This window comes from Hordeum vulgare, chromosome 5H, assembly GCF_904849725.1.
Source record: "Hordeum vulgare subsp. vulgare chromosome 5H, MorexV3_pseudomolecules_assembly, whole genome shotgun sequence".
Classification (NCBI taxonomy): domain Eukaryota; kingdom Viridiplantae; phylum Streptophyta; class Magnoliopsida; order Poales; family Poaceae; genus Hordeum; species Hordeum vulgare.
The window spans coordinates 115,414,246-115,558,078 of record NC_058522.1 but is presented as its reverse complement, the minus strand read 5'-3'; the positions used below and the strand labels follow the sequence as shown (position 1 = coordinate 115,558,078).

The following is a 143,833-nucleotide window of genomic DNA, read 5'->3' as shown; positions in this document are numbered from 1 at the left end:
GCGGCGGTGGTGACATAGAAGGGAGGTGCATGCGCGGCGTGAGGGGAGGAGGATGTGCAACAACGGCTTAGAGGAGGATCTAGGATTAGGGGAGGGAATCTGGCATGCGAGGATGGGGAGTGCAAGTGCGAAAGGAGGCGACTATGTTTTCAGTCTGCATCCTTTTTAGCATCTTTGTGAAATGACTAAATTGCTCCGGTCAGGGCATGATATTTGCATTTACCTACAATTGGAAGTTCATCATACGACTGAGGCTGATCGGGGTGAAAATCTAACGTCCGAGAGCAATTTTGCCTCGGATCCGATGACCAGAACTTAGGAGATTCTGGGACAACCGATTTTATGCCCCTCATAAATCTTAGGACTGGAGATGCTATGAACATGCCTCTGAGTGTCATGTCGTGCGAGGCCGCTTATGGGTGCACGTGTCGTGCCCTGGACGAATCGTTAGCCAGGTTTGTGGGTGATCGCTAGTCACCGAGGTTGCGTTGGCCCTCATAAAAATCGGCCCTCCCAAAATCCCCCCTTAGAGCATCTCTAGGAGATCCTCCAAAACATGGTCCCACATAAATCGTTTATGGGATCACGTAAACGTTTTTCAGGACGCCTCCCTCTCCGCAAGAAGAGGTACCACAAATCCATAATGCATATTCAAAAAAGTAGTTCGCGCTAAAAAAAGTTTGCCGAAATTCATTACACAGACATAGCATAGCATTGTAGTTCATCACACGCATAGGGGATTTTTAGTACAAACCATAATTGTGCATAAGTACAAATGGAAATAAAAAATCTAGATCTAGTCGTTGTCGGAGTCGTCGCCAGAGTTAGTGGCGTCGGCTCATCGCCGTGCAGGGTATGGTACATGAAGATGGAGCAGGGTGTGGCATGTAGGTTGAACTCCTCCCATGGTGCCAACAGCCACGCGACCACAACCGCCTCCCTCATGTGGAACTGGGTGATACGTCTCCAACGTATCTGTAATTTTTGATTGTTCCATGTTGTTATATTATCATTATTGGATGTTTTACAACCATTTTATAGTCATTTTATATGTTTTTTGGTACTAACCTATTGTCATAGTGCCTAATGCCAGTTGCTGTTTTCTGCATGTTTTTTACATCGCAGGAAATCAATACCAAACGGAGTCCAAACGCAACGAAACTTTTTGTAGATTTTTTTGGGCTAGGAACACACCTGAGAGGAGCTCTGAGGGGAGCACAACCCACCACGGCGTGCCTGGGGGCCCAGGCGCCCCCTGGTGGGTTGTGCCCTCCTCGTTGGCCTCCCGCGCCGCCTCTTTGCTCTATAAATACCCCAATATTCCAGAAACCCTAGGAGAGTCGGCGAAAATCAATTCCAACCGCCGTAGAGTCCAGAAACACAAGATCCAATCTAGACAGCATCACGGAGGGGTTCATCATGTCCATTGGTGCCTCACCAATGATGCGTGAGTAGTTCTTTGTAGACCTACGGGTCCGTAGTTAGTAGATAGATGGCTTCCTCTCTCTCTCTCTCTCTTGATTATCAATACAATGGTCTCTTGGAGATCCATATTATGTAAGTCTTTTTGCGCTATGTTTGTTGGGATCCGATGAACTTTGAGTTTATGATTAGATCTATGTTTTTATCCATGAAAGTTATTTGAGTCTTCTTTGATCTCTTATATGCATGATTGATTATAGCCTCGTATTTGTTCTCCGATATTTGGGTTTTGTTTGGCCAACTTGATCTATTTATCTTGCAATGGGAAGAGGTGCTTTGTGATGGGTTCGATCTTACGGTGCTTGATCCCAGTGAGAGAAAGGGAAACGACACATATGTATCGTTGCTATTAAGGATAACAAGATGGGGTCTATTTCTACATAAATATATATTGTCTACATCATGTCATCATTCTTGTTGCATAACTCTGTTTTTCCATGAACTTAATACACTAGATGCATGTTGGATAGCGGTCGATGTGTGGAGTAATAGTAGTAGATGCAGGGAGGAGTCGGTCAACTAATCTTGGACGTGATGCCTATATAATGATCATTGCCTGGATATCGTCTTTTATTTTTAGATCTATTAAACCAAAAATACAAAAATATCTTGCTACAATTTATTTGTTTCATGGTCTATTTATACTATCTACCACTTTTATCTCACGTTATTTGCATATCTTGAGGCGATGTACCCGAAAGGGATTGACAACCCCTTTAACACGTCGGGCTGCGAGTATTTGTTATTTGTGTGCAGGTGTTGTTTACGTGGTGTGAGGAGGTTCTCCTACTGGTTCGATAACCTTGGTCTCATCACTGAGAGAAATACCTACCATCGCTATACTGCATCATCCCTTCCTCTTTGGGGAAATACCGACGTAGTTCTAGCAGACATCACTAGGCGAGCTCCGCGTGCCTCTTGCGCTGCAATGTCGGGTCGAAGATCTCGCCAAGGCGCCGGAAATTGTCCCACGTCGTCGACCTCGAGTCGATGATGCGGGACTTGGCGCCGCGCCTGCACGTCGCCCGCTCTGCTTCTTAGACACGGGAGGGTGAAGGCCAGAGCTGCCTGCCTCGCCGTTGATCCGGCACTTGCGTCCGACAAACCCGTCACGCCCAACGGAGCCCCCGTCGCATCGAGACCCCCGTGACGACTGAAAGCCTAGCCGCCTCCATACCCTGCAGTTGTGGATGCCATCGTCGGCGAGATCCGGTGGCTGGAGGGGGCGGGATTCATCCCTGGAGGGGTGTTTCCGACCGAGGAAGCTAGGGGATTTATGGGATGGGAACCCTAAATCCCTCCACCGCCCAAATATATACCAAAACTAGGGACAATTTACGGGCCTCCCGCAATTATTTTTTACAGAACGGACCCTTTTTAGAGGATCCGCGCGGGCTGAAATTTTGGAACGTCTCGTAAACGCAGTATCGTGGAAACAAACCTGACAGTAGAGGTGTAGGGTACGAATGGAGAGGGCAGAGTCCTAGCTACGACAAGCTTGTACACAGGATGTATGAGTTCATGCCCCTCTCTTAGAGGTAATAGCCCTACGTCTCAGTTCTTGGGAGCTCTTTTAGATTGAAATATGTGTTACAGAGGATGCAAACCCTTGTGCCAGAGGGGAGGGGTGGCTTATATAGAGTGCGCTACCCCTCATCAATGCCCGGCATGCAAGGGTGCGGTTAGTGGTGTTTAAGCGCGTACGTTACTGATAACGTACGTAATAAATGATGTTTGATGCGGCAGACTGAACGCCTACCCGTTGGACTCTCTTAAATGGCCTATGGTCTTCTGTGTCAACTTGCTTCGGGCGCTGTCAAGTGGACAAGGAATCATCCGAGTGGATTAGACGTTGTCACAATCCACTCAGAATCTTCCTTGTGGTCCTTAAACTGGTGATGAGGTACCCTGGGTAGGACATATGGGTCAGGCCCATGACCCTACCCTAGGGCTATGTCCCCGCCATTAGCCCCCGAATGGATTAGGGCCTGATACGTCTCAAACGTATCTATAATTTTTTATGGTTTCACGCTGTTATCTTGTCTTCTTTGGTTGTTTTATGTACCTTTTATATCTTTTTTGGGACTAACTTATTAATTCAATGCCAAGTGCCAGTTTGTGTTTTTTCCGTGTTTTTTACTCTTTTCAGATCTGATTTTGGAACGGAGTCCAAACGGAAGAAAAACCCCGAAATGATTTTTTCCCGAAAGAAAGAAGATCAGGGGGCCTTTGGGCCAACCTAGGTAGGCTCCAGGGAGCCCACAAACCCCCACTCCGCCACCAGGGGGAGGCGGCGGTGAGCAGGCTTGTGGCCTCTCTGGCCGCCCCCTGACCTAGGTCTATGGCCTATAAATTCCCAAATATTACGCAAAAAATCAGGGGAGCCTCGAAAATACTTTTCCGCCGCCGCAAGCTTCCGTTTTCGCGAGATCTCATCTGGAGACCCTTCCCGGCACCCTGCCGGAGGGGACTTTGGAGTTGGAGGGCTTCTTCATCATCATCATCATCGCCCCTCCAATGACTCATGAGTAGTTCACTTCAGACCTACGGGTCCGTAGTTAGTAGCTAGATGGCTTCTTCTCTCTCTTGGATCTTCAATACAAAGTTCTCCATGATCTTCATGGAGATCTATCCGATGTAATCTTCTTTGGCGGTGTGTTTGTCGAGATCCGATGAATTGTGGATTTGTGATCAGATTATCTATGATATATATTTGAGTCTTTGCTGATTTCTTATATGCATGATTTGATATCCTTGTAAGTCTCTCGGGTCTTGGTTTTGTTTGGCCAACTAGATCTATGATTCTTGCAATGGGAGAAGTACTTGGTTTTGGGTTCTGCCATGTGGTGACCTTTCCCAGTGACAGTAGGGGCAGCAAGGCACACATCAAGTAGTTCCCATCAAGGATAAAAAGATGGGGTTTTAATCATTGGTTTGAGATTATCCCTCTACATCATGTCATCTTGCTTAAGGCGTTACTCTGTTCTTATAGACTTAATACACTAGATGCATGCTGGATAGCAGTCGACGTGTGGAGTAATAGTAGTAGATGTAGACAGTATCGGTCTACTTGTTTTGGACAAGATGCCTATAGAAATAATCATTGCATATATATCGTCACGACTTTGCGCGGTTCTATCAATTGCTCGACAGTAATTTGTTCACCCACCGTCTACTTGCTTTCATGAGAGAAGCCACTAGTAAACACTACGGCCCACGGGTCTATTCACATCCATCGTTTACATCTCCGATTTTACTTTGCTTTGTTACTTTGTTGCTTTCAGTTCTCACTTGGCAAACAATCTATAAGGGATTGACAACCCCTTCATAGCGTTGGGAGCAAGCTTTTGTGTTTGTGCAGGATCTTGTGATACTCCTCCACTGGATTGATACCTTGGTTCTCAAACTGAGGGAAATACTTACCACCGTTGTGCTACATCACCCTTTCTGCTTCGAGGGAACACCAACGAAAGGCTCCAAGGCCACGGGGGACATCCTTTGCATACTTGCCTAGCAAGTCCCTTAAGGCGTAGCCGAAGCTGAAGGATTCCTGGTGCCGTCAACACGACAATTTCTGGCGTCGTTGCAAGGGAAGCACAGCTGACATCAGAAGCATTTCTGGCGCCGTTGCAAGGGAAGCACAGCTGACATCAGAAGCATTTATGGCGCCGTTGCCGGGGAGGAGAAATCAAGATTTATCCAAGTAGGTCTCACAAACTCTTCTCTTGCATTTACTTTTGTTCCCAGTTGCCTCTCGTTTTCCTCTCCTCCACTTCACATTTGTCGTTTTTATTCGCCTTTCGCCTTCGCCGTTTTCTTTTGCCTTTGCCGGTTTTCTTGCTTGCTTGTGTGCTTGTTTGTTTGTTGAATTCATCATGGCTGAAAACACCAAACTTTGCAACTTCTCGAGCACTGATAATAATGATTTTATTAGTACTCCGATTGCTCCCGCCACTAGTGCGGAATCGTATGAAATCAACGCAGCTTTGATGAATATTGTTATGACAGAGAAATTCTCTGGCCTTCCTAGTGAAGATGCCGCATCCCATCTCAATACCTTCATTGAGCTTTGCGATATGCAAAAGAAAAGAGATGTGGATAATGACGTGATTAAGTTGAAACTTTTTCCTTTCTCGTTGCGAGATTGCGCAAAAACTTGGTTTTCTTCTTTGCCTAAAAATAGTATCGATTTTTGGGATAAGTGCAAAGATGCTTACATATCCAAGTATTTTCCGCCGGCTAAGATCATCTCCTTACGTAACGATATCATGAATTTCAAGCAATTTGATCATGAACACGTTGCACAATCTTGGGAGAGGATGAAGCATATGATTAGAAATTATCCCGCTCATGGCTTGAGTTTATGGATGATTATACAAATCTTTTACGCTGACTTGAATTTCGCTTCTCGCAATATCTTGGACTCCGCCTCAGGTGGAACGTTCATGGAAATCACGTTAGGAGACGCTACAAAACTCCTAGACAATATCATGACCAACTACTCTCAGTGGTACACTGAAAGGTCGCCTGCTAGCAAAAAGGTGAACGCTATAGAAGAGATTAACTCGCTTAGTGCTAAGATGGACGAGTTGATGAATTTGGTTGCTAGTAGAAATGCTACCATAGATCCTAATGACATGCCACTATCTTCTTTGATTGAGAGTAGCAATGCAACAATAATGCTTTTAGAGGAAACTATGTTCCTAGGTCTTTTCCTAGTAACTCCTCTAACAATTATGGCAATTCCTACAACAACACTTATGGAAATCACAACAAATTACCCTCTGATTTAGAGTGTAATATCAAAGAGTTCATCAACTCTCAAAAGATTTTCAATGCGTCCATAGAGGAAAAACTACTCAAAATAGACGATTTGGCTAAGAGCGTTGATAGGATGTCTTGTGATATTGATGCTTTGAAAGTTAGACGCGCTCCTCCCAAGGTCAACTTGGATGAAACCTTGAAAGCTATGCGTATCTCCATGAATGAGAGCAAAGAATGAACCGCCCAAATTCGCGCTAGACATGAATGGCTTAAAAGGGTGCGTTCTAGTGATGCAAATCACGAAGATCTTAAAGTGCTTGGTGTGTCTCCTCTTGAATCTTTGTTTTCACGTGTCAAACCTACTTATGGAGGGGCTGGATATGAATCCACTTTGGTTGAAAAACGCCCCAATGATTCGGAGTCCACCTATCTTGATGATAAAGGTGTGGAGAGTGGAGTAGAAGAAGTCAAAATTTTGGGTAGTAATGAAACTCCCACTTTGGATTTCAAGGAATTCAATTATGATAATTGCTCCTTGTTTGAATGCATTTCTTTGATGCAATCCATTGCAAACTCTCCACATGCTTATAGCCAAAGCAAAGCCTTTACCGCACATATCGTAGATGCTATGATGAAATCTCTTGAAGAGAAGCTCGAACTAGAAGTCTCTATACCTAGAAAACTTCATGATGAGTGGGAACCTACTATCAAAATCAAGATCAAAAACTATGAGTGCAATGCTTTGTGTGATTTGGGTGCTAGTGTTTCCGCGATTCCAAAGTCTTTATGTGATATTCTTGGTTTTCATGAGATTGAAGAGTGTTCTCTTAATTTGCATCTTGCGGATTCTACTATCAAGAAACCCATGGGGAGGATTGATGATGTTCTTATTGTTGCAAATAAGAACTATGTACCCGTGGATTTCATTGTACTTGACATAGATTGCAATCCTTCATGTCCCATTATTCTTGGTAGACCTTTCCTAAGGACTATTGGTGCTATCATCGATATGAAGGAAGGGAATATTAGATTTCAATTTCCTTTAAAGAAGGGCATGGATCACTTTCCTAGAAAGAAAATAAGATTTCTTTATGAATCTATGATGAGGGCTACCTATGGTTTGAGCACCAAAGATGACTATACGTGATTCCATCACTTTCGCCTAGCTAAGGGCGTTAAACAAAAGCGCTTGTTGGGAGGCACCCAACGAATCTATCATTTTTATTTCTGTTTTGTATTTTCCACGCTTTCATAATTCTGTTATGATTGTGTTTTTTGTGTTTCGTTTTGCGTTTGTGCCAAGCAAAACTGTTATGATTAGTCTTGGGGATGATCGTTTGGTCAATGCTAGAAAAGACAGAAACTTTCTGCTCACGAAAAGAATTTTTTTTTCTGTAAGAGCTTTTGAGTTGATTCTTTTTGCTGCTGATTGCTATGCAAATTCTTCAGACTGTTGTAATTTTCCAGAATTTGTGAAGTACCAGAATTATACGAAATATACAGATTGCTACAGACTGGTGTGCTGTTAACAGATTTTGTTTTTGTTGTGTTGGTTGCTTATTTTGATGAAACTATGGATAGTATCGGGGGTATTAGCCATGGAAGATTGAAAGTACAGTAACCCAACATTAGCACAAGTAGAATTTAAGTTTGTTACAGTACCTAAGGAAGTGGTGGTTTGCTTTCTTGTACTAATGTTATCTCGAGTTTCTGTTTAAGTTTCGTGTTGTGAAGTTTTCAAGTTTTGGGTGAAATTCTTATGGACAAAAAGATAAAGAGTGGCAAGAGCTCAAGCTTGGGGATGCCCAAGGAACCCCAAGAGATTCAAGGATGCCGTAAAAGCCTAAGCTTGGGGATTCCCCGGGAAGGCATCCCCTCTCTCGTCTTCAATCCATCGGTAACGTTACTTGGGGCTATATTTTTATTCACCACATGTTATGTGTTTTTGCTTGGAGCGTCTTGTATCGTACGAGTCTTTTATTTTGTTGTGTCACAATAATCCTTGCTGCACACCTAGAGAGAGAGACATGCACACACTGTGATTTTGTCGAGCTTCACTTATATCCTTTGGTAGATAATTCAGCTCACATGTGCTTCACTTATATCTTTTGAACTAGATACTTTTGCTGTATGTGCTTCACTTATATCTTTTAGAGCACATCAGTGCGTGGCTTGGTAGTTGATCAATGCTTTGAAAGTAGTCTCAAAAGGGGTAGTTATCCAAAGGGATACGAAAACTTCCACCTTCATGTGCATTGAATAGTTAGAGAAGTTTGATTCATCTCAATTAGTTTTGAGTTGTGGTTATGGTAATATTGAAGTCATGTTAGTAAGGTGTTGTGGATCTAGAAATACTTGTGTTGAAGTTAGTTATTCTCGTAGCATGCACGTATGGTGAACCGCTATGTGATGAACTTTCAGCATGATTAGTATATTGATTGACATCCTTTGCGTGGCGGTCGGGATTGCGTGATGGTTTATACCTACCAACCCTTCCCCTAGGAGTATGCATTGAATGCTTTGTTTCGATTACTAATAAAACTTTTGCAACAAGTATATGAGTGCTTCATGACTAATGTCGAGCCCATGGTTTAGATGCACTTTCACCTTCCACCATCACTATCTTCTTAGTGTCGTGCAACTTTCGCCGGTGCACAAAACCCACCATTAACCTCCCTCAAAACAGCCACCATACCTACCTACTATGGCTTTTTCAAAGTCATTCCGAGATATATTGCCATGCAACTACCACCATGACATGTGCCACCATGTCTACATTGCCATTGCATGATCGTAAGATAGCTAGCATGATGTTTCCATTGATGTCTATGTCATGCTAGATCATTGCCACGGTACACTACCGAAGGCATTCCATATAGAGTCATCATTACTCTAAGTTTTGAGTTGAAAGTGTGATGATCATCATTAATGGAGCATTGTCCCCTGTGAGGAAATAAAAGTAGCCAAAGAAGCCCACCAAAAAAAGAGGCCAAACAGCCCACCAAATAAAAAAATGAGAGAAAAAGAGAGAAGGGACAATGCTACCACTTTTTCCACACTTGTGCATATTAAGCACCATGATCTTCATGATTGAGAGTCTCTCGTTTTGTCACCACCATATATCTAGTGGGAAATTTTCATTATATAATTTGGCTTGTTTATTCCTATGATAGGCTTCCTCAAAATTGCCTTAGGTCTTCGTGAGCAAGCAAGTTGGATGCACACCCACTAGTTTTCTTTAAGAGCTTTCACATACTCGTAGCTCTAGTGCATCATTTGTATGGCAATCCCTACTCATTCACATTGATATCTATTGATGAGCATCTCCACAGCTCATTGATATGCCTAGTTAATGTGACTATCTTCTCCTTTTTCGTCTTGCAACCTCCACCACATTCCACACCATCTTTAGTGCTATAACCATGGCTCACACTCATGTATTGCGTGAGAGTTGAAAAGGTTTGAGAAAGTAAAGGTGTGAAACAATTAGTTGGCCAATATCGGGGTTGTGCATGATTTAAATTCATTGTGCAATGATGATAGAGCATAGCCAGACTATATGCTTTTGTAGGGATAACTTTCTTTTGGCCTTGATATTTTGAAAGTTCACGATTACTTTGCTAGTTTGCTTGAATTATTATTGTTTCCACGTCAATAGCAAACTATTTTTTTAAATATAATGGATCTGAACATTCACGTCACATAAGAGGAATTACAAAGGACACCTATGCTAGGTAGCATGAAAGCATCAAAAATTCATTTTTTATCACTTCCCTACTCGAGGACGAGCATGAGTTAAGCTTGGGGATGCTTGATACGTCTCAAACGTATCTATAATTTTTTATGGTTTCACGATGTTATCTTGTCTTCTTTGGTTGTTTTATGTACCTTTTATATCTTTTTTGGGACTAACTTATTAATTCAGTGCCAAGTGCTAGTTCCTGTTTTTCCCGTGTTTTTGACTCTTTTTCAGATCTGATTTTGGAACAGAGTCCAAACAGAAGAAAAACCCCGAAATGATTTTTTCCCGAACAGAAGAAGATCAGGAGGCCTTTGGGCCAAGCCAGGTGGGCTCCAGGGAGCCCACAAGCCCCCACTCCGCCAGCAGGGGGAGGCGGCGGTGGGCGGGCTTGTGGCCTCCCTGGCCGCCCCCTGACCTAGGTCTTTGGTCTATAAATTTCCAAATATTCCGCAAAAAATCAAGGGAGCCTCGAAAATACTTTTCCGCCGCCGCAAGCTTCCGTTTCTGCGAGATCTCATCTGGAGACCCTTCCCGGCACCTTGTCGTAGGGGACTTTGGAGTTGGAGGGCTTCTTCATCATCATCATCGCCCCTCCAATGACTCGTGAGTAGTTCACTTCAGACCTACGGGTCCGTAGTTAGTAGCTAGATGGTTTCTTCTCTCTCTTGGATCTTCAATACAAAGTTCTCCATGATCTTCATGGAGATCTATCCGATGTAATCTTCTTTGGCGGTGTGTATGTCGAGATCCGATGAATTGTGGATTTGTGATCAGATTATCTATGATATATAATTGAGTCTTTGTTGATTTCTTATATGCATGATTTGATATCCTTGTAAGTCTCTCCGAGTCTTGGGTTTTGTTTGGCCAACTAGATCTATGATTCTTGCAATGGGAGAAGTGCTTGGTTTTGGGTTCTGCCATGTGGTGACCTTTCTCAGTGACAGTAGGGGCAGCAAGGCACACATCAAGTAGTTGCCATCAAGGGTAAAAATATGGGGGTTTTATCGTTGGTTTGAGATTATCCCTCTACATCATGTCATCTTGCTTAAGGCGTTACTCTGTTCTTATGGACTTAATACACTAGATGCATCCTGGATAGCGGTCGACGTGTGGAGTAATAGTAGTAGATGCAGACAGTATCGGTCTACTTGTTTTGGACGTGATGCTTATAGAAATAATCATTGCATAGATATCGTCACGACTTTGCGCGGTTCTATCAATTGCTCGACAGTAATTTGTTCACCCACCGTCTACTTGCTTTCATGAGAGAAGCCACTAGTAAACACTACGGCCCCCGGGTCTATTCACATCCATCGTTTACATCTCCGCTTTTACTTTGCTTTGTTACTTTGTTCCTTTCAGTTCTCACTTGGCAAACATTCTATAAGGGATTGACACCCCCTTCATAGCATTGGGAGCAAGCTTTTGTGTTTGTGCAGGATCTTGTGATACTCCTCCACTGGATTGATACCTTGGTTCTCAAACTGAGGGAAATACTTACCACCGCTGTGCTACATCACCCTTTCCGCTTTGAGGGAATACTAACGCAAGGCTCCAAGGCCACGGGGGAAAAACTTTGCATACTTGCCTAGGAAGTCCCTTAAGGCATAGCCGCAGCTGAAGGATTCCTGGTGCCGTCAACACGACAATTTCTGGCACCGTTGCAAGGGAAGCACAGCTGACATCAGGGCCCGAGTGGCGAAGGTGTCAATGCAAAATCTTGTAGCAGCACATCGAACTTGAGCGAGTGTCACGTCTTTGCAGAATGGTGCGTTGGTTGAAATCTTCATCATTCGCCCTGATTGATTCTGCAGAGTTGTATGTCCGAGTGAACTTGAGGATCGAGGTAGATCCAAGTGACAAACAGGTTTTAGGGATGTGACGGATCACTCTGTCAGTTTTGGATTTTCTAGGATTTTAAATCTTTTGTAAAGCGTGCGCTTTGCGGGGATGACTTAACTGTCAGGCAGTTGAGAATTGATGCCTCGATTTTTGCACCACCATTTTCACCACATATCACGCCTTCTCTGGTAACGATATAAGTAAAGATCTGGCGGACCCACTAGCCAGTGAACCAGTCGACCGGTTATATATTCAGCCGACGCTAGGTTATGCTTCTTCTTCTCTGTTCTTCTTCTTCCTGCGCCTCCCCAAATCTCTGTGCTCCAGATCAAATCGCGCCGCTAACGAGATGACGAAGGGGCAAACCAGTAAGTTTGAGAGGGCCAAAAAGGTAGGCGGAAAGCAGAAGAAATCGGGTGGCCGTGCACTGCTGCAGCCTGGATGGATCCACGGGGATTTCTTCCCTTCTTTCGTTCAGAAGGAAGACCTCCCGGAGCTCGTGAAGCATGGGATGTTGGTTGAGAAGACGTGGAGGTTGCCTCGCGACGAGGTCGAGCCAAAGCCGCAAGAAGGGGAGCGGGTCCTCCTTCTGACCCATGTCGAACGAGGTTTATCCCTTCCTCCTCATCCTTTCATCCGTGGATTCTCGAACTTCTTTGGATCCCAGTTGCACCATCTTCCTCTGAATGATATAGCACACCTCTCTACATTCGTGACTCTCTATGAATGCTTCTTGGGTTGCCCTCCCCATTGGGGTTATTCAAGTATCTATTTAGTGTACGTTCTCAGTCGGTAAAAAAGGTCAAACCAACTAATGATAAGACCCATGTGATCCAATTGTGTGGGGGTTTGGGGCTTCAGAAAAGAACCAAAAGTACCTATCCCCACATGACCCTTCCTGAATCGGTTCGCAACTGGCAATCGACTTGGCTTTATTGCAATGACCTTGCTTCCCCAGGGATGTCGAGTGGTCTTCCTCCCTTTACCCTAGAACGACCAAAACGTCCTAGGATTATGCCCATGTCGAGTGAGGAGAATTCCCAACTAGAGCCTCTGGTGGACAAGTTGATCAGCCTGATTCGCAAGGGTGTGACTGGGATGGATCTGTTGGAGACGTTTCTTGTGCGACGCATTCAACCCCTCCAAGCCAGAGACCATGCCATGTGGCATTACTCGGGTCCCGGGGATTCCACTCGGTCTCATCCAGAGGAGGTCGACGAAGACACGTTGGCCAAATGGATCTGTAGCATCACTGGTCCTTGCGACAATCCTGTCGGGTCCAAGCGGGTTTTACCTTACTCTTCCCAGAACCAGCCGGAGAACGTGGTAAGTCTCGTTTTGTCATGTTTTCTTGTAGCGTGGTCGAGTGACCGAATTTTTTGTCGACTGACTTGATATTTTTTACTTTGCAGGCGTGGATGAACTTGTTCTCGCCTATGCTGAATGGTGCCCTGCTCGATGTTGAAGAAGGGGGTATGGAGGGCAGTGCTAAGGAGGACTACGCGGAGGACAACGAGGAGACCGAGGATGACTCGGAAGAGAGCGAGGAGGAAGTCTCCCCCTTCTCACGTCGAGCCTCGGTCCAAACGTCGAGCAGTCGAAACGTCAAGAGGACCAGAGGTGCATCTGGCGAGCCGACGGAGGGGACCGCAAAGCAGCAGAAGCCCAGTGAGCCGAAGACTCAGAAGGCCCTGCCTCGAATGAGGATATCCGTTCCAGTCGCCTCGGCGTAAGTACTTGTTCTTTTCTCTTGAACCGAGTGAATTTTCTTCATTGATGTTCACCGAATGGAATTTTTGCCAGAGCTGCAACCTCCGTGACGTCGCTGCCAGGAGAAGAAGAAGATCACATGGACGTGGACACCGCAGACGTGGCCACCTCTCAACGTAGTATGATCAACTTTCACTCTGCTTTGTATTTTTATACACATAGCTCTCCGATTGGAATTTTGATATTGTTGTTTGTCTACTGCAGACGTCACAGAATTGGATGATGATGATCAGCTGCTGCCGGAAGTTGAGTTGGTTCGAACTGTGGCTGCGACGCCCGTGGTGAGTGTTGTGACGCCTGTGTTGAGCGCTCCTCCTGTCAGTTCGGTTGTTATCACTGCGACGTCGACTCGACCACAACTGGAGGTTCCAATCGTATCTGTTGCGGCTCCGACTGGTTCCATGCGTGTGTAAGCTATACACCGAGTATCGGAGGACCAGATTGGCGCCGCCAAGGAGGCCATGATCCAGGTGGATCTAATGATGCAGCAGGCTAAAGGAGCCTATGAAGCCATCAAGTTGGTGTACATTAGTAGCTCAGAACTTCGAGCCAACATCCGCGTAAGTGCGATCGTAAGATCAATATTTTGTATAATCTTGATCTCTGACTTCTCCTCGACCACTAGGGGTTTAGTAGTGTTGTGTGCTGGGTTTCAACTTGCACAATGGCAGTCTTCACAAGAGTCTGAGTCCTTACAAGCTCATTGTTTGAAGAATTGTAAACCATATCTGATGGGTTTCACGCTGAGTGAACCTAGTGGGTGTAGTCCCCGAGACCGCTGTTGAGTGCTTGCATCGGCAGGGGTCTAATCAGTAGACAAGTTTTCTTCTTCTTTCGACTCGGTCATAACGTGTATGGTCGAGTGTTTTGAATCCAGTGGGGACACGCTAAGTGCACCCACTGGGTGTAGTCCCCGAGACTATTGTCAATCTTTTATGAATGTCTATAGTCTTAAGAACTTGGACACACAGTCCTTTTTGACTCGGCCAGGATGGACCTGGATGAGTGTTGCAGAAACTAGTGGGGTCATGCTAAGTGAACCCACTTGGTGTATTCCCCGAGACCGTTGTCGAGTGCTTGCATCGGCAGGGGTCTAATCAAAAAATACACTTGTTCTTTTCCACTCGGAAGTGAAAAATCTTTGTGTTGACTTATCTTTTCCTTTGACTTTTGCACAAGACTTGTCAGATGGGAACGGAATATGCCAACTTGGAGGCGGAGAAGAACAAGTTGCAAGCTAGTCTGGAACTCGCCACAAATGATTTGAATGCCTTGAAGAACGCTATGGAGCAGAAGGACAAGGCTTTGGCGAATGCCAAAGAAGAAAATTTGAAATTGAAGAAAGAGCATGGTGAATGGGCCAAACAATTGGATAAGATGAACAAAAGGGGAAATTCTCATGAAAAGTATGTTGGGAGTTTCGCAACCAAGATGCTTGCCACACTTACTGGTAAGTGATTCTTGTTGAGTGAACTTCTTCATTTTCATCTAACTATCTTGAGGTTGACTTTAAAGTTTTTCTTCCATGCAGAGTTCTGTTGGGACCTGGAGAAAGAAACCGAGGATGTGGAACAACATGCCAACCCCATCAACGCACCCATATAGAATGATGTGGCGTTGGACATGTTCCGACTGAATTCCCGTCTCCTGAAGGCGCAGAACTATACCGTTTGGCTAAAGGCTGATGTGGGTAGAATCGACAAGGAGTTGTGGCCTCAAGACACCTTCCAAACTGATCTGGAGTCTGTGATGGATCGCCTGGGTTGGGTTCCTGACAGGGTCCAAGCATGGAAGAAGTCTGTTGCGTGGTGTGGAGATGATGTCGCCCTCTCACTCGTCAGGGTCCATTGCAAGGAGGCGAGAGAAGACAAGTTGAAGGCACTCCAAGTGGCAAACACGAAGAAACTGCAGTTCGAAATTTCATGGAGACTTTCATCAGTGCTGCAACTCGCATTGCTGATGGAATTGATCTTCATACCTTCGTTGAGCCTGCAAGTCTCGGTGATCCTTGAGAAGAAATTGTTGATATTATCCAAAACTTAAATTTGCCTCGGTATGCCGAGTGTTTTATGTATCGTTAAAACTTCGTTCGAGTGTGGAACCCGAGTACTTTCTGGCTGCATGGATGACTTTGATCCATGTTGAATTCTTTTGAATTTACCTGCTTCTGAGATTTGCTTGATTTTTGAATCCCTCGAGTGATAGGTTGCTATTCATTCGGAAAAAAAATAACTTAGGCGATTTACTCGCGGCTAATCCCCCGAGTGTGAGGATTTCTCTTCACTCGGAGTACGATTTGTACTTAGGCTAAGCATGTTAGCGGCTAAGGTTTGAGTGAATAGTTTGTTATTCACTCGAAAGGGTTTTTTAACTTAAGTGAATCGTGTTCGCGGCTAGGCCCCCGAGTGTGAGGATCGCTCTTCACTCGGTGTATGATTTGTACTTAGGCTAAGCGTGTTAGCGGCTAAGCGTCCGAGTGAATAGTTTGTTATTCACTCGGAAGGATTTTTGAACTTATGCGAATCAAGTTCACGGCTAACCCCCCGAGTGTGAGGGTCGCTCTTCACTCGGAGTACAATTTGCACTTAGGCTAAGCGTGTTAGCGGCTAAGCATCCGAATGAATAGTTTGTTATTCACTCGGAATGGTTTTTTAACTTAGGCGAATCGTGTTCGCGGCTAAGCCCCCAAGTGTGAGATTGCTCTTCACTCGGAGTACGATTCGTACTTAGGCTAAGCGTGTTAGCGGCTAAGCGTCCGAGTGAATAGTTTGTTATTCACTCAGAAGTTTTTTTTTAACTTAGGTGAATCGTGTTCGCAGCTAAGCCCCCAAGTGTGAGGATCGCTCTTCACTCGGAGTCTGATTTGCACTTAGGCTAAGCGTGTTAGCGGCTAAGCGTCCGAGTGAATAGTTTTTTATTCACTTGGAAGGGTCTTTTAACTTAGGTGAATCGTGTTCGCAGCTAAGCCCCCAAGTGTGAGGGGCGCTCTTCACTCGGAGTATGATTCGTACTTATGCTAAGCGTGTTAGCGGCTAAGCCCCCAAGTGATAGGATTGCTCTTCACTCGGAGTTGGTTTTTTGATTGGAGTCGACAAAGATTGCATAAATCATGGCTTTGGCAAGCATATTATTCAGAACCAATTTTGTCTGTTACATCAGATCAATCGATGATCAAGCATAAAAACGTTTGAGTAGGTCGGCATTCCACGTGCGCGGTTCGCCGATCCTGTTCTTGAGATTGTAGAGTCGATAGGCCCCATTGTTCAGCACCTTGGTGACGACAAACGACCCTTCCCATGTAGGAGCTAACTTGTGAGGTTTTTGCTGATCCACTCGAAGTACCAGATCACTTTCATGGAATGCTCGACTCCTGACATGCCTTGAGTGAAAACGCCGCATATCTTGCTCGTAAATTGTAGACCGAATCAACGCCAGCTCCCGCTCCTCCTCCAAGAGATCCACTCCATCTTGACGCGCTTGTTCGGCTTCAGCTTCTGAATAGAGATCCACTCGGGGAGAATTACGCAATAGATCACTCGATAGGACAGCTTCAGCTTCGTACACTAGGAAGAATGGAGTGCGTCCAGTCGATCGACTTGGAGTCGTCCTCATGCCCCAGAGAATAGAAGGAAATTGAGTTACCCAAGCACGAGCAGCATGCTCGAGATCTCGCATGAGTCGAGGCTTTAATCCTTGAAGAATAAGCCCATTTGCTCGCTCAGCTTGACCGTTGGTTTGGGGATGGGCTATAGATGCATAACACACTCGGGTCCCTTGGTCAGAGAAGAAACGCCTAAACTCATCCGATTCGAAGTTTGAGCAATTGTCCGTGATGATGTTGTGCGGGACTCCGTATCAGAATGTAATTTCCCTCATGAATTTGATGGCAGTACGAGAGTCTAGCTTCTTGATGGGTTTGGCTTTGATCCATTTGGTAAACTTGTCGACTACAACAAGCAAGTGTGTGAACCCACTCTGACCTTTTTGGAAAGGGCCGACAATATCCAGACCCCAGACAACGAACGGCCAGATGATAGGGATGGTCTTCAAAGCAGATGCAGGCTTGTGAGACAAGTTGGAATAGTACTGGCAGCCTTCACAGTGATCGACAATATCCTTGGCCATCTCATTGGCGCGCGGCCATAAGAACCCATCTCGGTATGCTTTGGCGACGATGGTCCGCGAAGACGCATGATGGCCACGGGTCCTCGAGTGGATTTCTTCCAGAATCAGCCGGCCCTGTTCAGGAGAGATGCATCGCTGAGCCATGTCGGTAACACCCTCTCTATAGAGCTGATCACCCATCACTGTAAATGCTTTAGATCTTCGAATAATCTGCTTGGCTTCAGCTTCATCTTCAGGAAGTTCTCTTCTCAGGATGTATGCAATGTACGACATCGTCCACTCGAGTGTAATTACCAGGATTTCCATGACCAAATTAATGACTGTCAGAACATCGACTTCAGTCGGATTGGTAGCACTCTGAGGTTGTGGGGGCTCTTCAGTGAAGGGGTCGTCTTGTACTGAAGGGGTGTGCAAGTGCTCCAAACACACATTGTTGGGTACAGTCCTTCGAGTGGACCCGATCTTGGCCAATTGATCTGCAGCTTGATTCTTCAGTCGGGGCACATGATGGAGTTCCAAGCCTCAAACTTCTTCTCCAACTTCCTTACTGCATTGCAGTATCCTTTCATAGCGGGGTTTCTAACATCCCACTCCTTCAGCACTTGGTTTACCACCAAATCCGAGTCACGTATACCACCAGGCGTCGGACGCCGAGTGAAATGGCCATACGCAACCCTTAAAGAAAAGCTTCATACTTAGCTTCATTGTTGGAGGAATCAAAATGAATCTGGAGGACATAATTAAGCTTGTCGCCTTTCAGAGATACCAACACCACACCAGCACCGGACCCATTTAACATTTTGGAGTCGTCGAAGAACATAGTCCAATGTGCAGAGTGAAATTGAGCTGGCTGTTGTTGTTCTATCCACTCGACCATAAAATTAGCTAGAGCCTGAGATTTGATGGCTTTCTTTGCCTCAAATTTGATGTCCAGATATAACAACTCCATGGACCATTTAGCCACTCGACCTGTTGTGTCTCGATTGTGAAGAATTTCTGATAGTGGAGCATCACTCACGACTGATATAGAGTGATCTTGAAAATAATGCGCCACCATTTTTTCTAACAAGTATATTCCATAAAGAAGCTCCTAGTAATGGGGATACCTTTGCTTCGAAGGAGTGAAAACTTTTGAAATATAATAAACTGGGCGTTGGACCTTGTAGGCTTTACCTTCTTCTTCCCTCTCGATGGTCAGGACTGTGCTGATGACCATATTGGTGGTTGCGATGTATAAGAGCAGCGGTTCTTTGATGTGCGGAGCAGCAAGCACCGGCTGGGTGGAAAGCATGGCTTTGAGCTCTACAAATGTTGCTTCTACTTCATCATTCCACTCGAACACATCTGATTTTTTCATCAGTCGGTATAGAGGGAGCACCTTCCCACCGAGACGAGAGATGAACCGACTCAATGCTGCCAGACAGCCTGTGAGTTTTTGTATGTCGTGCACCCGCACAGGGCTTTGCATTCAGACGATGGCGTCGATCTTCTCACGGTTAACGTCGATCCCTCGTTCAGGAACGAGGAAACCGAGTAACTTGCCACCACGGACTCCGAAAGTGCACTTAGCTGGATTTAGCTTGATGTCATACTTCCTCAAATTAGCGAATGTTTCTGCTAGGTCAGTCAACAGGTCGGAACCTTTACGTGACTTGACCACAATATCGTCCATGTAAGCTTCAACGATCTGACTAATCTGATCGAGCAGGCACTTCTAGATCATATGCATGAAAGTTGCACTGGCATTCTTCGCACCAAAAGGCATGGTGATATAATAGAAACATCTGAAAGGGGTGATGAAGGCCATTTTTATTTCATCTGGACCAAACAGACGGATCTGATGGTAGCCAGAGTAAGCTTCAAGAAAAGACAAACGCTCACACCCCGCAGTTGAATCGACAATTTGATCAATGCGGGGGACCGAGAAGTGATCTTTCGGACGAACCTTATTAATGTTCTTGAAGTCGATACATGATGACCTTATAGGGGATCAATCGTAGTCCTTTCGATAAGTAAGAGTGTCGAACCCAACGAGGAGCAGAAGGCTCTGATAAACGGTTTTCAGCAAGGTAATAACTGCAAGCACTGAAAGTAGCGGTAACAAGTGATGGTGTAGTGAGGTGAAATGAAGCAGGTGAAAAGTAACAAGTAACAAGTAGTAGCAACGGTGCAGCAAAGTGGCCCAATCCCTTTTGTAGCAAGGGACAAGCCTGAACAAAGTCTTATAGGAGGAAAAACGCTCCCGAGGACACACGGGAATTTCTGTCATGCTAGTTTCATCATGTTCATATGATTCGCGCTCGTTACTTTGATAGTTTGACATGTGGGTGGACCGGCGCTTGGGTACTGCCCTTACTTGGACAAGCATCCCACTTATGATTAACCCCTCTCGCAAGCATCCACAACTACGAAAGAAGAATTAAGACAACGTCTAACCATAGCATTAAACTAGTGGATCCAAATGAGCCCCTTACGAAGCAACGCATAGACTGGGGTTTAAGCTTCTGTCACTCTAGCAACCCATCATCTACTTACTACTCCCCAATGCCTTCCTCTAGGCCCAAATAATGGTGAAGTGTTATGTAGTCGACATTGACATAACACCACTAGAGGAAAAACAACATACAACATATCAAAATACCGAACGAATACCAAATTCACATGACTTATCCCATGTCCTCAGGAACAAAAGTAACTACTCACAAAGCATAATCATAATCATGATCAGAGGTGTAATGAGTAGCATCACGGATCTGAACATAAACTCTTCCACCAAGTAATCCAACTAGCATCAACTACAAAGAGTAATCAACACTACTAGCAACCTTACTAGTACCAATCGGAGTCGCGAGACGGAGATTGGTTACAAGTGATGAACTAGGATTTGGAGATGAGATGATCCTGATGAAGATGTTGATGGAGACAAGTCCCCTCCAATGAGAGGAGTGTTGGTGATGACGATGGCGACAATTTCCCCCTCCGGGAGGGAAGTTTCCCCGGCAGGATCGTCCTGTCGGAGCTCTAGATTGGTTCTGCTCAAGTTCCGCCTCGTTGTGGCGGCGCCTCCTCGAAAAAGCTCCGCCTTGATTTTTTTTCCGGACGAAACCCTTCATATAGTAGAAGAGGGGGGCCAGTGGGCCACCAGGGTGCCCACAAGCCCTGTAGCTGCGGCTAGGGGGGCAAGCCGCGGCCACCAGGCTTGTGGGCCCCTGGCAGCTCCCCTCTGGCACTTTTTTCGCCCAATATTTTTTATATATTCCCAAAAAATTCCACGTTGATTTTCAGGGCATTTGGAGTTGCGCAGAATAGAGGACTCAGAGTTGCTCCTCTTCGAGTCCAGAATTCCGTTTCCGGTATTCTCCCTCTTCAAATAAACCTTGCAAAATAAGAGAGAAAAGGCATAAGTATGGTACCATAAAGTATATAACAGTCCATAAAGCGATAAATATCAACATGAAAGCATGATGCAAAATGGACGTATCAACTCCCCCAAGCTTAGACCTCGCTTGTCCTCAAGCGAAAACCAAGATCCATAAACATGTCCACATGTTTAGGGATGAAGGTGTCGATAAAACATAATACGGACATGAGGGCATCATGATCACACATAGAACATCAATATATCATAAAGATTCTTATGGGAAAGTAACAATTCCTTCACAAAGCAAAGTATGAATCAAAAACCTTACCGAGAAGTAGCCAACAACAGTCCATAGTCATTGAAGCAATTGCAATTTATCATGACATTAGAAAGAGTCAAATAAGAGCTTTGTAAAGCAAATCCACATACTCAATCATCTCTTTTGTTTTCCACAATTGTTACAACTCATGTGGTACTCATGGCATCAAAGTTTCAGTTGGACACAAAGAAAGATAGGGGCTTATAATTTTGCCTCCCAACCATTTACCTCAAGGGTAAAATCAACAATAATAAAGCATAAGTACTCATCTCCAAGTTGATATATGAATATAGATCTTTCCCTAGCATATGACGTTCACCAAGATGAAGACGGAATAGGGAATTGGTGTTGATCACCATGACTTTCACAAGGACAAAAGGTAAAGGTACAAGATAGGCCCTTCTCAAAGGGAAGCAAAGGTTGTCATGCGCTTTTGAGGTTTGGATGCGTGTCCCCTTAGTGCGGAGGAACGTCACTTTATATTGCCTCCTATGATAAAGAACTTTATTATGCAGTCTGTCGCTTTTATGTCTTCCTCATCACAGGTTCGTATAAAGCTTATTTTCCACACACTAATAGATCATACATATTAGGGAGCAATTTTTATTGTTTGCACCGATGACAACTTACTTGAGGGATCTTATTCAATCCATAGGTAGGTATGGTGGACACTCATGGCAAGACTGGTTTGAAGGTTTATGGATGCACAAGTAGTATCTCTACTTGGTGGTGGAGTTTTGGCTAATATGAGGTGGAAGCAATCGTCACATGCTAAGGGATCTCTAGACAAATAACATTGTTTGGAACCAAGCAAACACAATTCATCATGTTGTCTTCCTTGTCCAAAATCTACTTCTAAGCATGTAATAGTTTGGTGAGTGCTCACAATTGTAAAAAGTGTCTAAGATGATATATTTATATGTGAACCTCTCTTTCCTTATTACTTCTTATTAATTGCAACAATGACTGGGGTCTATGTTGGTCTATTCTCAACAAGTTTCAATCATCATACTTGTTATATGTGAAGCTATCACTTTCCATAAGATCATCTCATGATCTTTCATGCTATCGTTCTTTTCATACTTTTGATCACGTCACAAAACAAAGCCCTTTACTAAGATACTCTTTATTATATAGCTCGCAAGCTCGAATACATCGGGGGAGACACAAGGCAAAATACTCAAACTAAACACTAAAGACTTATCCCACTAAGAGAAGAAAGTAAAAAACTGAAAAAGAAAGAACTAAAACAAAGGTAGAAGCAAAAGATATAAAGGTGATATGATACCAGGGCAACTCCCCCAAGCTTGGCACAAACCAAGGGGATTGCCCATACAAATGCTCAGTTGTCTTCCTTTGGTGGTGGAGGAGGAGTTGCAACATGAGTTTGATCCTCCATCTTCCAAGGCATAGGTGCTCCATCATGGCAGGATGAACGAGTCACCGGAATCCTCAAATCTGCAGCCAACCGTATTGATTTAAATATATACTCATACTCACAGTTTTGATTCTGCATGTCATAGATCTGGCCCTGGAGTTGATCAACCCTGTCATAGAGCCTGGAGAGGTGCTTCCCAATGTCATTGGCATCCATCTTGTGCTTGTTGGTGAACTCCGTGATCATCATGTGGTTGGTGTTGAGTCCACGCTCCACCATCCCTTGGCACTTGAAGACTTGTTGCTCCATTGCTTCGAGCCTCGTCTCCATGCTTCCGGTCTTCTTAGGCCCCTTAACATCACGGATGTGCAACATCCCCTCATGCATATCAATAGATTGAGGGTGTTGGAGCACTTCCGTGAGGTAGGGATTGATGACCTTCTTGAAGATCTTGTCCTTAGGAGCTTTTGGGGAAGTCATGACGATCTAGATCTGCAATAGAAACAGGCTCGAAATGAAAACAGAGGAAAACTGCGCGATACGGAGATCAAAACCCTCGGGCGTATATATAATGATTTTTTCTGGACCAGAAGGAGTGCTCCGCAAGAAAACGGAGTCCGGGAGGCACATGAGGTGCCCACAAGCCCTGTAGCCATGGCCAGGGGGGCGCGGCGACCAAGCTTGTGGCCGCCTCGTGCACTCTCCGGACTGCTTTTTATTTTTCTATTTTTCCATAAATTCCAAAACAGAGAAAAATTCCTACTGAAAAGGTTTTGGACTCCAATTACTTACCGAAACACATACCTCTTCGTTTTCAGGGTCTGAAACAGGCTCATAAACATCTCTTATGTACTCCTCCGGAGTTATGATACTGATGATATTGGTCTCAACATTTATGGGAGTACCAGATATATAATGCTTGATTCTTTGCCCATTTACCACTCCCGGAAAATTACCTTCCGTGTTATTGATTTTGATGGCACCGGAACGATATACTTCCTCGACAACGTAGGGACCTTTCCATTTAGAGAGAAGCTTGCCTGCGAAGAATCTTAAGCGAGAATTGTATAGCAGGACATAATCACCTACACTGAACTCACGTTTTTGTATTCTTTTATCGTGCCATCTCTTAACCTTTTCCTTGAACAACTTGGCATTCTCATATGCTTGGGCCCTCCATTCATCTAATGAGCTGATATCAAACAACCGCTTCTCACCGGCAAGTTTGAAATCGAAGTTGAGCTCTTTAATTGCCCAATAAGCTTTGTGTTCTAGATCAAGAGGTAAATGACAGGCCTTACCGTAAACCATTTTATACGGCGACGTGCCCATGGGATTCTTATAAGCGGTCCAATAAGCCCATAGTGCATCGTCAAGTTTGCTAGACCAATTCTTTCGAGATCTATTGACAGTCTTTTGTAAGATCAATTTGATCTTCCTATTACTCAACTCCACTTGACCACTGGACTGAGGATGATAAGGAGATGCAACTCTATGGTTGACATCATACTTAGCGAGCATCTTGCGGAAAACACCAAGAATGAAGTGTGAACCGCCATCAGTCATCAGATATCTAGGGACTCCAAATCTTGGGAAAATGACTTCTTTAAGCATCTTAATAGAGGTGTGGTGATCAGCATTTCTAGTGGGGATAGCTTCTACCCACTTAGTGACGTAATCAACAGCAACTAAGATGTGAGTATACCCATTGGAACTCAGGAAGGGTCCCATATAATCAAAGCCCCATACATCAAATGGTTCAATGACAAGCGAATAGTTCATAGGCATTTCCTGACGTTTACTGATGTTCCATATTCTTTGGCATTCATCACAAGACAAGACAAACTTACGGGCATCCTTGAAGAGAGTGGGCCAATAGAAACTTGACTGCAATACCTTATGAGCAGTTCTATCTCCAGCATGGTGTCCTCCGTAGGCTTCAGAATGACACTTCTGCATGATCTATCCCTGTTCATGTTCAGGCACACAACGTCTAATAACACCATCTACTCCTTCTTTATAAAGGTGAGGATCATCCCAAAAGTAGTGTCTCAAATCAAATAGGAATTTCTTCTTTTGCTGATAGGTGAAACTGGGTGGTATGTATTTGGCTACGATATAGTTTGTGTAATCAGCATACCACAGTGCACTATGTGAAGTGCGGATGACATTCAATTGCTCATCGGGAAAGCTGTCATCAATAGGTCGTGGGTCATCAAGGACACTCTCTAGCCTGGACAAGTTATCTGCTACAGGGTTATCAGCACCCTTTCGGTCAACAACGTGCAAATCAAATTCCTGTAGCAGGAGAACCCATCTGATTAGCCTAGGCTTAGCGTCCTTCTTATCCATAAGGTACTTAATAGCAGCATGGTCAGAGTGAATAATGACTTTGGAGTCAACTATATAAGATCTGAACTTTTCACATGCAAACACGACAACTAAAAATTCCTTCTCCGTAGTAGCATAGTTTCTTTGGGCACTGTCTAGATTTTTACTAGCGTAGTGAATAACATTCAACTTCTTGTCAACTCTTTGTCCTAGAACAGCACCAACAGCATAATCACTAGCATCGCACATGATTTCAAAGGGCAAATTCCAATCAGGTGGTTGAACAATAGGTGCGGTTATCAAGGCCTTCTTAAGTATTTCGAAAGCTTCATCACAATCCTCATCCAAAACAAAAGGAACATCCTTCTGCAAGAGGTTGGTAAGAGGCCTAGAAATCTTAGAGAAGTCTTTAATGAACCTTCTATAGAAACCCGCATGACCTAGGAAACTTCGTATACCTCTGATATCTGTGGGGCAAGGCATTTTCTCAATTGCATCAACCTTAGCCTTATCAACTTCAATGCCTTTCTCAGAGATTTGGTGTCCTAAGACGATGCCTTCATTAACCATGAAGTGGCACTTCTCCCAGTTCAAGATGAGGTTGGTATCTTTGCATCTCTGTAAGACTCGATCAAGGTTGCTGAGGCAATCATCAAAGGAAGAACCGTAAACGGAGAAATCATCCATGAAAACCTCAACAATCTTTTCACAAAAGTCAGAGAATATAGCCATCATACATCTTTGAAAGGTGGCAGGTGCATTGCATAAGCCAAAAGGCATACTACTATAAGCAAAGGTACCGAAGGGGCAGGTGAAAGTGGTTTTCTCGTGATCAGATTGTGCAACGGGTATTTGCGAGAAACCTGAATAACCATCTAGAAAGCAGAAGTGTGTGTGTTTAGATAGCCTTTCTAGCATTTGGTCGATAAACGGCAAAGGATAATGGTCTTTCCTGGTTGCCTTGTTCAGTTTACGGAAGTCTATCACCATCCTATAGCCAGTAATAATCCTCTGAGGGATTAGTTCATTCTTATCATTAGGAACAACGGTGATACCTCCCTTCTTAGGTACGCAATGTACTGGACTTACCCAATCACTATGAGCAACAGGATAATTGATTCCTGCTTCCAGAAGCATTAATATTTATTTTCTCATGACCTCTGTCATCCTAGGATTTAATCTCCTTTGATGATCAGTAACTGGCTTAAAATCAGGATCGGTTTTAATCTTGTGCTGACATAGAGTGGGACTAATACCATTAAGATCATCAAGAGTATATCCAATAGCAGCACGGTGCTTCCTCAAAGTTTTTAATAACTTCTTCTCTTCGTGATTCGAGAGGTGAGCACTAACAATAACAGGGTATATCTCCTTCTCATCAAGATAGGCATACTTAAGTGTATCTGGTAACTGTTTTAGCTCGAACACAGGATCACCCTTTGGTGGTGGAGGATCCCCAAGCAGTTCAACAGGCAGATTATTCTTAAGAATAGGATATTGTTCTAAAACAATTTTATCTATCTCATCTCTTTCATCCATATGCATATCATTTTCATGCTCAAGCAGATATTTCTCTAAAGGATCCGTATGAGGCACGGTAATAGAGGCAAGAGCAATGATTTCATCCCTACCAGACGACTCTTTTTCATGGGGTTGTCTTCCAAACTTGGAGAAGTTAAATTCATGAGACACACCCTCAAAACTAACAGTGACAGTCTGTTTAATGCAATCAATATGAGCATTGACAGTGTTGAGAAAGGGTCTACAAAATATGATGGGACAAAAGCTATCTTGTGCAGTAGCAAGGACGAGGAAATTAGTAGGATACTTCGTCTTCCCACACAGGACTTCTACGTCTCTCACAATTCCCACAGGGCAGATAGTGTCTCTATTTGCTAGCGTAATAGTGACATCAATGGGTTCTAACTCAGCAGGTGCAATCTCATCTTTGATTTCATCATAAAGGGACCGGGGTATTGCACTAACACTAGCACCCATATCACATAAACCATGATAACAGTGATCTCCTATCTTGACAGAAACAACGGACAGGCCAACTAGAGGTCCGTATTTGTCTTTCGCGTGAGGTTTAGCAATTCTAGCGAAGTCCTCACAGAATTTGATAACATGCCCGTCTATGTCTTCGGCTAAGAGATCTTTGATAATAGCAACACTAGGTTCAACTCTAATTTCCTCAGGGAGTGCAAGTGGTCTAATGTAACCCCTACGTATCACAGTTAGAGCTTTAGAATAATCCTTTTTCCTAGCAGGGTAAGGTGGTTTCTCAGTGTAGGCACAAGGAACAATAGGATCATTATAGGCAATGACTTTCTCTTCAACTAGATTGAGTTTAACTATGTTGACTTCTACGGGAGGATGATACTTAAACCACTTCTCTTTGGGAAGATCAATATGAGCAACAAAAGATTCACATAGAGAAGCTACTATCTCAGAATCAAGTCCATACTTAGCGCTAAAATCTCTAGAAGTGTTTGTTTCAACAAAAGACTTAACGCAATCAAACTGGAAATTCATACCTGACTCCTTACCTTCTTCAAGTTCCCAATCTTCAGAGTTACGTTTGATTCTTTCCAATAAATCCCACTTGTGGTCAATATCCTTCTTCATAAAAGAACCGGTACAAGAAGTGTCAAGCATAGTACGATCTTCATGAGAAAGTCGAGCATAAAAGTTTTTAGTGATAATTTCTCTCGAGAGCTCATGATTGGGGCATGAATATAGCATTGATTTAAGCCTCCCCCAAGCTTGAGCTATGCTTTCCCTGTCACAAGGCCAAAAGTTATAAATATAATTCCGATCACGATGTACTAAATGCGTAGGATAAAACTTTTGATGAAATTCCAATTTCAACCGATTGTAGTCCCATGATCCAGTATCATCACATAGCCTATACCATGTCAACGCCTTATCCTTCAAAGATAAAGGAAAGACTTTCTTCTTTACCTCATCCTCGGGCAAACCTGCAAGCTTAAATAAACCACAAACTTCATCTACATAGATTAGATGCAAGTCTGGATGTGAAGATCCATCTCGTGTAAAAGGATTAGCCGGCAGTTTCTCAAGCATACCCGAAGGAATTTCATAAAAGATATTTTCAGTAGGTACCTTAGGTTGAGGAGCAACTCCTCGTGCTTCCGTTCGTGGTGAAGATACCCCGAACAAATTCCTCAAAGGAACAGTTTCCATAGTGACAATAAATTTCAGCACAGTATATAAATGTTTCCTTACCAAATTCCACTTACCAAAGGGGCTTCACTCCCCGGCAACGGCGCCAGAAAAGAGTCTTGATGACCCACAAGTATAGGGGATCAATCATAGTCCTTTCGATAAGTAAGAGTGTCAGACCCAACGAGGAGCAGAAGGCTCTGATAAACGGTTTTCAGCAAGGTAATAACTACAAGCACTGAAAGTAGCGGTAACAAGTGATGGTGTAGTGAGGTGAAACGAAGCAGGTGAAAAGTAACAAGTAACAAGTAGTAGCAATGGTGCAAAAAAGTGGCCCAATCCCTTTTGTAGCAAGGGACAAGCCTGAACAAAGTCTTATAGGAGGAAAAACGCTCCCGAGGACACACGGGAATTTCTGTCATGCTAGTTCCATCATGTTCATATGATTCGCGTTCGTTACTTTGATAGTTTGACATGTGGGTGGACCGGCGCTTGGGTACTGCCCTTACTTGGACAAGCATCCCACTTATGATTAACCCCTCTCGCAAGCATCCGCAACTACGAAAGAAGAATTAAGACAACGTCTAACCATAGCATTAAACTAGTGGATCCAAATGAGCCCCTTACGAAGCAACGCATAGACTGGGGTTTAAGCTTCTGTCACTCTAGCAACCCATCATCTACTTACTACTCCCCAATGCCTTCCTCTAGGCCCAAATAATGGTGAAGTGTTATGTAGTCTACGTTCACATAACACCACTAGAGGAAAAACAACATACAACATATCAAAATACCGAACGAATACCAAATTCACATGACTTATCCCATGTCCTCAGGAACAAAAGTAACTACTCACAAAGCATAATCATAATCATGATCAGAGGTGTAATGAGTAGCATCAAGGATCTGAACATAAACTCTTCCACCAAGTAATCCAACTAGCATCAACTACAAAGAGTAATCAACACTACTAGCAACCTTACTAGTACCAATCGGAGTCGCAAGACGGAGATTGGTTACAAGTGATGAACTAGGATTTGGAGATGAGATGATCCTGATGAAGATGTTGATGGAGACGAGTCCCCTCCAATGAGAGGAGTGTTGGTGATGACGATGGCGACGATTTCCCCCTCCGGGAGGGAAGTTTCCCCGGCAGGATTGTCCTGTCGGAGCTCTAGATTGGTTCTGCTCAAGTTCTGCCTCGTGGCGGTGGCGCCTCCTCGAAAAAGCTCTGCCTTGATTTTTTTCCGGACGAAACCCTTCATGTAGCAGAAGAGGGGGGCCAGTGGCCCACCAGGGTGCCCACAAGCCCTGTAGCCGCGGCCTGGGGGGCAGGCCGCGGCCACCAGGCTTGTGGGCCCCTGGCAGCTCCCCTCTGGCACTTCTTTCGCCCAATATTTTTTATATATTACCAAAAATTCCATGTTGATTTTCAGGGCATTTGGAGTTGCGCAGAATAGAGGACTCAGACTTGCTCCTTTTCCAGTCCAGAATTCCAGCTGCCGGTGTTCTCCCTCTTCAAATAAACCTTGCAAAATAAGAGAGAAAAGGCATAAGTATGGTACCACAAAGTATAATAACAGTCCATAAAGCGATAAATATCAACATGAAAGCATGATGCAAAATGGACGTATCAATACACATGCGAAGGGAATGGTCTTCTTGGGGACCATGACGACATTCGCGAGCCACTCGGAGTGGTAAACCTCGCGAATGAATTTGGCCTCCAAGAGTCGCGCTACCTCCTCGCCTATTGCTTTTCTCCTTTCCGTTGTAGACCGTCGCAAGCACTCTTTGACCGGCCTTGCCTTCGGATCCACTCTCAAGCGATGCTCAACCAGCTCCCTAGGTACACCCGGCATGTCAACAGACTTCCATGCAAATATGTCCCAGTTCTCACGGAGGAACTGGGTGAGCTCGGCTTCCTATTTTTGCCGAGTGTGGTGGATATGTTGGTCGGAGCAGCATTGGGATCCGTCAGGTGGATGTGCACTGGTTTGACCTCACCAGCTGACTAAAAAGCAGACTCCGAAGCAGGCTTCTTGGAGCGCATTAAGTCAGCAGGGTCGGCGTTCTTTCGATACTCTTCCTATTCGACTACAACCATCTATTGATCTGCAATTTTTGATCCTTGCTGCAAACACTCTTCAGCTCTCTGCCGATTGCCCGAGATAGTGATGACTCCTTTGGGCCCTGGCATCTTCATCTTCAGGTACACGTAACATGGCCGGGCCATGAAACGTGCATAAGCGGGACGAGCTAGAATGGCATGATATGCACTCTGGAAGTCTACCACCTCGAACGTTAGCTTCTCTTTATGAAAATTCTTATCGGAGCCAAAAACAACATCCAGTGCGATCTGGCTGAGTGACTTGGCCTTCTTTTCTAGGATAACTCCATGAAATGACATAGTGCTCTCGCTGAGTCGGGACATCAAAATTCCCATTCCTTTGAGAGTTTCTGCATATAGGATATTTAGACCGCTTCCTCCATCCATCAAGACTTTACGAAGTCGAACACCCTCCACAAGTGGATTGACCAGCAAAGCTTGTCGGTCTGGGATTGGAACATGAGTCAGGTGATCTCACTAATCAAACGTGATGGGAGTCTGTGACCATTTCAGGTACGTCGGGGTGGATGGTACTGCCATGTTGACTACCTTATTGATGACCTTCAGTTGACTCTTGCTTTCTATGTCAGCAAAAATCATTAGCGTTGCTTGGACTTTAGGGAAATCTTGTTTTTCTTCATAATTTTCCTTTTTAGGATCTTTTTCCACTCGAGTGGCTCTCTTTAAACTCTTGGATCAACAGTTGGCACTGCCGAGTGGTGTGCTTTGGCAATACAATATTGCCCTCTTCGTATTTTTGTGTGTGGAATACACACGACTGATCTAGAACATGTGACTGAATCTTGGATTTTTTGGGAGGAAACTCTGTCTTGGACTTTCCTGTGTATTTTCCTGCCGCCAGAGCGGCCGCTGATACGTCCCAAAGGTATCTATAATTTCTGCTTGTTCTGTGATCTTTTGGGTGACATTGTTATATGTTTTGCTATGCATTTATATCATTTTACACATATTCGGACTAACCTACTAACTTAGTGCACCCAGTGCCAGTTTCTGTCTGCTGATCTCTATTTTGCACAGGCTTTTACCCAATTTTCCGAAGCCCGAAAAATTCCAGGAAAAATATTAAAAAAAGCGTAACGGAAGCTTCCAGATCACCGAAGATGGGCCACACGGGGGGGGCACGGGCCATCGAGGCGACTTGCTGGTGCAGCCTGCCCCTTGGCCGCGCCAGGAGGCCGCCTGGGTGGGTCCCACCTCCTCTGGTGCCCTCCTTCGACCTATATTTAGCCCTCTGAGAGAAAACCCTTCCACAACTTCCAGAATTGCGAATTTCTCCATCGTTCCGCCGCCGCAGCACTTTCGAGATCGGGAGCGTCAGGAGACCCCTTCCCGACACCCTGTCGGAGGGAGGATTGACCTCCGGGAGATTCTCCACCACCATGGACGCTTCCCAGACCTGTCTTGAGTAGTCCTCCTTGGACCATGGGTCCAAGACCAGTAGCTATGTGATGTCTTCTCTCCAATCTTGTGCTTCAATGGTCAGTCCTTGTGAGCTGCCCTACATGATCAAGGCATCAATGTAATTCTCTTGCTATTGCTATGCTCGGTTTGTTCGGATCCGATGCATTATGAGATTATGTTCAGATTATTATGAGTTATATATTTGATTATCCTTTTATATTATGTTCCTTAGTGATTCATGCATGTTCTCTGTTGCTCTTTATTGCTTTGGCCGAGTAGTAGATTGTAACTCCAGGAGGGAGCGTTATGCATGATTGTGGGTTCATGCCCCTCGATGTCTAGCTTGAGTGGTAGAAACATGAGACTAGGGGATGTGTTGTTGCCACTAGGGAGAAAACAACGGTGTTTGTGACCACGGTTGCAAGGATTGTTTACCTTACGCATAGTTCGTTAATGCAGTTGTCCGTTGCTTTGAGTTTACACTTTGGGTGGGGCTCGCAACTTAATACCAGCGAGATGTTCTGGATAGATATCTCAAGGTGGATGATTAGTAAGTAGATGATGATGAATAAACGGTCTACTTGTCTTGGCGTACTGCCCATTACTATTGAACCTCTAACTATCAAGTAGCATAATTAGCATTACGGTGCATTCATAATTCTGTCAATTGCCCAACTGTGATTTATTTACCCAAGCATAGTTTGTTTATCATCTTTTGGGAGAGAGAAATCACTAGTGAACATCATGTGACTCCGGTCCATATCATCATCATTGTTTACACCTCTATCATTTATTGTTTTCATTTACTTTTCCATTGCAATCACTATTACTTTCCCGCTTGTGCTTTGATCCTTTGCAAACTACAAGCCCGGAGAGATTGACAACCTCGTTGTACTCGTTGGGAGAAAAGTTACTTGTGTGTGTGCAGGTCCACGTCTTCTGCTAGACAGGGATAGGGGACACCTACTTGTTGATCCTAGGAGTCCTCTTGGTTCGATAAACCTCACAGTCTCCGTGTGAGGGAAACCTTGCTGCTGACTACATCTCAACCTTCCATTTGGGGGTAACCAACGAGGTGCGAGAAGTATATACATCATCACGTCATCAAGCAAAGTTTTCTGGTGCCGTTGTCGGGGACTCCAGTCTTCAAGATAGGGGAGTTGCACGCTATCCTTTACCTTTGCTTTTTAGTCTTGATTAGTTTGCTTTCTAGTTTTTGCTTTCTAATCAAGACCAAAAACCACAAAAAATAGTTGCTTTGCTCTTGCTTGTTGCCGCTGCCATGGGTTCCACTGAGAACACCAAGTTGTGTGACTTCACTAGTCACAACAACAATGACTTTATCTGCACTCCTATTGCTGCTCCCGCCACTGGGGCTACCTCCTATGAGATTAAACCTGCTTTACTGAACCTAGTTATGAAAGATCAATTCTCCGGCGCTCGAGATGATGCTGCCTTGCACTTGAACAATTTTGTTGAGCTCTGTGATATGCAAATATATAAAGAAGTAGATGGTGATATTGTTAAACTTAAGCCTTTTCCTTTCTCCTTGAGAGGAGGAGCTAAAGTGTGGCTTCAATCTTTGCCTAGGAATAGCACAGATTCTTGGGATAAGTGCAAGGATGCTTTTATTGGGAAGTATTACTCGCGTCCTAAGATTATCCAGTTGAGGAGTAACATTATGAATTTTAGACAATTGGATAATGAACATGTTGCTCAAGCTTGGGAACGTATGAAATCTCTTGTTAAGAATTGCCCTACACATGGTTTGACTACTTGGATGGTTATCCAAACTTTCTATGCAGGATTGAACTTTACCTCACGGAATCTGTTAGACTCGGCCGCGGGAGGAACCTTTATGTCAACTACACTAGGTGCTGCCACAAAGCTATTGGATGAGATGATGGTAAATTATTCTCAATGGCACACTCAGAGAGCTCCAACAGGTAGGAAGGTAAACTCTGTTGAGGAGATCTCCTCCCTTAATGATAAGGTTGACATGATCATGACTCTACATACTAATAAAGCTCCTATTGATCCTCATGATGTTCCTTTAAATTCTTTAGTTGCTCAAGAAAGAGAGCAAGTTGATGTTAATTTTATCTCTAGGAACAACTTCTTATGCCTAGCTCAAAGGCATAAAAGAAAGCGCTTGTTGGGAGGCAACCCAGTTTGTTTTTACTTTCAGTTTTAGTGGTATTGATGCTTGTTACTACTATAGCAACATCATTGTATCTTTATTTTTAAGCTTTGTGCCAAGTTATAGCCTCCGATTGCATGAAAGTTCAAAAATTGTGACATGCTGTCCAGAAACTGATTCTGTGTGTCTCACGGAAAAATTCACCAAAAAATACTAGATCATCTTTTTGATCTGACTTTTTTACAGCATGCTCTATATAATTTCCTTTCTGGCATCTGTTCTGAGTTTTTTTATTTGAGTAGCATAAGTGCCCCGAATAAATTATTTACTACCCGATGTTATGTTTTTCACAGATTCTGCCATGTTTAGCGTTTTCATTGTTTTGCAAATCCTAAGCTTACTTTTTATTTGCAAAAACCTTTTTGCAATCATGAGAGACAGTAGCTTTTCATGAAAATCTTTATTTCTAGCAGGTAATGAATTATTTTATTAAGGGAACTAACCACTCTAATCAGCTTATGATGAGTTTCGTATGAAGGGAGTTTTCAAGTATGCGATGGGAGATGATGAAAGAAGATACAGGAGTGTCAAGCGCTCAACCTTGGGGATGCCCCCATGCACCCCAAGAAATATTCAAGGAGACTCAAGCGTCTAAGCTTGGGGATGCCCCCCGTGCATCCCCTTCTCTATCAACAATCATCAGTTCGTCCATCTCCATGCTATATTTTTATCACTTCATATGTTATGTGCTATGCTTGGAGCGTCCCGGTATTTACTTTTTAGTTTGTTTTAGTTTTTCTTGATGTTCATAACAAGTCGTAACCTAGCCTACCTTGTTTGGGAGAGAAACACGCTCCATTCCACTCTAGAACACAACATAGGTTTTCATGCTTATCTTTTTTGTGTGTTCTTCATCTTTCCATAGCTACTGTCATGCTTAGCTCTTAGTTTTCATGCTTATGTTTTTAAGAGCTCTTATTTAGGTTGCTTTTGGAACTCTCTTGAGTTATCATTCTTATCTTGTTTAGAGAGTTGGCTCGTTGCGCTGAGTTGTGTGTCTTGCATGAGTAGGTAATTGAGGTTGCTATTTAAGTATAGTAGTAACTTGCAATAGTTTTGAGGTATTGATTTGAGTAATGTATGGACTATTGGTGCCAAGAGCTTAAGCCTATTAGTGATAGGCATCGTATTTTGGGAAATCCGTGTGTTTTTCAAAAACTAAAAATTAGTTCAGAACTCTAGCTACTAAATTGATCGCTAACCTCTGGAGGGGTTGGAATATATAGAGTACCCTCACGTTATCATGAGTCGAGGATGCGCAAGGATAACCAAACCCCCAAACACTCCTCCTCGGGGTACTTGTCTCTTTGTGAATTTCCTAACTAGATAGAGAGTTACCGATAATAAGTGTATGAGTTCTTCGGACTAATGTGAGTATTCTATTGTTGGCACTTCCACCATCCATATTTTGATAGCCTCTTCGGTACCGTGAATTGCCCTTCCTCACATTGAGAGTTGGTGCAAACTTCGCCAGTGCATCCAAACCCATGACATGATACGCTCTATCATACATAAGCCTCATTATATCTTCCCTCAAAACAGCCACCATACCTACCTATTAAGGCATTTCCATAGCCTTCCCGATATACATTGCCATGCAACATCCACCATCTCATGACTTGATCTTCATGTCATACATGCTTTTGCTTGATCGTAGAACCGCATGATAGTTGGGCCTTGCCCCAATTATTGCTACATGACGCGTTAGTATCATTGCATATCCTGCTACACTGGCAGAGGCATACATTTGCATACATCATGATAGTTTTAACTTGTCTTTATGTTGAGTACTTCTTATAAAGTGTGATGATCTTCTTTTTATTCATGTAAAACATAGAGTGTTGCCCTTAAGTGAGGGAAAGATCCAAAGAGGACAAAACAAAAGATCCCAAAGAGGACAAATGAGAGATAAATATAAAGAGCCAAAGATGCCACACACAAAATAGAGAAGGGGGCAACACTACTATTCCTTTTGAAAGATCCACACTCGTACTCCATTGCTATATTTGTACTACATGGATATTATCATTCATGCATAACTATGTGGGGACCCTAGCACTATAGAACTTGGTTTGCATATTCCAATGATGAGCCTCCTCAAATGAGCTCTAGGTCTTCATGAGCAAACAAGTTGGATGCACCCCGACTAGTTCCATTGGAGAGCTTACCTTAGCTCATATGTGCATCCATTACATGGCAATCCCTACTCCTCACGTCATATCTATCATTTGACTTCCTCTCTCCTATGGTTGTCCTCATTGATGTGAGCCTTTCACACCTTTTTGTCTTCCTTCCCCATCATTATTCAATTTTCCATCCTAAGTGCCAACATATCTTGCTTACGCTCATCCATTGCATGAGTGCTCAAAGTCGAAAGGGAGAGGATCATTTTGACTTGTGCCTCACTAGTGGCCTAGGGATGAGTCAAAATAAGATTTCGAAGGAGACCAAGTGTGAAATTTTAGTAGATTGAGTTCTCAATTAAAAAATATTTTATGATATCAACCCATCTCCCATTTCTTAAACGCAAACACCATTTGGAGACATTCGAGTCACGGACAACGAGAGCTCTTGCATCTTTATGTTCTTACTTTGCGAAATTCAGTACTAGATATAAACCCTTGCTTGTTATTGTCTTGACTTGAGTTGCATATCTCACTTGCTTTACTTTGAAGTTATTATATGTGTGTTAGCATGTCACCACAGAAATTATTGTGTTATCATTTACTTACTCGAGGACGAGCAAAAATTAAGCTTGGGGATGTTGATACGTCCCAAACATATCTATAATTTCTGCTTGTTCCATGATCTTTTTGGTGACATTGTTATAAGTTTTGCTACCCTTTTATATCATTTTACACATATTTGGACTAACCTACTAACTCAGTGCACCCAATGCTAGTTTCTGTCTACTCATGTCTATTTTGCACGGGCTTTTACCCAATTTTCCGAAGCCCGAAAAATTCCAGGAAAAATATTTAAAAATTAGCGTAACAGAAGCTTCGAGATCACCGAAGATGGGCGAGAGGGGGGCCACGGGGCGCCCAGGTGACCTGCTGGCGCGTCCTAACCCCTCGCTGCGCCAGGAGGCCGCCTGGGTGGGTCCCACCTCCTCAAGTGCCCTCCTTCGGCCTATATTTAGCCCTCCGAGAGAAAACCCTTCCACAACTTCCAGAATCGTGAATTTCTCCATCATTCCGCCACCACAGCGCTTCCGGATCGGGTGCGTCAGGAGACCCCTTCCGGCACCCTGCCGGAGGGAGGATTGACCTCCGGGAGCTTCTCCACCGCCAAGGACGCTTCCCGGACCTGCCGTGAGTAGTCCTCCTTGGACCAGGGGTCCATGACCAGTAGCTATGTGATGTCTTCTCTCCAATCTTGTGCTTCAATGGTTAGTCCTTGTGAGCTGCCCTACATGATCAAGGCATCTATGTAATTCTCTTGCTATTGCTACGCTTGGTTTGTTCGGATCTGATGGATTATGAGATTATGCTCAGATTGTTATTAGTTATATATTTGATTATCCTTTTATATGATGTTCCTTAGTGATTCATGCATGTCCTCCGTTGCTATTTATTGATTTGGCCGAGTAGTAGATTGTAACTCCAAGAGGGAGCGTTATGCATGTTTGTGGGTTCATGCCCCTCGATGTCTAGCTTGAGTGACAGAAACATGAGACTAGGGGATGTGTTGTTGCCACAAGGGAGAAAACAATGGTTCTTGTGACCACGATTGCAAGGATTGTTTACCTTACGCATAGTTTGTTAATGCAGTCGTCCATTGCTTTGAGTTTACACTTTGGGTGGGGATCACAACTTAATACCGGTGATATGCTCTGGATAGATATCTCAAGGTGGATGATTGGTAAGTAGATGATGATGAATACACGGTCTACTTGTCTTGGCGTACTTCCCATTACTATTGAACCTCTAACTATCAAGTAGCATAATTAGCATTGCGGTGCGTTCATAATTCTGTCAATTGCCCAACTATGTTTTGTTTACCCAAGCATAGTTGTTTATCGTCTTTTGGGAGAGAGACATCACTAGTGAACATCATGTGACTCGGTCTATATCATCATCATTGTTTACACCTCCATCATATACCGTTTTCATTTACTTTTCCGTTGCAATCACTATTACTTTCCCACTTGTGTTTTGATCCTTTGCAAACTACAAGGCCGGAGAGATTGACAACCTCCCTGTACTCGTTGGGAGCAAAGTTACTTGTGTGTGTGCAGGTCCACGTCTTCTGCTAGACAGGAGCAGGGGACACCTACTTGTTGATCCTAGGAGTCCTCTTGGTTCGATAAACCTCACAGTCTCCGTGTGAGGGAAAACTTGTTGCTCACTACATCTCAACCTTCCACTTGGGGTAACCAACGAGGTGCGAGAAGTATATACATCATCTCGTCATCACGTGCTTCTGCTGACGAAGCGCTTTCAACCTTCCGCTTCTGCTTCCAATTGGAATTAGCGTCAGTGTCGACTGCTTTACCTTTGCCGCTACGGAGGCGGTCTTCTTCTTCCCCGTTCGCATAACGGGTTGCTATCTCCATCATTTTACTCATGGACATGTCACCTGTCCGACCGAACTTCAGATACAACTCCTGGTATGTGACGCCTGCTTTGAAGGCGCAGACTGCTTGGTGCTCGATAACATTTTCCACCATGTGGTGGAGAGTGGTCCAACACTGGATATAATTGCCCAAGGACTCACTCGGCTTCTGTATGCAATGTTGCAACTCGGAAAGGCCGACAGGGCGCTTGCAAGTGCCCTCGAAGGTCTTGATGAACACTCGGGCCAAATCTTCCCAACAGTAAATGCTTGAGGGAGCCAACTAATTCTGCCATGCACGGGTCGAACCATCTAACATCAAGGGCAAGTGCTTCATCGCAATATTGTCGTTGCCGCCGCCAATCTATATTGCGACTCGATAGTCGTCCAGCCACGTCTCGGGCTTGGATTGTCCCATGAACTTGCTAATTCCAGCCGCCAACCTGAAGTTGGGGGGAATATCAGCAGAGCGGATTGCCCTGCTGAAACACTCGGGACCAGAAACTGCAGTACCACTTCCACTCGGATGATCTCTGTAGAAACCATCTCTGTGAGCTCTGCCCCGGTCGATCCTTCTCTGCGCGAGTACACTTCTCGCATCAAATCCTGGATTCCTCTCATCATCGAACGGCCGCCGGTCATCATAGTGTCGGGACACATATGTGCCGCTCCGCGAAGGAGAATGCACTTGACGGTGGTCATCACGGTGATAACGAGGGGGGAACTGGTTCTGACCGTGGTCTTTGTGTTGATTCTCTCGGTAACACCCGTCTCTGCAACGATGGGGTGACCCTGGACTATAAACTGGACAAACTGTATCCGCTCTTGGTGAATTGATGTGTAACCTATTGAGCGACTATGATACAACTGAATTTCGTTGATGTGTTGCTTGAAGCAAAGTGTGGATCTGCTCTAAGCCTCTACCAGCCTCTGAATCTAACGGCTGAATAGAATCTCCTATCTTAGCTGCAGCTACGATGTTAAGTACTTGGGTACGGTATACCTCAATATTGTCTTGTCAAGCACCCGAAAAGAGTTGTCGCTGTCGTCGACGACGACCGTGTCTAGTCAACGGTTCGCTGACCTTGTGTTCGCCACGACCGAACCCAGGTGGGCTCTCCACAGATCCCGCCATGGAGACCTCTGTTGCTGGATTGCAGCTCTCGCACTTGGATGGAACATCAGACCGATTTGATGCCGAGTGGATCGGGCCCCGAAGGGGTACAGCAGGTTCGATGGCAGCGACCTGAGGAGTCGACGGAGATGATGCCTGGCGAGCCAGTGCGTGTTTCACCCATCGCTGGAGTCGTGAGCGACTGGATCGCTTGCGACGACGAAGAGCGGAGTGAACAACCGACAGCAGAGTCAATGACTGCCGAAGGAGTACGCCGAAGGAGCTTGCACGGAACTGCGTTGCTCCATGGATCGGGAGCGCCTCGATGTCGAGTGGCGCTTCCTAAAGCCATGCCTAATCATCGACGGCAAAGATGAGCGCGCCAAAACGGATCTCGCCACCCATGAACGAATTGCATTCGGAAGACATGAAGATGGGTGAAAATCGCAAACTTGTCGGAAGTCGCCTAGACGCCTGCCCCATGATGAGCGCCAACTGTCGTGGGAATAAACCTGACAGTAGAGATGTAGGGTACGAATGGAGAGGGCAGAGTCCTAGCTACGGCAAGCTTGTACACATGATGTATGAGTTAAGGCCCTTTCTTAGAGGTAATAGCCCTACGTCTCAGTGCTCGGGATCTCTTTCAGTGTGGAATATGTGTTACAGAGGATGTGAACCCTTGTGCTAGAGGGGAGGGATGGCTTATATAGAGTGCGCTACCCCTAATCAATGCCCCGCATGCAAGGGTGCGGTTAGTGGTGTTTAAGTGCGTACATTACTGATAACGCACGTAATAAATGATGTTTAATGCGGCAAAGTGAACGCCTGCCCGTTGGACTCTCTTAAATGGCCTACGGTCTTCCGTGTCGACTGGCTTCGGGCACTGTCGAGTGGACGAGGAATCATCCGAGTGGTTTAATACCGAGTGGATTAGACGCTGTCACAATCCACTCGGAATCTTCCTTGTGGTCCTTAAATTGATGATGAGGTGCCTGATACGTCTCCAACGTATCTATAAATTTTAATGGTTTCATGCTATTATCTTGTCAAACTTTGGATGTTTTGTATGCCTTTTATATCTTTTTTGGGACTAACTTATTAACTCAGTGCCAAGTGTCAGTTCCTGTTTTTTTCGTGTTTTTGACCCCTTTCAGAGGAGTATTTTAAACGGAGTCCAAACGGAACGAAACTTCCAAAAAGATTTTTTTCCGAAACAGAAGAAGATCGGGAAGCTTGAGAACCAAGGCAGGGGCCACCAGGGACCCCAAAAGCCCCCTAGCCGCGGCCAGGGGGGCACGCCTCCCAGGCTTGTGGGCTCCCTGGGCCACCTCTGCCCTAGGTCTTTCGCCTATATATTCCCTAAAATCTCAGAAAAAATCAGGAGATCATCGAAAGTACTTTTCCGCCGCCGCAAGCTTCTGTCTCCGCAAGATCCCATCTGGGACACCTTCTAGTGCCCTGCCGGAGGGGGATTCGGATACGGAGGGCTTCGTCATCAACACCATGACCTCTCCGATGATGCGTGAGTAGTTCACCATAGACCTACGGGTCCATAGCTAGTAGCTAGATGGCTTCTTCTCTATCTTGGATCTTCAATACAAAGTTCTTCATGATCTTCATGGAGATCTATCCGATGTAATCTTCTTTTGCGGTGTGTTTCTCGAGATCCGATGAATTTTGGATTTATGATCAGATTATCTATGAATCTTATTTGAATTTCTACTGATCTCTCTTATGCATGATTTCATATCCTTGTAATTCTCTTCGAGTTGTGGGTTTTGTTTGGCCAGCCTGATTTATGATTCTTTTAGTGAGAGAAGTGCTTGGTTTTGGGTTCATACCGTGCGCTCAAACAGTGACAGAAGGGGCAGCGAGGCACGCATCATGTTGTTGCCATCAAGGGTAAAAAGATGGGGTTTTCATCATTGGTTTGAGTTTATCCCTCTACATCATGTCATCTTGCTTAAGGCGTTACTCTGTTCGTCATGAACTCAATACACTAGATGCATGTTGGATAGCGGTCGATGTGTGGAGTAATAGTAGTAGATGCATAAAGTATCGGTCTACTTGTCTCGGACATGATGCCTATATGTATGATCATTGCCTTAGATATCGTCATGACTTTGCGCGGTTCTATCAATTGCTCGACGGTAATTTGTTCACCCACCGTAATATTTGCTATTTTGAGAGAAGCCTCTAGTGAACACTATGGCCCCTGGGTCTACTTCACATCATATTTTCAGCCTTACACTTTTTCTTTGTTGCACTTTCCGCCTTCAGATCTCACTTTGCAATCAATCTTGAAGGGATTGACAACCCCTTTATAGCGTTGGGTGCAAGTTGTTTTGTGTTTGTGCAGGTACTTTGGTCTTTACAAGATTCTCCAGCTGGATTGATACACTGGTTCTCAAACTAAGGGAAATACTTACTGCTCCTATGCTGCATCGCCCTTTCCTCTTCAAGGGAAAAACCAACGCAAGCTCAAGAGACGACACAAGGTTTCTGTCGCCGTAGCAGAAGAGTTTCTAGCGTCGTTGCCAGGGAGGATCAAGTCAAGAACTCATCCAAGTAAGTGTCGCAAACTCATCCCTTGCATTTACCTTTTTTGCATCTCGTTTTCCTCTCCCCCACTTCTGAAAAACAAAAATTTACAAAAAAAATATTTGCCTTTTTTGTTTGCCTTTTTCGTTTGTCTTTTTTGTTCGCCCTTTTATCTCGCTTGCTCTTTGTTCGCTTGTGTGCTTGCTTGCTTGCTGAAGTCACCATGACTGAAAACACCAAACTTTGTGACTTCTCGAATACTAATAATAATGATTTTATTAGTACTCCTATTGCTCCCGCCACTAGTGCGGAGTCATACGAAATCAATGTCGTTTTGCTGAATCTTGTTATGAAAGAGCAATTCTCCGGCCTTCCTAGTGAAGATGCCGCATCCCATCTTAATACCTTCACTGAGCTTTGCAATATGCAAAAGAAGAAAGATGTGGATAATGATGTGATTAAATTGAAGCTTTTTCCTTTCTCGTTGCGAGATCGAGCAAAAACTTGGTTTTCGTCTTTGCCTAAAAATAGTATTGATTCTTGGAATAAGTGCAAAGATGCTTACATATCCAAGTATTTTCCGCCGGCTAAGATTATCTCTCTCCGTAATGATATCATCAATTTTAAGCAACTTGATCATGAACATGTTGCACAATCTTGGGAGAGGATGAAATTGATGATTAGAAATTGTCCAGCTCATGGCTTGAGTCTTTGGATGATTATACAAATCTTTTACGGTGGCTTGAATGTCGCTTCTAGAAATATCTTGGACTCCGCCTCCGGTGGAACGTTCATGGAAATCACGTTAGGAGAAGCCACAAAACTCCTAGATAATATCATGACGAACTACTCTCAGTGGCACACTGAAAGGTCTCCTACTAGTAAGAAGGTACACACTATAGAAGAAATTAACTCGTTGAGTGCTGAGATGGATGAGTTAATGAATTTGGTCGCTAGTATAAGTGCTCCTTTAGATCCTAATGATATGCCCTTGTCTTCTTTGATTGAGAGTAGCAATGCTAGCTTGGACGTTAATTTTGTTGGTAGGAATAATTTTGGCAACAACAATGCTTTTAGAGGAAACTATGTTCCTAGGCCTTTTCCTAGTAACTTCTCTAATAACTTTGGCAACTCCTACAACAATACTCATGGAAATTACAATAGATTACCCTCTGATCTAGAGAGTAATATCAAAGATTTTATTAACTCACAAAAGATTTTCAATGCGTCCATAGAGGAAAAACTACTCAAAATTGACGATTTGGCTAGGAGCGTTGATAGAATGTCTAGTGATATTGATGCTTTGAAAGTTAGATGTGCTCCTCCCAAGATCAATATGGATGAAACTTTGAAAGCTATGCGTGTTTCCATGAGTGAGAGCAAAGAAAGGACCGCCCAAATTCGTGCTAGACATGAATGTCTTAAAAAGGCGTGTTCTCGTGATAAAAATCACGAAGATCTTAAAGTGCTTGGTGTGACTCCCATTGAATCTTTGTTTTCTTGTGTCAAACCTAATGATGATCGGGCTGGATATGAATCCACCTTGGTTGAAAAACGCCCCAATGATTCGCAGTCCATCTATCTTGATGCTAAAAGCACTGAAAGTGGAGTAGAAGATATTAAAACTTTGAGTAGTAATGAAATTACTACTTTCGATTTCAAGGAATTCAATTATGATAGTAGCTCCTTGATTGAATGCATTTCCTTGATGCAATCCATGCTAAACTCTCCACACGCTTATAGCCAAAACAAGGCCTTTGCCGATCATATCGTCGAAGCTATGATAAAATCTCTTGAAGAGAAACTTAAATTGGAAGTCGCTATCCCTAGAAAGCTTCATGATGAGTGGGAACCTACTATCAAAATCAAAATCAAAAACTATGAATGCAATGCTTTGTGTGATTTGGGTGCTAGTGTTTCCGCGATTCCAAAGTCTTTATGTGATGTTCTGTGTTTTAATGAGATTGAGGAGTGTTCTCTTAATTTGCATCTTGCGGATTCTACTGTCAAGAAACCCATGTGGAGGATCAATGATGTTCTTATTATTGCAAATAGGAATTATGTACCCGTGGATTTCATTGTGCTTGACATTGATTGCAATCCTACATGCCCTATTATTCTTGGTAGACCTTTCCTAAGGACTATCGGTGCTATCATCGATATGAAGGAAGGGAATATTAGATTTCAATTTCCTTTAAAGAAGGGCATGGAGAATTTTCCTAGAAAGAAAATAAGATTGCCTTATGAATCCATGATGAGGGCTACTTATGGTTTGAGCACCAAAGACGACGATGCGTGATTCTATCGCTTTATACCTAGCTAAGGGCGTTAAACAATAGCGCTTGTTGGGAGGCAATCCAATGAATTTATCTTTTTATTTTCTATTTTATTGTGTCCACACTATAATAATTCTGTTGTGATTGTGTCTTTTGTGTTTCTTTTTGTGTTTAAGCCAAGCAAAACCTTTATGACTAGTCTTGGTGATGGTTGTTTGATCCTGCTGGAAAAAGACAGAAACTTTTCGCTCACGAGATTATTTTCCATTTTTATTCAGAAAGAGCTGTTGAGTTGATTCTTTTTGCTGCTGGTTTATATGCCTTTTTCCCAGGCAGTCGTAATTTTCAGAATTTTTGAGGTACCAGATGTATACGAAGCATACAGATTGCTACAGACTGGTCTGTTTTTGACAAATTCTGTTTTTGTTGAGTTGGTTGCTTGTTTTGATGAAACTATGGATAGTATCGGCGGTACTAGCCATGGAAAAGTGAGAATACAGTAATCTAACACCAATATAAATAGAAATCAAGATTGCTATAGTACCTAAAGAGGTGGTAGTTTGTTTTCTTGTGCTAATGTTATCACGAGTTTCTGTTTAAGTTTTGTGTTGTGAAGTTTTCAAGTTTTGGGTGATGTTCTCATGGACAAAGAGATAAGGAGTGGAAAGAGCTTAAGCTTGGGGATGCTCAAGGCATCCCAAGCCAAATTCAAGGACACCAAAAAGCCTAAGATTGGGGATGCCCCGGGAAGGCATCCCCTCTTTCGTCTTCAATCCATCGGTAACACTACTTGGAGCTATATTTTTATTCATCACATGATATGTGTTTTGCTTGGAGCGTCTTGTATCGTAGGATTCTTTTCTTTTTGTTGTGTCACAATCATCCTTGTTGCACACCTTTTGAGAGAGACATGCACTCATCGTAATTTTGCTAGAATGCTCATCGTGCTTCACTTATATCTTTTGAGCTAGATAATTTTGCTTTATGTGCTTCACTTAGATCTTTTAGAGCGCGGCGGTGCGTGACTTGGTAGTTGGTTTGTGCTATGAAAGTAGTCCCAAAGGTGATAGGTACCCAAAGAGGATACAAAAACCTCCATCTTCATGTGCATTGAGTAGAAAGAGAAGTTTTGATTCCTCTCAAATAGTTTTGAGACGTGGATTTGGTAATATTAAGAGTTATGTTAGTAGGGTGTTGTGAATCTAGAAATATTTGTGTTGAAGTTAGTGATTCCCGTAGCATGCACGTATGGTGAACCGCTATGTTAGGAAGTCGGAGCATAATTGATTTATTAATTGTCATCCTTTGTGTTGAGGTCGGGATCGCGCGATGGTTAACACCTACCAACCCTTCCCCTAGGAGTATGCATTTAGCACTTTGTTTCGATTACTAATAAAAACTTTCGCAACAAGTATGTGAGTTCTTCATGACTAATGTGAGTCCATGGTATAGATGCACTTTCACCTTCCACCATTGCTAGCCTCTCTACTGCCCCGCAATTCTCGCCGGTGCACAAACCCACCATATGCCTTCCTCAAAACAGCTACCATACCTACCATGGCATTTTCATAGCCATTCCGAGATATATTGCCATGCAACTCCCACCGTTCCGTCTCATGACTTGTGTCGTCACTCTCATATTGCCATTGTATGATCGTAAGATAGCTAGCGAGATGTTTCAACGTCATACGCCAAGCTAGATTGTTGCACATCCCGGTACACTGCCGGAGGCATTTCCTATAGAGTCATCGTCGTTCTGAGCTTTGAGCTGTGAGTAAATAAAAGTGTGATGATCATCATTAGAGCATTGTCCCATGTGAGGAAAAAAAGAGGCCAAAGAGCCCAAATAAAAAAAAGGAACAAAAGAGAGGCCCAAGAGCCCAAATAAAAAGTAAATAAATAAATAATAAAATAAAATAAAAAGAGAGAAAAAGAGAGAAGGGACAATGCTACTATCTTTTTCCACCCTTGTGCTTCATAATAGCACCATGTTCTTCATGATTGTGAGAGCCTCTCGTTTCGTCACCACCATATGCTAGTGGGAATCTTCATTATATAACTTGGCTTGTATATTCCAATGATGGGTTTCCTCAAAATTGCCCTAGGTCTTCGTGAGCAAGCAAGCTGGATGCACACCCACTAGTTCTCCTTTTGAACTTTCACATACTTATAGCTCTAGTGCATCCTTTGTATGGCAATCCCTACTCATTCATATTGATATCTATTAATGGGCATCTCCATAGCCCTTTGATACGCCGAGTCAATATGACCATCTCCTCCTTTTTTTCTCACAACCACCACCACACTCTATTCCACTTATAGTGCTATATCCATGGCTCACGCTCATGTATTGCGTGATAAGTATAAAAGGTTTGAGAAAGTAAGAGTGCGAAAACAATTACTTGGCAAATATCGGGGTTGTGCATGATTTAAATTAGTTGTGTGAGGATGATGGAGCATAGCCAGACTATATGATTTTGTAGGGATAACTTTCTTTGGCCTAGTTATTTCGAAAGTTCATGATTACCTTGCTAGTTTGCTTGAAGTATTATTGTTTTCATGTCAATAGCAAACTATTGTTTTGAATCTTACGGATCTGAACATTCATGTCACACGAAAGAAGTTGCAAAGGAAAACTATGCTAGGTAGCATTCCACATAAAAAATCCAGTCTTTATCACTTCCCTACTCGAGGACGAGCAAGAGTTAAGCTTGGGGATGCTTGATACGTCTCCAACGTATCTATATTTTTTTATGGTTTCATGCTATTATCTTGTCAAACTTTGGAAGTTTTGTATGCCTTCTATATCTTTTTTGGGACTAACTTATTAACTCAGTGCCAAGTGCCAGTTCCTATTTTTTCTGTGTTTTTTACCCTTTTGAGAGGAGGATTTTAAACGGAGTCCAAACGGAATAAAACTTTCGATAAGATTTTTTCCGAAACAGAAGAAGATCGGGAAGCTTGAGAACCAAGGTAGGGGGCCACCAGGGACCCCACAAGCCCCCTAGCCGCGGCCAGGGGGCCCACGCCTCCCAGGCTTGTGGGCTTCCTGGGCCACCTCTGCCCTAGGTCTTTCGCCTATATATTCCCTAAAATCCTAGAAAAAATCAGGAGATCATCGAAAGTACTTTTCCGCCGCCGCAAGCTTCTGTCTTCGCAAGATCCCATCTGGGGCACGTTCTGGTGCCCTTCCGGAGGGGGAATTCGGATACGGTGGGCTTCTTCATCAACACCATGACCTCTCCGATGATGCGTGAGTAGTTCACCATATACCTACGGGTCCATAGCTAGTAGCTAGATGGCTTCTTCTCTCTCTTGGATCTTCAATACAAAGTTCTCCATGATCTTCATGGAGATCTATCCGATGTAATCTTCTTTTGCGGTTGTTTGTCGAGATCCGATGAATTGTGGATTTATGATCACATTATCTGTGAATCTTATTTGAGTTTCTTCTTATCTCTCTTATGCATGATTTCATATCCTTGTAATTCTCTTCGAGTTATGGGTTTTGTTTGGCCAGCTTGATCTATGATTCTTGCAATGGGAGAAGTGCTTGGTTTTGGGTTCATACCATGCGGTGACCTCACCCAGTGACAGAAGGGGTAGCGAGGCACACATCGTGTTGTTGCCATCAAGGGTAAAAAGATGGGGTTTTCATCATTGGTTTGAGTTTATCCCTCTACATCATGTCATCTTGCTTAAGGCGTTACTTTGTTCGTCATGAACTCAATACACTAGATGCATGCTGGATAGCGGTCGATGTGTGGAGTAATAGTAGTAGATGCAGAAAGTATTGGTCTACTTGTCTCAGACGTGATGCCTATATGTATGATCATTGCCTTAGATATCGTCATGACTTTGCGCGGTTCTATCAATTGCTCGACAGTAATTTGTTCACCCACCGTAATATTTGCTATTTTGAGAGAAGCCTCTAGTGAACACTATGGCCCCCGGGTCTACTTCACATCATATTTTCAGCCTTACACTTTTTCTTCGTTGCACTTTCCGCCTTCAGATCTCACTTTGCAATCAATCTTGAAGGGATTGACAACCCCTTTATAGCGTTGGGTGCAAGCTTTTTGTGTTTGTGCAGGTACTCTGGACTTGACAAGATTCTCCTACTGGATTGATACCTTGGTTCTCAAACTGAGGGAAATACTTACTGCTCCTGTGTTGCATCGCCCTTTCCTCTTCAAGGGAAAAACCAATGCAAGCTCAAGAGACGACAGAAGGTTTCTGCCACCGTAGAAGTGCCCCTGGGTAGGACATATGGGTTAGGCCCATGACCCTACCCTAGGGTTATGTCCCCGTCACGCAGTTCGTGACCATTATATGGATCTGCTAGAGTTGCTCTTAGCCATCATCCCCCACCCTCTTTCTCTCTCGCAACCATGACGAATGAAGCTTATGTCTTCCCTGCAGCCGTCTGCAACCTCTATGTTTAGGGTATGTTAGGTTACCTGGGTCAATTCAGGCTGCATCGTATCTGCTATGCTGGTTGAGTCTGGCCTGGATGATCTAATGCAACGAGAGACTGAGATGTGTGTTTCATTGCCTATAAGACGTGGGATAGGTTGACCTGAGATCGTGTTTGGTAGGTTGTACTAGAAATCAGTGACCAACCATGACTACTGACTACCATGCCAGACTTCGGCAAAGAAACAACAGCAGTTGTGCCTCACCGTCCTGCAACCGTATATGTGGAGAGGGAGGATGGAAGGTGACCATGCGACGCACCAGGCAGTGTGGCGGTGGCCGTGAGGCCATTGACGAGGCCGAGCATAGTGGTGGTGCTCTCACGTATGGAAGCTCGTCAGCCTCCCGTGCCCGACGACCGCGCGTGTCGACGCCTTCCCTCCTAGTAGGTTGTGCGCCTCGACGCCTCCCCTACTAGGAATACGCTCCCCTCCCATGCGCCTTGATGCCTCGCCAGCCCGGCGGCCGAGTCCCTCGTTGCCCTGTCGATGCCGTCTCAAAGCTTCCCGTGCTGGGCAGCCGTGCACCATGAGGGAGTTTCGACCAGCTGTGAACAAGGGAGCACGGACCGACGGAGCAAGAGCAAGCTCGACCGGCGGCGGCGACGGGCTCGTGTGCTTGATCCGATCTGAAATATGATGCTGGTGAGAGATAGGGGTGATGGGAGGTTGCGGTGGCAGTTTCAGTGTAATTTCAGAAACCATCAAGAGCGATCTCATATACCGTTTCATTTAAGTCAAGTCGCGGGTGCAAGCGCTGGCCTGGCTCCGGAAAACGTCTGGCTCTTGTGTTTCCCTCAGCCTGGCTGAGAGGGCTACTTTTGCATCGACCGGACCACGCTTAGCACGCCACACAGGCTACCAAACGCACTGAAATTTTCATGCGAGGTGTGAGCCAGGTGCAACACAACAAACCAAACACGCCCTTATAGGATGAGTGTATGTATGTATTTTTTTAGAGAAAAACAAGTTTTGATGATCGGTACTTCAGTAGACACCGACACCAAGGCTGAGAAAATCTGGCCAAATGGGTCATGCCTGACGGGCCGGCCCGACTACCCGCGGGCGAGGCACGAGACAGGACCGGCCCGACACATGCTAATCATGCCCGGGCCAGGCACGAGCACGCCATGGGCCGTGCCCCGGCCGCCACCCCAAGCCCGCGTGCCAGCACGGCACGACACGATTAACATGGGTCGGCCCGTGGCACGACACGGCCCGCTTTGCACGACACGACACAACAGCACGAGAGCATCAGGCGATGGGGGAGCGGGGGCGGCCGACCGTTGGCGCGGGGGGAGCGGGGCGTGAGAGTAGCCGTTGCCCGGGATTAGGTATAGGATTAGATGGGTTTAGGAGGGATTTGGAGGGATTTTTAATACATAATTCATATTTTTCGAAAATGTGACCGTTGGACGGTCAAATTAGTCCGAAAATTGAATTTCCCCCCTATAAATAGGGCTGCCTAGCTCACATATTTCACACACTCAAACATGGACAACCAAGACAACACTACCTTCACAATAGCCGATTTTGGTCTTGATGACTTTGCCCTCCCCCCCCCCCCCCGAGCTCCGATCACATTACCATGCCTCAACCCATGCAACCACCCTATACCGATCATCCCTCTCTCGAGCCCCTTCCCGATACCCAAGCCGATGGTCAAGGCAATTCTAGTAGTGGGACGGGTTCCTCCACCAGCATGGGTGTGAGAAGAACTCGTCGTAGAACCTCCGAGGTCTGGGAATTGTTTTATGAAGAAATATCCATGGTGGGCGGTGGGCGGAAGGTGTCGACACGGTGCAAAAGGTGCCAGAAGGAGCTAACCGGAGAAGCCAAGGGAGGAACTGGACACCTGAAGAGACATTTGGATTCCCACAAGAAGGCGGATGCAATGAGTGCGTCGAGCTCGGTCGTGCAAACTCATCTCAAGTTCAACACCGACGGTATGGTAAGCAATTTCATTTACGATCCTCAACGAGCGCGAGAAGGTCTATGCCATTTTATTGCTTCTAATGATTTACCACTTGGTATTGGTGAATCTGACGGTTTCGTATAATTTATTCAATCTTGTCATAATCCTAATTTTAGACCAGTTTCTAGACAAACTACAAGTAGGGATCTTAAAAAGCTTTACCAGACTGGTAAAGATAAAATAAAAGATGAATTTTCTACGTGCACTTTTTCAGTGTCGTTAACGTTTGATATATGGATTGGTCATGCAAAGCAAGACTATATTAGTGTGGTAACACATTATGTTAACGAGCATTGGGAGCTACAAAAAAGAGTCATAGGATTTGAATTAATAGATGTATCACATAGTGGTTCAAACATTGTTGAAGCTATACTAAAAGTTGTGAATGATTTTGCTCTTGCCGACAAAGTTTTCGCAATAACTTTGGATAATGCTTCAGCAAACACGAGTGCAATGAACACTCTAACTCCTATATTCTCCACATATGTTGCATCTTTTTAAATATCAACGTTGTGCTTGCCATATCATTAATCTTATTGCTGAAGGTGCTTTACATATATGTGAACCACATGTTGAATGCATACGCACTGCAATATCTTATCTTTCGCATTTAACTCAATGAATTGCAAACTATAGGAGATATTGCATTGCCATAGGTGCAACTCCTCGTAAGTATAATTCAGACATGCCTGTTAGATGGAACTCTACATATTTGATGCGTAAGGCAGTTATTCGAGACACAGTTTCGTTTAATGGTTTTATTAATGCAAATTATGGGGTTGAACCTCTAATCATCGATGAAACTTGGCATGTTATTACAACATTGACTGCATTTCTTGAGTTGTTCTACGATGCAACAATTACTTTGTCTAGGGTTTATTACCCCACATCTCCTTTGATGGTGCATATCATATTAGACATTGCTAGTCATTTGAAAACATATGAAGGTGATGGATTATTACTTAATGTTGTTGCTGACATGGAAACACAGTATTTAAAATATTGGAAACATATTCCACTCTTGTATGCATTTGCATTTATCTTAGATCCCAGAGCTAAACTTGAAGGGTATCGTAGTGCACTCAATGTACTATTTGCATCCATAAGTTTAGATTATACTGATGACTTCAACATGGCTCGTCACAAGCTATATGAAGTTTTTGCTAAGTATGAGCAAAAATATTTCGGAGTTCGAATGCAGCGACCTCCACCCGCACCTACAGAAGGTAAAAAGAGAGGAGCATGGAGCAAGATCTTTGGTTCTTCTTCGTCCTCCTCTACCGTCGGAAGCTCTTCTACTTCAGCATCTTCGATTCAAGCTCCCGGGGAGTTATCGAAGTACCTCAACAGTGACAAAGTCATGTTCGATTTACATAGTGAGGAAGAGTTCAACATACTGCAGTGGTGGTGATGGGGTTATAGTCCCAGGGTAGGGTCATAGGTCTGCCCTATAGGTCCTACCCAAGGACTACCCTTCATAGAAGACAAGGCCCTTAGACAGTTCCGATTGAACTAAGGACGCCCCCATCATCCAGTCGGCGACGATCCACTCGGAGCATATCTAACATACCGACTGGAATCCACTTTGTACATCGTAACCACCGAGGAGGGCAACGGTCATACGTTTTCATACACCATTATTAGCATTTAAAGCTTACGTTACCTGTAACGTAAGCATTTACTCGACACTATTCCACCCCTGTCCACCGGGCCATTATGAAGGGCAGCGCACTCTATATAAGCCGCCCTTTCCCACCGGTACAAGGGTTGGCACTTGCTGTAATCCTATAATCCACTCGACACTAAGCTCCCAAGAGCACTGAGACGTAGGGCTTTTACCTCCACCGTAGAGGGGCCTGAACTCATACATCCTCGCCGTAGCTAAGGCTCTGCCCATCCTTTCGTACCCCATACTTCTACTGTCAGACTTATACCCACGACAGTTGGCGCCCACCGTGGGGCAGGCGTCTAAGCGACTTCCGACGAGTTTGCGATTTCATCTTTTCGTCATGTCGTCCGGCGGAGATCTGTGCATGGGTCATGAGATCCTCTTTGGTGCCCTCTCCTTCATCGCCGACGATTCGGCATGGCTTCGGGATGCGCCCCTCGACGTCGAGGCGCTTCCCAGTCGCGGGGCTACGCACTTCCGTGCCAGTTCCCGCGGTGTTCTTCTTTTCCAACCATCGACCCCAGTGTTGATCTTCGCCCCCGTCACGCCCCGCAACAAGCGATCCCGTCGTCCGCGGCTCCAGCGTTGGGTGCGACACGCCCAAGCGCGACAGAGCGCATCCTCCTCTCAAGTGGCGGTGCTCGAATCGGTTGTGGTCCCGCCGCCATCCCAATGCTTGGAGTCAGTTCCGAGTGATCTACCTTCCGAGTATCCGGGTCGCGGGCCTGCAGCCGAAGTTCTCATGGCCGATTCCCATGAAAGTCCCCTCGGGACTGGTCGGAACGAGCGTGAGTTCGGAGAATCATCCGGCGTTCATTGGCAGCACCATCGTTCTTCCAGTCGACGCTCTCGCCAGAGCAACGTCGAGGTGTTCCGCACACCCATCCTCAACTTGGCTGCGGCCGCGAGGATAACCGATTATCTCCAGCCAACTGATTCAGAGGCTGGTAGAGGGATCGAGCAGATCCGTGCCTTGTTGCATACGGCGCAGCAGCAAAATTCGGCGGTCTCCCAGTCGCACAACGGGATCCACAACAGTTCTGTTCATGCGAACACGCCTCGGTCGGTTTTTAGTCCCGACTCTCACCAGCGATGCAGAGGGGGCAGCCGTTCCAGGGACCCGAGTCGGAATCCGCTTCCCATTCGGTCTCATCCCGAAGATCGTCACCGTTCGCGTACTCCTCTGCGAGGTGGGCCTTACGGGCCCCGGCATCACGATGATCGTCGTTCGGGCGGTGACGCGCATGATCCAAGGCCTGATGCAAGAGGGTACATCGCCCAGAAGAAGGTCGACAGAAGTCGAGCCCACCGTGATGATCACGATAGAGACCATCCGAGTGGAAGCAGGACCGTCGTTTCTGGCCCCGAGTGCTTCAGTCGGGCCATCCGCTCAGCTGACATCCCTCCCAACTTCCGATTGGCGACGACAATCAGCAAGTTCACAGGAGAGTCCAAACCAAAAACTTGGTTGGACGACTACAGAGTGGCGGTCCAGATCGGTGGCGGAGATGACCATGTCGCCATGAAACATCTCCCACTGATGCTCGATGGTTCGGCGCGAGCCTGGCTGAACCAGTTAGCTCCGTCAAGCATCTACAGTTGGGCAGATTTGGCCCGAGTCTTCATCAGGACCTTTGAGGGTACATGCAAACGCCCTGCTGGTCTCGTAGAGCTCCAACACTGTGTCCAAAAGCAGAACGAGCCCTTGCGCGATTTCATCCAGCGCTGGACGACCCTCTACCACACGGTGGAGAACGTCACAAAGCACCAAGCAGTCTGCGCCTTCAAGGCAGGCGTGCGGTACAGAGATTTGTACCTGAAGTTCGGTCGGACAGACGACATCTCCATGAGCAAGATGATGGAGATAGACGCGCGCTATGCAAATGGCAAAGAGGAGGACCGCATACGTAGCGGCAAGCATAAGTCAGTCGCCGATGGAGATGGAAACAGCAATCGGAAGCATAAGCAGAAAGCTCAATCCACTCCGTAGGCAGAGGCAGCAGCCGTTACAAATGCCAAGTTCAAAGGCAAGGGGAAAACACAGTACACCCCCAAGAAGAGGCAGTCAGGAAATTCCATCATGGATCAACCGTGCCCAATCCACACGAAGATGGATGAAGAAGGCAATGTCATATTGCCAAAGCATACCACTCGGCAGTGTCGCCTCCTGATCCAAGGATTCGGCGAAGGACAACCGAGTGAGAAGGACGCCGAGCAGGATGATGAGGACAAGGAGGATCCGTTCCCCCAAGTCCATGCAACGTTGATGATTTTTGCTGATGTGGAAAGCAAAAGTCGACTGAAGCTAGTTAACAGGGAGGTAAACATGGCAACCCCATCCACTCCCACGTTCCTCAAGTGGTCACAGATTGCGATCACCTTCGATCAGTCAGACCATCCAGCACACGTACCCACCCCAGGGAGGCAAGCTCTGGTCGTCGACCCGGTGGTGGAAGGAGTCAGGTTGCGCAAAGTCCTCATGGACGGTGGCAGCGGCTTGAACATCATGTACGCCGACACTCTCAAGGGAATGGGCATTCCGATGTCCAAACTTAGCGAGAGCAGTATGCAGTTCCAGGGAGTCGTCCTAGGAAGAAAGGCCAAATCACTCGGCCAGATTGCGTTGGATGTCGTCTTCGGCTCTCACAAGAACTTCCGCAAGGAGAAGCTGACATTCGAGGTGGTGGACTTCCAGAGTGCATACCATGCGATTCTGGGCCGTCCGGCATATGCGCGTTTCATGGCCCGTCTGTGTTACGTCTATCTGAAGCTGAAGATGCCAGGTCCCAAACGTGTGATTACAGTCACAGGCAATCGGCAGCGGGCCTAGGAGTGTCTGCAGCAGGGGTCGAGGATTGCTGATCAGCAGATGGCTATTCTCGAGCTGGATGAGTACAAGAAGACCGCCGACCCCGCTGACCTGATGCGTTCGAAGAAGCCAGCTTCCGAGTCCGCATTCTAGTCGGCGGGAGACACGAAGAAAGTCAGCATCCACCCGACGGACGACGCCGCTGCCTCGACAAACATCTCCACCACCCTTGATCCAAAATAGGAAGCCGAGCTCATCCAATTCCTCCGTGAGAACTGGGACATTTTTGCATGGAAGCCTGCTGACATGCCAGGTGTACCCAGGGAGTTGGCTGAGCACCGACTACATGTGGATCTTGCTGCTCGGCCCGTCCGAGAACGCCTGCGTCGGTCCGCTGCGCACAAAAGGAAGGCAATCGGAGAGGAGGTGGCTAAACTTTTGGCAGCCAACTTCATTCGCGAGGTACACCACTCTGAGTGGCTCGCTAATGTTGTCATGGTGCCCAAGAAGGACAAGTCTCTCCGTATGTGCATCGATTTCAAGCATCTCAATAAGGTCTGTCCGAAAGATCACTTCCCGCTCCCCCGCATTGATCAAATTGTTGATTCGACTCCGGGTTGCGAGCGCTTATCCTTCCTTGATGCCTATTTGGGCTATCATCAGATCCGTCTGTATGGTCCAGATGAATTAAAAACAACCTTCATCACCCCATTCGGGTGTTTCTGTTACATCACTATGCCATTCGGTTTGAAGAATGCAGGAGCAACTTTTATGCGCATGATCCAAAAATGCCTCCTAGACCAGATCGGTCGAAATGTGGAGGCCTATATGGATGATATCGTCGTCAAGTCACGCAAAGGTTCCGACCTGCTGACTAACTTGGCGGAAACATTCGCCAACCTACGTAGGTACGATATCAAGCTCAACCCAGCCAAGTGTTCATTCGGCGTTCCCAGTGGGAAGTTACTCGGTTTCTTCGTTTCCGAACGAGGGATCGATGTCAACCCCGAAAAGATCGGGACCATTGTCCGAATGGAGCGGCCGGTAAGAGTACATGATGTTCAAAGGCTCACAGGTTGCCTAGCGGCTTTGAGCAGGTTTATCGCTCGACTCGGCGAGAAGGCGTTACCTCTGTACCGACTCATGAAGAAGTCAGATACCTTCGAGTGGACAGACGAAGCCCAATTTGCATTCGACGACCTCAAAGCCCTTCTTTCCACCCAGCCGGTTCTTACTGCCCCGCTCAGTAAAGAACCCCTTCTTCTGTACATCGCGGCTACGAATCAAGTCGTCGGAACCGTTCTGACAGTCGAACGCGAAGAAGAAGGCAAAGCGTACATGGTTCAGCGGCCAGTATATTATGTCTCCGAAGTCCTGACTCCTTCCAAGCAGAGGTATCCCCATTATCAGAAGCTTATTTATGGGATCTACATGACTGCAAAGAAGGTGGCTCATTATTTCCAAGACCACTCGGTGTCTGTCATATCTGATGCTCCGTTGTCGGAAATTCTCCACAATCGGGACGCATCAGGCCGAGTGGCAAAGTGGGCAATGGAGATGCTATACTGCGACATCAAGTTCGAAGCCAAGAAAGCTATAAAGTCTCAAGCTCTTGCTGACTTCATAGCAGAATGGGTAGAACAACAGCAACCGACTCACATCTACTCGGCTCATTGGACCATGTTCTTCGATGGGTCCGAGATGTTGAATGGCTCCGGCGTCGACGTAGTGCTCATATCCCCAAAAGGTGATAAACTCAAGTATGTGTTGCAGATACATTTTGACTCTTCCAACAATGAAACAGAGTACGAAGCTCTCATTTATGGGTTGCGCATGGCCATCACACTCGGCGTCCATCGCCTGATGGTCTATGGTGACTCAGATCTGGTGGTTAATCAAGTAATGAAGGAATGGGATGTAAGGAACCCCACCATGACTGCATACTGCAACGCAGTAAGGAAGCTCGAGAAGAAGTTCGAAGGTCTGGAACTTCACCATGTTCCTTGACTGAAAAACCAAGCAGCAGATGAATTGGTAAAACTTGGATCCACTCGGAGACCGGTCCCGAGTGATGTCTGCCTCGAGCACCTGCACCTCCCCTCAGTAAAAGAAGACCCTTTTACAGAAGAACCAGTACAACCAAAGAGCTCAACAGATCAGACTGAAGTCGAGGTCCCCGTTGTGGTTGATTTCATCATGGAGATTCTAGTTGTCGTTCCCGAATGGACTGTGCCATTCATTGCGTACATCCTGAGACAAGAGTTACCAGAAGACGAAGTCCAAGCTAGGTAGATCGTTCGCAGGTCAAAGTCCTTCACCGTCATTGATGACTAGTTGTACAGGGAAAGTGTTTCACGTGTCCTTCAGCGGTGTATCTCCCCTGAGGAGGGGCAGTTAATCTTGGAAGAAATCCACTCGGGAACCTGCGGCCATCATGCCTCCTCAAGGGCAATCGTCGCCAAAGCATTTAGAGCTGGTTTCTTCTGGTTGCAGGCGAATGAAATGGCAAAAGATATGGTCGACCGTTGTGAAGGTTGTCAGTTCTATTCGAACAAGTCCCACAAGCCAACGTCTGCGATGAAGACAATTCCTCTTGCTTGGCCATTCACCGTGTGGGGATTAGATACAGTCGGACCATTCAGAATAGGCCAAGGAGGATTCACTCATCTGCTGGTAGCAGTCGACAAGTTTACCAAGTGGATTGAAGCCAAGCCCATCAAGAAGCTATGCCCTTACGACCATCAAATTTATCAGAGACATCATCGCGAGATACGGGGTTCCGCACAACATAATCACCGACAATGGCACAAACTTTGACTCGGACAGGTTCAAAGGTTTTTGCACAGGCCAAGGTATCCAAGTGGATTTTGCATCCGTGGTGCACCCCCAAACAAACGGGCAAGCAGAGCGGGCGAATGGACTTATTCTTCAAGGGTTGAAGCCTCGACTCCTGCGGGAAGTTGGACATGCCACCGACGCATGTTGGAATTATGCCCTAGAGGCAATAATAAATATAGTTATTATTATAATTCCTGTATCAAGATAATAGTTTATTGTCCATGCTATAATTGTATTGAATGAAGACTCATTTACATGTGTGGATACATAGACAAAACACCGTCCCTAGCATGCCTCTAGCTGGCTAGCCAGTTGATCAAAGATAGTCAGTGTCTTCTGATTATGAACAAGGTGTTGTTGCTTGATAACTGGATCACGTCATTAGGAGAAACACGTGATGGACTAGACCCAAACTAATAGACGTAGCATGTTGATCGTGTCATTTTGTTGCTACTGTTTTCTGCGTGTCAAGTATTTATTCCTATGACCATGAGATCATATAACTCACTGACACCGGAGGATTACTTTGTGTGTATCAAACATCGCAACGTAACTGGGTGACTATAAAGATGCTCTACAGGTATCTCCGAAGGTGTTAGTTGAGTTAGTATGGATCAAGACTGGGATTTGTCACTCCGTGTGACGGAGAGGTATCTCGGGGCCCACTCGGTAATACAACATCACACACAAGCCTTGCAAGCAATGTAACTTAGTGTAAGTTGCGGGATCTTGTATTACGGAACGAGTAAAGAGACTTGCCGGTAAACGAGATTGAAATAGGTATGCGGATACTGACGATCGAATCTCGGGCAAGTAACATACCGAAGGACAAAGGGAATGACATACGGGATTATACGAATCCTTGATACTGAGGTTCAAACGATAAGATATTCGTAGAATATGTAGGATCCAATATGGGCATCCAGGTCCTGCTATTGGATATTGACCGAGGAGTCTCTCGGGTCATGTCTACATAGTTCTCGAACCCGCAGGGTCTGCACACTTAAGGTTCGACGTTGTTTTATGCGTATTTGAGTTATATGGTTGGTTACCGAATGTTGTTCGGAGTCCCGTATGAGATCACGGACGTCACGAGGGTTTCCGGAATGGTACGGAAACGAAGATTGATATATAGGATGACCTCATTTGATTACCGGAAGGTTTTCGGAGTTACCGGGAATGTACCGGGAATGACGAATGGGTTCCGGGAGTTCACCGGGGGGGCAACCCACCCTGGGGAAGCCCATAGGCCTTGGGGGAGACACACCAGCCCTTAGTGGGCTGGTGAGACAGCCCACAAGTGCCCTATGCGCCAAGGAGAAGAAAATCAAGAGAGAAAGAAAAAAAAGGAGGAGGTGGGAAGGAAGGGGGACTCCCTCCCACCAAACCTAGTCCAACTCGGTTTGGGGGGGGAGAGTCCTCCCCCTTGGACTCGGCCGACCCCCTTGGGGCTCCTTGAGCCCCAAGGCAAGGCCCCCTCCCTCCCACCTATATATACAGAGGTTTTAGGGCTGATTTGAGACGACTTTTCCACGGCAGCCCGACCACATACCTCCACGGTTTTTCCTCTAGATCGCGTTTCTGCGGAGCTCGGGCGGAGCCGTGCTGAGACAAGGTCATCACCAACCTCCGGAGCGCCGTCACGCTGCCGGAGAACTCTTCTACCTCTCCGTCTCTCTTGCTGGATCAAGAAGGCCGAGATCATCGTCGAGCTGTACGTGTGCTGAACGCGGAGGTGCCGTTTTTTCGGTACTAGATCGTGGGACTGATCGCGGGATTGTTCGCGGGGCGGATCGAGGGACGTGAGGACGTTCCACTACATCAACCGCGTTCTCTAACGCTTCTGTTGTACGGTCTACGAGGGTACGTAGATCACTCATCCCCTCTCGTAGATGGACATCACCATGATAGGTCTTCGTGCGCGTAGGAAAAAATTTGTTTCCCATGCGACGTTCCCCTACAGTGGCATCATGAGCTAGGTTCATGCGTAGATGTCTTCTCGAGTAGAACACAAAAGTTTTTGTGGGCGGTGATGTGCGTTTTGCTGCCCTCCTTAGTCTTTTCTTGATTCCGCGGTATTGTTGGATTGAAGCGGCTTGGACCGACATTACTCGTACGCTTACGAGAGACTGGTTTCATCGTTACGAGTAACCCCCTTTGCTCAAAGATGACTGGCAAGTGACGGTTTCTCCAACTTTAGTTGAATCGGATTTGACCGAGGAGGTCCTTGGATGAGGTTAAATAGCAACTCATATATCTCCATTGTGGTGTTTGCGTAAGTAAGATGTGATCCTACTAGATACCCTTGGTCACCACGTAAAACATGCAACAACAATATTAGAGGACGTCTAACTTGTTTTTGCAGGGTATGATTGTGATGTGATATGGCCAACGATGTGATGTGATATATTGGATGTATGAGATGATCATGTTGTAATAGAAATATCGACTTGCACGTCGATGGTACGGCAACCGGCAGGAGCCATAGGGTTGTCTTTATACTAACGTTTGTGCTTGCAGATGCGTTTACTATTTTGCTAGGATGTAGCTTTAGTAGTAATAGCATAAGTAGCACGACAACCCCGATGGCAACACATTGATGGATGATCATGGTGTGGCGCCGGTGACAAGAAGATCGTGCCGGTGCTTTAGTGATGGAGATCAAGAAGCACGTGATGATGGCCATATCATGTCACTTATGAATTGCATGTGATGTTAAACCTTTTATGCACCTTATTTTGCTTAGAACGACGGTAGCATTATGAGGTGATCTCTCACTAAAAATTTCAAGACGAAATTGTGTTCTCCCCGACTGTGCACCGTTGCTACAGTTCGTCGTTTCGAGACACCACGTGATGATCGGGTGTGATAGACTCAACGTTCACATACAACGGGTGCAAAACAGTTGCACACGCGGAACACTCGGGTTAAGCTTGACGAGCCTAGCATGTGCAGACATGGCCTCGGAACACATGAGACCGAAAGGTCGATCATGAATCATATAGATGATATGATTAGCATAGGGATGCTTACCACTGAAACTATACTCAATTCATGTGATAATCGGACTTGAGCTAGTGTAAGTGGATCATGAACCACTCAAATGACTAGAGAGATGTACTTTTTGAGTGGGAGTTTAGCGAATAATTTGATTAAGTTAAACTCTAATTATCTTGAACATAGTCTAAGTCCACTTTGAATATATTTGTGTTGTAGATCATGGCTCACGCGACTGTCATCCTGAATTTTAATACGTTCCTAGAGAAAGCTAAGTTGAAAGATGATGGAAGCAACTTTGTAGACTGGGCTCGTAATCTTAAGCTAATCTTACAAGCTGGGAAGAAGGATTATGTCCTTAATGCTGCGCTAGGAGATGAACCACCCGCTACGGCTGATCAGGATGTTAAGAACGCTTGGTTAGCACGTAAGGAGGACTACTCAATAGTTCAATGTGCAGTCTTGTATGGCTTAGAACCGGGACTTCAACGTCGCTTTGAGCGTCATGGAGCATTTGAGATGTTCCAGGAATTGGAGTTTATCTTTCAGAAGAACGCCCGGATCGAGAGGTATGAGACCTCCGATAAATTCTATGCTTGCAAGATGGAGGAAAACTCGTCTGTCAGTGAACATGTGCTCAAAATGTTTGGGTACTCAAACCGTCTAGCTGAGCTGGGGATTGAACTCCCGCAAGAAGCTATCACTGACAGAATCCTTCAATCACTGCCGCCAAGCTATAAAGGCTTTGTGTTGAACTACAACATGCAAGGGATGAACAAGTCTCCCAGCGAGTTGTTTGCGATGCTGAAAGTCGCAGAGTCTGAACTCCGTAAAGAGCATCAAGTGTTGATGGTGAGCAAGACCACTAGTTTCAAGAGAAACGGCAAAGGCAAGAAGGGCAATTCGAAGAAGAGCGGCAAGCCTATTGCAAATCCGCCGAAGAAACCCAAGGCTGGACCTAAGCCTGAAACAGAGTGCTTCTATTGCAAGGGTATGGGTCACTGGAAGCGCAATTGCCCCAAGTATCTGGCAGATAAGAAGGCGGGCAAAGAAAAATCAGGTATATTTGATATACATGTTATTGATGTGTACTTAACCGGCTCTCGTAGTAGTGCCTGGGTATTTGATACCGGTTCTGTTGCTCATATTTGCAACTCGAAACAGGAACTGCGAAATAGGCGAAGGCTGGCGAAAGATGAAGTGACGATGCGCGTAGGAAATGGTTCCAAGGTTGATGCAATCGCCGTCGGCACAGTGTCACTTCAGCTACCATCGGGATTAGTGATGAACTTAAATCATTGTTATTTAGTGCCTGCGTTGAGCATAAACATTATATCTGGATCTTGTTTATTGCGAGACTGTTACTCTTTTAAGTCTGAGAATAATGGTTGTTCTATTTCTATGAGTAACATCTTTTATGGTCATGCACCGAATGTGAGAGGATTGTTCATAATGAATCTTGATAACGATACGCATATACATAACATTGAGACCAAAAGAGTTAGAGTAAACAATGATAGCGCCATATTTTTGTGGCACTGCCGCTTGGGTCATATTGGTGTAAAGCGCATGAAGAAACTCCATGTTGATGGACTTTTGGAGTCACTTGACTTTGATTCACTTGACACGTGCGAACCATGCCTCATGGGCAAGATGACTAAGACTTCGTTCTCCGGAACAATGGAGCGTGCTAGTGACTTATTGGAAATCATACATACCGATGTGTGTGGTCCAATGAGCGTGGAGGCGCGCGGCGGATATCGTTATTTTCTCACCTTCACTGACGATTTAAGTAGATATGGCTATGTCTACTTGATGAAGCACAAGTCTGAAACATTTGAAAAGTTCAAGCAATTTCAGAGTGAAGTGGAAAATCATCGTAACAAGAAGATCAAGTTCCTACGGTCTGATCGTGGGGGTGAATATCTGAGTTTCGAGTTTGGTGCTCACTTAAGACAATGTGGAATTGTTTCACAGTTAACACCGCCTGGAACACCACAGCGTAATGGTGTGTCCGAACGTCGTAATCGTACTTTGTTAGAGATGGTGCGATCTATGATGTCTCTTACTGATTTGCCGTTATCATTTTGGGGTTATGCATTAGAAACAGCTGCATTCACTTTAAATAGGGCACCATCAAAATCCGTTGAGACGACACCATACGAACTGTGGTATGGCAAAAGGCCAAAGTTGTCGTTTCTTAAAGTTTGGGGATGTGATGCTTATGTCAAAAAGCTTCAGCCTGAAAAGCTGGAACCCAAAGCGGAAAAATGCGTCTTCATAGGTTACCCAAAAGAGACAGTTGGGTACACCTTCTATCTCAAATCCGAGGGCAAAGTGTTTGTTGCTAAGAATGGAACTTTTCTCGAGAAGGAGTTTCTCTCGAGAGAACTGAGTGGGAGGAAGATAGAACTTGACGAGGTTGTCGAACCTCTCATCCCTCTGGATGGTGGCGCAGGGCAAGGGGAAACCTCTGTCGTTGCGACGCCGGTTGAGGAGGAAGTTAATGATGATGATCATGAAACTCCAGTTCAAGTTTCTGTTGAACCACGCAGGTCGACGAGATCACGTGCTGCTCCAGAGTGGTACGGTAATCCCGTCTTATCAATCATGTTGTTAGACAACAATGAACCTGCGAGTTATGAAGAAGCAATGGTGGGCCCAGATTCCAACAAATGGCTAGAAGCCATGAAATCCGAGATAGGATCCATGTATGAGAACAAAGTGTGGACTTTGGAGATACTACCTGAGGGCCGCAAGGCTATTTAGAACAAATGGATCTTTAAGAAGAAGACGGACGCTGACGGTAATGTGACCGTTTATAAAGCTCGACTTGTGGCAAAGGGTTTTTCACAAGTTCCAGGAGTTGACTACGATGAGACTTTCTCACCCGTAGCGATGCTTAAGTCCGTCAGAATCATGTTAGCAATAGCTGCATTTTTCGATTATGAAATCTGGCAGATGGATGTCAAAACGGCGTTCCTTAACGGTTTCCTTAAGGAAGAGTTGTATATGATGCAACCCGAAGGTTTTGTCGATCCTAAGAATGCTAACAAGGTGTGCAAGCTCTAGCGATCCATTTATGGACTGGTGCAAGCATCTCGGAGTTGGAACAAACGCTTTGATGAGGTGATCAAGGCATTTGGGTTCATACAAGTGGTTGGAAAATCTTGTATTTACAAGAAAGTGAGTGGGAGCTCTGTGGCTTTTCTAATATTATATGTGGATGACATATTACTTATTGGAAACGTAGAGCTTTTGGAGAGCATAAAAGGTTACTTGAATAAAAGTTTCTCTATGAAGGACCTAGGAGAAGCTGCTTACATTCTAGGCATTAAGATCTATAGGGATAGATCAAAACGCCTGATAGGACTTTCACAAAGCACATACCTTGATAAAGTTTTGAAGAGGTTCAAAATGGAACAGTCCAAGAAAGGGTTCTTGCCAGTTTTACAAGGTACGAGATTGAGTAAGACTCAGTGCCCAGCAACCGATGAAGATAGAGAGCATATGCGCTCCGTCCCCTATGCTTCAGCCATAGGTTCTATCATGTATGCGATGCTGTGCACTAGACCGGATGTTAGCCTGGCCATAAGTATGGCAGGTAGGTTCCAGAGTAATCCAGGAGTGGATCACTGGACAGCGGTAAAGAATATCCTGAAGTACCTCAAAAGGACTAAGGAGATGTTTCTCGTATATGGAGGTGACGAAGAGCTCCCGTAAAAGGTTACGTCGATGCAAGCTTTGACACAGATCCGAACGACTCTAAGTCGCAAACCGGATACGTATTTATTCTTAATGGGGGTGCAGTAAGCTGGTGCAGTTCCAAGCAAAGCGTCGTAGCAGATTCTACATGTGAAGCGGAGTACATGGCTGCCTCGAAGGCGGCTAAGGAGGGTGTCTGGATGAAGCAGTTCATGACGGATCTTGGAGTGGTGCCAAGCGCACTGAATCCAATAACCTTGTTCTGTGACAACACTGGTGCCATTGCCTTAGCAAAGGAACCATGGTTTCACAAGAAGACCAGACACATCAAACGACGCTTCAACCTCATCCGCGACTACGTCGAGGAAGAGGACGTAAATATATGCAAAGTGCACACAGATCTGAATGTAGCAGACCCGCTAACTAAACCTCTTCCACGGCCAAAACATGATCGACACCAGAACTGTATGGGTGTTAGATTTATTACAATGTAATTCGCATGGTGATGTGAGGGCTAGATTATTGACTCTAGTGCAAGTGGGAGACTGTTGGAATTATGCCCTAGAGGCAATAATAAATATAGTTATTATTATAATTCCTGTATCAAGATAATAGTTTATTGTCCATGCTATAATTGTATTGAATGAAGACTCATTTACATGTGTGGATACATAGACAAAACACCGTCCCTAGCATGCCTCTAGTTGGCTAGCCAGTTGATCAAAGATAGTCAGTGTCTTCTGATTATGAACAAGGTGTTGTTGCTTGATAACTGGATCACGTCATTAGGAGAAACACGTGATGGACTAGACCCAAACTAATAGACGTAGCATGTTGATCGTGTCATTTTGTTGCTACTGTTTTCTGCGTGTCAAGTATTTATTCCTATGACCATGAGATCATATAACTCACTGACACCGGAGGATTACTTTGTGTGTATCAAACGTCGCAACGTAACTGGGTGACTATAAAGATGCTCTACAGGTATCTCCGAAGGTGTTAGTTGAGTTAGTATGGATCAAGACTGGGATTTGTCACTCCGTGTGACGGAGAGGTATCTCGGGGCCCACTCGGTAATACAACATCACACACAAGCCTTGCAAGCAATGTAACTTAGTGTAAGTTGCGGGATCTTGTATTACGGAACGAGTAAAGAGACTTGCCGGTAAACGAGATTGAAATAGGTATGCGGATACTTACGATCGAATCTCGGGCAAGTAACATACCGAAGGACAAAGGGAATGACATACGGGATTATACGAATCCTTGATACTGAGGTTCAAACGATAAGATCTTCGTAGAATATGTAGGATCCAATATGGGCATCCAGGTCCCGCTATTGGATATTGACCGAGGAGTCTCTCGGGTCATGTCTACATAGTTCTCGAACCCGCAGGGTCTGCACACTTAAGGTTCAACGTTGTTTTATGCGTATTTGAGTTATATGGTTGGTTACCGAATGTTGTTCGGAGTCCTGTATGAGATCACGGACGTCACGAGGGTTTCCGGAATGGTACGGAAACGAAGATTGATATATAGGATGACCTCATTTGATTACCGGAAGGTTTTCGGAGTTACCGGGAATGTACCGGGAATGACGAATGGGTTCCGGGAGTTCACCGGGGGGGGCAACCCACCCCGGGGAAGCCCATAGGCCTTGGGGGAGACACACCAGCCCTTAGTGGGCTGGTGAGACAGCCCACAAGTGCCCTATGCGCCAAGGAGAAGAAAATCAAGAGAGAAAGAAAAAAAAGGAGGAGGTGGGAAGGAAGGGGGACTCCCTCCCACCAAACCTAGTCCAACTCGGTTTGGGGGGAGAGTCCTCCCCCTTGGACTCGGCCGACCCCCTTGGGGCTCCTTGAGCCCCAAGGCAAGGCCCCCTCCCTCCCACCTATATATACGGAGGTTTTAGGGCTGATTTGAGACGACTTTTCCACGGCAGCCCGACCACATACCTCCACGGTTTTTCCTCTAGATCGCGTTTCTGCAGAGCTCGGGCGGAGCCCTGCTGAGACAAGGTCATCACCAACCTCTGGAGTGCTGTCACGCTGCCGGAGAACTCTTCTACCTCTCCGTCTCTCTTGCTGGATCAAGAAGGCCGAGATCATCGTCGAGCTGTACGTGTGCTGAACGCGGAGGTGCCGTCCGTTCGGTACTAGATCGTGGGACTGATTGCGGGATTGTTCGCGGGGCGGATCGAGGGACGTGAGGACGTTCCACTACATCAACCGCGTTCTCTAACGCTTCTGCTGTACGGTCTACGAGGGTACGTAGATCACTCATCCCCTCTCGTAGATGGACATCACCATGATAGTTCTTCGTGCGCGTAGGAAATTTTTTGTTTCCCATGCGACGTTCCCCTACAACGCATGGGTCACCGAGCTGCCTTCGGTGCTGTGGGGCCTCCGCACAACTCCGAATAGATCGACAGGGCGATCCCCGTTTTTCCTCGTTTATGGAGCAGAGGCAGTCCTTCCGAGTGACTTGCTTCACAACTATCCACGAGTCGAACTCTTCTCCGAAGCCGAAGCAGAGCAAGCCAGGCAAGACGGAGTGGATCTTCTAGAAGAAGAGCGCGAGATGGCACTGATCCGTTCAACAATTTATCAACAAGATCTGCGGCGATTTCACGCGCGGCACGTCAGGAGCAGCACATTCCAAGCACGCGACCTGGTGCTCCGAGTGGATCAGCACAGACCACACAAGCTGGCTCCCGCCTGGGAAGGACCGTTCATCATCTCTAAGGTGCTGAACAATGGAGCAAATCGACTCTACAACCTCGACAGGGGAACGGACGAGCCGCGAGCATGGAATGGAGATCTACTGAAGCGCTTATACACGTAACCGCCGACGGAGACAATGTAAAGAACAAGTATCATTGAAGTAATACAAAGCAGATTGATTTCTTGCAGATTCCAAATTCTTCCGCGTTTGCAGACTCCGGTCTAAAAAACTAACTCCGAGTGTGCACTAAAAGTCACATTCGGGGACTTAGCTGCGACCCAGAGTCGCCTAAGTACAAACTCGCTCCGAGTGTGCACTAAGAGTCACGCTCGGAGACTTAGCTACGACCCAGAGTCGCCTAAGTAACAACTCGCTCCGAGTGTGCACGAAGAGTCACACTCGGAGACTTAGCTACGACCCAGAGTCGCCTAAGTACGAACTCGCTCCGAGTGTGCACTAAAAGTCACACTCGGAGGCTTAGCTGCGACCCAGAGTTGCCTAAGTACCAAATCGCTCCGAGTGTGCACTAAAAGTCACACTCGGAGACTTAGCTGCGACCCAGAGTCGCCTAAGTACAAACTCGCTTCGAGTGTGCACTAAAAGTCATACTCGGAGACTTAGCTGCGACCCCGAGTGTGCACTAAAAGTCACACTCGGAGGCTTAGCTACGACCCAGAGTCGCCTAAGTACAAACTCACTCCGGGTGTGCACGAAAAGTCACACTCGGGGACTTAGCTGCGACTCAGAGTCGCCTAAGTAAAAAGCTTCCTCCGAGTGTATACTCGAGATACACTCGAAGGCTTAGCAAACCCTCATTGAGGCTCATATGGATGTGAAGACAACTGACAACTACATGAGTAACAACTCGCTCCGAGTGTGCACTAAAAGTCACACTCGGAGACTTAGCTGCGACCCAGAGTCGCCTAAGTACAAACTCACTACGAATGTGCATGAAAAGTCACACTCGGGGACTTAGCTGCGACTCAGAGTCGCCTAAGTAAAAAGCTTCCTCCGAGTGTATACTCGAGATACACTCGGAGGCTTAGCAGACCTCATTGAGGCTCATGTGGATGTGAAGACAACTGACAACTACATGAGTAACAACTCGCTCCGAGTGTGCACTAAAAGTCACACTCGGAGACTTAGCTGCGACCCAGAGTCGCCTAAGTACAAACTCACTCTGAATGTGCACGAAAAGTCACACTCGGGGACTTAGCTGCGACTCAGAGTCGCCTAAGTAAAAAGCTTCCTCCGAGTGTATACTCGAGATACACTCGGAGGCTTAGCAGACCCTCATTGAGGCTCATGTGGATGTGAAGACAACTGACAACTACATGAGTAACAACTCGCTCCGAGTGTGCACTAAAAGTCACACTCGGAGACTTAGCTGCGACCCAGAGTCGCCTAAGTACAAACTCACTACGAATGTGCACGAAAAGTCACACTCAGGACTTAGCTGCGACTCATAGTCGCCTAAGTAAAAAATCTTCCTCCGAGTGTATACTCGAGATACACTCGGAAGCTTAGCAGACCCTCATTGAGGCTCATGTGGATGTGAAGACAACTAACAACTACATGACTAACAACTCGCTCCGAGTGCGCACTAACAGTCACACTCGGGGACTTAGCCGCGACCCAGGGTCGCCTAAGTAAAAACTCACTCCGAGTGTGCACCAGAAGTCACACTCGGAGACTTAGTTGCGAACCAGAGTCGCCTAAGTAAAAAAACTTCCTCCGAGTGGGCGCTCGAGATACATTCAGAGGCTTAGCAGACCCTCATTGAGGTTCATGTGGATGTGAAGACAACTGACAACTACATGCTCCGCATGGTTGCCATTGGCTTCACCACCCAAACAAAAACCACGAGCCAAAATCACGTAAAAAAAAACTCAGCGAAAGAAGAGCAAAAGATCCGATTCGAATTCAAGTTGGATCTACGATCAGTCGGCTCGGTGTGAATCAAGTTTATCCACACCGAACCACGAATGTAACGGCCAACAACAGTGGCCAAAGTTTAATACAGATTCCACTCGACATACCGAGGTAAATGTGCGTTCACCATAAAGTTTTTTCAAGCGTCGCCGGGACTGGCAGGCTCCACAAAGGTGTCGAGGTCGATTCCGTCTGCAATGCGAGTGGCTATGTCGAGGAAGGTCTCCATGAAATCTACGAATCGAAGCTTCTTGGTGTTGGCGACCTGCAACGTCTTCAGCTTGTCTTCGCGGGCTTCCTTGCAGTGCACTCGGACCAGAGACAGGGCCACATCCGCACCACATCGAGCGACAGACTTCTTCCATGCCTACACTCTGCCTGGGACGTCCTCCAGTCGAGTCATCAACCCCTCTATCTCGCTTCGGGAGTCGTCTTCAGGCCACAGCTCCTTGTCGATTCGACCAACAACTCTTCTCAAGCGACCAATGAAAGGGCCCACCCTGTTAAGGCGAGAATGCGCTCGGAGCATGTCCCGGTTAGCTTCGTCTCCGAGTGGAACATTCGGAACAAGCGACCGTTCAATTTCGGCTGCTTCAGCCTCAACGTCCCGACAGAAATCTGCAAAGAAAAGACAAGCCGAAAATAAGCGCGGAGTGAACTCCAAAGTCAAAAAGCACTCGACAAGAACTTACCACCAAGCAGTGCGACCATCTTCCTCGCCAAGTCGCTGACGTAGTTCTCCTGCGCCCTGCATCGAGTGTTCATTACCTTCAGCTGGGCCATCCGGTCAGATCTCTCCTTCTTCATTTTTTCTACCTCGACCACCAGTGCCTTGTTGGTCTCCAGAGATTCTTCCAAAGATTTCTCTTGGTCAGCGAGAGCCTTCTTCACGCCAGCCAGGTCATTCACAGCCACCTCCAAGTCCGCAGCAAGTTGAGTCTTCTCGGCTTTGAGAGCATTGTACGCCGATCCCATTTCACAAGTCTTCTGCCAAAGAGACACAAAGGGAGGATCAACCACATTCAACAAGGAAAAAGTCTCCACGGATATGGCAAAACAATCAAAGCTCACAATTCTTCAGACCTCTGCCGACGCAAGCAATCGACGGCGGTCTTGGGGACTACACCCAATGGGTTCACTGAGAGTGACCCCACTGGTATGAAGCTCGAACAGGTCGGCCCTATTGAGCTCCATAGCAAACCAACAACACTATGAGATTATTATTACTCGACCCGAGTAACACTACTCTCGGGGACTACACCCAGTGGGTGCACTCGGAGTGCCCCCACTGGTACCATTCGGGCAGATCAGCTCTGATCTGTTTAGATTACGGAAAATACATATAAAGACAATTGCCGGTGCAAGCACTCGGCAGAAGTCTCGGGGACTACACCCACTGGGTTCACTCGGAGTGAACCCACTGCAAAATCATCCTACTGTATCCGAGTATATCGCTGAAACCCCCAGTGGGTACCAAGAGGAATGTAAAAACTTACTAGCGCACTTACTCGGATATCGTCCCGAAGCTCCAAGCTCTTCTTGTACAGAGACGCGATGGAGTCATACGCTCCCTTGGCGTCGCCCACCATCAGCTCCACCTGCACCATGTCGTCCTTGGCGGCTCCTACCTGGTCTTCCGGGAGGCGTCGGGCGTCATATTGAACAGCCGATGGACCCGGCGTGGCAGAAGACTCCCTGGGCATCCCGAGCTCTGCTCCAGTCGGTTCCGCCGTCGGGGCCACCGTCTCAGTCGGCAGCACCGTCTCAGTAGGCGGCACGTTCATGGTGGGATTGGCAGCAGATGGGATAACCCCAGGGACAGGCGCCAAAGCTGACTCCGACCTCCTTTGGTCATCGTCGTCCAGATGGATCACCTCCGAAGGAAGCCCGACTGAACATGGTGAAGTTCCAGAAAAAGGACAAGATCAAAGACAGCACTCGCGAAACAGTAATACAGCTCTCGGAGTCGTGGCAACGTACCTTGCTGGGACGTGGCGGCGTTATCCGTGTCCATGGGGTCATCGTCCTGGCGTGGCAGAGAGGTGGCGGAGGTAGCAGCTATGTTGAGTGAAATCCACTCGACGAATAAGCATGAGTTCCCAAAAAGAGGAGTTCAATCGGATACTGAAGGAAGATAAAAGAGTAAAGATACTTACGCTGAGGCGACCGGAACAGCGATCCTCATCCGGGGCAAGGCTTTCCGAGGTTTAAGCCCACTAGGTTTGGCCACCTTGGACGGCTGGTGCACGGGCTCGGCAGAAGCACCCCTGGTTCTCTTCACGCTTCGAGCACTCGGAGCCACGGGAGGAGCTGGCGGAGCACTCGGGGCCGCGGGAGGAGCCGGCGGAGCAGCGGGGTCATGACAGCGCTTGGTTCGATGCTCCGGTGGTGAGGGTGGCGAGCTCTCCTCTCCACTCTCCTCCTCCTCCTCTTCCGTCTCCTCCTTCGTCTCCCCACTGTCGGAGGCGTACTCGGCGCTATCCGCGCTGCCCTCCTGGCTACCCTCCTCTTCCTCGGCTGGATTCCCGTTTGAGACTGCTGAATGCCAGTTCGTCCACTCCTGGACAAAACACAGTCGGCAACGTCAGTCAGCGAGACAAGAAAAGCAATAAAGCTAAGAAGGTTAAAAGCACTCGACAACATGTACTCACCTCATTCGGAGGAGGATTTTCGGCGCGGAAGGGCTTCACACGCCGGGCTCCCACGGGGTTATCACACGTGTCTGTAATGTTGCGGACCCACAAGCTCACAGTATCCCCGCTCACGTCCTCTGGATGAGATCGAGTGGAGTCCGAAGGCCCCGCGTAATGCCACATGGCGTGGTCTCGGGCCTGCAGCGGCTGGACGCGCCGACCCAGAAAAGTCTCCAGCAGGTCCATGCCGGTGACTCCCCTCCGGACAACGGCTATCAGCGCGTCGACCAAAGGCTGGATCTGGGTTCTTTCTCCCTTAGAGAGCGCAAGCTTCCTGGGAGGGCCCGGACGGTCTAGACTGAAAGGTGGCAACCCACTCGAAGCATTCGGACAAGCAATGTCCTGGCAATAGAACCACGACGATTGCCAGTTCCTAACTGACTCGGATAGCTGGAGAGAGGGATAGCTACTCTTTGTTTTCTTTTGGAAGCCTAAACCCCCGCAGAGCTGGAGGATGCGCGTCTTATCATCCGACTGGCTAAGCTTTTTGACAGTTTGGGATCTAGCGGAGAAGACATACTTAAAGAGCCCCCAATGGGGAGTACATCCAATGAAGCACTCGCAGAGGGTGACGAATGCAGAAAGGTGAGCTATTGCGTTCGGAGGAAAGTGATGGAGCTGCGCCCCGAAGTAATTCATGATACCTCAGAAGAAGGGATGGGGAGGCAAGGAGAAACCTTTGGCCACATGGCTGAGCAGCAGAACACGCTCCCCCTCCTTCGGCGCCGGCTCCGTCTCACCTTTCGGCAGCCTCCAGGACTTGTTGACGACCATGCCATGCTCCACTAGCTCCAACACGTCGTTCTCCGTCACCGAGGAGGGGAGGAAATCCCCCTGGATCCAGCCCGCCGGCAGCGCCCGCTGCCGCCGCTGGGTGGAGGCTCCCCCTTTCTTCTTCTTCTTCTGCGCCTCGAGCTTACTGGTCTGCCCCTTCGTCATGGCGAGGGCGACGGATCCGCAGAGGACGAGGAGAAGGAGGTGGCTTGAGGTGTGCAGAGAGCTGCGGGAGGAGCGAGATTAATGAGAGGGGGATGAGCAGCACAACAGGAAATCCCGCTGGGGAGGCTTAAATAGGCTTCCGTCTGGGTCACTTACAGGTGGGCCGAGCATCTTATCCCCCCAACCGGTCGCTGCAAGATTAGTGGAGAAGATAACGACGCGGTAATTGAGGAGGCAAAACCTACTCGATGGCGATGTCGTCATCCCCGCTGAGCGCGCGGCAACCGAAATTTGAGGATCCCGGAAAATCCGGCGCGGTCAGTTTGACCAGTCACGTCGAAAGATTCCGCGGAAGCACTCGGTCCCTGACGGTTCGTTTCACTGGTATATTCACTCGGATCACTGGCTGAAAGGACAAAATGGATCGAGGCAAACAACGCTAAAGTCACCTCAATACTAGTCGGTTCCAAACTCCAGACATCACTTCATCGTTCCAACCCCGATCCATTCGGGGACTAATGATGGGGTTATAGTCCCAGGGTAGGGTCATAGGTCTGCCCTATAGGTCCTATCCAAGGACTACCCTTCATAGAAGACAAGGCCCTTAGACAGTTTCGACTGAACTAAGGACGCCCCCATCATCCAGTCGGCGACGATCCACTCAGAGCATATCTAACATACCGACTGGAATCCACTCTGTACACCGTAACCCCCCAGGAGGGCAACGGTCATACGTTTTCATACACCATTATTAGCATTTAAAGCTTACGTTACCTGTAGCGTAAGCATTTACTCGCCACTATTCCACCCCTATCCACCGGGCCATTATGAAGGGCAACACACTCTATATAAGCCACCCTTCCCCACCGGTACAAGGGTTGACACTTGCTGTAATCCTATAATCCACTCGACACTAAGCTCCCAAGAGCACTGAGACGTAGGGCTTTTACCTCCACCGTAGAGGGGCCTGAACTCATACATCCTCGCCGTAGCTAAAGCTCTGCCCATCCTTTCGTACCCCATACTTCTACTGTCAGACTTATACCCACGACAGGTGGCAAGAACACAAACGTACATTTCCGGTGCTTTCCATATTAGCACGTGATGTGTTATCGGTACCCGTCTCTATGGTGTCATCGGAGTCTGCTTTCAGTCTTGCTGGAAGAATAATTGAGGATAGAAGAACTAGTCTCACCCCTGATATGGTGAGAACACTGATGTCCGTGAAAGATGGGGAGCTATCAAGAAGGAGAGCCCAACACACTGCATAAAACATGGAACTAATAGGCATGTTTGAAGACATGTGCTTTGACGAAGACTCGGCATCAGACCTATCGGTAGATTAGTGGTGTAGTGTACTCCTTTTCTATTTATTTTGTAATTTTCTTATCTTTTAGTAATTTTCTTTCCTTTTTTAATTCTAGAGCGTGACTTTGTACTCTTTTAATTTCCAGGGATGGAAGGTTTTAATGAGGCAAACCACTAATAAAGCTCAAGATTTATCCCACATGCCACATTGTCTATCGTGCCTATTGTGCCTATCGTGCCATTTTTTGGCTATTAAAGAAATGCCAAGTTTCTCATTCCTAACTCCATCTCATTGTATACACTACACACACAAACATGGCTGATGCAAATCAAAACTGGCTTGATGCTATTGTGAGGCGTCGGCACGCAATTTGGAATTTCTATGATCAAGAAATAGTTAGAGATGAGGATGGTCTCCTCCAGGATTTTGCAAAGTGCCAACAATGCGGTAAGAAATTACTCGTGAAACAAAATACGGGAACATGCCACGTGCTGAGGCACGTAACGACACACGTGAAGGAGGCAGCGAACGCGGCCGACGCGATGACTATAGCTGCGGCTGCAGGTGCAGGCAATGCAGGACAAGGTTGAAGAATTTCTAGAAATCCAAAGCATGGCATGTAATGTAGTATTTGTATTTTTTCCCTTTCTCTATCTTTTCTTCTTTTTGTATTTCTACTTTTCTAGAGAATGACTTGTACTCTTTTACTTCTTTAGGATGGAAGGTTTTAATGAGGCAGACGCTAATAAAATTGCTAATAAAACTCTAAATTTATCTCATATAATACTATGTCAAAGTATATATTTTTTGGATTTTTTTTGATTTTTTTATAATTTTTTTGATGTGTTTAAAAAAAAGAGTAAACGTGTCGCGGGCTGGTGTGCCCCCGCGGGCCGACCCGATTATAGAGCGTGCCGTGCTTGGGTCTGATTGCCTGACACACGGGCCGGCATGAAACGGCCGTGCCGTGCCGTGCCAGACACGATTCTGGCAGGCCGGGCCGTGCCGGCCCGTTTGGTCAGGTCAGGTATGAGGCTGTGAGTTGGCCCTCAGAAAAATCGCCCGACGATCCTCCCGTAATCCCCCCCCCCCCCACCCCCCCCACAGCGCCACCCTTCACCTCTCACCCTCTCTCGCTCTCTTCTGGCAACCGAAGCCTAGGTCTTCCCTGCCGCCGGCCGCCTCCTCTGGTCTAGCTCGCCAGCGGCCTGCTACCCCGGTATACCTCGCCGCCGCACGCAAGGTTTTAGGGTTTATGGGTTGGAATTATGTCCACCTGTGGATTTCCTAATCTATACGTTCTAATTTCGCCTCGGTTGCACGCTCGTTGTTGCATTTTTTTTGCTCACGTCTGATTTTGCTGTGGTTTGCTCGGTTCCTAGTGGTTGCTAAGCTGCATTGCTTGTGGAAGACGACCTCTGAATGCCGAGACCACGTTTAGTCCTGTGCTCTATGACACAATTGCACCTGTTACTTTTAGTCTTCTGTTAATTCAATGTGCTTAGAAGGGGCTGGTCCTAGTATTTTTCCTAGTAGGCTAAGTCGATCTGGTTGGTATGCTCTTACTCTCAGCAGCCTGTTCAATTCGACTCACTATAGTACCGCATAGCAATTCAGACCTGGCATAAGTTACACTTGACGATAATATTTTGCACAGTTATGTATCCTTTGTTACCGTTCATTTCTAAATTTGGTCTCAGGCATGGCTTATAGTCTCATTGTATTTAACTATTTATTATACATCTGCGGAGCTTAATTTGATCCTAAAAGATGCTCTAACATTGGTGGAACCTAACATAATTCTCTTGTTCTCCTTTCTTTAGTTATTTTGGTCTGTTATTATCCCAGAAGCTGCAATGACGGAAATTGAAAAGCCGAATATCCAGAAGGTGAGTAACAACTTCCTGTGCTAAATTGCAGGATGTGCCACCTGTTTCAGCTTTAGCTGTTCTTTCATAGCAGTATTTAACAACTCATGCATTATGATTTGTCTAGGCTACATCAAGTGATTACTGGACTTTGGCCAGCAACCAGTATCCATCTGGTAAATTTCCTAAGGTATCAATTGGCATCCCAATTCCAAGGCCAGGTTCTGTATCGAGAAGCAGAGATGCTGCTACTGCCCCTGCATTTGAGAGGAACCTGTCTCAGGGAACTGATGGAAGATCTAGACCCCCGAGAGGTTATAATGCTTCACTCCGGGTCTCACAAGAAGCTGCAAACCATGGCGGATCTGCTACAGAGGCACCAGAAGCCGCCCCTGTTAAGGTTTCTCTATCACAACCTGATGACCATTCACCTGAGCAAACCGGAACCTTTTCCTTTGGAACAAGAAAAGAACAAGACAGCCAGCTTGACCAACTGCAAAAGACACCCTTAGTGAATTCACAAGGAAAGCGCCAAGTGGAATCTGCAGATAAAACCAAACCCAACAGCGAAGTTCTCAGGATGAAGCTGTGGGAGATCCTTGGTACATCACAAACCAAGCAGACTGTTGCTTCACCAAACCCCGAAGACACTGAGACACCTAACCAACCTAAAAGTTTAACCGCCAATGGACCATCTTCAGGGAACAAGAAGGTCTACACATCACCTTTTCCTGATAATATCAAGACACCTGATCTGCTGAACTGTCAAACAGCTACCTATGCAAAGAGTAAACCATCCTCTGATCCAATTGAGTCAGATTCTGATACTCCACAAGTAGTTGAAATAAGGTCTGTTACTCGCACCTTGGGTCGCAAGAACGCACCAGCAGCCTCCAAGAAGCAGGATAAGAGCCAGAGTGCAAAGAAACCATTGCCTACTTCATGTTCTGCACCCAAACAGAAAACACTGGACAATGTGTTTATTTTTGATGAGAAATGCACACCCAAAACTGCGGGGAAATCTGCAATTGGTAACTCTGTCTGCTTGAGAAATCTTAGAAGCTCAAATCGGAAGGCTAAAGTAGAGCTTAAGAAGGTCCATTGTTCTGACAAGATCACACCGGATGATAGAGGAGGACAGCCATCTTCTAGAAATGTACCATCAGAGAATAAAGGAGAGAAAACCACCTCCTTTTCTTCTTTGTCACGAACTGGGAAAACTGCTGAGAGCTGTTCTAGAAGCCCTACAAGGGAGAAACGGCTGAATGGAATGGCTAAAGTTGGGCCTCAGAAGATGCAGTTTTCAGAAAAGTTGCTGCCCGCGACACTGGATGTAGGTGAAGATAAGCTCTCTTCTCAGAATATTTCATCAAAGAGCAAAGAAAGTTATTCTTCATTGCTGCACCGCACGGAGAAAGCTAATTTGAGCAAAGCTTCAGACGGAAGCCCCCAGGCACATAAAGCAGCAGGAAATAATTTTAGCTCACCACCAGCTGGTGCTGCTATTCCATCACCTGAACCGAAAATGTATCCATGGGACAACGAGGCAAGTCCCCAGATAAATGGTAAACTTGGAGAGAAGTTTGCCAGTCCATTGGCAGACAGATTCAGAGACATGCGAGATGACTTTGTGAGTCCTACTTTTGCAACTAATGTAAATGGCTACCGCGATAGAAGTAAAATGCTACATGATGACACATACAGCCCCAAATATCGAAAAAGTGTGAACAGGTCAAGATCAAGTTCCTATGCTTCTGATCCGGGGTCTGAGCCATTGGTAGGCTTTCCAAATCTATAAATCATTCCCCAGCCATTGTAAATTTATTTTCTCTATACTCATGTAACAGAGCAACTCGATCTGTTTATCACTCATTCATGTACTGCTGATATCCAGGACGGGATGGATAAAACCGATGAGTTACGTAAAAGTGAATCTCCTAATTCTCCAGAAGGAAGCGAGAACAAAAAACAACCAATTCTTTCACCCATTCCGCCAACTGAAGATGAAATGGCTCAAATTTCCATTCCAAGCTTTGAGAAAGGTCAGAATACTCATTTTGCAACTTTCAATACACATTAATACTTTTTACAGGCAAATCAATAGTTTTCTGGAGTATGTTTTGTTCCTTTCAGATTTAGTGCTACATTTATAGAACCGAAAGTGACATTGTTATTTTACAGAGTACTACTACCCCTTCTGTTCTGCATGAGGACAGTACTCTTCTAGAACACATTCTTCTTCATCTATTTACATATATACATTGACTGTTTCTCTATGTGTCTATTACCGGTTAAATACTATTGGCAGAGCCGCTGTTCATTTTCCTGTTTTTTTTTAAAAAACATTGGGCGTTAATTGTGCATTTTGCCACTGCCATGCGCTTTTCTAACCAAAGCACATGCTTCAGCGCAAATATGTGCACATTAAGCGGTAGGTGTGTTTTGCTATCGCCTAAAGCCTAGCCATGTTTTTTTAGCTATGGCCAGTAGTCCTACTTATTGCTTCAGCTTTATTTCCACATTTTTTGATAGCAATCATTGATCAATCACTATCAGCGCCAGAGCATCCAATAGTCCTACTGTGTCTTTAAAGTTAAGGCTCTCCAAAACACGATGTACTCACTCTTTCCTATTGTATGAAGTGCTTGCTCATGAGAAGCCGTCCAGATGGAATGGAAGCAATATGTGGCATATTCTGTCATGTGCATTCATGCTACTTTAAATGCGTTTCATTAGTTTTTTTTGCCAAGTCTTTTTTGCCAAGAGCCTCAAGTATGGAGTGGTAGACTTCAAGAGGCAAGGGGACTGGATTATCCTGGTCTAAGCAGGTTGTTGAGGACTTGGTTCTCAATGTTATCAGCGCATATGCCCCGCAAGTAGGCCGCAATGAGAGCACCAAGCGGGAGTTCTGGGAAGGCCTGGAGACATGGTTAGGAGTGTACCTATTGGCGAGAGGCTCTTCATAGGAGGAGACCTCAATGGCCACGTGGGTACATCTAACACAAGTTTTGAAGGGTGCATGGGGTTATTAACTTCAGAACTAGTAGACTAGGATTTTGTGATCAATCTCAAAGAGACAAATCTCCTGTACATGTACAACTTGGACTTGTTCTGGACGCGGCAAGCAAAACAAACGACCAGATTGATGCACAGCTTGAACCAACGTGCTAGTGTATGAACCCTTCCTTCCATGCGCACACATGTACTACCTCTTCCCACGTAATGCATACACATTCAGCATCTTATTTTCCTCTTTCTTATGCAAGTGCATCTCTGTCAATGCCATAATATGCATGCATGTAACTTCAACTAAATTTGCAATCTTCTCACAGTATTTCTTATCAACGCCAACATACATTAGCACATATACATCATCGGTCTGTTTTGATATAACAGAAACATCTCTGACGACGTGAACAACTACTGGATTATTAGTGCCAATTATTGACTTGGTCGTACCATGGGGGCTTTGGCTATGGCAACTGGAATCAATAAGGAGAGGATTTCTTAAGCTTTGCTTTAGCCTACGACATGATCGTAGTTAACACCCTCTTTAAAGAGAGAATCCCATCTAGTGACTTTTAGTGGTGGTCAACACTTTAGCTGGATTGACCTCACCCTCTCAAGAAGAAAAGACATGCGTGCTTTCCTTGGTTGTAAGGTGAAACCTGGAGAGAGTGTTGTCCCTCAACATAAGCTTGTGGTGGCTGACTTCAGCTTTCGAATTCATGCCCATCGGGATAAGCGCGCCAAAGTTGCTTGAACAAAGTGGTGGAAGCTCAAGGGAGAGGCAGGTCGGGCTTTCAAGGAGAGGGTTATTAAGGAGGGCCCTTGAGAGGAAGGAGGTGATGCAACAATATCTCTATAAGGCTATTAAGGAGAAGAAAGACTATTTCAGATGCCTACACCTGGATAGGAGTGCAGACAACATAGATAAGTACAAGGTGGCAAAGAAGACCGCAAAGCAAGTTGTGAGTGAAGCAGGGATCAAGCGTATGAGGACCTCTACGAGCGTTTAAACACGAAGGAAGGCGAAAGGGACATCGATAAGATGGCCACGATCTGAGAGAGGAAGACGAAGGATGTGAACCAAGTCAAATGCTTAAGGACATAGCAGATTGACTTGTGGTGAAGGACAAGGAGTTCAAGCATATATGGCGAGAATACTTCAACAAGATTCACTCCATGTTATGAGCCCCGCTCCGCTCCTCCCCGCTCCCCAGCCCCTCGCCTAGCCCAGCCCCCTCCCGCCGCCGTCGAGCCCCGCCGGTAGCCCCCCCACCCCGCAGCCCTCGCCATGGTCTCCTCTTGCTCCAGCGAGGCGAGCTCCTCCGGCCACGCGCGCCGTTGGCAGGTCTCCATCGACGGCTCGCCTTCCGCGCGCTCCTACAGCGAGGTCGCCGCCTCCCCGCGCTCCCTAGCGCCTACGACGCGCCAGCAGGCCGCTACGCCGCCCCGTGCCGACCCACCCGCCCCTCCTGCGGCCGGTGTGCGCCGGGTGCCGGCCACGACTCGCCTTGGACCACGGTCGGAGGTGCACCGGGTGGAACGCGCGGGAGCTGCGACCGAGGTCGACCAGGATGGGTTCGAGCTTCCCCGCCGTAGGAACCGGCACCGCCGTCCCCGGCGCGCCGCTGTGCCAAGCCCTCCATCACCTCACCGCCGCAACCCCTCGCCCGAGGAGGTGGCGGGCCTCTGCTTCCGCTGCCTGGACTCTCGCCACCGGGTGCGTGACTGCACTAGCGACGTCTGCTGCCGCCGCTGCCTCGCGTCCGACCACGAATCCTAGGAATGCCCGGACGACCGCCACTCCGGCGCACGCGACCGCTCCCCGCGCGCGACTCCGGCGCGGGCCGCGCCGCCGGCGGCCCCGAGACTCGCGGCGCCACGTGCACCCCTGCTGCCGCCCCCGGCGGAGCTCCAGGCACCCATCGACGGCCCGTCCGCTCCGGTGCGAGTCATCATCGCTCGATCCGTCGAGATCGAGGAGGCTGAGGGCGTCCTGCGTCGGGCCATGGTGGCCTCCATCACTGGGACGCGACCAGCCGTCTCCGCGGACGAGGTGTCTGAGCTGCTCCACACCTCCCTCGCCTTGCGCCCCGGCGACTTCTCCGTTCATCTTCACCACCCGGAGGACTTCCTCATCATCTTCGCCTCCCGTGAGCTCAAGGATCGCCTCGCCGGCGACCACTTCATGTCCGGCCCAGGCTTCTCCCTTTCGCTGCGTCCCTGGTGTAAGCTAGCACATGCCGGCTCCGGCAGGCTGGACTACCGCGTCGAGATTGAGCTCCGCGGGATCCCCGCCCAGGCCTGGCACCTCTCCACGGCGGAGCACCTCCTGGGCACTAGCTGCTGGATCGAGAGGCTTCACCCTAGCACGCGCTCCCGCGCCGACCTCGCCACGTTCCGGCTCTTTGCCCGCACCGCCGACCCGGCCCGCATTCGCCGCCGTGCCACCTTGGAGATTGTTGAGCTGAACCCCTCGCGCCACCAGTCGGATGCTCCATGCATCTAGACCCTGACATACCTGGTGTCCATCACGCTCACCCATGCCGAGCTCGACACCCCGACGCCGAGCATCCCCGCCCCTGCGGTCGACCCCGACGACGGCCAGGGCGGTGACCAAGGGCGCTGCGACGCCGACCCCGCCAGGTGTGCTCGACTGCGTCGCCGCAACCGCAAGAGGCGCCGCACGGACTCCGCCCCTACTGGCCGCGCCGACGGCATGGCCATGGACGACCTCTCCTAACCGCGCAACCCGCGCCCGCAGCGTGCTGATGGCGTCGCTATCGCTGCTGGATGGGCTTCGGCCCGTGGCGTGCGGCGTACGGCCACGCAGCCGCCAGCGTTTTGCTCGGTCCGTACCATGCAGCCGTGGCCGTGGCACGGCGGGGCCCATGGCACTCGTCGCCCCGTCATCGCCCCAGAAAAGAAAAGTGCAAAGGAGTGTTCAGGACAACCATTGCGCCCGACAAAGCTGCCCTGTCCCCGATCCCCAGGCCGACAGGATCAGAAACAGGAGCTGGGGCGCCCACCCTCGTGGCCCAGGATGACTCGCGCACCCCTGTCGCTGGTGCGGGCCCCTGCACGGATTCAAACCCGCCGTCGCCCGACGCGGTCGTGGATGGCATCGGGGCGTCCCTTGGCGCTGCACCCACCACCTCTGCCCAATCAGATGGGCTGATTCCCGTGGGGCCCCTTTATCTGGAATCAGAGATCCCAGACTCCCATGCCACTCAGTCTCTCACCCCAACCTAGGCTGATCTGGCCTCTGCGCAAAGGCCGATCCTCACCCTGTACGCCCCTGGCGCTGGTTTGGAGCCTTCTGTGCCCCACACGGATGACGGGATATTGGTCGAGTCGCAGGCGGGAGCGATGATGGCGGGCTCTGCCAACCCTGCCTCCCCCTCGCCAGCTGTGGCCGGGCCCACCACTCTCCCCGTGGTTGAGGCCCAAAGCACTCCGGAGCCCGCCCCCCTTCCTTGTGGACGCGACCCATGACGCTCCTGCGTCCGACCCCCTCCCCGTGGATGCGGCCCAAGGCGCCTCGGAGCCCACAGGCTATGATCCACCTAGGCCATGCCCTCACGGGCCGCTTCGCTTCCCCACCGATCACCATGCTATGATCGCGCCAACGGCGGCCTGCTGCGACGTGGACGCTGGGAGAATTCCTCTCGGCTGCCACCAAGCACATCTGCGCTGTCCTCCCGACCCTAGGAAAACGCCCTCGCCGGCGGCGCTCAACTTCTCCCCGCGCCGGGGCAGCTCCGTGTCCTCCTCCGCCGGGGCCGCCTCCAAGGCCGTTGCACCGCCCACGGCGGAGCGTCGGGCGCAGGTGCAGGTCCTCTGCACACTTGGCATCGTGGGTGTCAACCAGCAGATCACCGCTGCCGAGATGCGTGCCTACGACGGCATCTTGGCTGCACCCATCCCTCGGTCCGTGCTCGCTGCGTTCGCAGCGCTGGTCGATCGTGAGCTGCCTCCCCTCCCGGGATCGGCGCCGACCACGACCACGCCGGACGGCGGCCCCATCACGGCCTAACCGCTTAGTGCAGTGCCCTTGTCGATCGTGTTCCCATGAATTACGACCTCAAGATTGTCATCTGGAACGCCCGCGCTCACCGTACGGCCATTCACTCGCTGATTTGTACCACCGAGGCCTCCATTGTATGCATTCAGGAAACTAAAATGGAGTTGATCTGCTCGTCGACCGTCCTTGAGACGCTTGGTTCCGAGTTTGACGAATACTTCTACTTGCCGGCCGCCGGCACTTGCGGGGGCATACTCTTGGCTTGGAAGAGCCGGTCCATCACCCTCTCCGACCAGACGTTCACTACGAACACGCTCTCAGCCAAAGTATCCACGCCCGGCGCCGCACACTGGTGGCTTACCGCCGTATACGGACCCCAGGCCGATGTGGCGAAGATCGCCTTCCTGCAAGAGCTGCGCGACGTGCGCACCAACTGCCCCGGGCCTTGGATGCTGTGCGGGGACTTCAACCTTATCTACCGCGTGGAGCACAAGAACAACCGCAACCTAAACCGCCGCATGATGGGCAAGTTTCGTCGCCTAATCGACGACCTCGCGCTCAAAGAGGTTCTTAACGGCCGCCATTACACTTGGTCGAACGAGCAATCGCCGCCAACGCTCGTGCGCCTCGAGTGCGTCCTCTGCACCTCGGACTGGGAAGAGCTACATGGGGAGTGCCACCTCCGCTGCCTCGCGTCCGTCGTCTCCGACCATAACCCCCTGCTACTGGACAGCTGCCCCCTGCCTCGTGCTCACCGCAGCTTCCACTTCGAGCAGTTCTGGCTCCGCCTTGATGGCTTCCAGGAGGTGGTGACCATGGCTTGGAACTCCGTCACTCACGCCGATCCCTTCAAGCGCATGGTGCTGCGCCTCCAGGCTACAGCTAGAGTGCTGACTAGCCGGAGCGCTCGCTCGGTCGGAGGCGTTCGCCTCAAGCTCGCGATTGCGCGGGAGCTGATCTCCAAATTCGACAAGGCGCAAGAGGACCGGGCCCTCACCCCCGACGAGTGTTGGCTGCGCTCCCAACTGAAGATATCCTACCTCGGGCTAGCCTCGCTTGAGCGCACCATTGCCCGCCAGCGGACACGGATCGCCTCGCTGAAGGATGGAGACGCCAACACCTCCTTCTTCCACCGTCAGAGCACCTACCGCAGGCAGAAGAACATGATCCACACGATCGACGTGGACGGTCGCGTGCTCACTAGCCACGACGACATGGTGGACGCGACCTTCTTGCACTTTGATGGCTTGCTTGGCACCGCCGTCGACCGCGAGTGCTCGCTCCACCTTGATGAGCTCATCGAGCCCGCCGACGACCTCCTAGACCTCGAGGAGCCGTTCGATGCCGATGAAACCTGGCACGCTGTCCAGCGACTGCCCGCGCACAAGGCGCCGGGCCCCGACGGCTTCACTGCAGAATTCCTACGCGCTTGCTGGCACACAGTGCGGCAAGACCTGGTGGATGTCTTCCAGCAGCTCTATGACATGCGCGTCCGGGGCTTCGCTCTGCTCAACCAGGCACTGCTAGCCTTGCTCCCCAAGCGCGCCGACGCCGCCACCTTCGGGGACTACAGGCCGATCAGCCTTATCCATCTCGTCGCCAAGGTGTTCGCTAAAGTGCTCTCACTCCGCCTAGGCCCACAGCTGGATCGCCTCGTCAACCCGAACCGGAATGCATTCATCCCCGGGCGCAGCTTGCATGATAACTTTGTCCTCGTCAAACAATCTGCGCGGCTACTCCACCAGCTCAAAGCCCCACGAGCCCTCCTCAAGCTGGACCTGACGAAGGCATTTGACTCGATCTCCTGGCCTTTTGTCTTTGAGGTGCTGCAGCGCTACGACTTTGGCGTTCGCTTCCGAGCTTGGATGGCCATCCTGCTATCTTCAGCAAGCATTAGGGTGCTGCTCAATGGCGACCCGGCCCCCCCATCTGGCATCGTCGTGGCTTCCGGCAGGGCGACCCGCTGTCCCCGCAGCTTTTCGTCCTCGTCCGGCTCGTCAATCGGGCCACCTCGCTGGGAATCATGCAACAACTCCACCCGCGGCGCACGGTGCCGGCGATCTCGCTGTACGCAGACGACGTCGTGCTGTTCTGCCACCCATCGCCAACTGAGATCACCGCAGTCAAAGGAATCTTGCACCTCTTTGTCCGCGCCTCCGGACTGCACGTCAATTTCGCCAAGAGCACGACGACCCTCATTCGCTGCGACGAGGACGCGGCAACCGCTGCAGTATAGCTACTCGTCTGTCCCATCGCCGAGCTCCCAGTTACCTACCTGGGAATCCCACTCACGATCCGACGACCGATGGTGGCGCAGCTGCAGCCCCTGGTGGACAAGGTGCGGGGCCAACTTCCGTCTTGGAATGCTTGGCTCATGAACAAGGCTGGGCGCCTCGCGACGGTGAAATCCGTCCTCTGCGCAGTCCCCATTCACCAACTGCTCTGGGATGACCGCTGGATTGACGGCTGATCCGTCGGCGAGATAGCGCCGCAGCTCCACGTCTGCATCCCCACGCGCAAGAGGAAGGTGTGGACCGTCGCGGAGGGGCTCAATGCCAATGCTTGGGCTCGCGACATCGAGGGCACTCTCGGCGTCCACGAGATTGGCCAGTACATCCGCCTCTGGAATACCATCGAGCACACCATCCTGATCAACACGCCCGACCAGCTCACCTGGAAGTGGACCATGAATGGATCATACACTGCCAAGTCTTGCTACAAGGCTACCTTCCAGGGATCCATCCCTAGCGCCTCCTGCAAGCTCATATGGAAGAGCTGGGCACCACCCCGGGTGCGCTTCTTCCATTGGCTTGTTGACCAGGACCGATGCTGGACCTCAGATCGTTTGGCTCGACGAGGGTTGCAGCACCACGACCCTTGCCTCTTGTGCTGCCAGGACCCTGAGACGATGGACCACTTGCTCCTCCGCTGCCCGTTCTCCAGGCAGGTATGGCAAGATGTCATCACCTGGCTTCGCTTGCCGTGCACACCCCCAGCCACGAGTCTTCCCTTCTTGCGTGGTGGCATAGTGCCAAGCAGAGTATTCCGCAGCCCATGCGCAAAGGCTTCGCCTCCATGGCCTTGCTGACCCCGTGGATGATTTGGAAGCACCGCAACAGCCGCGTGTTCGAGGGCACCCAACCCTCGGCGAACGACCTGGTTGCGAGGATCAAAGACGAGGCGTCCCTCTGGACCAAGGCGGGAGCGGCTGGCCTCCGCGTCATCATCCAACAGACCTGGGACGTGCACTAACTACGTGTAATCATCATCAGTATTGTCCCTCCTAGGAGGATTGTAACATAAACTCTACCTTTTCAATACAAAGAAACGCATGAATCTCACTGCGTTTTCTCGAAAAAAATACTTCAACAAGCTATTCAATTGAGAGAATGAGAGCTCTACCATAGAGCTGGGCGGCTGCTTTGATGATACCAACATGCGTTTTGTGCGATGAATCCAGAAGTCTCAGGTCGTCTAAGGTCAGGGAGGCTTTAAAAAGGATGAAAGGAGACAAGGCCATGGGCTCTGATTGTGTATTCATTGAGGTGTTGAGAGGCCTCGGAGACATAGCGATAGTATGGCTTAGCTAAGCTTTTCAACCTCATTCTCGAGCAAACAAGATGTCCGAAGAATGGAGGCGGAATGTATTAGTACCAATCTTCAAGAACATTGGGGATGTTCAAAGTTGTACTTATTATCGTGGAATTAAGCCGATGAGCCATACAATAAGCTATGGGAGAGTCATTGAGCATTGCTTAAGAAGAATGACAAGGGTGTCCAAAAATCAATTTGGTTATGTGCCTGAGAGGTCGACCATGGAAGTCATTTTCTTGGTGCGACAACTTATGCAGAGATACAAGGAGCAAAAGAAGGACCTGCATATGGTGTTCATTGACTTGGAGAAGGCCTACGATAAGATATCGCTGAATGTTATGTCGTGGGCCTTGGAGAAAAACAAAGTCCCGACAAAGTACATTACCCTCGTCAAGGACATGTCCGATAATGTTGTGACAAGTGTGCGGACAATGTGATGGCGACATTGATGACTTTTCGATTAAAATAGGACTGCACCAAAAGGGTCAGCTTTGAGCCCTTAGTGTTGACCAACTGAAAGGCGGCATGTCCAACAGTTAGGTGTAGTAGAGATGCATATGTTGAGATGGATGTGTGGCTACACAAGAAAGGATCGCGTCTGGAATGAGGATAGACGTGATGTTGTGTAGCACCGATTGAAGAGAAGCTTGTCCAACATCGTCTGAGATGGACATATACAATGCAGGCCTCCAGAAGTGCCAGTGCATCGTGGACGGTTAAAGCGTGCTGATAATGTCAAGAGATGTTGGGGTAGACGAAACTTAACATGGGAGGAGTCCGCTGAAAGAAATCTGAAGGACTGGAATATCACCAAAGAACTAGCCATGGACAGAGGTGCGTGGAAGTTAGCATTGTTTGGGACTAAACTGCTTTGTTGTTGTTGCTTTAAGTTTATAGTATTTTGACCACTTTAATTCCGGAAAATGAATTATGTGAGCCAAGCTTTTCCCACATGCTGTTGGAGATGTATAAATTATGTTGGAGATGTATAAATTACACTGTCATATATCCAAAAATTGTTTACTAAATAACTGGTTCTTCATGTGCAGGATATAAATCTCGCAAATGGCTTTCAGATGTAGACAGCCCTGACAAATCTCCTCCAGAAAATCTGGATAGGAAATCACATCTAAAAGAGGGTAGAAGAGGCAAACGGCGCTTACCTTCGCCAGTTCCTTTTGCCACTTCTGGTAAAGTTGATTGCCTTCTCGCGTTCAACTAATGGTTGCAGTTCATAATTAATATTTCATCATTACTAATTCATTCAGGAACACAAGAAACTATAATGTCAGACAAAGAACCAGTGCAATGCCCAGATGACTACCTAACCAGGTCCGTTTTATAGGTTGTAGATAAAGAAATACATATCCTATATTGTTGGCCGGTCCAATTTCATTTCTTCATTGTAACCAGGGCTTTTGATCAGTTGCTGGTGGTGTTGGGAAGGTTTCAAACCAAGATCAAGTCTGAAACAAGAAACAAAAGTTCTGAGATACTGGCAGGTACCGGAGAGATAATACGCCAGCACCTCGAGGGAGTTGAGGTGCAGATGCAGGATGACGTGTAAGATCTTTGCTGGTGCTACCAAGAAACTACTCCCTCCGTTCCTAAATACTCCCCTCCGTCCCAAAATTCTTGTCTTACGTTTGTCTAGAAATAGATGTATCTAAATACTAAAGCGTGACTAGATACATTCATATCTAGACAAATGTAAGACAAAAATTTTGGGATGGAGGGAGTATAAGTCTTTTTAGAGGTTCCACTAGAAGACTACATATGGATGTATATAGACATATTTTAGAGTGTAGATTCACTCATTTTGCTCCGTATGTAGTTCTCTAGTGAAATCTCTAAAAAGACTTATATTTAGGAACGGAGGGAGTACATCTTATCTGCATATACACACCTAATCATATATATAGGCTTGTTATAGAAGTATCACATATATTAGAGGTGCAGCTATTTTGACACATTCAACTATACTTTCAGGGATAAGCTGGTCAATGCAGGAAAATCTAAAAGAAAGCGACTAGAATCAACATTTGAAGGTACAATTTATATTATGTTACTGCAGAAATTAATTTTGTGGTCTGTTATTGTGAAACATGAGTTTTATGATAATTAGACCCATTAGTCTGAATCCATTCTGAAAGCTGTATCTATAAAGATATGATGTACTGGTGTTTTGATCCATTGTGCCACTCATACTTAACCTATTTGGATTATTCAGCTCGAGCAATTTGCACAATCTTATACTTCAATAAGTAGTAGAGTACTCATATAGAGACATATAAATTTTGTTCTTGAATCACTTCCATTGTCTGAATACTGAAGCATAAAATCAGTGCCATGAATACTCAATCTGCCTGCAGCTATCCAATATGGTTTGGTTATTTCTTATTTATTATCTTCTACTCTTTGGACTTTTTACTGTGTATGCATATATGTAGGCTTAGAACCTATTCTTGTTTGGTATGCTAACCATGCCACACCACAAGTTAGGTAGGTTTGACCAAGTTAGTCGCCTGTTTGGTTAGTAAGGCACACTTGGGGCAAGATTCCTTTGTGAATCCTTGTACTTTACCTTGTTTTCTTGCATGTCTTCTGTTGTTTCTCTTGAATAAACTCTAGTTACTCAAATGATATAACCTGGTCCTACGCCTTCTGGTTTCAGAGCAACAAGAACAGTTAAGGGTTCTTCATGAGAAGTTTAAGGAGGAGGTTAATCAGCAGTTGCTTGGTTGCAAGAACTCTCTTGAGGAATTTGAAGCCTATCATGCAGAACTGAAGGGAGTAGCTGATAAGCAAAGTAAGTTTAACTTTAAACCTTGCACTTGCAAAATGCAAATGAAATATTTACTCGCTGGACTATTTATTACAAACCGATACTGCACGAACTACTAAAAATGAGGAATCATGTTAACCTTTGTCAAAACGGAGCCTTATGAAGTATCACCATTGGAGCCCTTTGATTACAGATTGCGAACTTTATGTCATATAACTGATCCAGGCACATAAGATTACAATATTGTAAGGTTTGAAGTTTGTTGGTGAATAATGTTGTTAAATCAGATGTTTTTAATTGAAAATAAATGATTGCCTAACCGCCATTGGCACATGATTAGAAGAAACAGTCACCAGTGTAGTAATTATAGTTTTAGCTCACTGTAATCATTGTTAAGAGGTGGCAGGAGCTAGGGTCCTACCGGGTCGTGGCCGGAGGTTGTAGGGAAAGGAGGGAAGCTGGCGTGGTCATTGGCGTGTGGGCGCCGCCTCGCACGGAGGGGGAAGCGGCTGTGACGGGAGAGGCGGCGGCTAGGGTTAGGGTTCCGGCTCCTCTGGGAGCCGGGCAATAGAATACATCTTATTGCTTAATTCCAAAATGGTGTCTTACAACTGTTTATATAATCTTGATGCTAATAAAAATAAGATAACTTGGGCTAAGCTCCTAACTAAACGGGCCCATTGGTCCTCCTCCGGCTATAAGTGACGCTGGTCATAACATCTCTCCCCGCGTGCGCAAACAGCTCGTCCTCGAGCTGGAAGTCTGGAAAATGTTGGCGGAACTCCTTGAGCTGCTCCCAAGTGGCCTTCAGAGGGTTGAGCTGCTTCGAAGTACGTCGTGCATCAAGGCCTGGAATGTCGCCGACGCATTGGAGGGACCGAAAGGCATCTGGTAGCCAGAACGCAAGTCGAGTGTAGGGAATAAGCGTGCCCCTAAACCCTAAACCCTAAAAACCTGGCTCGTCCAGGAGCTCCTGCATGACCGGTATAGGAAAATTGACCCTCGTCGTCTTGGCAGTGAGAGCACGGTAATCGAGGCAGAAACGCCACGAGCCCTCGAGCTTGCGAACAAGGAGCACCGGTGAAAGGTCTCTATGCCGCTGTAGGAGATGAGCCAACAGGGGCAGCTTGGAGTCGGCTATGGCGGTCGACAGCTAAGAGGGAACTGTTGGAGAAGTGCCACCCTCGCCCTTCCACTGCACCATGCGCCCCTGACTCCAGAAAGTCATGGTCCGTGCGTCGAAGTCCCAAAGGATGGGTCCGAGCGTCCGCAAGAAGTCGACGCCGAGGATGAAGTCGAAGTCGCCCAAGTCGATGCCGACGCACGTGATGGCGAAGGACTCGTCGCCGATGAGGATGGGAACCTGCTGCGCAATTCCGTGGCAGCGGAGACGGTCACCGTTAGCCACGGTAACTCGGAGTTGCTCGCCGCCCGCCGGCTGGAGGGCTAGGCGACGCATAGTAGACGCGGGCAGGAAGTTGTGTGTAGAGCCCGTGTCCAGGAAAGCTAAGAGGCGCTCCCCATTAACCGTCACTGGCAGCAGCATCGTTGTTTCCGCTCGTATGCCTGCAAGGGCATGGAGGGAGACCACGAGAGCGGTGGTTGACGCCGGGGCCGCCGCCTCGGCAAGCTCGGAGGGAGCTGTATCCTCCTCAACATAGTCGTCTGCCTCTAGGTAGAAGAGGCGCGGACAGACGTGACCTGACACGTAGGGCTTATCGCCGTTGAACATAACCCGTGTCGATGACGCTCGTGTTGTTTGGCCGGGGTTAGCTGACGGAACGGGCGAGTTGCTGCCGTGGTGGGAGTCCTTGTCGCCGGCTGGGCAGGCCGGCTGGGTGCAGACATAGTCGACTGAGGGGGTGGGCGAGGTGCCTGGGCCGGGAACGCCTGTTGCATAGCCACCGCTCGCTGCTCGAACGCGCGGGCATAGTACATGGCCGTCTGAATGTCCTGCAGTCCGCGCATCTCGACGTCCACACGGATGTGGTCCGGGAGGCCCCCGACGAAGAGCTCGGCCCGTTGGCGAGTCGTCACGCCGGGCGCGTGACACGCTAGGGCCTGGAAGCGGTCGGCGAAGTCCTGCACCGTGGAGGTGAAGGGTAGGCGGCCAAGCTACGCCAGCCGGCTCCTTTGGATCGAAGGCCCGAAGCGTAGGAGGCCGAGCTCGTGGAAACGCTCCCATGGAGGCATGCCGCCCTCGTTCTGCTCGAGAGCGTAATACCACGTCTGTGCGGCGCCTCGGAGGTGATACGAAGCGAGCCAGGTGCGGTCCGACACGGGCGTCCGTTGCCCCCGGAAAAACTGGTCACATTGGTTGAGCCAGCTCAGGGGGTCCTCGGTGCCGTCATAGGTAGCGAAGTCCAGTTTGGCGAAGCGCGGCGACGTGTGGGTATGGCTGCCGTGGTTGTACGGCTCGTCGGCACGGAGCAGTGCTGGGGTCGTCGCCGGGTACCCGTTTCCGTCGGTTGTTGGCGCGATAGGGACCGGCCAGGTAGAGGCGGATCCCCTGAACAGCGGTGGCGAGAACGCGGATCACGCCGGTGAGCTCCTCCGGGGTGAGGACGGCGGGAAGCGCCGCGACGGAGGTGACCGGCACGGGCAAGTGCGAGGTGCCGGCCGTGGTGGCCATCGGGGTGGTGGTGGTGGTCGGCAGCGGGACAGTTGTGGAGGGCGGCGGGGAAGGCATGACCGAACCTGAGCCTGTAGGAGCTAGGGTCCTACCGGGTCGTGGCCGAAGGTTGTAGGGAAAGGAGGGAAGCTGGCGTGGTCGCCGGCGCGTGGGCGCCGTCTCGCACGGAGGGGGAAGCGGTTGCGACGGGAGAGGCGGCGGCTAGGGTTAGGGTTCCGGCTCCTCTGGGAGCCGGGCAATAGAATATGTCTTATTGCTTAATTCCAAAGGGTGTCTTACAACTGTTTATATAATGTGGATGCTAATAAAAATAAGATAACTTGGGCAAAGCCCCTAACTAAACGGGCCCATTGGACCTCCTCCGGCTATAAGTGACGCCGGTCATAATAAGAGGCAAGTGGAATGAATCATCATACAGACACTTGAAGAAATCTGTTTAAATGCTCTATTTGCCTAACCGTTTGCCACCTGAATTACCACCACTTAACCATGGTGTTCTTTTATGATTGCATCAACAGAAGCATCACACAAGAAGCTCCTCCAACACGCTGAGAGAACAGTTGGTTCTCAGCTCAACGACGCTGAAATCAAAATCTCTGAGGTTCAGAAGGTAAGGCAAACACCATTCCTAAACCCCAGGGATGCCGTACTGATCAAATGCTAACCTTTTCCACGAAAATGTCTCGCAGAGAGCCCGTAAGAAGATGAATGGCCTAAAACACGTACTCAAGGAGCTCATCACCGAAACTGCAGATTGATCAAGTCCACCTTGCGCTACACAAGTAGGTAGATAGCTACCGCGAAACCAGTAGGGCACCACATTGCAAACAGGTCTACGGCTCCATTTTACAAAGGGTATAGAAGGATGATGCCAGAGCGCATGTAGAGTTCCTTTGCTCACAGTTGCAGTTTGAACTACGCCTTAGTACGAGCCCATATTCGTAATTCTCCATAGCATCGTTTCACCATTTCTACCATTTTGAGTCAGTGACTCACTAACCTAATACCCGGGCAATTTCCCACTAGTGTCTTAAACCATGACACGTTTCTTCAATGAACTGTGTCCTGACTCGAGTAATGTGATGACCCAGTACACAACCGCATGCGATAGTTGAGTTGTATTCGTCTGGTGGCATCTTTGGTTCTTTGAGCTTTTGTGCATGAGATTTGGGTCAAGAAGACATTAGAGGAAATGTATGTCTGGCTGTACTCAAATGGTAGACATGTTTGATCATTTTTGCAATTATTCCAGTTTTATGTACTCCCTCCGGTCCTTTTTACTCCGCATATTAGATTTGGGTCAAGTCAAACTTTACAAAGTTTGACCAAATATATATTGAAAAATATCAACATCTACAATACCAAATATACATATCATGAAACTACCTTTCGTAATGAATCTAACAATATTAATTTGACATTGTGATGTTGATACATGTTTCTATAAATTTGATCAAAGTAGAGATACTTTGACTTCGGACAAAGCTAATATGTAAACAAGTTCTGGCACAGTACATGCAAAATGGGAACATACCATGACCTTTTTTTTTTGCAGATGACAGAACTGCAATGAGAAATAAGATGTTTCTTAGGAGTATATATTCCAATATGGACTACTTACGTACTGAAAGAGTGAGCAAACACACTAAAACATATCTATGTACATCCAATTCAGAAGAAGTTGGAACATCTTATTTGTGTACTAAGGGAATTTTTAGAATTGAATCACTGTTCATCCGGTAGCAGTTGAGCTCGGGACCAGCCAGGAAATGCAGGGCATACGATGTCGTTCTGATGGAAGACAAAACAAATTAAGACATTGACAATGCTGTACACCACCGGTTCTTTTAGCATTAGAAGTTCATTCACAAATTTGGCTGTCAAGAACTGTGAACTGATCAACAGAAGTCAGGTTGACCTGTGGATGTCAAGCACCTGTGCCACATCCTGCTATTTGGGTCGACAAGCCTTGGCGTCTTGATAACTTCCGGTATCGGCAGGTACACGTTATGCGTGTTGCATATCCCGGTTGTGATCCCGCTGAACCCTGCAAAGGCACCATGAACCTGCAAGGCTCCATCAGGGACCAACGCTCAGAAAACAGAAAACACAAAAACTCGTGAGAGAGGCAGATGGAGAAACGTCGTCTTACAGCATTCTGACCGAGAACCGTGCATAGGATGGCATCAGATGCGTTGGCACGCACGGCGCGGAGCATGTATGTGGGATCGATGTACTTCACATCAGAGTGGACATTTATTTCTCTGAAATGAGACTTGATCTGTGGCATGGCATTGTTCAAGTTAAATATTGTGTCATTCACAGCATCACGGTGAAGAACGCCGAATGATTTGGACCAACCTTCTGTTGAAGGTGCGCGCCGATGTCGCCAAGAACCATGTTCCCTGAAGCATCAGTTGCGTTCGACCTCTGCAAATACTCCTGGAAACATATCGCAATATCATCTCTCACATCATAATTCTTGAAACAGAACAGAAAATACTGCATGCTTCTCAATTGATGTGCTCATCCCTGATTCGAGAGATCCTTGGTAAACCACTCCTCATGCTGGCAGTTAAGTCCCCATCTTGCATGTGAAGGTAATCTTACCTGCCCAGCACCTTCGGCAACACACATCAGAGCAAACCCCTTGGTCTCTATCAAGTGCTCAAGGTGCCGAAGAACTCCGTTTGGTCCATCGAGGGTGAATGGTACCTTCATTTGGATTACCACGTATTAAATCAGCCAGAGGAGAGGGGTATAGTGAGTTGGAATGGCATACACATCACAAGTTGAACAGTTTGGTACCTCAGGTATCAGGCAAATGTCGACCTGCCCGCTTGACAGGGATGCATGCATTGTGATAAATCCGCTGCTTCTTCCCATCAGCTTGACCAATCCGATGCCATGAAACGCAGAATGTGCCTGACCATAGAGCGTCAACCACAAATACAGTTTCCATTTGAGGGGCAACCAATGCGACAATATATTCTACTGCCCGCTTGCAGATATGTAGCATGAGAGTCTGAGAGGTTGCTAAAATGGATCACCTCAATATATGCAGAGTTGATAGCTCTTTGTGCTGCCTCCACTGCAGTATCAAATCCAAATGTCTTGTCCATCAGTAGTATGTCATTATCAATTGTTTTTGGGACACCGATAATCGACACTTTCAGTTTCCTCTTGCGGCACTAGTTTTCTCCAAAAGAAACAGACAGACAAATGAGTATGCAACCATCAGTAGTATGCACTTTCAGTTTTTGGTACAATCTAGTCTAGGAGCTGAAGAAAATACATGTCTTTCTCTGATGCAAGGAAGACATAAATTAACATACCTCGTCATGTATAGCATCAGCTCCAGCATGAGTTCCATTTCCGCCTAGTACAAAGAGCATGTCAAGCCTCCTGGCCTGAATGTGGATTTTCAGAAATCAAGTTAGATAAGTCTTCAACGTACCACCTTGTAGTAAACATATTTTTGCAGCATACCGGAATTGCATGTACATGCCTGGATGCTGTCGACAATATCTGAAATGCTTGCCCCGCCACGAGACACTCCTAAGAAGCTGCCACCAGCAAGATTGATATTTTGGACCACATGTCTATTAAGCTGGATGAAGTAAAAGAGCCACAAACTTACATCAGGACGGTTACCAAAGTTTCCAGATTGTACTTTATAATGTATGTACAAAGAATCCTTACCGGCACTTCCGCTAAATGATCTTCAAAAAATCCACGGAAACCATGCTGTATCCCAACAATGTTTTTCACTCCGTATTTTTCAAGCGTAAGCACAATCTACAAGAGTCAAGAGTGCAAGCACGACACCGTTCAAATTGGGAATTGTGTTTCTTCGAGAGAATTTTCAGAAGATATGATCATAAGGTACTATTAATCTTTCGTTTATCAGTGCGGACAGTCAGAGATCAACTCGTAAAGTTCTAATCTACCTGCCGGATGACATCATTGAGACCAGGGCAAAGCCCGCCACAAGTTACAATTCCAGCCTTTACGCACTGAGGCTCAAAATATATTTGTTTACGTGGGCCTGCCCGGTGCACCCTGGAAAAGACACGAGTTTGTGTGAGAGGAAAATAATTTGGCACAAGTCAACACTAGAAATTGTGCAGAGTGTTTGTCACCATTGTTCAACCCAGCTGCAATCAGGGTCAATGCAGTCAGCTCCAGCAGACGTTGGTGAGGCAAACTTGATAACCTGAAGAATCAACAACTTTGTAATGAGAGATTTTACTACATTTACCTTGATGCTGCACACATAGACATTGTAATTGAAGTCTATCATACACACATTACCTAATAGCGAAAGTGCAAACAATGGAGCATACTACATTTATGTTAAAAGTTCAAACTATATTCAGACAGCCAAAGAAACTATTGAAGTAATTGCTGTGGAGTTGATCCATGTCTAGTATCTTGATCACTCGATGAAGAAGCATACCTTCAAAAGGGCTCTGTCGTCGTCATTAACATAACCGTTCCACGACTCTTCGGAAGAACCAGTAACATTCTCCAGAGGGGCCCTGGTTGTGGACAAAGCAAACATCACAAAAATCCTAAAGAGGTCTAGTTTGATCACCAGTAGCATAGACCAAGACAAATGTGTTAGACAGAAATGGATACCTGCTCTTGAGAGAAAATGTCGTCGGCCTCGATTCCACATCAATTATATCTGTCAAATGCGGCAAACTGAACCGCCTATCGAAATCCTCTTGGAATTGATCCTTCCAATTCGAATTCGAAAAGTCCAGTTTTGGGCGATCCATGGACATGGCTCTGACGACCAAGTGACCTGCTGCTCTTGATTTATTTCCAAATCCAATAGTACTACATCGCAAACCATTGCACCCTGGCATCACAAAACTGTGGTGCTTCTGACTTGAAGTGAATGTGCCAGCATAGTCCACCGGCGATGCTAGAGCCATGGCTTACAGTGGTGACTGGTGAGTATACAAAGCCCTGTGAGAAAGGTCCTATCCTGCCATCAGTAAAGATGATGGTAACAGATTGTAAATCGGGGGCTGACAAATTTTCCAACGGCAACTCAACCGTTAAATTGAATTTTATGATCGAGATGCTATCATCAGAGAGTAATAAAAAAGGAAAAGGCAAGAATCCCCCTTCACTACAGGGGAGGGGACAAAGCAAGCAGCTGAATTTTTTTGCTCCTTATTTTTTTTTGAACAAGTTGTCATATGCACAGCCTCACAAAAAAAGGTGTTATTTATCTGGGTGCTAGTAGAAAGCAACAGAACATGTGAAACCATGGTAGAGCAACAGGACAAATCATGTGAGTAGGGGTAGGGGGCTTTCTTTTGGCAGGAAAAAAGAGAGATTTTTTTTCTCGGATCATTGGCAGTCGACATCACCCGCCAACCATCATCATTTTTATACCTAAGTACGTAAAATACAGACGTACTGTACCTAACCCCGACAGAAGAAGCAAGGGAAATCACCATGATCGAATTCCAAGAAACGCACCTCTCTTGTAGTTACTGTGCAGGCGCCGGCGGAGAGGAAGGCGCACGCCGACGCCGACGCCGACGCCGACGCCGAGGGAAGTAATCGAGGAGAGCAGGGAAAGTGGCGGCCGAGGCACGCACGTGTTATGGAGTCGGAATAAGGGAGAGGAAGCTGAGGAGGCGGTGTCTTTGATGCGGGTGTCAAAGTCTCGGATTCTCTGGAGAACGGGGAGAAAGAGAGGAGAGCGGAGACCGCGTCGAGAACAAGGAGGATTTTTCCTTTTTTTCAGCTGATGACGGCAAGGAGGATCGCACAAGCGGAAACAATTCGGGGAGGATCGCTGACTGACAGTTAATCCTTTGGAGGGTGGCCACCGTGAGACCCAATCCCATGGACTATTTTAGGATTTCCGAGCGGAAATAATTCGGAGGAGGGTCGCTAACAGCTGCGAAGAGAGGCCATTTAGACCCAGTTGTTTTGCCAGCTTAAAATAAATAAATATTTAGGCCCAGTTGTTTTGCCAGCTTAAAATAAATAAAGAGAAAATCTAATCTGCAGTGTGCGCATCAGTGCCTCCCGATGCGATGGCTCTCCACTCACGTCCGATTTGTTTTTCCTTTTTTTTAGAGCCACACTTAATTCCTTGACGGGTGATTAGGTGGTGTAATTTTTTTTGTCTCACGAAACAATACAGTGCTACGCTTCGTCATGCATGTATGCATGCAATGATGTCATTAAATTCGTTTTAAATGACTGGAATTCAAAAACTTTTATCTCTTAAATCGTTAATTCGATTGATGATCTGTTTTCGCCGTTGACTTTGTTTCGACGAAATCTTCAAAACTAGATCCCATGTCGATATGTTTCGACAACTTTTTTTTTCTCGTACTTACCATATTTGTTGTACTTACTTGTCATATTAGTAAGTACTTACTTGTCTGATAAAAATTAACTTAATCGTCATATTTTTAGAAATAAATATGACATCTCGACATAATCAAATTGACAAGCACAACCAACTATTTTTAGGCGATTACGCGCAAAAATATGACAATTCAACATATTTTAAATTGGTGACAAGAAAAAGTTTGTTTTGGTCATCGTTTGTAAATATAACAACTCGGCATAGTTAAAACTAACAAGCACATAAAATAGTTTTTTGACAAAGTTGTATGTAAATATGATAAGTTGGCATATTTAAATTGGCAAACACAACCTATGACATGCTTTTATATCATGTATAATGAAAACTCCTACAAGTCTTTGTACGAAACAACATTAAAAAGTATCAATTAAGTTATTTTTCTCAGGCAAGTAAGTGGTTAATAATATGGCAAGTGGGTCAAAAAATGTGGCAAGTATGAACGAAAAAAAATAGTTGATGAAACATGTCGACATGGGATCTAGTTTCGAAGAACTCGTCGCGAGAAAGTCAATGGTTAAAGCGGATCATCGATTGAATTAACGATTTTGTAGATAAAACCTTTTGAATTTCAAATATCAAAGGGAATCTTGATCACATCATTGCTTACATGTATGCATGCATGAACAAGAGAGAAGGGTTCGGCCACAGCATCTCAATGCTTTTTTAAAGTAATCTCATTAATAAAGCAAATTTATTGTTTCATTAGGATGGTAATTAGCTCGCCGCCGCACGACAAGACGCAGGTGCAGCGCCGCTGCGTAGTGTTGTCCATAAATAAATATGTCTCCCTTATTCATTGGGGCTTTTGAACTAGTTAGGGGATAACTAATTTAGAAGCCTAGACAAATTTTGGGAGCGGTTTATTTTTTTAAGTTGGGGAGAGGCAACTTATTTTTTAAGCCGGCCAAAAGAACCGACATTTAGGTGGTTCTGATATCAATTTTTAAAACGCCTGCTACACGTCATTCAAATGCTAAATTGTGTCTTAACAGCCGTGAGAACAACCGTTGATTTGTAATTACGATGGGGTTGCAAAATTGCCGACATGTGTCCGGACAAAAGAATGAAGCGAGAGGTGGAAGCAAAATCCCCACCTCCTCTGCAACTCATGTGCACTTGCCCGAAGCAGGGCGAGGATGAGATCCCCGATGACACCTCCTCCTCTGCGGCTCCTCCGCATCCACCTCCTCAACCATCGCCGTCGTGCAGAGCAACTCCGTCGTCTATTGCAGCAAGTCGACCCTCCCCGCGCCATGGCAAGTCACCATATCGTGCGATCTATGTTGCCGCTGCCATGGATCAAAAGCTCCGGTGCTCCATCCAGCAACAAGCAGGCAAATCAGCCTCAATACTCGCCAGCACGCGGATTCTCCGGTCTGGAGCTGCAGGGGAGCTCCACAATCCTCATGTCTTCTCTGCTGATGGCTCCTGGGCTAGCTCCTCGCATGCTTAGGTAAGTTGCAAACAAACACTAGCTTCATACAAGCATGCATCAATTTGAGTGTGCCATGTTCCTGAATTTCTGTCCTCTGTTCCCTATCTATTTAGATATGCAGCAATTTGAGCACTGCATCACCGTTTGTCCTCTGTTCATTGTGCATCAGCATTCTATGAATTGCCGCTTTCAAAAAATTCAGTTTAAGAATTGCAACAAAAAAATCAGGAAAAAGTCCTAAAAAATGTGCATCTTGGTTATGTTGTATGTGTGGCGAAGATATAAAAGCATTGACTCCGTGGTTATGTTGTATGTGTGTTGACTATGTTGCGTGTTAATCACATCTGATTATGTTGGACAAGTTTTTGCACACAAAGTGCTGAAGAGAAAAATGTTGCATCTTCAAGGAAAGCTAAAAATTCTACTAGAAACAACATGACCCAAACATGACCATCTTTACTTTTAGCATTGTGATCATTATAGTAACACTGTGTGAAAGCGTTTATATTAGTATATAGAGGTGATGATTGTAGTAGCAGTTGTAGAAGCATTATATATTAGTAGCAGGTGTGGAATAATAAATTAAACTAAAGTTATATAAGGTTTTCTGCTAGAAACACTAGTTCTACATTCTATCTTCTTTGTAGATAATCTAATAATTTTTTCTACAACAATGACACAAAATTTAGGTTGTTGATGCTGGAGTTGAGGATGACGATAGCTACATGAGGGAGCAGATTTCAGCTGGAGGTTGAGTCAATATGGAAGGGATGATTAATGTTGCTGATGTCCAACATGATAATGATGCAATATCATCGTTGCCGCTTGTTCCATACGTGGGCATGACCTTTGATACAGTTGACGATGCTAGAGATTTCTACAACAAATATGCTTTTAGCCATGGGGTTGGAATCAGAACATCTGCTTAAAAAAACAGCCAAGCGAGAGGACCCACAAAGTTAACCAGTAGGACTTTCACATGTGGTCATGCACGAAAGGGTGGTGACCAGAGTGAAATTGATAGCACTACATATAGTATTGCAACAGAGTCAAGCAATGATAACACACGCCCTGGACTTTGGATGAACATGAGCGACACTCGAAAAAGGAACAAGTTACAATGTCACGATTGCAAGGCTCACATGATTGTTGGGCTACGAGAAAACCGATGGACCGTCACATGTTTTACAAAAGAGCATAACCATCCTCTGATGCAGCAAGAAGAGAAAGTTAGGTTTTACCGATCTCACCGGAAGATTCCACGAGAAGACCACCAAAAGACAATGACTTTGCATGAACACAACTTGTCAACCTCAAATTTCATGAGTATCCTTGCAGATTTTCATGGAGGTGATTAGAGGTCCCTTAGTTATGTGAAAAGATATGTTTCAAATGCACAATCCTAGATGCGACAAACCATGTCATTTCAGGACAGGGTATAATCTAGGTGGAAATGATCCTGCTCAATAATGCAAAGGTATTCATAAGAAATACCTACACCAGTTTTCTTCTCGAAATAGAATTGAGAACAACGAGGTGGTGAAACAAAGAGCAAGTATTGTAGCACACTGGTTCACGCAGATACCCAACTATTCTGCAGAGGTGGAATCTCTTTCCGATAACTTATATCATTGGCAGTACAAAATCATCTATCTCTGCAGTTGATAGATGTAGTGATCACATATCCATGTGGATCACTAGATTCAGACATATATGATTGATTCCCGATGGAATCTCACTTCTGAATCGAAATGCAAAATGCAACATACATTGTGTAAAAATCAGTAAGTCACCATATGACTTATTGTTGTCGGTATATATGGTACAACCGACATAGTGAGTTTCTTATACACAAGGATAACTCCTACAATGATGATTATCTATGTTTGTGTGTTTGCAATAACGACTCATGTAATAATATAAATGACGGAGTTTAAAATGAAGGATTTGGGTAAACCAAAATACCGCTCGTTACTACAACTTGAGCACCTCCATTCATACACTATGGTATACTATGTTGTCTATATTCAAAATATATTGGAGAAATTCATCATGGACAAATCTTATCCATCCATAACTCTCATGGCAGTTCGTTCTCTAGACGTAGAGAAAGATCTATTTAGACCAAGAGATGATGGAAACGAGATATTGGGACTGAACGTTCTATAATGCCATTGGAGCCACCAAACACAATTGGTTGGGACTCAAGAATGTCTATCGATATATCCAAATGCATCAAACATCTTGTCCTGGTTTTTCAAGTTTTAGAGAAATCTGAACACCAATAACATTGGATACATTGATCAGATCCCCGCTACGTGAGATCATAGACAAGCTTAGTGTTCCTACTAGGTGTGCTAGCCCTCTCATGAAGAGTCTTCGAAATAGACCTCATGGCTACATTCACCAACCATTATCTCAACAATAATATTTCTTGTGTTGCCCGGATGCAAACACATTGTGCAATAAGCAACATCGCTATATTGCATATCTAGCAAATTAAATCATGTGACTAGTTTGTTCATAAAGTCTCTACCAACATCTACATTTCAGAAATATGTTCATGAAATTGATGTGTGACGGCTTTGAAATTTGCAAAAATCAGGGAAAGTATCTTTCTGAATTATTTCTGTTTAATGCATCATATTATATTATTTTTTCCTTCATGAGTTTAGTATACATGTTCTCATAAAGTTTTTTTAATGAGGGTTTTTGGATGAGACTTAATCAAGATGATGGACTTTCATACAATAATGCACACTCCTTATTCCCGCACGACTTCTCCATGATTCTAGGATCGTCATGTCGGTTCGCTCAAGCGGCACCCCGATCGGTTGCAGCCTTTGGAAGTATGTTTCCTATGTATATAAGTCTGAACAATCATCAATAAAGAGTTCGGTTGTTTTCTGTTCTACATCTGAGAATTTAACACTTCTTTTTCGAAACGTGATGTGACCTATTTTGTGTTTTGAGTGTTATGATAGCGGAACATAGGCATGGGCAAACAATTCTGAACTTTAAGATCTCAAAACTAATTCGTCGTGTGACTACCGGAATACATTTGTATTCTAGAAATTATAAGAACAAAACCAACATTTCGAAATGACTAGTGGTTGGGATGCCACCCGGTGGCCTTGCTCGAGAAAAATCTGTACGCACATTTTCATTTAAAAAAAAAATACATAGAGCCCTCGCTTCTGTCTAAAAAAAACATCTTAAAAAAAATCCTCACCTTCATCTAAAAAAAGAAGTAAAAAAGAAAAAAGGAAGAAAATACCACCACAGCCTACCAGTGCCACTTTGCATAACCCTTCATTAAAAAATACAAAGGCCTTCACTTTCATCTAAAAAGAAAAAAAATACATTAAAAATAATTGTTACTTTCGTCTAAAAAAATCTAAAAGACTTCTCACCACGGCCAACCAGCTTGCGCCATGTGGCATAGCTGGTTGACCGCACTTCATGCGACGCTTAATGAGTTTAATGTGGCTCATTTCCAACGGCAGCAATGTCCATGCTCAACGTTCACCCGGACATGCACCATGCTAACCACCACACCACGATAACGAAACCGCTTCGTTCGCTCTATGAAAACCGTTCCAAAGAGGCGATCGCATGCCATCTTTTGCCTTTCCTCTCGACTCGAGCGCCGCCGTGGGTTCTCGTCATCTCCGTCTGTTGCTTCAGCGGCGGGAGCGCACGGGGACCCCGACAGTTTCTCTTCTGTAGGGAGATAGGATAGACATAGTTCTTTATGAGAGGTGTTGCATGAGTGGTGGAGACGGCGCCACGTCGGAATGATCTGGTTCTGCTCTTCCTCTATCTTAGTGTCGTTCTAATGGCCGACACCGAGGAGTAGGTGGCTCGGTCTTCTTCTCGCTCTTCAGATCCGATGTGATTTGTGTCCAATGGTCGACGCATGAGATCCTTTCGGGTGGCGTTGGCATTGATTGTTGTAGTTGTGTTTGGTGTCTTGCAGTGGGTGCGTGGATGGCAACAAGCATCAAGATTTCTCTTCTTCGACCACGTTGGGTGAAGTTGATAACACAGGGATCTAGAGGACACGAGGATGAACCCCGGTCGACGTGTCAGAAAGCCTCGTTCTCGTCGCTTGCGGCGGTCCGGTTCATCGGTTCGAAAAGTATCATTGTATGTGAAGGTGTTCCTTCAGATTTGGGTACGAAGGGAATTCCCTACTTCTTTTGTATTGCCTCGACGACTGTATAAGATGGTGAGGGCAACTTCAACGGGCCGACCCAAACGAACGTCGATTTTGTCCGTTTTTTGTCCGTTTGGGTCGACCAGGCGGACACAAACGTTTGCTTTGACGTTTAGGTCGGTGCATGCGCCCAACGCTGGCTCCACCCATTTTTGCCGGCGTGCACCAAACATGCATAATTAAACATTAAAAGCCGGTCACAAAGGCCGACGAGAGTCCATGCTTTACATTATTAATGAAAAAAGAAAAAAAAACTAGGCGTCCTCGCGGCGGCGGCGAGGTCGGGCTGTGCCGGCGCGGGGACGGGCTGTGCCGACGCAGGTAGTGCTGGTGTCGGCGGTGGCGCAGCACGGGCGCGCTCGTTCGTCAGGCGCAGCGCCATCTTAGCTTGAAGGTAGGCGGCCTTCTCTGAAAGAAGCGCGCGGGGGTGGACGACGAGGGTGCTCGGATTAAAAGAAGCCGGTCGCGGTCGCTGACGCGTGGACCCGAGAACGACGGCCGTCATAAATAATGTTGACCGCGATGATTGGGGCGAACACCAAGGGGACGCATGCGCCGACGCATTTCAGTCTCAAATTTGAGCCGAAAATGAATCGGCGCGGACGCGTTTTGGTTGTGGGTCGTCCCAAACGGACGAAATGAGTGGTCTCATTTGAGTTGCTCTGATGGATCACGTTTGGGCGTGACTGGGAGTTAAATTCTAGTTTTACTTTTTGTGGAGTCGTTGATGCAATATTGCAAGAAATTTATAATTCGTATTTCTAATGGAATATTTGTGGTTACTAAAAAAAAGTTTCACCCGGACAGTGGAAAGATGATACAGTCGGGCTCAGCTTCACACGTGGATGGGGCTAACTTTGCTTAGACCGAGCACGTGGAGATAAAGGCCCAGGTTAATTCTAGTACTCTGTAATCATAGCGACATACTCCCCCGTTCTAAAATTCTTATCTTAAGTTTGTCTAGATATGAATATACCTAGTCACATTTTAGTATTTAAATACATTTATTTCTAGACAAATTTAAGACAAAATTTTTAGGACGGAGGAAGTATTTAAGTGTGTATGTCCATCACGTTGCATTTGTTATTTCAGAAGACAGCAATTATAACAACGAATATTGTCTTTGAAGGCCGAGTTCCATGGAGCTCGATTTTGAAAATTTGAATTTCATCAAAAAAATTATATTTCTAAAAATTCTGAAAAACAAACACGGATATATATAAAGGCAAAACATACATGTGTGCAAAAAAGAAATCCAGGGCTTTTCAACACATGACACTACTCATCCTTTCAAACCATGAATTTGTTTTTCTTGTACAGGTCGCATTTAAAAAAAATTATCCTGAAATTTTACACATACACATAACATCCTTGTTTACTTGCATCAACATTTTATGATTTTCTTGAAACCAGAAAATTTGAATTTGATTTGTTTTTAAAAAAAAGGCCTCCATGAAGGCCGAGAGCCAAACATCCGTTCTCTTATAACAACATAATTAGCAAAGCACTGGGCAATTTGAACCAATTATATCCCAGGAACAAGGAAACCAAACGACTGCTCTGTAAAACAGGGCAATCGAACTAGCCAAAATTCCAAATCAACTTTATACAGAATCATACAGTGGGGGAAAATAACTAGGCACGGCTCCAGTGATTGCACTAGCAGATCCCTATAAACAACAACATAACGTATGACAGTGCCCATGGCATCAACCAGATGACAGCCATGATCGATGTAACATTGGTCTTCCCAAAGTAAAATGAAGCACATTGGACCCCAAAAATCACAACGCTGACCCCGCTCTGCTGCTACACACAACCCACCATCAACCGAGCAAAAAGGACGCTAATGTACACCTACTGGTTGAAGGTCCGCTGGCATGCAGCAGCTGCGAATAGCCATCGAATCGACACATGCACAAGGTGAAAGGAAGAAGATGGATGTAGCAAACAGCAATACAATAATAAATAATGGTTGGTGGGGCTTTCACTTGATCACTTCATGGTTTCCCCTCACGGCATGACTGACCGCTCCAGCTTGGACTTCCAAGCGGTGGACGGCGTTCCTTCTCCTGGAGTACCACCAGGCAGGTGAAGACGAGCACATAATATGCTTGTTCCCGTAGTGATGTCTAGAAGAGCTCTTCTGAGTTGAATTTGTTCCAGGCTTCCTGTTTAATGCATGCAGAGAAGAGGATTAATAAAATGTTGGGGAACGTCAAAGGGTCGTAATTGGGAACAAAAGCACAAAACATTAGCATCACTGTACAGGTGACATGAACACACATATTACAGGGAAATCATTGTTAAATACAAGCCTTGAAAATTAAATAAACAAATACATATTACGAGCTCATATAATATACAAATACATAAGAGTGAACAGATATAAGCTCACTGCTATATTAAATCCTAAACTAAATCACTCCAGGTGTATTATATCACCATATGTTTGTCTAGCAACACGGCAGCCTAGCAGGTCAATAGTATGCTAGCATTGATTTGGACTGGGCTTAGTAGCTGCTCACAGCTAGTGCTTTACAGGCATCTTATGGAGTTAACAAACCAGCTTCTGGTGAATAGGTTATTTAAATGTGCAAGGTCAAAAGAAGAGAGACCATGTATGTCCATGTAGAACATTCAGAGAGCCATCGTTGACTCAACCGACCATATTATATGTAATAACAGAAACACAACCAAAGAGGTTGTCCTTGAAAGACCCATCTAGTACTCACCCTGAGCTAAACAATGAGATACCTTATGGAGTATATATTTCTTGTTCAAATAGAAATCGTGCATCAATAGCAAAAAGGTCTCTTATATTCTACTCCCTCCATCCAATAATATAAGAGCGTTTTTTATACTAGTGTAGTGTCAAAAACACTCTTATATTATGGGACGGGTGGAGTATACACCTAAGAAAGTAATCCCCACTACTCATTATCTCAACATGCATGCTTTCACATCATCAAAATTGTTGTAGCCGTTAGGTTTACTAGCTTGATCCACTACCATGCAACACGCATTAGTGCATTCCAAGCGGGTTTTAAATGACATTGCATTTAATTGTGGCATGCACAATTATTCATTTAAGATTTTTTTAACTTATGCAGAAATTTCTCACATAGTATAAATCACAAAGATTGGACAAGTATTCTACACAATATCTAGAAACTATATATCAGATTCCGCAGCAATGTGCAGAGTATCATCTAGTACATGCAGCTTTAACGTACACATCCTGAGCTAAAGAAAGCATCATACTGGTGTGAAACAGACAAGTTAACACACCTTAAGAAGATCAAAAACCTTCTCAGCGATATATTTCTGCTGTAGATTTGCACCCTTTTGTTGCACCTTGTCAGGATGGATGCACAAAGTTGCCTTTCTGTACACCTTCTTAACCGCAGCAGCAGTGATAAGATCTGTCAGGGATACAGGCTGCCATCCACATTCTGGCCAAAGTACCTGTTTAGAAATAATACATGGATTACCGCCGGGAAAACACAGAACTTCTTTTCTAGCTTATCTTATAATGCAATTCCATGTGCATAATTAGTACTCCACCCAACAGCTTTTGACTGTTGATAGAAAAGAGTTGTTGTTTGAAAGAAGCTCAAACACAGCTATAACAACAGGAGAGAACATAACCACAAACATGTTTCTGGTGGAAGAGAGAGAGATTGCATCCACTATATGGGACAGCTCACAGCAAAGGATTTTAATTATTTTATATGTGGCATGAAACATAGTATACTTCGTTGCAGTTATAACACATTCTTGGGGAAAAATGTAGTTTAACCAGCAAATATGAAATGCAGATCACATTGTTGCTACAAAGATGGTATTGCAGCACATTTACGAAAATGATCTTAAGATATAAGTACTGAAATTGGTATTAGGCTTTCCGGCTAACTGATTGGTGCATGCAACTCCGTACGGTATCAGAGCCTAAATTTCTTTGTTCTCCTCCCACCCACCAGAACCCTAGCTGCCTATTATATACCTCTTCCAGGTTCCAGCTGCCATAGCTCGCCACCCACCCCTCCTTATCCACTCCTTCCCGTGGACCACCCTCCTCTTGGCTACTGGATATATGCAGCCACTGCTTCTGCCATATCAAACACTTGCGCTAGTCGGCGACTTGAACCGATGCCTCTGCATCATCGGGCGCTTGTATCTCCCTCGGGGTACATCCTCGCCGCCCATGTACCGGCACACAATGACCAAACCATTCTAGCACATGCCCTCATCCAGCTGCACACCTCTGGGCTCTGACCACTGCCCTCTCATCTTAGGCCACCGCCTCACCAGTCATCTTAGATGCATTCATGAAAATATGGAATAAGCCCGATTGACCACAGTTCCTCTATCATGCTCCACTGTCCAGCTTTTGGCACACAAGTTTTATCCCTTTCAGATCCATGATAACTCACCACGAGTGTTGAATGGACAGGAGATGGAAAGTGGAACATAGACTTGTTCACTGGTGATTCTGATTTCAAACTACTGGGCAAATCTATGCTCTGCTTATTTCGAGAACCATCTCACAGACGCTCTGCTCCTTACAGGGGACAATGACAGGTTGCTCTTTGTATGTTCATCACATGTTTATCATTAAACTTCTTAGAATACATTTGCCCTTGCACAATCTTCCACGCTAATTCTCAGTATGCATATTTGCCTGTGGAAGCGTGCAAGATTGTCACGGGAATATACTCTAAGAAGTTTGATGAAAAATAAGTGGCTGATATACCTAGAGCACTATTGATGTCCGCAGCAGAAGTCCATAAGATGAGATGGTTCCCAGCAACAAATATGCAAAGGATAGGTTTGCTCAGGAGTTTGGAATCAGGGTCAGCAATGCATTAGTCTCTGTTCCAGCCCACGTGCAGCCTCCACCCATGATGAGATATCATGAATCCAGAAGGGAAAAAACTTGTGCACCAAGTGTTGGAAAGTGGAACAAGATTGGCATGAAAATTATTAATCTCTCCCTAATAATAAAGCAAATTCGGTTTCTGGTCATCCGTCTTGAAAATTACCCCTAAAGTTTGCATAAATTACCCACCATGCCACCGGTAAGTAATAGAAAACGTTTCACAAAGCGAAAAATCTTGGACTGGGCCGGCCCATGTAAAAACCTCCTATATTAAGCTCTGCACGCTGGGAGAATATCCAGCACACCGAATGGGCCGGCCCATGCACAGGCGCCTGTTTTTAGTTCCGTTTATTTATTTATTTTCAGTTCCGTTTTATTTTTTTATTTTAAATAATTTAGAACTTTAAATAATCTTTAAAATTTTAATAAACTGAAAATTATAAATCAACATATTTAAAAAATTAAAATGTTTGTAACTTCAAAAACTGCTTGGAGTTTTGTAAAAAATGCTCGCATATACAATAAAATGTTTGCAATTTTATAAAAATCTTTGTACAATAAGAATAGTCCATGATCTCAAATACAATTCCATGTATTAAAAACTAATAAATGCATTTAACAAAATGCTTTCTAATTGAAAATATGTCCTAAAATTTTAAAAATAGCTAATGCCTGTTTTGATAGTTTCTGTTTTTTATTTAAAATTTTCCGTTCCATTTTTGTTTATTTAAAATTTAAATAATTTAGAATTACAAAAACTTTTGCATATTAAAAAATAGGAATTTGGATTAAAATGCTGACGAATTTTTATTTTGAATTAAAAATAGGATTCAAAAAAAGCGCCGGATTTTTTTATTTTTTTGCAAATTCCAAAACAATGTCCATGAATTTAATAAATACATTACTGATTTATAAAAATGTTTGTTTATTCAGAAAAACTTCATTCATTTCAAAAAATGTTTGTGAATTTAAAATAAAATCCTCCAACATAAAAAATTATGTTCGTGTTTTGTTGAATTGGTGGCCAATTCAAAAGAAAATATTTAAACCCGTTCGAAATATAAAAAATATTCACGATTTTTAGTAAATGTTTGTAAATTGTAAAAAATGTTCTCGATTTTAAAATCGTTCCCATATTTGTAAAATTGTTCACGAAAGATCTAATGTATGTAGTTAAACATTAATGCTTCTAAGTCTTTGTGACAATATACCTGTGTGAATTTTGAAGAATTAACTGTTGAATGGATCGGATTACTATTGTATGTTTTCTAAAAAAAAATCTTGAAATTCAGAATAAATCTTTGAGTTACCAAGATTTTTGACAACCATGATATATATTTTTTGAAAATGTAACGATTGCTTCAACTTGTGAATAAATTTAAAAGAAGAAATATTTTCTTGCGTTTGTGCACAAAATTTCTAAATCAAGCGATGATATGTGAACATAATGTGGTCACCATCATTGGAGATTATGTTTTTTTTCTTCCGTGGCAACGCACGGGCCATTTTGCTAGTGGAGGAAAAACAGCCAACTGGGCTTGTCTGGTTTTTTCATAGACCGAGGAAAGAACACGACCAACCAAGCGACGGTTTGTGGTGGAGACCAGAGGTGGCCAAATGATGAGATGAGTGGAGTTGCATGCACCAACAAGTTCATGCAAAAGCCTAAGTCAACGAGGAACATTGGGAATATAGTACATTTAAGCATCAGCAAATAATCAAAACTGTACAATGCCATGAAACATGCAGTTAAGACTTGGATTGCAGGAATCTGAATGCTCAAACAAATATCCTCAGAACAAAATTTAGACAAGAGAAACTATGTGTTGACCATAACGCATTACAAAATTACAGGATAAATAACCACATTACGAATTTGAACAACAAATAATATATTCAAGTAGACAATGCAAAAACACATACTCCCTCCATCCCAAAATTCTAGTCTGATACATCCGTATCTAGACAAATGTAAGACAAGAATTTTGGGACAGAGGTAATATGTAGCTTCTGTTTAAAAGAAGGATAGAACAAAGAGAATGACAGAAATAACTAAGAATTGCCTCAAATTTTAGCAGTTTATAAGGACTCACATATTGCATAGTTGATAGCAGGGCCCGCAAATTGCCTTCTTTTCCAGCAGCCCATCGCTTAATCTCAAAGTCTAAACTTTCCGAAATTCTCTGGAATTAACAGACATCACAATTAGAAGGAACTAGTCACTAGCAGCCACTAGCAAGCATCTAATGGACAATAACACACACTTGCACCGACAGGAAACAAGGGAACTGCCGTAGTGTTACAAATATATGGAGAAAGTATTATGTGCTGTTTATTAGAGGCCAAAAGAAGAAAATTCGGCTCATGTATCATGGCAGAGTTACTTACATCTCTTTCTGCCTGCTCTCTTTGAACATTCATGTCCCGTTCATTCTTCTCAGCCAGAGCTTTTGCCTGCATACGTAGTAATAAAGTTAAAAATCAGCTCTATGATACTAACATTTATGCATGCATCGCAATTCCACTATCATAGAGAAAATCAAAAATAAAAGCAGGAATGTACAACCAACTATGAACAGCAACAGTTTTTAGCAGAGAGCAATCCTTATTGAGATTATATCAACATTACCGCTCGTTCACGGGTCCGTTGATGCCGCTCCAACCTAGCACGTCTTCTCTCTTCACTCTCTCCTTCAACCGCTTGAAATTCATCAGATGACGTGGGAGCTAGAAGAACATAACCCAATCAAATGAAGATTATAACTGGCAAACTTCAAAATAGTACTCCTGTTACGGATAATTAGTACCTCCTCCAAATATCGCAGATAGGTCATCTGCAAAATTTGTTGTAGATGATGCCTTTCGCATAGATGATGCTGAAGCAGTGGTTGCTGCCCCTCTACTTTGACTTTGAGCATTAAACGTAGGATCCTGCAATTTCCATAATTAGAAAAATACTAGCAAAATTTTGCCATAAAAACAACTATTGCACGAAGATTGTTGTAATCACCACTGTTGGAGCCCTTTGCTTAGGTGCGCTGTTTGCTCGGGTACCCATACCAAAAAAGGACTCGAGGTCATCTGGTTTACTCTGTTTTTCTCTTGCCGCTGCTGCCGCCACAGAAGCAGCCTGCCTCTCTCGAGCCTCAGCAGCTTGCCTTTCCCGAACCTCAGCTGCGGCCCTTTCTACTGCTGCTCGGTCGGCTCTTCTCTTTGCATCTTGAGCTCTCTCAACAGCAGCTCTTTCTGCTGAAGCCCTCTCCCTGGTTTGAGCGGCAGCCCTCTCCTTAGCTTCAGCAGCAGCCCTATCCTTCGATTCAGCAGCAGCCCTATCAGCTTTGTCTCTAGCACCCACTGCAGCTCTCTCACGAGCTTCCTGTAGAGCTCTTTGCACAGCAGCCCTCTCATTACGTTGGCGTGCTTCCCTCTCTGCTTTTGCACGAGCTTCGATAGCTGCTCTTTCCCGTGCCTCCTTTGTAGCCCTCTCCACAGCTTGCCTACCCCTCCCTCTTTCTCTCTGTTGCTCAAGCTCCTTCTCCTCTTCAAGTCTTCTTTGTTCTCTCTCCTTTTCCTCCCTTTGTCTCATCTCTTTCTCCCGGTCTAGTTTGTTCTGCCTCTCTCTCTCTTCCCGATCCTGTGCATACGACCTTGCTTCATCATCTTGTTCCTGCTGTTCCTTATTTCTAAGCTTTGCATCACGTTCTCTCTCTCGTACTTCCTTAGCATGCTTGAACTTAGCCTCAGCTTTGTCCATCGCTTCCTTCATAGCAGCTGCAGATGCTGCCGCCGATGAATTCCGCTCAAATTCATCCTCGTAAAAAGGATTTGCATTGTCGTAAGCTGACTTCTGAGGTTTGCCCATGGCAAAATCTTCTAATTCATCCATGGAAGAACCACCAGCTTGGTTTACTGAAATTTTGTTATGGTTATAGTTTTGGGTAGAGTGCCGCAGATAATCATCATCCCTTCGTTTTGCTCTTGATCCATGTGGTTTTTGCTTAATTGCAAGAGATGGTGGTTGTCTTGAAGGTGGTGGGGCACTCGTTGGCTGTGTGAAGAGGGGAATCTCAGACACTGTAAGCCATATCTCATCCTCAGACTCATCTGATCTTGGTGACCGGTCATCCATACCATTCCCACTGTATTTCTCTGAGCCTGGAGCACTACTATCAACATGAACATCAGAAAATCGGGCAGACTGTGACTGTGGAAAAATATTTTCAAAGTCCTCCACAGAAGGTTGTTGGGCTGAGTTTCTTTTCGGAAAATTTTGCTCAGGACTCGAGTCTTGGGGCTTGGTTGATCCGTTGCTAACTTTCGAGTCATCACTCAAATTTGTGGTAAACAAAGGTTCTGATTTTGGGATCTGATTGAATGTGCTAGAATCCTCAAATAGATCATTGTCAACAGCAGTTTTTACTTGAGATTTTGAATGCCTACTCAATTCATCCAAGGGATCCGAGAATATCCCAGAGGATTGACGGGCTGAAGTAGAAGTTGTTTCAAAAGAAACAAAAGGGTCGCTTGACATGCTAGCTGGCTGAGATGTAGGCACCTTCTTTTCTTTAGCACCAGCAGTTTGCCTGAGATCATAAAAATGAGAAAGTTACAAACTGGGCCTTTTTGTAAGGAAGTAAACATCTATCAAAGTGAAAAAGGTGAAAATAAAGAAAATCTCTCGCACCTCACACAACATCATCAATTTTGATCAATGTAGTTTTTTGCTTAACCGCAAGAGATCCGTGTAACAGAACCGGCAACAAGTTCATAACCTCATCAACTTTGTTGTATAGCCCATTTTAAATTGCATTAATCAATTGAATCAAATCATATTTCCTAATTTTTTTTCTGAAAGCTCAAAAATCAAAGTGAACTAGCACAAAGTACGGATAGGGCTAACAAATCCATGTACCAATGTATCAGAATTACTAAATCGGTCAGCTTTATATACATCAGATTATTTCTAATAATCAGTTTCAATAGCCAAACCAAACCCAAAATGATGCAGTATAATTTTACAAACTTAGATTATAATTTGCTCAATCCAATCAAAGTGGCAGACCCCTCAACCATAAGCTGCTGCACTGTGCTCCAACATTTTTGGATATAATCTGCTCCCTTACAAGTTCAAAGTTCATCTATGCCAACTGATTCTACTTATTAAATAAATAAATAAACTATCATACATTAGAAAGCACGAAAAACAGAGTGTACCAAAACATACTCTCAATTTGATCAAACCTGTGTTGCATATGCGCCAAAGACATGCAGCTAGTACACGTACATGCCATAGTTGCCAGGTTTCAAATCGACCGGGTCGAGGAACGGAGTTACGGAACGAGGGTATAAGGTTGCTAAACCGATTGGTCAAAAGGGGTAGTCTTCTTCGGGGCGATAATTTGGGTCGCAGGACGTGATCCCAGGCAATGAGTATGGGTCGATGACACACACTACGGTTGTGATGGTGATTAGGATATACAAAAGCGGGACATCTTCAAAAAAAAAGAGAAAGCAGAAGATTTTACAAAGCAGCTCACTTAGGCCCATTAGTCCATGTTACATGACCTAACTGTCCTTCCCACATCGCTGCTTCCTTCATCTATCCTGTTGCATACCGCCGCCGCCACACTTGGTGACACTTCCTGTGCTCCTACACTGTCTTTCCATGGCAAGATCCCCTGATCCTCCCCGCCTTATCAATTCGCTAGTCGCTACAAATCTATGTCTCCTCCAGTCGGAACCAATGAGGTATGATGGGGGTAGGCGGAGATTTGTATTCATCTCTTCTCACTCTCTGCCTCTCTCTCACCGGTGTCATCCAGCGACGTTCGGGGTCGTGTCCCGACCATTGATCCATGTCGACCCTGGAGTAGACCCTGACCCTCGATTTGGGTCAACAACCCTGGGTCATGGAGCACGGCACCGACTCACGATCCGGGCAACTATGGTACAAACTGGCCTAAGATCGATCCAAATCACCTACAGCTAGGCTTTATGTTCGGGCTAGGCTCGGGCTTCAAAACTAGACTCGGTAGTCATTTCGGGCCGGGCTTGGGCTTGAGAAAACAGCCATTTTACATGGAGGCCCGGCCCAAAATCCATCTTTTCAATCCATTCGGGCCGGGCTCGGGCCTGAATATTTGATTTTTTGGTTGGGTCAGGCAGGGTTCGGGCTTGGGATTTTCAGTTTGGGCTTTCTCAAGCCCGGCCCGGCCTGGGGTATGCCCGGTTTTACAGCTAACCTGACATGATGCATGTAGGGATGATAGAGGCCCAAGTGATTCAGATAGGCATGCAGGCCCACGAAATCCGCGAGTCCACAAACGTCCGCATGATGAGAATTAACCTAGCACGATTACTAAATCAACAAAGTTAAGTGAGTTTTCGACCTCGCGGACGGATGTGGATGCGCCCGCCTGCATCCCTAGGTTCAGAGGGGCAGAGCTCTAAAACAGACCATAAATGCATTCCTGACTGACCTTGTGTAATGCCAATGCAAACCTACTATATATTGGCAAGTGCAGATTCTACTCAACGCAACATTCAGTAGATATGCACATATGACTGCATAATTTGCCCAGCTCGGTAAATTCCACACGTCTTCTCGTTTCCCACTAGGCGAGTACCGACAAAAGCTTTGGGTTCATCTGTCCCAGGACTACTGAAATCACAACATACACTCATATGTTCCACAAAGAGATAATGTAACGTCCTTTATATCAAAAATTGCAGAAAAAAAAACCCGCTAACCTTTGCTTCACCGGGCTGCTCCTGCCAATCCCCGCAAACAAATCATCAAATCCGGTCGAGGAAGCTGCTGGCCCGGGCTTCCACTTATCTTCCGGCACCTCCTTAGCCTCTGACTTGGTTCCGAAACCAGCGAGCAAGTCGTCGTCTGCAGGGGCCGGCGCATGGTTGCCCGCAAAGACGTCGTCGTAGCGCAACGAGGAGCTCTTCACACCGGGGACCCCGTCAAAGATATCGTCATCGTAGACTGGCTTGTCGAACACGGGCATGGACGAGTGCTTGGGCTTGGGCGGCGCGGCGGAGGCAGAGGGCTCCGCGAAGGAGTCGAAGATGGAGTCGATGGAGGTCGACTGCGCGGGCTTGGGCGGCGGCGCGGAGGACGGGGCCCCGAAGAGGTCGTCGTAGGAGGGTGCGGATGGCGCGGGGGCAGCGGCGGATCTGGTGCTGTCCCAGGCGGATCCAGAGGGCGGCGCGGCGCGGGCGGCCGACATGGGCGCAGCCTTCCCCTTAGGGCGGAGGCCGAAGTCGCGGGCCAGGATGCCCTGGAAGTCGTCCATGGCGGCCGCGATGGCAGGAGGATCGCTGGATCTGGGGCGCGGGCACCCGGCCCAGGCGCTTCGTGCCCGCTGGGGATTGGCTCCTTGGAACACTAGACGACGAGGGTGTGAACAGAGCGAAGAGGCGCGGTGGGTGTGGGGAGGGGGTAAGAGTTCCCAGGCCCGAGATATCTGTCGATCGGATGAATGGGGAGGCGTAGCCGGCGCCTGGGTCGCCGGAGACGCCGCCGGAGTGGTCGAGGTCGCCGGCGACGGGAGAGGGGAACAGGAGAGGGCGAGGGGGGTGGGGAGGGAAGAGAGAGGAGGTCTTGTCCCACGCGGCTGTCTTGGTGGGATGTCTGGCGAGAGGGCCCGGAGGGAGCGGGGCTACGTGATATCGTTGGGGGCCGTGCTGGCACCGCCATGTGGGCCAGGGATAAAAGGCAACGCACACGCTAGGCTTACACGCTGGCATGTCGAACATTCCACTGACAGGTGGATCGGGCATCGTTCCCGTCCCGCATGTCAGTGACGTGTGCTGAGGTGGATGGTGTCACGCAGAGCCCGCGAGCGCGTCGGTGGTCTCGTCGTCGGATTCTCGGAGCGCGCGAGCCGGAGGGAGGGAAAGAAGCAAGCGGGGTCGGAGCAAGTTAGTACAACCCTCAAACCCTCAAATAATCGTTTTTTTTACAGTTTTCGTCGACAAAACGACTTAGACTAGAACCCTTAAACCTTTAAACTCGTAAAAAAAATTAAAGATCCAACCCGTAAATCCCTTCCTAACCTGTAAAAGTAAGGGTTAGGAGGGAAAATTGCCCCCAACCCGTACTCCACTTCTCACCTCGCGCGGGAGGCAGTTGGTTCCCGCCCCCGCGAGGAAGTTGCCTCGGCCGCCGCCGCCCCGCCTCCCCCCGCGCTCCGGCCGCCGCCCCGGCCGTTGCGCCCCCGCGCCCGCCCAGGCCGCCGTCGCGCCCGCCGCGCCCGCCCAGGCCGCCGTCGCGCCCCGCCCCCGCGCCCATCGCGCCCGCCCCGGCCGCCGCGCCAGCCGCCCCGTCCGCCGCGCCAGCCGCCCCTCCCCTCCCCTCTACCTGCCGCAGAAGGAGCTCGCCGCGGCGGCGCCGCAGCAGCAGCAGCGCGCGAGCTCCAGCAGCCGGCGCGCGCGGTCCTGGCTGTATTCCGATTTTGAGGGTTCTAGTTTTTGCCCCTGTTTTTCAGCCCTTACAAATATAAAAAATATGCAATTCTCAATTCTTAAAACTGGTTTTTGTTTTAAGGGTTTGAGGGTTCTACTAGACTTAGCTCTGAGTAGGCCTGATCGGCGTGTAGCCGGCGGAAAGACGCACAACTTGTGACTGATAAATGAAACACGCATTTGCCTGAATTAAGCGTAATACACACAGTACGTCAACGCTCGGTATAAGCGTACACTGTTTTATCCTGTATGTACAGGCCGCAGCTCAGCGGCATCTTCTCCCAATCCAAAAGTGCGCGTGCTTCCTTTGTCGCGTCTGTACGGAGCTGAGGAGGGAGATGGACGCCATGGCAGCGCTCGCGAGAACGGGGCCTTCCCTCGCCGCCGCCAGCCACAGGAGCTCCGCAACGTTCCGGCCTTCGGCGTCGCTCTCCTTCGCCGCCGCTTCCTCGAGGAACCGCGGCCGCGTCGGGCTGAGCACGGCGGGGTGGAACCGGAGGGCGACCAGGGTAGCTCGGGCCACCCCCAACCGCATCGTCGCCTCCTCGGTTGGTTCCTTCAACTTGGCTCGCACCTACTTGCGCTCGATCGAGGTTTCTCGTTGGAGATTAGGGCCGGCTAGGAGCGGAATTTGGTTCGGTGCTGCTGTGAATTCTCATGGTTTTGGTTTACTGTGGTATATTGGTTGAGCTCGATTATTCAGGAAATGGAAAAAGACGAGCTGCTTGTTAAGAAATAGAGTACTCCCTTCTAATTGCGGGTGACTATGCACACATGAAGAAGATGCACCATAATGTGGCTAATGCCATATTTTGCCTGGCCCAGCCTGAACCTTTTCCAACCATTTTAAGTACTCCCTCCATTCCTAAATATAAGTCTTTTTAGAGATTTCACTAGGGGACTATATACGGAGGAAAATGAGTGAATCTACATTCTAAAGTATGTCTATATACATCCGTATGTAATCTCCTAGTAAAATCTTTAAAAAGACATATTTAGGAACGGAGGGAGTAATTGTCTATGTGACTGTCGGTAGGAACTGAAATTAAGCTGTTGTCTTTCTGTCAGTTGGCGACCGGCAATGTTGGCAGTGTATAGCACTGACACATGCTACGCTGTGTTCATTACCAAATAAAAGTCGGTTTGTTCCATGATGGATGTACCTACAACACATCTTTTGGTCTGTTTTTTCTATTAACTATCAAACTGTAAGATGGGTTGTCTTCTGTTTACTAGATTGCTTTGTAAGGGAAAGATGCCATTTTCGTTAAGCACCTTTTTAGTAGTTTTTCCATCTTGTTATCGTTTCACCTCTAGCTACGGAACTGTCAGTGGGATTTCTCAAAAAATATTGAAATTTGCTATATAGTGAGTGTGTGAACTACATACGTTACAATTGTGTTTTCACCAGAGTTCTGGTCCAACTTTTGACCTTGGTTTTCAAGCAGGGATCCCTGTGTCCTGATTGTGACTTTTTTGGAAATGTGTAACAATGCGTTGTGTAGTTAAGGATGTTAAAGGGCATGGAGCCAAGTTCCTCTTCCAACCTCTTTCCAAAAGGGCGATGCTATCAATAACTTTATCTGTTTTGACACATGCATAAACACACGGTAGGGATCTTTTCTGGGCGAGTCCCAGTCTCATGGTTTTGTTTGGTATGCTCTTATATTATACCTACCAGAACTTCAGAAATGGCTTAGTTATTTTAAGAATTCTTTAAAGTTGATGTAATCATTTTACCAATTTCCCAGAAGATTCAGTAAAGCATTTTTCTCAAGTTTTAGGAATGTAATAGTGGGTAGATGGTACTCAGTGAAGTCATTTATTAATCCCCTTTACCAAGACAAGTTTGATTAGTTAACTTTTTAAGGGCAGTCGACAAGTAATGGACTCGGGGAACCTAATGCATACTTTTATTTTTTACCCAAGATTGTCATCCAAGGGAATAAACCCAGTAAACGATGTAGCCACATCCGTAAGCACAACCCGGTGTTGTAATCATCAACGTTTCATATTTCTCATTTTTATTGACTATGATAGTTCACCTCTTTACCGAGCTTGAGACCAACTATGCCTAATTGTCCGAATTGTGCACGTGATTTGGTTCTCCATTCTATTAGATTGAGCCAAGGTGATCCTCCCAAGATGTCCAGTAATTGATGTATCACTAATTTGGAAATTTGCAGTCTGCATGTTTTGCATTGTCTGTTTTATTTGTTGCCTGAAAGATATAATAGTTGTTTCATTTGAGAGTGCCAACTTAGTTCATCCCTTTCTTCTCAGAAAAGGAAACCGAGAACTTTGAGTTTATGTCACTACCAACTATTCTTTTTCCTATTAAAGAAACTAAGAAACGTTGCGTTCTATCTTGTTAACTATGAGATATTGCTTAACTAGATTTTTATTTTGTGCAGGAGGTTGAGCAGACCTACATTATGATCAAACCTGACGGTGTTCAGCGTGGTCTGGTATGTGCTTCTTGACTTTTATCACTGTTTTGGTATCTGTTTTTTGTTTCAATTCAGATAAAACATATAGTCTTTGCCTGTAGGTTGGAGAGATTATTTCTCGCTTCGAGAAGAAGGGCTTTTTGCTGAAGGGGCTAAAGCTTTTTCAGTGCCCCAAAGACTTGGCTCAGGTTTTCTTAAAAAATGCATTAAGTCCTTCAAAGCTACTGTCACTTTGTAATGCTTACTTAGCATGGTAAAATGTTCTGTGTAATTATAAGCAATACCTTTTTTCTAAAGCAAAGCATCATCCTCTTGTCATTCTGTCAGTTTAATAGTACTAGTTCAAAGTGGTACCATTGATCACTCGCAGTGACCAAAATGCCAGCATCAAATAGTATTTGGCACAATAGAACACCGTGTCCCAGTTTATTTTGTTAAACAATATTTTTTTAACACTATGTATGTGCCATAATAGAATGTACTCGAAAACTTCTTAGCATGTCTCAGCCAAGCAGTTTTTAGAAATAAAATTCTGAAATATCACTCAAATCTGCTCAAGCCAGATTTTCTAGAAGTCAAAAAGAGCAGAAGGTATTTTCTTTGTTTTCACATAGACAAGTAAATGTTGAGAATGATATAATGCTAAGAGTCAACAAACTGAAAATGCTTTTACATATACTAAGTTAATAACTCTCCTGTTCTCTCTTTTTTTTACCTCAGGAACATTACAAGGATCTGAAGGAGAGACCTTTCTTTCCCAATTTAATCGACTACATAACTTCAGGACCTGTAGTCTGCATGGTATATATTTGTAAAGAACTGAAGATATTTGCAACTTCACATTTTGATCAATATGAGTTTCGCCTTTATATTACTTATTATTTTGTTCTGTAAGGCCTGGGAGGGTGCTGGTGTTGTAGCGTCAGCTCGCAAACTGATCGGAGCTACTAACCCCCTTCAAGCTGAACCAGGGACCATAAGGGGTGATCTTGCAGTTCAAACAGGAAGGTTGGCACCTATGCCTTTCCACGTCTAAACACTAATATTTGCAGTACTTCTGTTGCATTTTATTTGATTTCACTTCTATGTGTATCAAAGAAATTATCATGGAACGTTGCTTTTCCAGGAATGTCGTCCACGGAAGTGACAGCCCTGATAACGGCAAGCGAGAAATCGGTAAGTTTTGCCAGTGGTGGATCTAACGGGGGTGCCATGGCACCCCCTACAAAAATGCAAAATAATATATGTATGATATATTTAATATTAATTCTGTAACAACTTAGTGCTATTTCAGACTATTTAGGCTAAATTGTACTGTACTATTTTAGTGTAACTGTTTTAAATTGTTTACCGACCTGTTGAAATTTTGGAGCCCTAGTAGTTAGATTCTAGGTCCGCCAGTGAGTTTTGCAGCAATTCAGTGCACCGGCAGCTGCTATTCAGTTGATTCAGTATTTATATGGTTATGGTGTGAATGTTAGCTTTTGAAGGGAGCTTGGTTTCGCAGCAATTAAGTGCACCGGTGTTTTGCAGCGATTCTTGACAATAACTTATGTTCTTGTCTTATTTGTAGCACTATGGTTCAAAGAAGGTGAGCTTGCTCAATGGGAATCAGTTCAAACACCGTGGCTTATAGAGTGATCTTTGCATAACACTGCAAGACCCGGCTTCAATACTTATTTGGTCAACTTGATTCTGAGGGGCCATGTATGAGTTTACTTCTACCAAGTAAAGTGGTCTGTCAGGGCTCCAAAATTTTCACCATTGCTCACCTGTATGTTCTTTCTTTCTTTGTAATGTTGAGCGGGTTCGGAACTCTGGCCTTTGGTCAGTGTAAATCCTCCTATTGAGAACTTTCTTGTACTCGGATGTTAACGTTTTGATGAAGAATCAATTCAACATTTTTGATTTTTTTTGCGAAAAATGCAACAAAGTTCTAAGGCGTGGACACCGTATACTCTTCTACATTGTGGGCCTGTAGCATAGGTTTTTTTTAGGGACACACAATTTTGTCGGATTAGAAATTTCTGGAACTTGCAGTTCCTGGCATGTGTTACAACTTTAATTAAGGGGAAACACTTTCACACCGCGCGCCGGCCGAATCGTTCAGATTTGCTGCAACACCTCTAAATTTACTTCAAACATTTTTCATTTTGCTACATTTTGTCCACTAAAAAAGCTGCATCCACGGTTGGGTGCAACTTGAGTTCGTTGAATTTTTTGCTACAACAGGCGTTTAATTTTTGCTACAACCGTGTTGTTTTTTGCTATAACCGGTATTATTTTTTGCTGCAACCGTTTACTAAAAAAGTTGCATACACGTTCGTCAGAGTTGCAACCCGAGTTCACCGGATTGTTTTGCTACAACCCTTATTTTCGTTTGCTATCACGCATCATCAGCTTCGTTTTTTTGCTACGATCACGTAGATATTTTTTTTGCTACAACTATATTTTTGTTGCAACCGATGACGGCATCGTGAACGAAATTTGTTGCATCAAAATTTTTTGCTGCATGAAGATCTAACGATGTGGCTCGCATATAGCTGACGGATCGGACGGCCCACGCACGATCGACCGAGCGTTCTGGCCAGCGTGTCGGCACCTAGTACTGCCCTTAATTAAGAGCATCGAACCATAATTGCCTAATTAGGGGCCATATATACGTCCGTTGACGCCCTTGAGCAACCATGGTTATCAAATTTCCACCCCAAATACATACAAATGCATACAACGTGATAAACACTATGTAGATCAACCTACAACATAGAAACACAAATAGATAGGAGATTAAAGTTCTCCGCGTTTCGATCCAAAAGAGCAAGTTCATCCATTTAACTAAAACAAGAAGGCAGATTAAGTAATAAACCGAGAGGGCCGCCGGAGTTCAGCACTCTGTCGCCAGCCGCTTCCTTTGGGGTCTTCGAACGACGGTTGTAGTTGTTGGTGTAGGCATCAACTGTCGGAGGACCGTCATTCTCGTTGATGGTGTCGTTGTTCGAGGGGGAGGAGGAGAAGATGATCACGGCCATACGACGGACGGTGTGTGGCTGCTCCTTTGCGAGCACTGGCGGCTTTGTCCACGACGATCGCCTTTCGCCTAGCGTGCCGCTCGAACTCCTCGAATGATTCGGAGGGCCGCCACATTTTTGTGGCGCAACGACCAGCATTTATCTCCGCCGAGGTGTAGGAGCGGTGTATGACATCGCGGAGGATCATGTCGATATCGCTAGTGGGCGGAAGCGGCTCTACATGACTTGTTGTCGGAGCGGCTGGAGGCGGCTGGCATTCATCTCCATCGAGGTGTAGGAGTGGCGTATGACGTCGCGGAGGATCATGTCGTTGTCGATAGTGGGCGGAAGAGGCTCTACATGACTTGTAGTCGGAGCGGCTGGAGGCGACTGACATTCATCTCCGCCAAGGTGTAGGGGCGGCGTATGACATCACGGGGGATCATGTCGTTGTCGCTAGTGGGCGGAAGCGGCTTTACATGACTTGTAGTCGGAGCGGCTGGAGGCGACTGTTGGAGTCTGGGATCTGCGTCCACGAGCTTCTCCAAGAACGAGGTTCGGACACTAGGGGACTTGGCTTGCGACCTGCAACACGATGACAAACACAGCAAAATGAACAGTGAGCACACTCCCCTCATCAAAGGCGACGAAGACACACGAGCTACCCGGGTTCAGGTCGTTGAAGCATAAAATCCTACTCCTGCTTGTGATTTGTTTCTTGGAAGGAAGGGAGGCGCTTGAGGCTCTAGTACACGGGTGTTGAGAGAGAGAATGGGTTGATCTTTGTAGGGCCTTGGTCCTCTTCCCCCAAAACATGGGCGGGAATGGCAGCCACAACACGGCAATTCAAAGGGGGACAAGGTTCCAATCCTATCCTCATTAAAGGTGGTCTTCGCCTGATAAAGCGGTCTTCGTGACACAGTTGCGGGCTCGCTGATGACTGTTGGAAATATGCCCTGGAGGCAATAATAAATTGCTTATTATTATATTTCCTTATTCATGATAATCGTTTATTATCCATGCTGGAATTGTATTCATTGGAAACTCAAATACATGTGTGGATACATAGACAACACACTGCCCCTAGTGAGCTTCTAGTTGACTAGCTCATTGATCAAAGATGGTCAAGGTTTCCTGACCATAAACAAGTGTTGTCACTTGATAACGGGGTCACATCATTAGGAGAATGATGTGATGGACATGACCTAAACTATAAACGTAGCATATGATCGTGTCAGTTTATTGCTACTGTTTTCTGCATGTCAATGTATCTGTTCCTATGACCATGAGATCATACAAATCCCGGACACCGGTGGAATACCTTGTGTGTATCAAACGTCGCAACGTAACTGGGTGACTATAAAGGTGCTCTACAGGTATCTCCGAAGGTGTCTGTTGGGTTGACATGGATCAAGACTGGGATTTATCACTCCGTGTGACGGAGAGGTATCTCGGGGCCCACTCGGTAATACAACATCACATATAAGACTTGCAAGCAATGTGACTGAAGAGTTAGTCACGGGATCTTGTATTATGGAACGAGCAAAGAGACTTCTCAGTAACGAGATTGAAATAGGTATGTAGATACCGACGATCGAATCTCGGGCAAGTAACATACCGAAGGACAAAGGGAATGGTATACGGGATTATATGAATCCTTGACATAGAGGTTCAGCCGATAAGATCTTTGTAGAATATGTAGGATCCAAAATGGACATCCAGGTCCCGCTATTGGATATTGACCGGAGAGTGTCTCAGATCATGTCTGCATAGTTCTCGAACCCGCAGGGTCTGCACACTTAAGGTTCAGTGACGGTTCGGTATAGTTGAGTTATAGGTGTTGGTGACCGAAGGTTGTTCAGAGTCCCGGATGAGATCCTGGACGTCACGAGTAGCTATGGAATGGTCCGGAGGTAAAGGTTGATATATAGGAAGTCCTGTTTTAGTCACCGGAAAGGTTTCGGGCTCATCGGCAGTGTACCCGGAGTGTCGGGTGGGTACCGGGGGACCACCGGGAGGGGTGTGACGACCCTAGGGGCTTCATGGGCCAAGAGAGGAGGAAAAACAGCCCCTGGTGGGCTGGCCACGACACCTCTAAGGGCCCATGTGGCTGGATGAGGAATAAGGGAAAAACACAAGGTGGAAAAGGTTTCCAAGTGGGAGAAGGGGAATTCTACTAGGAGTAGGATTGGAGGAGGAATCCTCCTCTCCTCCCACTTCGGCCAACCCAAAGGGGAAACCCTGGGGCCGACATCCTCCCTCCTCTCCTCCTATATATACTAGAGGTTTGAGGGATTTTTCAGACACAATTAACGTTGTATGGGAAACAAAAAAATTCATACGCACACGAAGACCTATCATGGTGATGTCCATCTACGAGAGGAGATTAGATCCACATACCCTTGTAGATCGCTAAGCGGGAAGCGTTAAGAAACGCGGTTGATGTAGTGGTACAGCTTCGTGATTCAAATCACCGTCGTCCCATGATCCGTGCAACGATCCGTTCCGATCTAGCGCTGACCGGACGACACCTCCGCGTTCAGCACACGTACAGCTCGATGACGATCTTGGCCTTCTTGATCCAGCAAGAGAGACGGAGAAGTAGATGAGTTCTCCGGCAGCGTGACGACGCTCTGGTGGTAGTGATGATCTACTCCTGCACGGCTCCGCCCGAGCTCCGTAGAAATCCGATCTAAAGGAAGAATTACGTGGTATAGGTTTGAGTTGCACGTGGCAAAGTCATGTCTCAAAAAGACCTAAACCACCAATATATATAGGAGGGGAGGGGCTAGCCTTCGGGCTCAAGGGAGCCCCAAGGGCGCCGGCCGAAGGTAGGAGGTGGACTCCCACCCCAATTCGGTTTGGGGGAAGGAGTCCACTCCTTCCTTCCCACCTCCCTCTTTCCTTTTTTTTCCTTTCCTTTGGTATTTTTCCCTTGTGGTGCCATGGCCCTATTGGGCTGGCCTCACCAGCCCACTAAGGGCTGGTGCGCCACCCTAGGGTCACTGGGCTCACTCCCGGGTGGGTGGGCCCCTCCCGGTGAATACCCGGAACCCATTCGTCACTCCCGGTAATGCGCGAACCTTCCCGGTAACCAAATGAAACCATCCTATATATCAATCTTCATTTCTGGACCATTCCGGAAACCCTCGTGGCGTCCGTGATCTCATCCAGGACTCCGAACAACACTCTGTAACCACACATATAACTCAACTATACTAAAACATCATCGAACCTTAAGTGTGCAGACCCTGTGGGTTCGAGAACTATGCAGACATGACCCGAGACACTCCTCTGTCAATATCCAATAGCGGGACCTGGATGTCCATATTTGATCCTACATATTCTACGAAGATCTTATCGGTTGAACCTCTGTGCCAAGGATTTATATAATCCCGTATGTCATTCCCTTTATCCTTCGGTATGTTCCTTGTCCGAGATTAGATCATCGGTATCCGTATACCTATTTCAATCTCGTTACCAGCAAGTCTCTTTACTCGTTCCATAATACAAGATCCCGTGACTTACACTTAGTCACATTGCTTGCAAGGCTTGTTTGTGATGTTGTATTACCGAGTGGGCCCCGAGATACCTCTCCGTCACACGGAGTGACAAATCCGAGTCTTGATCCATACTAACTCAATGAACACCTTCAGAGATACCTGTAGAGCACCTTTATAGTCACCCAGTTACGTTGCGACGCTTGATACACACAAGGTATTCCTCCGGTGTCAGTGAGTTATATGATCTCATGGTCATAGGAATAAAGACTTGACACGCTGAAAACAATAGCAATAAAATGACATGATCACATGCTACGTTCATAGTTTGGGTCTAGTCCATCACATGATTCTCCTAATGAGGTGATCCAGTTATCAAGTGACAACACTTGCATATGGTCAGAAAACCTTGACCATCCTTGATCAACTGGCTAGCCAACTAGAGGGCTTGCTAGGGAGATTGTTTTGTTTGTGTATCCACACATGTATCTATGTTTTCATTCAATACAATTATAGCGTGGATAGTAAATGATTATCTTGAAACAGGAAAATAAAATAACTATTTTATCATTGCCTCTAGGGCATATTTCCAACAGTCTCCCACTTGCACTAGAGTCAGTAATCTAGTCCTCACATCGCTATGCGATTTACATTGTTATGAATCAAAAACCCATACAGTTCTGGTGTTGATCATGCTTCGCTCGTGGAAGAGGCTTAGTCAGCGGATCTGCTACATTCAGATTCGTGTGCACTTTGCAAATATTTACGTCCTCTCCTTCGACGTAGTCGCGGATGAGGTTGAAGCGTCGTTTGATGTGTCCGGTCTTCTTGTGAAAACCTTGGTTCCTTTGCTAAAGCAATGGCACAAGTGTTGTCACAGAACAGAGCTATTGGATTTACTGCGCTCGGCACAAATCCAAGATCCGTCATGAACTGCTTCATCGAGACACCCTCCTTAGCTGCCTCCGAGGCAGCCATGTACTCCACTTCACATGTAGAATCTGCTACGACACTTTGCTTGGAACTGCACCAGCTTACCGCACCCCCATTAAGAATAAATACGTATCCGGTTTGAGACTTAGAGTCATCCGGATCAGTGTCAAATCTTGCGTCGACGTAACCCTTTACGACGAGCTCTTCATCACCTCCATAAACGAGAAACATTTCCTTAGTCCTTTTCACGTACTTCACAATATTCTTGACTGCCGTCCAGTGATCCATTCCTAGATTACTTTGAAACCTGCCTGCCATACTTATGGCCAGGCCGACGTCCGGTCTAGTGCACAACATTGTATACATGATAGAACATATGGCTGAAGCATAGGGGACGGTACTCATCTTTTCTCTATCTTCCGCAGTTGCTGGGCACTAAGTCATACTCAATTTTATACCTTGTAATACTGGCAAGAACCCTTTCTTGGACTGTTCCATTTTGAACTTTTTCAAAACTTTATCAAGGTATGTGCTTTGTGAAAGTCATATCATGCGCCTCGATCTATCCCTATAGATCTTAATGCCTAGAATGCAAGCAACTTCTCCTAGGTCCTTCATTGAGAAACTTTTATTCAAGTAATCCTTTACGCTCTCAAAAAACTCCACGTTGTTTCCAATCAGTAATATGTCATCCACATATAATATTAGAAACGCCACAGAGCCCCCACTCACTTTCTTGTAAATACAAGATTCTCCAACCACTTGTATAAACCCAAACTCTTTGATCACTTCATCAAAGCGCTTATTCCAACTTCGAGATGCTTGCACCAGTCCATAAATGGATCTGTGATAGCCTGGCTTATTAGGGATGATAGACTACTCATATCAATAAGGAATTCCTTCTTTTCCGGGAGCCCATTCAAATAGAACTCACAGGTTAAGCGTGCTTGGCTTGGAGTAGTTATAGGATGGGTGACCGACCGGGAAGTTGATCCCGGGTGCGCATGAGTGAGGACAAAGTGCGCAAAAAAGACTAGTATTGATATGTGGGGCCAGTCTAGATCCCGCCAGGAGTAACGACCGCCGACGGGTGTTTTCCGGGGCGTTACAAGTTTGGTATCAGAGCCGACCCTCGCGGTTACACGGATGTTTGCGGACAAGTATGCGGTCATGTTGTCATGACGTTTGTGAGGGAACGCTCCTGTGGCCCGACGAGGACGTCGGTTCCTCTGAGTGGTGGTGTATGTGATAGCCTGGCTTATTAGGGATGATAGACTACTCATATCAATAAGGAATTCCTTCTTTTCCGGGAGCCCATTCAAATAGAACTCATAGGTTAAGCGTGCTCGGCTTAGAGTAGTTCTAGGATGGGTGACCAACCGGGAAGCTGATCCCGGGTAGAAAAGACTAGTATTGATATGTGGGGCCAGTCTAGATCCCGCCAGGAGTAACAACCGCCGACGGGTGTTTTCCGGGGCGTTACAGGATCGCTGGAGCTTGCATACTTTGTTAGCATTCTTTGGATCGACAAAACCTTCGGGTTGCATCATATACAACTCTTCCTTAAGAAAACTGTTAAGGAACACCGTTTTGACATCAATCTGCCAGATTTCATAATCGAAAAATGCAGTTATTGCTAACATGATTCAGACGGACTCAAGCATCGCTACCGGTGAGGATGTCTCATCGTAGTCAACTCCTTGAACTTGTGAAAACCCCTTTGTCACAAGTCGAGCTTTATAAACGGTCACATTACCGTTCGCGTCCGTCTTCTTCTTAAAGATCCATTTGTTCTGAATAGCCTTGCGGCCTTTAGATAATACTTCCAAAGTCCACACTTTGTTTTCATACATAGATCCTATCTTGGACTTCATGGCCTCCAGCCATTTGTTGGAATCCGGGCCCACCATTGCTTCTTCATAATTCGCAGGTTCATTGTTGTCTAACAACATGATTGATAAGAAAGGATTACCGTACCACTCAGGAGCAGTACGTGATCTTGTCGACCTGCGAGGTCCGATAGGAACTTGATCCAAAGTTTCATGATCATCATCATTAACTTCCTCCTCAACCGGCGTCGCTTCGACAGAGGTTTCCCCTGCCCTGTACCACCATCTAGAGGGATTAGAGGTTCAACAACCTCATCAAGTTCTATCTTCCTCCCACTCAATTCTTTCGAGAGAAAATCCTTCTCAAGAAAAGCTCTATTTTTTAGCAACAAACACTTTGCCCTCGGATTTGAGATAGAAGGTATACCCAACTGTCTCCTTTGGGTAACCTATGAAGACGCACTTTTCCGCTTTGGGTTCCAGCTTTTCAGGCTGAAGCTTTTTGACATAAGCATCACATCCCCAAACTTTAAGAAAAGACAACTTTGGTCTCTTGCCGTACCACGGCTCGTATGGTGTCGTCTCAACGAATTTTGATGGTGCCCTATTTAAAGTGAATGCAGTTGTCTCTAATGCATAACCCCAAAACGACAACGGCAAATCGGTAAGAGACATCATAGATCGCACCATTTCTAACAAAGTACGATTACGACGTTCGGACACACCATTACAATGTGGTGTTCCAGGCGGTGTCAACTGTGAAACAATTCCACATTGTCTTAAGTGAGCACCAAACTCGAAACTCAGATACTCACCCCCACGGTCAGAACGTAGGAACTTGATCTTCTTGTTATGATGATTTTCAACTTCACTCTGAAATTGCTTGAACTTCTCAAACGTTTCAGACTTGTGCTTCATCAAGTAGATATATCCATACCTACTCAAATTGTCAGTGAAGGTGAGAAAATAACGATATCCGCCGCGCGCCTCCACACTCATCCGACCGGACACATCGGTATGTATGATTTCCAACAAGTCACTTGCACACTCCATTGTTCCGGAGAACGGAGTCTTAGTCATCTTGCCCATGAGGCATAGTTCACACGTGTCAAGTGATTCAAAATCAAGTGACTCCAAAAGCCCATCGGAATGGAGTTTCTTCATGCACTTTACACCAATATGATCTAAGCGGCAGTGCCATAACAACATGGCACTATCATTGTTAACTCTACATCTTTTGGTCTCAATGTTATGTATATGTGTATCATTGATACATCTCCAACGTATCTATAATTTTTGATGGTTCCATGCTATTATCTTGTCTAACTTTGGATGTTTTGTATGCCTTTTATATCTTTTTTGGGACTAACTTATTAACTCACTGCCAAGTGCCATTTCCTGTTTTTCCCGTGTTTTTGACCCTTTTCACAGGAGGATTTTAAACGGTGTCCAAACGGAATAAAACTTCCAAAAAGATTTTTTCCGGAACAGAAGATACGCACGAGACTTGAGAACCAAAGGAGGGGCCACCAGGGGACCCCACAAGCCCCCTAGGCGCGACCAGGGGGGCCCACGCCTAGCAGGCTTGTGGGCCCCCTGTGGCTTGTCTGCCCTACCTCTTCCGCCTATAAATTCAGAAAAATTTCAAAACTGCGAGAGAGATCCACGAAAATACTTTTCCACCGCCGCAAGCTTCTGTCTCTGCAAGATCCCATCTGGGGCACGTTCTGGTGCCCTCTCGGAGGGGGATTCGGATACGGAGGGCTTCTTCATCAACACCATGACCTCTCCGATGATGCGTGAGTAGTTCACCATAGACCTTTGGGTCCATAGCTAGTAGCTAGATGGCTTCTTTTCTCTCTCTTGGATCTTCAATGCAAAGTTCTCCATGATCTTCATGGAGATCTATCTGATGTAATCTTCTTTGCGGTGTGTTTGTCGAGATCCGATGAATTGTGGATTTATGATCAGATTATCTATGAATCTTATTTGAGTTTCTTATGATCTCTTATATGCATGATTTCATATCCTTGTAATTCTCTTCAAGTTGTGGGTTTTGTTTGGCCAACTTGATCTATGATTCTTGCAATGGGAGAAGTGCTTGGTTTTGGGTTCATACCGTGCGGTGACCTCTCCCAGTGACAGAAGGGGCAGCGAGGCACACATCATGTTGTTGCCATCAAGGGTAAAAAGATGGGATTTCATCATTGGTTTGAGTTTATCTCTCTACATCATGTCATCTTGCTTAAGGCGTTACTCTGTTCGTCATGAAATCAATACACTAGATGCATGCTGGATAGCGGTCGATGTGTGGAATGATAGTAGTAGATGCAGAAAGTATCGGTCTACTTGTCTCGGACGTGATGCCTATATGTATGATCATTGCCTTAGATATCGTCATGACTTTGCACGGTTCTATCAATTTATTGATAGTAATTTGTTCACCCACCGTATTATTTGCTATTTTGAGAGAAGCCTCTAGTGAACACTATGGCCCCGGGTCTACTTCACACCATATTTTCAGCCTTACACTTTTACTTCGTTGCACTTTCCGCCTTCAGATCTCACTTTGCAATCAATATTGAAGGGATTGACAACCCCTTTATAGCGTTGGGTGCAAGCTCTTTTGTGTTTGCGCAGGTACTCTGGACTTGGCGTGATTCTCCTACTGGATTGATACTTTGGTTCTCAAACTGAGGGAAATACTTACTACTCCTGTGCTCCATCACCCTTTCCTCTTCAAGGGACACTACTGAAATTCACTAATTTGCCATCTGCCATGGCGGACGGCAAAGGGGGGAACCACAGACGGCAAAGGCTTTGCCGACGGTCAGCAGACGGCAATGTAGACGGAAAAAAATCCGGTGAAGAGGTTCTTTGTCGTCTACTTTTTTTAAGCGGACGGCAAAGAATCTTTGCCATGAGGGGGCAGACGACAAATTAAATGGGACGACACATACACCAACGGCCCCGTTAAGTGTTAACGGCAGGCCTCCTCTCTTTGCCGTCTGCCGTCCCCCCTTTGCCATGTGGGGGCAGACGGCAAAGGGGGGAACCAGCCCCCTCTCTCTCCCCTCTTTGCCGTCTGCCATCCCCCCTTTGCCATGTGGGGGCAGACGACAAAGGGGGAAACCAACCCCTTTTTATTTTATTTCTTATTACATCCAACATTTTTCACAATAATCAGAATATATATATATATATATATATTTGACATAAATAAATTTCTTTTCGTACTCATAACCATATTAAAATAACTTTCATCCATAGTACATACATATTATGCAAGTTCCATCCGTACCAAACCATATATTACACCAGTTTCATCCACATGCATACAAAGTTTTGTATATATCCATATACCACAATAGTTTCAATACAAGCTTCCGTGAAGCCATGGTACAAGAAATCATCTTCAAGCATTCTATCAATATAATCCAAGCTTCCCGTGAAGTGAATGTAATCTGCAAAATGACAAATAAGAAAGTTAGAAGAATAATACTAGATGAAGAAGTATATAGGTTATTTCGGAGAGAAGTTAGCTAAGTATAAGCCATTTAATAGCTAACTTAGGTGGAATAGGTCATCTTGGAGCTACATAGCCTTATTATGTCATTTAGGAGAGAACTTAGCTAAGTATAGGTCATTCTAGAGCTAACTTGGATAAAATATGTCATTTTGTAGCCAACTATGATTATTAATCCATTTGGACCTTATTATGTCATTTTGGAGCTAAATTAGTCATTTTAATGAGCTAACCGAGGTTCTTATGATGTTTATACCTAACTATGATAATTATGTCATTTTGGAGGATAATTAGCTAAGTATGTCTTTGTTGGGGAAAATAACTTACGTAGAAGAAGAAAGAGAAGAAGCAAGAAGAGAAGAAGCAAGAAGAGAAGAAGAAGGAGAAGAAAAAGAAGAAGAAGAAGGAGGAGGAAGAGAAGGAGGAGGAGAAGGAGAAGAAGAAGAAAAGAAGAAGGATAAGAAGAAGGAGAAGAAGGAGGAGAAGAAGGAGAAGGAGCTTCTCTCCTCCTTCTCCTTCTCCTTCTTCTTCCTCCTTCTCCTTCTCCTTCTCTTCTTCTTCTTCTTCCTTCCTTTCATTTTTCCTCTTTCTTCTCCTCTTGTCCCCTTCTTCGAGCTAAATTAGCTAAGAATGCCTTTTTGGAGCTAATTATGTCATTTTGAGGATAATTAGCTAAGTATAGGTCATGTTTTATTAAATAGACCATTTTGGAGCTAACTAAGCTAATTATGTCATTTAGGTGGAAGCCTAGCAAACTATAGGTCGTTTCGGAGCTAACATGGGTAAAATAGGTCATTCCGGAGCAAACTATGCGTATTAAGCCATTTTTGATCTAGCTAGGCTAATTATAGGCCATTTAATACCTAAGTTAGGGGAATAGGTCATCTTGCAGCTACGTAAGCCTTATTATGTCATTTAGGAGAGAACTTAGCTAACTATAGGTCATTTTTTTTATTAAATAGGTCATTTAGGAGCTAACTAAGCTAATTATGTCATTTTGTAGGATAATTAGCCAATTTAGTCTTTCTTGGATGAGTCTAAGCTACGTAGAAGAAGAGAAAGAGAAGAAGCAAGAAGAGAAGAAGAAGTAAAAGAAGAAGGGGAGGAGGAGGAGGAGGAGGAGAAGGAGAAGGAAGAGGAGAAGAAGAAGAAAAGAAGAAGGAGAAGGAGAAGGAGGAAGAAGGAGGAAGAAGAAGGAGAAGGAGGAGCTCCTTCTCCTTATTCTCCTCCTTCTTCTCCTTCTCCTTATCCTTCTTCTTCCTCCTTCTCCTTCTTCTTCTCTTCTTCTTCTTCTTCTTCTTCCGTCCTTTCATTTTTCCTCTTTCTTCTTCTCTTGTCCCCTTCTTCGGGCTAAATTAGCTAAGAATACCTTTTTGGAGCTAATTATGTCATTTCGAGAATAATTAGCTAAGTATAGGTCATGTTTTATTAAATAGACCATTTTGGAGCTAACTAAGCTAATTATGTCATTTAGGTGGAAGCCTAGCTAACTATTGGTCGTTTCGGAGCTAACTTGGTTTAAGTAGGTCATTCCGGAGCAAACTATGCTTATTAAGCCATTTTGGATCTAGCTAGGCTAATTATAGGCCATTTAATACCTAAGTTAGGAGGAATAGGTCATCTTGCAGCTACGTAAGCCTTATTATGTCATTTAGGAGAGAACTTAGCTAACTATAGGTCATTTTTTTTATTAAATAGGTCATTTAGGAGCTAACTAAGCTAATTATGTCATTTTGTAGGATAATTAGCGAATTTAGTCTTTCTTGGATGATTCTAAGCTACGTAGAAGAAGAGAAAGAGAATAAGCAAGAAGAGAAGAACAAGTAAAAGAAGGAGGAGGAGGAGGAGGAGAAGGAGAAGGAAGAGGAGAAGAAGAAGAAAAGAAGAAGGAGAAGGAGAAGGAGGAAGAAGAAGGAGAACGAGGAGCTCCTTCTCCTTCTTCTTCTCCCGCTTCTCCTTATTCTTATCCTTCTTCTTCTCTTCTTCTTATTCTTCCTTCCTTTCATTTTCCTCTTTCTTCTCCTCTTGTCCCCTTCTTCGGGCTAAATTAGGTAAGAATGCCTTTTTGGAGCTAACTATGTCATTTCGAGGATAATTAGCTAAGTATAGGTCATGTTTTATTAAATAGACCATTTTGGAGCTAACTAAGCTAATTATGTCATTTAGGTGGAAGCCTAGCTAACTATAGGTTGCTTCAGAGCTAACTTGGTTTAAATAGGTCATTCCGGAGCAAACTATGCTTATTAAGCCAGTTTGGATCTAGCTAGGCTAATTATAGGCCATTTAATACCTAAGTTAGGGGGAATAGGTCATCTTGCAGCTACGTTAGCCTTATTATGTCATTTAGGAGAGAACTTAGCTAACTATAGGTCATTTTTTATTAAATAGGCCATTCAGGAGCTAACTAAGCTAATTATGTCATTTTGTAGGATAATTAGCCATTTTAGTCTTTCTTGGATGAGTCTAAGCTACGTAGAATAAGAGAAAGAGAAGAAGCAAGAAGAGAAGAAGAAGTAAAAGAAGGAGGAGGAGGAGGAGGAGGAGAAGGACAAGGAAGAGGAGAAGAAGAAGAAAAGAAGAAGGAGAAGGAGAAGGAGGAAGAAGGAGGAAGAAGAAGGAGAAGGAGGAGCTCCTTCTCCTTCTTCTCCTTCTTCTTCTCCTTCTTCTTCTTCTTCCTTCCTTTCATTTTCCTCTTTCTTCTCCTCTTGTCCCCTTCTTCGGGCTAAATTAGCTAAGAATGCCTTTTTGGAGCTAATTATGTCATTTCGAGCATAATTAGCTAAGTATAGGTCATGTTTTATTAAGTAGACCATTTTGGAGCTAACTAAGCTAATTATGTCATTTAGGTGGAAGCCTAGCTAACTATAGGTTGCTTCAGAGCTAACTTGGTTTAAATAGGTCATTCCGGAGCAAACTATGCTTATTAAGCCATTTTGGATCTAGCTAGGCTAATTATAGGCCATTTAATACCTAAGTTAGGGGGAATAGGTCATCTTACAGCTACGTAAGCCTTATTATGTCATTTAGGAGAGAACTTAGCTAAGTATAGGTCATTTTTTATTAAATAGGCCATTTAGGAGCTAACTAAGCTAATTATGTCATTTTGTAGGATAATTAGCCAATTTAGTCTTTCTTGGATGAGTCTAAGCTACGTAGAAGAAGAGAAAGAGAAGAAGCAAGAAGAGAAGAAGAAGTAAAAGAAGGAGGAGGAGGAGGAGGAGGAGGAGAAGGAGAAGGAAGAGGAGAATAAGAAGAAAAGAAGAAGGAGAAGGAGAAGGAGGAAGAAGGAGGAAGAAGAAGGAGAAGGAGGAGCTCCTTCTCCTTCTCCTTCTTCTCCTTCTTCTTCTTCTTCTTCTTCTTCTGCTTCTTCTTCTTCTTCCTTCCTTACATTTTCCTCTTTCTTCTCCTCTTGTCCCCTTCTTCGGGCCAAATTAGCTAAGAATGCCTTTTTGGAGCTAATTATGTCATTTCGAGCATAATTAGCTAAGTATAGGTCATGTTTTATTAAATAGACCATTTTGGAGCTAACTAAGCTAATTATGTCATTTAGGTGGAAGCCTAGCTAACTATAGGTCGCTTCGGAGCTAACTTGGGTAAAATAGGTCATTCCGGAGCAAACTATGCTTATTAAGCCATTTTGGATCTAGCTAGGCTAATTATAGGCCATTTAATACCTAAGTTAGGGGGAATAGGTCATCTTGCAGCTACGTAAGCCTTATTATGCCATTTAGGAGAGAACTTAGCTAACTATAGGTCATTTTTTATTAAATAGGTCATTTAGGAGCTAACTAAGCTAATTATGTCATTTTGTAGGATAATTAGCCAATTTAGTCTTTCTTGGATGAGTCTAAGCTACGTAGAAGAAGAGAAAGAGAAGAAGCAAGAAGAGAAGAAGAAGTAAAAGAAGAAGGGGAGGAGGAGGAGGAGGAGGAGGAGGAGAAGAAGAAGGAAGAGGACAAGAAGAAGAAAAGAAGAAGGAGAAGGAGAAGGAGGAAGAAGGAGGAAGAAGAAGGAGAAGGAGCTCCTCCTTCTCCTTCTTCTTCCTCCTTCTTCCTCCTTCTCCTTCTCCTTCTTCTTCCTCATTCTCCTTCTTCTTCTCTTGTTCTTCTTCTTCCTTCCTTTCATTTTTCCTCTTTCTTCTTCTCTTGTCCCCTTCTTCGGGCTAAATTAGCTAAGAATACCTTTTTGGAGCTAATTATGTCATTTCGAGAATAATTAGCTAAGTATAGGTCATGTTTTATTAAATAGACCATTTTGGAGCTAACTAAGCTAATTATGTCATTTAGGTGGGAGCCTAGCTAACTATAGGTAGTTTCAGAGCTAAATTGGGTAAAATAGGTCATTCTGAAGTAAACTATGCTTATTAAGCCATTTTGGATCTAGCTAGGCTAATTATAGGCCATTTAATACCTAAGTTAGGGGGAATAGGTCATCTTGCAGCTACGTAAGCCTTATTATGTCATTTAGGAGAGAACTTAGCTAACTATAGGTCACTTTTTTTATTAAATAGGTCATTTAGGAGCTAACTAAGCTAATTATGTCATTTTGTAGGATAATTAGCCAATTTAGTCTTTCTTGGATGAGTCTAAGCTACGTAGAAGCAGAGAAAGAGAAGAAGCAAGAAGAGAAGAACAAGTAAAAGAAGGAGGAGGAGGAGGAGGAGAAGGAGAAGGAAGAGGAGAAGAAGAAGAAAAGAAGAAGGAGAAGGAGAAGGAGCTCTCCTTCTCCTTCTTCTTCTCCTGCTTCTCCTTCTTCTTATCCTTCTTCTTCTCTTCTTCTTATTCTTCCTTCCTTTCATTTTTCCTCTTTCTTCTCCTCTTGTCCCCTTCTTCGGGCTAAATTAGGTAAGAATGCCTTTTTTGAGCTAACTATGTCATTTCAAGGATAATTAGCTAAGTATAGGTCATGTTTTATTAAATAGACCATTTTGGAGCTAACTAAGCTAATTATGTCATTTAGGTGGAAGCCTAGCTAACTATAGGTCGCTTCGGAGCTAACTTTGGTAAAATAGGTCATTCCGGAGCAAACTATGCTTATTAAGCCATTTTGGATCTACCTAGGCTAATTATAGGCCATTTAATACCTAAGTTAGGGGGAATAGGTCATCTTGCAGCTACGTAAGCCTTATTATGTCATTTAGGAGAGAACTTAGCTAACTATAGGTCATTTTTATTAAATAGGCCATTTAGGAGCTAACTAAGCTAATTATGTCATTTTGTAGGAAAATTAGCCAATTTAGTCTTTCTTGGATGAGTCTAAGCTACGTAGAAGAAGAGAAAGAGGAGAAGCAAGAAGAGAAGAAGAAGTAAAAGAAGGAGGAGGAGGAGGAGGAGAAGGAGAAGGAAGAGGAGAAGAAGAAGAAAAGAAGAAGGAGAAGGAGAAGGAGGAAGAAGGAGGAAGAAGAAGGAGAAGGAGGAGCTCCTTCTCCTTCTCCTTCTCCTTCTTCTCCTTCTTCTTCTTCTTCTTGTGCTTCTTCTTCTTCTTCCTTCCTTACATTTTCCTCTTTCTTCTCCTCTTGTCCCCTTCTTCGGGCTAAATTAGCTAAGAATGCCTTTTTGGAGCTAATTATGTCATTTCGAGCATAATTAGCTAAGTATAGGTCATGTTTTATTAAATAGACCATTTTGGAGCTAACTAAGCTAATTATGTCATTTAGGTGGAAGCCTAGCTAACTATAGGTCGCTTCGGAGCTAACTTGGGTAAAATAGGTCATTCCGGAGCAAACTATGCTTATTAAGCCATTTTGGATCTAGCTAGGCTAATTATAGGCCATTTAATACCTAAGTTAGGGGGAATAGGTCATCTTGCAGCTACGTAAGCCTTATTATGTCATTTAGGAGAGAACTTAGCTAACTATAGGTCATTTTTTATTAAATAGGTCATTTAGGAGCTAACTAAGCTAATTATGTCATTTTGTAGGATAATTAGCCAATTTAGTCTTTCTTGGATGAGTCTAAGCTACGTAGAAGAAGAGAAATAGAAGAAGCAAGAAGAGAAGAAGAAGTAAAAGAAGAAGGGGAGGAGGAGGAGGAGGAGGAGGACACGGAGAAGGAAGAGGAGAAGAAGAAGAAAAGAAGAAGGAGAAGGAGGAAGAAGGAGGAAGAAGAAGGAGAAGGAGGAGCTCCTTCTCCTTTTTCTCCTCCTTCTTCTCCTTCTCCTTCTCCTTCTTCTTCCTCATTCTCCTTCTTCTTCTCTTGTTCTTCTTCTTCCTTCCTTTCATTTTTCCTCTTTCTTCTTCTCTTGTCCCCTTCTTCGGGCTAAATTAGCTAAGAATACCTTTTTGGAGCTAATTATGTCATTTCGAGAATAATTAGCTAAGTATAGGTCATGTTTTATTAAATAGACCATTTTGGAGCTAACTAAGCTAATTATGTCATTTAGGTGGGAGCCTAGCTAACTATAGGTAGTTTCGGAGCTAAATTGGGTAAAATAGGTCATTCCGGAGCAAACTATGCTTATTAAGCCATATTGGATCTAGCTAGGCTAATTATAGGCCATTTAATACATAAGTTAGGGGGAATAGGTCATCTTGTAGCTACGTAAGCCTTATTATGTCATTTAGGAGAGAACTTAGCTAACTATAGGTCACTTTTTTTATTAAATAGGTCATTTAGGAGATAACTAAGCTAATTATGTCATTTTGTAGGATAATTAGCCAATTTAGTCTTTCTTGGATGAGTCTAAGCTACGTAGAAGAAGAGAAAGAGAAGAAGCAAGAAGAGAAGAACAAGTAAAAGAAGGAGGAGGAGGAGGAGGAGGAGAAGGAGAAGGAAGAGGAGAAGAAGAAGAAAAGAAGAAGGAGAAGGAGAAGGAGGAAGAAGAAGGAGAAGGAGGAGTTCCTTCTCCTTCTTCTTCTCCTGCTTATCCTTCTTCTTATCCTTCTTCTTCTCTTCTTCTTATTCTTCCTTCCTTCCATTTTTCCTCTTTCTTCTCCTCTTGTCCCCTTCTTCGGGCTAAATTAGGTAAGAATGCCTTTTTGGAGCTAACTATGTCATTTCGAGGATAATTAGCTAAGTATAGGTCATGTTTTATTAAATAGACCATTTTGGAGCTAACTAAGCTAATTATGTCATTTAGGTGGAAGCCTAGCTAACTATAGGTCGCTTCGGAGCTAACTTGGTTTAAGTAGGTCATTCCGGAGCAAACTATGCTTATTAAGCCATTTTGGATCTAGCTAGGCTAATTATAGGCCATTTAATACCTAAGTTAGGGGGAATAGGTCATCTTGCAGCTACGTAAGCCTTATTATGTCATTTAGGTGAGAACTTAGCTAACTATAGGTCATTTTTTATTAAAGAGGCCATTTAGGAGCTAACTAAGCTAATTATGTCATTTTATAGGATAATTAGCCAATTTAGTCTTTCTTGGATGAGTCTAAGCTACGTAGAAGAAGAGAAAGAGAAGAAGCAAGAAGAGAAGAAGAAGTAAAAGAAGGAGGAGGAGAAGGAGAAGGAAGAGGTGAAGAAGAAGAAAAGAAGAAGGAGAAGGAGAAGGAGGAAGAAGGAGGAAGAAGAAGGAGAAGGAGGAGCTCCTTCTCCTTCTCCTTCTCCTTCTTCTCCTTCTTCTTCTCCTTCTTCTTCTCTTCTTCTTCTGCTTCTTCCTTCCTTTCATTTTCCTCTTTCTTCTCCTCTTGTCCCCTTCTTCGGGCTAAATTAGCTAAGAATGCATTTTTGGAGCTAATTATGTCATTTCGAGGATAATTAGCTAAGAATAGGTCATGTTTTATTAAATAGACCATTTTGGAACTAGCTAAGCTAATTATGTCATTTAGGTGGAAGCCTAGCTAACTATAGGTCGCTTCGGAGCTAACTTGGGTAAAATAGGTCATTCCGGAGCAAACTATGCTTATTAAGCCATTTTGGATCTAGCTAGGCTAATTATAGGCCATTTAATACCTAAGTTAGGGGGAATAGGTCATCTTGCAGCTACGTAAGCCTTATTATGTCATTTAGGAGAGAACTTAGCTAACTATAGGTCATTTTTTTATTAAATAGGCCATTTAGGAGCTAACTAAGCTAATTATGTCATTTTGTAGGATAATTAGCCAATTTAGTCTTTCTTGGATGAGTCTAAGCTACTGGAAGAAGAGAAAGAGGAGAAGCAAGAAGAGAAGAAGAAGTAAAAGAAGGAGGAGGAGGAGGAGGAGAAGGAGAAGGAAGAGGAGAAGAAGAAGAAAAGAAGAAGGAGAAGGAGAAGGAGGAGGAAGGAGGAAGAAGAAGGAGAAGGAGGAGCTCCTTCTCCTTCTCCTTATCCTTCTTCTCCTTCTTCTTCTTCTTCTTGTGCTTCTTCTTCTTCTTCCTTCCTTACATTTTCCTCTTTCTTCTCCTCTTGTCCCCTTCTTCGGGCTAAATTAGCTAAGAATGCCTTTTTGGAGCTAATTATGTCATTTCGAGGATAATTAGCTAAGTATAGGTCATGTTTTATTAAATAGACCATTTTGGAGCTAACTAAGCTAATTATGTCATTTAGGTGGAAGCCTAGCTAACTATAGGTCGCTTCGGAGCTAACTTGGGTAAAATAGGTCATTCCGGAGCAAACTATGCTTATTAAGCCATTTTGGATCTAGCTAGGCTAATTATAGGCCATTTAATACCTAAGTTAGGGGGAATAGGTCATCTTGCAGCTATGTAAGCCTTATTATGTCATTTAGGAGAGAACTTATCTAACTATAGGTCATTTTTTATTAAATAGGTCATTTAGGAGCTAACTAAGCTAATTATGTCATTTTGTAGGATAATTAGCCAATTTAGTCTTTCTTGGATGAGTCTAAGCTACGTAGAAGAAGAGAAAGAGAAGAAGAAGTAAAAGAAGAAGGGGAGGAGGAGGAGGAGGAGGAGGAGGAGTAGGAGAAGGAGAAGGAAGAGGAGAAGAAGAAGAAAAGAAGAAGGAGAAGGAGAAGGAGGAAGAAGGAGGAAGAAGAAGGAGAAGGAGGAGCTCCTTCTCCTTTTTCTCCTGCTTCTTCTCCTTCTCCTTCTCCTTCTTCTTCCTCATTCTCCTTCTTCTTCTCTTGTTCTTCTTCTTCCTTCCTTTCATTTTTCCTCTTTCTTCTTCTCTTGTCCCCTTCTTCGGGCTAAATTAGCTAAGTATACCTTTTTGGAGCTAATTATGTCATTTCGAGAATAATTAGCTAAGTATAGGTCATGTTTTATTAAATAGACCATTTTGGAGCTAACTAAGCTAATTATGTCATTTAGGTGGGAGCCTAGCTAACTATAGGTAGTTTCAGAGCTAAATTGGGTAAAATAGGTCATTCCGGAACAAACTATGCTTATTAAGCCATATTGGATCTAGCTAGGCTAATTATAGGCCATTTAATACATAAGTTAGGGGGAATAGGTCATCTTGCAGCTACGTAAGCCTTATTATGTCATTTAGGAGAGAACTTAGCTAACTATAGGTCACTTTTTTTATTAAATAGGTCATTTAGGAGATAACTAAGCTAATTATGTCATTTTGTAGGATAATTAGCCAATTTAGTCTTTCTTGGATGAGTCTAAGCTACGTAGAAGAAGAGAAAGAGAAGAAGCAAGAAGAGAAGAACAAGTAAAAGAAGAAGGAGGAGGAGGAGGAGGAGAAGGAGAAGGAAGAGGAGAAGAAGAAGAAAAGAAGAAGGAGAAGGAGAAGGAGGAAGAAGGAGAAGGAGGAACTCCTTCTCCTTCTTCTTCTCCTGCTTCTCCTTCTTCTTATCCTTCTTCTTCTCTTCTTCTTATTCTTCCTTCCTTCCATTTTTCCTCTTTCTTCTCCTCTTGTCCCCTTCTTCGGGCTAAATTAGGTAAGAATGCCTTTTTGGAGCTAACTATGTCATTTCGAGGATAATTAGCTAAGTATAGGTCATGTTTTATTAAATAGACCATTTTGGAGCTAACTAAGCTAATTATGTCATTTAGGTGGAAGCCTTGCTAACTATAGGTCGCTTCGGAGCTAACTTGGTTTAACTAGGTCATTCCGGAGCAAACTATGCTTATTAAGCCATTTTGGATCTAGCTAGGCTAATTATAGGCCATTTAATACCTAGGTTAGGGGGAATAGGTCATCTTGCAGCTACGTAAGCCTTATTATGTCATTTAGGAGAGAACTTAGCTAACTATAGGTCATTTTTTATTAAATAGGCCATTTAGGAGCTAACTAAGCTAATTATGTCATTTTGTAGGATAATTAGCCAATTTAGTCTTTCTTGGATGAGTCTAAGCTACGTAGAAGAAGAGAAAGAGAAGAAGCAAGAAGAGAAGAAGAAGTAAAAGAAGGTGGAGGAGGGGGAGGAGGAGGAGAAGGAGAAGGAAGAGGTGAAGAAGAAGAAAAGAAGAAGGAGAAGGAGAAGGATGAAGAAGGAGGAAGAAGAAGGAGAAGGAGGAGCTCCTCCTCCTTCTCCTTCTCCTTCTTCTCCTTCTTCTTCTCCTTCTTCTTCTTCTTCTTCTTCTTCTTCCTTCCTTTAATTTTCCTCTTTCTTTTCCTCTTGTCCCCTTCTTCGGGCTAAATTAGCTAAGAATGCCTTTTTGGAGCTAATTATGTCATTTCGAGGATAATTAGCTAAGAATAGGTCATGTTTTATTAAATAGACCATTTTGGAACTAACTAAGCTAATTATGTCATTTAGGTGGAAGCCTAGCTAACTATAGGTCGCTTCGGAGCTAACTTGGGTAAAATAGGTCATTCCGGAGCAAACTATGCTTATT

The 143,833-nt window shown here is 45.5% G+C and overlaps 4 protein-coding genes and 1 pseudogene across 8 annotated transcripts; 2 read left to right on the top strand and 3 right to left on the bottom strand.

Annotated features, from left to right (window-relative positions):
- Positions 1-75,698: 75,698 nt before the first annotated feature.
- LOC123400134 (meiosis-specific protein PAIR3-like) lies at positions 75,699-93,758 on the top strand. Its single transcript, XM_045094551.1, has 11 exons — positions 75,699-75,807; positions 76,412-76,477; positions 76,584-78,233; positions 78,351-78,498; positions 88,130-88,270; positions 88,349-88,412; positions 88,494-88,643; positions 89,070-89,128; positions 89,755-89,889; positions 93,016-93,107; positions 93,187-93,758. The coding sequence occupies exons 2-11, from the start codon at positions 76,445-76,447 to the stop codon at positions 93,253-93,255; spliced, it is 2,541 nt and encodes an 846-aa protein (XP_044950486.1). The 5' UTR covers positions 75,699-75,807; positions 76,412-76,444; the 3' UTR covers positions 93,256-93,758.
- LOC123400135 lies at positions 79,871-82,375 on the bottom strand (annotated as a pseudogene).
- Positions 93,759-93,884: 126 nt separating the features above from the next.
- On the bottom strand, positions 93,885-98,433 carry LOC123400133 (ATP-dependent 6-phosphofructokinase 5, chloroplastic-like). Of its 5 annotated transcripts, none has more exons than XM_045094548.1 (15): positions 97,997-98,433; positions 97,139-97,493; positions 96,957-97,038; positions 96,640-96,713; positions 96,448-96,559; positions 96,200-96,295; positions 96,006-96,107; positions 95,833-95,907; positions 95,548-95,688; positions 95,306-95,422; positions 95,108-95,212; positions 94,859-94,939; positions 94,650-94,778; positions 94,416-94,563; positions 93,885-94,288 (listed from the first exon to the last, which is right to left on the bottom strand). In XM_045094548.1, the coding sequence occupies exons 2-15, from the start codon at positions 97,438-97,440 to the stop codon at positions 94,230-94,232; spliced, it is 1,623 nt and encodes a 540-aa protein (XP_044950483.1). In that variant the 5' UTR covers positions 97,441-97,493; positions 97,997-98,433; the 3' UTR covers positions 93,885-94,229. The 5 variants fall into 5 exon arrangements, with proteins under 5 accessions (XP_044950483.1, XP_044950482.1, XP_044950481.1 ...); XM_045094547.1 differs by having other exon boundaries at positions 94,433-94,563; XM_045094546.1 differs by having other exon boundaries at positions 94,433-94,563; positions 97,139-97,474.
- Positions 98,434-106,139: 7,706 nt separating this feature from the next.
- Positions 106,140-117,080, bottom strand: LOC123400131 (auxilin-related protein 1-like). Its single transcript, XM_045094544.1, has 8 exons — positions 116,190-117,080; positions 112,450-114,022; positions 112,247-112,370; positions 112,069-112,166; positions 111,828-111,893; positions 111,533-111,622; positions 107,849-108,025; positions 106,140-106,728 (listed from the first exon to the last, which is right to left on the bottom strand). Exons 1-8 carry the CDS (start codon positions 116,741-116,743, stop codon positions 106,690-106,692), a joined length of 2,721 nt encoding a protein of 906 aa, XP_044950479.1. The 5' UTR covers positions 116,744-117,080; the 3' UTR covers positions 106,140-106,689.
- Positions 117,081-118,177: 1,097 nt separating this feature from the next.
- On the top strand, positions 118,178-122,270 carry LOC123400132 (nucleoside diphosphate kinase 2, chloroplastic). The gene is made up of 7 exons (XM_045094545.1): positions 118,178-118,462; positions 120,329-120,382; positions 120,466-120,552; positions 121,085-121,165; positions 121,260-121,372; positions 121,491-121,540; positions 121,938-122,270. Exons 1-7 carry the CDS (start codon positions 118,253-118,255, stop codon positions 122,003-122,005), a joined length of 663 nt encoding a protein of 220 aa, XP_044950480.1. The 5' UTR covers positions 118,178-118,252; the 3' UTR covers positions 122,006-122,270.
- The last annotated feature ends 21,563 nt before the right edge of the window (positions 122,271-143,833 follow it).

What these genes read in the sequence shown, in the direction of transcription:
- LOC123400134 (XM_045094551.1), top strand. Translation starts at nt 76,445, where the DNA reads ATGACGGAAATTGAAAAGCCGAATATCCAGAAG. An exon ending in CATTCCAAGCTTTGAGAAAG is followed by an intron (nt 78,499 to 88,129) that starts GTCAGAATACTC and finishes CTTCATGTGCAG; the next exon opens with GATATAAATCTCGCAAATGG. An exon ending in CCAGATGACTACCTAACCAG is followed by an intron (nt 88,413 to 88,493) that starts GTCCGTTTTATA and finishes CATTGTAACCAG; the next exon opens with GGCTTTTGATCAGTTGCTGG.
- LOC123400133 (XM_045094547.1), bottom strand. Translation starts at nt 97,440, where the DNA reads ATGGCTCTAGCATCGCCGGTGGACTATGCTGGCACATTCACTTCAAGT. An exon ending in TCAATGATGTCATCCGGCAG is followed by an intron (nt 96,296 to 96,447) that starts GTAGATTAGAAC and finishes TGACTCTTGTAG; the next exon opens with ATTGTGCTTACGCTTGAAAA. An exon ending in AATAGCAGGATGTGGCACAG is followed by an intron (nt 94,289 to 94,432) that starts GTGCTTGACATC and finishes GTCTTCCATCAG; the next exon opens with AACGACATCGTATGCCCTGC.
- LOC123400131 (XM_045094544.1), bottom strand. Translation starts at nt 116,743, where the DNA reads ATGGACGACTTCCAGGGCATCCTGGCCCGCGACTTCGGCCTCCGCCCT. An exon ending in AGCAAAGGGCTCCAACAGTG is followed by an intron (nt 112,371 to 112,449) that starts GTGATTACAACA and finishes TGGAAATTGCAG; the next exon opens with GATCCTACGTTTAATGCTCA. An exon ending in AGGTTTTTGATCTTCTTAAG is followed by an intron (nt 106,729 to 107,848) that starts GTGTGTTAACTT and finishes TGCATTAAACAG; the next exon opens with GAAGCCTGGAACAAATTCAA.
- LOC123400132 (XM_045094545.1), top strand. Translation starts at nt 118,253, where the DNA reads ATGGACGCCATGGCAGCGCTCGCGAGAACGGGGCCTTCCCTCGCCGCC. An exon ending in ACCGCATCGTCGCCTCCTCG is followed by an intron (nt 118,463 to 120,328) that starts GTTGGTTCCTTC and finishes TATTTTGTGCAG; the next exon opens with GAGGTTGAGCAGACCTACAT. An exon ending in TAACGGCAAGCGAGAAATCG is followed by an intron (nt 121,541 to 121,937) that starts GTAAGTTTTGCC and finishes TCTTATTTGTAG; the next exon opens with CACTATGGTTCAAAGAAGGT.